Source organism: Artibeus jamaicensis, unplaced genomic scaffold, assembly GCF_021234435.1.
Source record: "Artibeus jamaicensis isolate MK-2021 breed Jamaican fruit bat unplaced genomic scaffold, CSHL_Jam_final contig_685, whole genome shotgun sequence".
Classification (NCBI taxonomy): domain Eukaryota; kingdom Metazoa; phylum Chordata; class Mammalia; order Chiroptera; family Phyllostomidae; genus Artibeus; species Artibeus jamaicensis.
The window spans coordinates 21,746,148-21,890,326 of NW_026521924.1; the positions used below are offsets into that span (position 1 = coordinate 21,746,148).

General features: G+C 40.9%; 1 long non-coding RNA gene across 2 annotated transcripts; it reads right to left on the reverse strand.

The window, feature by feature from the left end:
• Nucleotides 1–9,985: 9,985 nt before the first annotated feature.
• On the reverse strand, nt 9,986–85,260 carry LOC128628313 (uncharacterized). Of its 2 annotated transcripts, XR_008392666.1 has the most exons (4): nt 85,163–85,260; nt 36,068–36,350; nt 11,445–11,659; nt 9,986–10,119 (listed from the first exon to the last, which is right to left on the reverse strand). It is a non-coding gene; the product is annotated as an uncharacterized LOC128628313 (long non-coding RNA). The 2 variants fall into 2 exon arrangements; XR_008392667.1 differs by lacking the exon at nt 11,445–11,659.
• Between the last annotated feature and the right edge of the window lie 58,919 nt (nt 85,261–144,179).

The window sequence follows — 144,179 nt, forward strand, 5'->3', positions numbered from 1 at the left end:
TGGGCTGGGGTCCCTCCTTCCTAGGATGGGAGGGAGAAAATACCTGAGTGACTCAACCATGGTGAACTTGTGTTGTTCTTTCTCGTCTTGAATACTGATATGTGTGGGGTGGGCCTCGTGGAGCCACACTGCCGCCCTCCTCCCATTGCTGCACCTGAGTCTATCTTTCACCTCCATCCGACCATCTCATCATTACTGAGTCCTTTGTCACCCTCACTTTCTCACCCTGACCTCCACCCCACCCCCGACATGCACCCCACCCCTTAAAGAGAATTGCAAAAATTGTATATGCATTTTGAAAAATGGTAAACCAAGGAAAGTGATCAAGCATTCTTTTTCTTGCTTTTACTATATGAACTGTTCCTCAGGCAACCAAATAGTTGAGGGTTGGAAGTATCCCTTTAGAAAAGTGTTACCAATAATACATGAAGGTAGGATGATAAAATAACACCACTTTGCAAGTCTTAATGAATTAATAGACCTAAGCAACGATCGCAAATGGCTTCCAGCATTACCAAAGAGAGGCAACCAGAAATTCATCATTTCCTGTCAAAATAAAAACAATAAGCCTGCACCTGATCAAGTTTCTAAGTCCAAGCTGTTCAGTGCAGGAGTCGCTGACCACAAGTGGTGACTGGGCACTTTAAATGTGGGTAATCTTGGGTGAGATGTGTTTTAAATGTAAAATATGCACCCCATCTCTAAGATTGTGTACAAATAAAGAACGTAAAATATCTCAATAATTACACTGAAGTGGTAACATTTTGGGTATATTGGGTTAATACATTAGTAATACAAAAAAAATCTTTAGGCCTCATCCCATGGCTTCTTTCTGAGCCTAGATCCTCATTTTGATTTTAAAAGTATGGATAAGGTTCGAAGTGAGAAGTAAAGGTCAGACTTAGGGTAAAATTTAGCAGCAAGGTGAAGTTTAGAATCAAGTTCAATTTAAATGTTGATTATGTATCAAGTTTTATCAAAATTCCCCTGCTTCAATATGGGGGTTTACAAATACCACATGCTCCGGGGTAGTGTATTAATAGGAGGAGGTAGAGACCAAAAAAATAAAAAGAATCTTCAAGAAATACCTGAAGGCAGTAAGCAAAGGCCACTAGGAACAGCCTGAACTGTTCCAATTGCACTGACCTCCGGGCTTCCTGTTAGCTCCCACTGGCCTTAGCCTTGAATTCCTGGTTGAAGTTTCATCGTCCCACTTCCCAGCTGAGTTCTGGGCCTCTGCCTCATCCCCACCTCTGCAACAGGGAATGTTGCTTGGGTATTTGTCCCAAGGCAATTGCAAAATTCAGAGAAGCCAGAAAATAACCCCTCTTACTCAGTGTGACTATCACATGAGCAGCTAAGCTCAGCGCTGGGTTGCAGGTCTCTGTTGCATTCTTAGCAGAGGTAACATGACGTGATGAGTGTGCTGCCCCCCAACCGCCCGGCCTGGCTCCAGATTCCTGCTCCATTGTTGGCCAGATTTTCCAAATCAGTCCTCAGCTTTCCCAGACTTAGGTAGAGTGTGAGTTAAGATAATATCTACAGAGCGCTTTCCACGATCCTGGCCTAGAGGTGGCTTAATGGTAACACTCATGAAACCTAAGCTTCAGGGACTCTCATGTGTAGCAGCCCCTTGCAAAGCCCTGGGAGGGTGCTTAGCAAGTTTTATTTGTAATTTTGGATTGTATTTCCTGGAGGGCTTCAAATATTAGCTTAAGCTCAGGTCCTGCAAAATGAGAATCCCCTTTTGCTTTGGACAATTTTGGTTCTTAATAAATGTATCCATTTATCTTATCTCCTCTTATGTCTCTCTCTCCATTTTGCCCTATTACCCCTTCCTTGCACATCTAGAGTTAAAGTGTACCAAAGCTTCCCATTTTCTGCCTTTGATAGGCCCTCTATATGTACACACACACACACACACTCACATACATATATATATATATGAGTATATGGTAGGCAGAATAATGGGTCCTCAAAAATGCATTGCCAACAGGCTTTGCAGATGTGATTAAGATTATGAACCTTAAAATGTGCGATTATCCTGGATTATCTAAGTGGATTCAATCAAATTACATAAGTTCTTAAAAGCACTAAAACTTTCCTGGCTGCCGTCAAAGAGAGATGCACCATTGTTGGCTTTGAAAATGTTGGAAGTGGCCACAAGCCAAGATATGTGGGCAAGCCACTAGCAGCTGGATAGGCAAGAAGACGCATTTTCTTGGGAAGCCTCCGGAAGGCATTCAGCCCTGATGACACCTTGATATTAGAGTTCTGACTTCCAAAGCTATAAAATGATAAATTTATATTTCCAGCAGGCAAGTTGGTGGTACTCTACTCTGGAAGTTATTAGAAATGAAAACAGGGTAAGTACCTATTTTTCTCTTTACTCTTGTAGTTCCTGGTCTCTTGTGACTGATCTGTGATGTCTCTTACTTTGCTCACTTGTCTCTCTGATACTTTCTTTCCTCTTGGAGTCACATGTGGTGGGAACAGGACTTCCTCCTTCATGCCACCCCCTTCCTATAACCATATGAGTCCTCCATTGAAATGAATTTGTTCAAATTCCAATTTAATTATATTTAGCATCCTGATATATTTATAATCCACTACTATGAGACAGCTATTTTTTAAGGGACTACACCCTGCAGTCAGTAAGAGGCTCACGGCTTCAGTCTCATTTTTTTCTACACAAGTGACCTATGGCAACATCATCAACCTTTCTGAGCTATGTTTTCTCTTTCAGAATGGAAGACTCCCAGGGTCTTCCTCTCTGTTCCCTTGATTATAAGTTCTATGAGGATACCATGCACTCAGTGAAAATGGACATTCTACAGACCCTTAAATTTAAAATCTGTCTCACCTCACTTATGTATTGCTTTGTAATGCTGTCTTCTGTGTTTGTAAGGCTCATGCAGATGTTAATGGTGAGCAATGGAGTCACTATTTACTCAGTAAAAGTTTATTTTCCTAGAAGCTCTGAAAAGGATCTAATTAAAGGTTGACACCTCACAGTGGTGGTGACCTGAAGGTTACATGATGATGCTGATGTCACCACATTGTTGCAAAATGAAGTAGGATAACTCATGGAAATTATGGGGCCAGCACATGGGAGACTTTCTGTGATGGAATCCCAAGTCAAGAAGTAAGCACGTCACTTTTTCTTTTGTCAGAAACGTGAGTGTATTTGAATAATTATAAAACCACCCCATAGCCTTTGCATTTGCAAAATGAATTATCTGAATTCTCTTAGTGGATCCTCTAAATGGGAGTCTATATGCAAAATTGCTTTGGGAAGGTAACCAATGCTGGATGTTACTGTAAATTCAATTTTCTAATTACATATTCATCTTTGTAAATTTTCTATTCCCAGAATAGAGTCACCCTGTTAGTAGACTGTGGTATGAAATGATATGACCTGTTGGAAAGGAGACCTAAGTTTTAATTTTTTTTTTGGATCAGGTTCTTCTTCCATGAAATCTTAAGTTTACTCCTGGGATGCTGGGAAAACCTTCTAGAAAGACTGGAATGAACTTGCTCCATTTTTGTCTTCCTAAATGAAAAGAAGATAAACAGCAGTAAGTTTTGAATTTGTCTTTTCTTATCTTACTTTGAGGCATCAGTCACTGTTGAAGAGTTAATGGTGGGCAATTGTGGCTTTTGACACTGGGGCAGAACTGAGATCAAACCCCAGACCTTTACCTATCTCTTGAAAGATAATGGAAGCATTGACTAACCCCTTTACAGCTAAACTTTCTTTAGTACAAAAAAAAAGGGAGTGGTAATCATCGGATCTGGAAGGATGTCTGAGAGTGAAATGATTTCTGTGACAGAGGGTAAGGTGCTGTCTACACGGCAGTCCTCCATGGGTACCATTTTTTCTTTTATTTGGACCACTCTAATCAGATTATTCAAACCAACTAATTATTTGCGAAGCATTATGCAGAGAGCGGTGAAGAGAGCACAGTTCTCCCAACCATGAGTGAGCTCAATGTCTAGTGGGAGAAAGAAATGAGTACACGGACAGTGAAGATCTGGTTACATAAATGCTTGAGTGCTGTGATCAGAGAAATCTCACACCAAGGGACCATGCCATGGGACCATGTACAACAGGAAAGACATTTCAGTCACATACGAGGGGTCAGAGAAGGATCTCTGGAGGAAATGACATCTTAACCAAGACCTGAGTGATGTGCCTGAGTTACCTGGATAAGAGATGGAGGGGCTGGGAAGTTTTAGATCCCAGACAGAGGGATTAAATGTGGATGTCAAGGGTGCAGACATAACAAGGCATGGTGTTTTCAGAAAATCCAACATCTTTATGTAAGGCAGGGGATGGGGGGAAAACATCAGGGTGTGAGTGGGTAGGTGTATCGGGGAAGGTACTGAACGGTGAGGCCGAAAAGGTGGGGAGATCGTGAAAAAACCTTGTATCGATAATCAGATTTGGGGGATTTAACCTAATGGAAAGCAGTGCATAATTTTATACGGTGGCCCAGCAGAAGTAAGGCCCACTTGAATAAGGTTGGTAGGGTAATAATATGGGTGCAATAACTTATAGTTTTAATGTGAACATTTCACCTAAAGTGGCATATAGGATGCTTGAGTGTGATATTGTTATGTTACAGAATGACATGCATATAACTTTGTAATAAAAGATTTTGTAATGAAAAAAGGGGCATTATTTATGCTGGACCCTGAATATCAGAATAACAGGATTAGACTTTCTCTTTAAAAGGACACTTGAGCTGCCCTGAAGGGAAGTTCTGAGATGAAAAGAAACCCCTCCCCCACAATTGTTCTGCAGCTGTTTGAGCTGGTCTCAACCCTCAAATCATGCCAAATCAAACTTCTGGCTGAGTCTGAGACACCTCTGTTCACTGGCTAGTGGAGAAAGCAAGACTGGCTTCTCACCTTGCCACTATGTCGGGCAAGAAGTGGGGGGCCATTGTTCAGGGAAAGCTTTCTGGAAAAGATCACAGACCAGTAAAGCGGCAATGCCTAGCAGCAATGTACCCACCCCTCTGGCCTAGAGTGTCGGAGTTTCTTTAAGAACTAAGTGGCTTGTTCTTGGCTGGAACAGATGGTCTTCTAACTGGAACAGGGGGAATCTACCTAGACAGCAGTAAAAAGTTACAACTAACATAATAAATTAAAAGCAGGAGAGGTGGACAAGTCCTCTACAAATTGGGATCTGATGTTGAAGCATCAACGTTCCCCTGCCCTGCGGAGGGATCCTGGCTCTTTCAGTGAAGTGGGCAAAGCTGGGCTCGCCCTGGGAGTGGGAGAGATGCAAAGACAAGAGGACAGAAGAGGAAGCAAAGGGCAGGGCAGCCTCTGCTCAGGGCGGTGAATCCATAGGAACAGTGAAGGGTGTAAATCGTGGATGCCATTTGGGTTTGTAGGTAGAGTCTTTTGCTTTCATCCCAGGATTTCAAAGCCCCTCGCAGCCATTAATTAGTTGTGAGCAATTCAGCCCTGTCAACTTTTCACACGTAATCAAGGGCTGATATATATCACCCCAAGGGATCTAATGGATAATTCCTCTGCACTCTCTCTCCCTTTATCCTTCTCCCAGGCCAGTTTTTATTTCAAGCCCACTCCCGCTGTTTTTTTTTTCTCTCTTACAGCATTTGATGCCCTTGCTGTCACCTCGCAGTTCCTTTTCTCTCTCCTCTCCCAAGTATTCCTTTCCTTCTCAGCTCCCTAGACAGTGCTGGGGGAATTTGAGGCCAGGGTACAGGAGTCTGTGAGTCTCAGGCTTTCACAGTGAAAGGCCCAAATGAAGATGTGTTCAAGGTCATGGTTTTCCATTTCTCAAGGGAGATGTTGGCCTGTGAGTAATTTGTCTGTGACTGCTACTCAGCAGTCGGAGGAACCACTGCCAGGTGCAGGCCTCGGTGGAGCAGTTCGTCCCCCAATCTTGGACAGGCCCGATTGCGAAGGAAAGTGGAAATACAGCTCTGTGTCTTTAAATTGGCTCAAGCCCTTCTCATGCCCTCAGTAAAGTCCAAGTTCTATTCCATTGGGATAAATCACTCGGAACAGGAATGGTAAATCTACTGTACATGTGTTGTCACTCCGATCTCCACACCCAGGCAGAAATCAATAATCAATAAGTGAGCATCGTACATTCCTCTCCCCATCCCACAACCAACCTCAGATCCAGAATTCCTCTCGAAAGAGGGACCCTATTTTCCTTTGCCACGGACCCTCATAATCGCTGCTCACCCATTTCATTTCCCTTTTTTATTTTGCCCATTCCTTTTATTTTGTTTTTAAGTTTAAACTTTATTATTTGTATATCTTCTACTATAGTATGTAATACCTTTTAATATAATGTTTAATGTTCACAGTTTTATACATTATGTAACATAGTTATAGAATGAATATCCATTACCCTACTAACAAAAAATAAGATATAAAATATCACCAAGATTTGCACTTATCAAAAGGTTTCTCTCCATCTCACTCTACCTTTAAGTGTATAATGTTTAATACTTACAGTTTTATACATTAGAAAACATAGCTGTAGAATTGTTACCGAACAAGAGGTCCAAGGGAGGGGCAATACAATATTTGGCCCACCTAAGGATGCCAAAAACTGCTACAGAACAGGGGCCCCTCCCAAGGACAGAATACTAATATCTACTGGGCTCTTCTGTCCACCGCCAATTGGAAAGACATCTATCAATGCCAGAGACTTGTGAAAAGGAAACAAAATGTTTATTTAATGCTATTCAGGCCTAACGCCTCCACTAAAATATTAAAATCCTTTAGGGTATACACCTACACACACACACACAGCTCTCCTTTCTCCCACTGTCCCAACTCCGGGTACCGTAAATCAGGAAAAGAGCACACGTCTGTTTTTCAAGCCGCTGGCACCATCAGCTGTGTCACTGTGCAGGATCTCGAGTTAATCCAAAGTACTGTAGTACCCTTTCATGGTCCACTGGCAATAGTTCTTTGTACCCAGTTCCAGTCAAAGTCTCTCCTGCTTTCCAGGCCACACGGCCAAATGAAGCATCCCAAAGCCGCGTGGGCCTCTTCTACCAAAGCTGCAGGGGTTCGCACTCCACCAAAAGCATGTGGCTTTCTTCTTCACCTGACTACAGGGACCTCCATTCTGGCAAAGCTGCATGGTTTTCCCTTTCACCTCACCAACAGGGGGTCCTCACTCTGCTGAAACCGTGTGGCTCTCCCCTACCTGACTGCCGGGGTCTGCTCTCTCTTCAACTGGCCAAGAGGGGACTCTTACTTTGCTGAAATCACGTGGCTCTCTTTTTCATCTGGCTGAAGGGTCCCCATTCTGCCCCAAACCTCGTGGCTCTCTCCTCACCTGGGCTGTTATTCCCTCACATCCCGGAGCCAATCTTTTCCAAGCTCTCACACAGGCACCCTCCCTCAGGGAAGAAGCCCCTAGTTCCATCCTGGGTAGAAGCCACTCCCTTCTCCTTGGCTCAAAACTTGGCCACAGCTATTTAACATATCTATGAAGCCAGTTAAAGGTTATAAATATGTTAAATAATCATCCTAGAGGTTAGCTACAAAACTGTTGCTATGCAAAACAGCTCTCAATGGCCCTGGCTCTATTTGTCTCTTCCCCCTGGGCACAAGGTGGGGGTCGGGGGGAGGACATCTTATATGTCTCTCCAATATCCCTATACACTTTGAATTCTGGACACTATTCCAAATCTTTTTTTTGCCCCCCCCCTTGGCTGCACCCTATATCAGAATGAATGTCCATTAAGTTACTAAACGAAAATGAGAAGTAAAATATTACCAAGATTTGCATTTATCAAAGGGTTTCTTTCCATCTCACTCCTCTGCCTCCGTCCATGAATTAACTACCATCTGAATTTTGTGTTGGTCATACTCTTACTATTTATATGCATACATAATTGTATCACAGAAGTATATATTCTTAAACAATGTATATATATATTTTAAGTTTGCTTTGCTTCCAAGCTTTCAGGAACATATACACTATTTTAGATATAGCAATGGCTCATATATTTTTATGGATGAAAACTTACAGTTGTGTCCAACCTTTTGGTGTGTCTGTGCCACACCGGAAGAAGAAGAGTTGTGTTAGACCACATATCAGTACACTGCAACATGTAATCACAAAAAAATCTCCTGATGTTTTGAGTAAATTTGTGATTTTGTGTTGAGCCGCATTTACAGCCATTCTGGCCTGCACGCAGCCTGCCGGCTGCAGGTTGGACACCCTGATGCAAAGTATTCCACTATGTAAACGAAACTCAATTTTTCCAGATGCTATTAGTATTATTAGGCTTTTCCAATCATATCTGCTGTGATATTATAATTTAGAATAAGAAATATGTATATTTGGTCTTTGCCCATGATTCCTGGCACACAGCTCACAAAACCCTTGGAATTTCCTGAGGAGACCAATCAAGTTGTCTTTTATTATGTTAATGAGATGACTTTTGAAAGGTTGATGCCAGGAGCAGCAAGCACTTGATCGAAAGTTGGAACTTTCAGTCCCACTAGGTTGCCACCCACTTCTCCCCCAAACCTCTGGAGGGGAAGAGGGGCTGGAACCTGAATCAATTGTCGATGGTTAATCATTTAACCAGTTGTATCTAAGTAACGAAGTTGTTATAAAACCCCAAAAGGACAGAGCTTCTGGGTTCACAAACACAGGGAGATTCAGGAAAAATGGCACACCTGGCCAGGTCATGGAAGCCCCTTGCCACATACTTTGCCCTATGTATCTCTTCCATCTATTAACAGTTCTTCCTGAGTTATAAACTGGTGATCTAGTCAGTAAAATGTTTCTCCCCATTCTGTGAGCAGCTCTAACAAATTAATCAAACCCCGGAGAGGAGGGTGGCCTGGGAACCTCCAATCCTGGTCAGTCAGAAGCATAAACGACAACCTGAGATGTGACTAGAATCTGAAGTGGAGGGGGAGGGGGTGTAGGAAACACTTGTGGGATGAACCCTTAGCCTGAGATTCCACCTCAGATCGAAAGTGTCAGAATTGAGTTGAATTCTAGGATCCCCAGCTGGTGTCCCAAGAATTGTTTGGTGGTGTGGGGGAAATTCCTCAACACGCACATTGGAAGTGGGTCCAAGAACCTAAAAGACCTGCTGTGAAAATCCTCAAACATTTTTCATGGTTCCAACATACAAGGTTATGTTTAAGGTTCTAAAATTTGTGAAGTTTCAAATTGACCAGAATGTTTGCTCTTTTCGTGTGTTTTTCCTTTGTTTTGTGTTTTTCTATACTGGTTTAGAATTTATATACTTCATTTCTAAGTTTTTAATGATTACTTACTTGGAATTTTAACATGTATTTAACTATTTAAATATTAAAGGTAACCAATATGTTAAATTATTGTAATTAAAGGATCTTGGAACTCTTATAATTCAGCCATTGCCCTCTCAAGTTAAATACTACTCTTGTCCACTATTTAAACTTTGCCCTTTTAAACCCATTAATGAAATATTATTTTATTATTATCGTATGGAGATAATCATTGCTTATATTTACATACATACTTATTGTTTTATTTGTTCACTATTATTACATCTTCCTCCAAAGTCTTTTGGAAATGTTTTCCCCTAAAGTGCATTCTTTATCAATTCCATTACTCTCAGTGTATCAGCAGTAAACTCCCTCAGTTGTCTGTAAATATGTGTATTCCAAACACAAAAATCAAGGCAGAGCTTGATATTTAAACAAGAGAATAAGATACAATGAAAATAATGCCATTTAAAATAAGAAGACTGGGCTTAGGTTTAAGTTTGTCCCTTTTTTGGCTTTGGATAAATTATTCAGTGATATTCATGAGTGCATGTGTGAAATAAACATATGGTGTATGTCTGCTAATTGCTTGGTTCTGTCCTAGATTGTTCACGATTAAAAACAGGAAGTACGGTTTCTGGCTACAGTGAGCTCTAGAAGGAAATTCAATCACATTAGTCAGATAGATAAAAGATAATTCTGCAAATGGAGAAATAAGAAAATGTATTTATAATTTCTGCAAAAACATCCATGGGGACATCCATCTGGGTTTGGTTTGCAGAGAGGTTGGTGAGATTTGGCTTCCTGAAGGCCATGTGAGTAGGAGTTGGAAAGGTATTCCTGGAAGAGGAAAAAAGAGGGAAGAAAAAGAGAGAAAAGACTCAGTAACAAAAATTAGAAAGACATGCATAGTTAATTAATAACATAAAAATGGAGCAGAAGTTTGAGGTAGGAGGCTGTTAGAGAGGAGGTTGGAGGTTTAAGAATGGACAGGTCAGGAAGGGTCATCGATGCTGTGCCAAAGTGTTTGGACTTTACCTCGTGGGTCAGGAAGGCTCATTACAGAGGTGAAATGGTAATGGCAAGGTCATGTTTGTGTTTCAGATGGCTGACTCCAGTGAGTGTGAAGAGGCCAGATGGGGGTTGGGGAAGAAAGACTGGTTTCCCATCTGGCTCTGAAACCATTTTATAATACAGGCAAAAGCTGATAAAGACTTTAAATGAATCAGTGATATTACTGATGGACAAGAAGTTTCCTGATTTAAAAACAAAGATACGTAAGCTTCAGGGTTAAAATCATATGAGCAATGAATAAAGGGGAGAAGAAGGAGTGAAGAAAAATCTATTGATTTCTAGCTCTGCTGTTGGGTAGATGGGACAGCCACTAACTCACCCACTAAGGAAATTTAGAAAGAAATGCAGCTTTAAAGCAAAGGAATAAAGTTAGTTTTGGAACATCTTGGGTTTTAAAGTTAAACATCTTTGGACATTAAAGTTGAAAATCTTGAAATTCTTGTCTCCAAGACTTTAGTTTTCTGAAACAGAAAGCCGTAACATTAGCCCATCCAAGGGTACAGCTATGGCATAGGAGGGTAAGAGATTATTGGAATTGTAAATTGTTGATGGATACTCCCCATGAGAGGCTCTGTGGAAGCAAAAGGCATAGCTTGGGCTCTCTGAGCTCTTAGAACCAACAGGGCAAGGAAGGAGGTATTTTAATGGCCAACACAGATGTAATATTTTTTCTCCCATAGTTTCTTGTCTCTGAGAAATGAGTCTCATTCACCTGAGATGTCCCAACTTAAGATGTCTTCCATTACATGCACTGTGATCTGAGGTGGTACATGCTTTATCAGGCATTTGGACAGGCAGAAACTTTACCTGCAGCGGTGATAACCAGAGTTCGTGAGGAGTCTTCACGCATATGCTTGGGAATGGTGTGTGGTTGATAAAACAGAGCCAAGGAAATATTTTAAACACTCGCTTTGACATTCCTACAATGCCTCTAGTCAGTCCCTTGTCATGAGAACAATTCCAGCCATTCTCTCTGAAGCATAGAATATATCCAGTTAATCAATAAATACATCTCCCCAACTCCTGAGCACATGGGAAGTTCCCCAGAACCCCTTTTTTGTTATATTATCTGTATGCTCATCAGACTTTACCTGAAAGCCTTCTTTCATCCAGAGTTTCTTCCTATTCAATTATTCAAGGCTTAGAAAAACGGGGCTGTCTATCTTTCCTCAGGAGCAGGAACCCAACTTAATAGTCTTTTGGATCTTCACTGCCATTGAAGCATCACCTCCGAGAAAATCTCTGTATGTCCAAGGTCATCCTTAGAAACATTTCTCTGGCAGGTCCAAGGACTCTCATCCTTTACCTTTTGGGAAATGCAATATGAATTGGGAATTTTGATGCCCCAATTGATGTTTTATCTGACCAGCCTCCAAGCAAGGATTTATCCTCTTAAATATTGTGCTTTGATAAAAGTTCTGCTCAGGATCTGTGATTATTAGAGTTTTTAACACGGTACTTCATAAGCCATTACATAAAACACTAATTATCCAATATTTCTATCAGCAGGGTCTCTTGTACTAATTAAATTAACACTGAAAACTGCTAACAACATTGATTAAGAGTTCAAAGCACTGTATAACAGTAACAATTAGAACAAAAATTACATCTACTTCTCTTTTATCCCAGGAGATTAATTATCATCATTTCCTAATAATGAAGGCTCTCACTGGAGACTAAAGGCTTTTGTGATTTGTCCCCATTTTGGCTCCCATGTAGAGTCTCATTTGGGGAGGGCAATCTTCAGTTTCAAACTTGGCTTTATATCTGGTTGAACTCATTCAAGCTATAGCCCTGCCACTTAGCAGATGTGTAATCCTGAGCAAAGTAATAACTTCTAGGGGCTCAGTTTCCTTTTCTGTACTTTGTTGATCAAAACTGTTCCCATCATTAAGACTGTGACAATCATTATATGAGAAAAGTCCTGTAAAAGTGTTAGATCTGAGCCTGGCACATGAAAAGGTTTTCATATGAAGCCTTCTTTCCAATTCTCTTTCCATCAGAGGCTCCAAGAATTTCCTTCTAACCCAGCCTTTTCTAAACCAGTCTATGCCCTGCAAGCCCTAAATCCTCCCAACTCCTCCACTTCTGCCCTCGGCTCCTGCCTGGTCCCACCATCCTCAGATACCCTGTGTGCAGCACACACCTCTCTCTCTCACTCCAGCTCAGCTTCCCTTTCTAGGCTTCTCTGCTCACCCCTCCCACATGCCTAGGCCCTAGAACCTAAGCCCTCCATCTAATGGACCTTCTTGCTCAGCCTCAATATTTGCTTTCCGATACATTGGATTTATAGAGTGTTTGCCTGAATTAAAATGAGAAATTTTAGAGCAAACTGAGGCTTCTCAGCTGCTAAGCTCCATCATGTACTTTAAATAAAGAAGGGGGGGAGTGTGTGTGGATGGGCGCTGGACGCATCCACCGAGCCCCGGAATTACCGTTTCATCCCAGGCTGCTCCCCTTCCAACCCAGCTGGTGCCTCCCTGGCCCCACTCACCTCCCCCAGCTAAGTTAACAAAGCAGTTACCGCTCATCCGCAGAGCTCCCTCTAATCGACTCTCAGTGAAATAATATTTGCTTTCCATGCCTACTTTGAATCCCACTCACTTTGTTAAGAGATTGCCTCTGGCTGTCTCCACTGGCCTAATCTAATAGTTTCTAGTTTGTACAAGCAAAGTGTTTTCAACCACCTATATAAATAACTTAAGGAGAGGAGGACACTTGTGCAGCCCTGGTGCAGGTCTATAGGACATGACAGATCCCAAAATGACACCACGGCTGAGTTCGTGGGAGAGCCCCCCCTTGCTGAGTGCAAGCAATTATCATACGGTATCAGGCCGAAAGGACATTCTGTCTTCCTATGGAAAGGCTGAAGGGAAAAGACATTCTTGCCTGGTTTCTCCAATGCAGGAGACCATCCAAAGGGCCTCTACCTTCTCTGTACCTCTGCACGCTACTCAAGTCCATGGAGCAGGGCAGCCAGAGCAAAGTAGTGTGAGGTGAGAAAAGCTGAATCAAGCCATTTTTTTTTTTTGCTGTAAAATATGTAATGCAATCAACTTTACTTTTTAAAAAATTGTGGTAAAATACACATAACATAAGATTCACCATCTTAGCCATTTTTAGGTGTACAGTTCAATAATGACATTAATATAATTCACATTGTTGTGAAACCAATGTCCAGAAGTTTTCCATTTTGCGAAACTGAAACTCTATACCCATTAAACAATAGCTTCTCATTCCCGTCTTTCCCCAGCCTCTGTCAACCACCATTCTAACTTCTGTTTCTGTGAATTTGACCACTCTAGGTAATTCATGTAAATGGAATCAAATGGTATTGGTCTTTTTGTGACCAACCTATTTCATTTAGCATAATGTCTTCAAGGTCCATACATTTTGTACCATGTGTCAAATCTTCCTTCTTTCTTAAGGCCAAATAATATTTCATTCTATGTACACACCATGTTTTGTTTATCCGTTCACTCATCAGACACTTGGATTACTTCCATATCTTGGCTGTTACAAATAATGATGTTGTGAACATAAACATACAGAAGTCTCTTTGAGACCTTGCTTTCAATTCTTCTGGATGATACTCAGAAGTGGAATTTCTGGACCATATGGTAACTCTATTTTTAACTTTCTGAGGAACTACCATACTGTTTTCCATAGCAGCAGCACCATTTTCCATTCCTACCACCAGTGTGCAAGGATTCCAATTTATTCACATCTTCCCAACACTTATTTTATGTTTGTTTGCTTTGTTAGCAAACCTCATGGGTATGCATAAAGTATATATTTTTTAATATATATATTTTAAAAGTATAATAAAAAGTAAGTATATATTTTAATATACTTACTTAAGTATATTAAGTAAGAAAAATCAAAATCAGGTCAGGTTGGGGATAGAGTTTCTAATTGAAGTGAAGGGACATTTCTCCCTGTGGATGGAGTTATCTTCTAAGACAGGGGTTGGCACATTGCCGCCACAGCAGCCTATTCTAGTAAGTAAAGTTTTATTGGGATGCAGCCATGCTCATTTTCTTGCCTATCGTCTATGGCTATGTTCACACAGCCAGAGCAGAGCACAGAAGTTACAACAGAGACTGGTTGTGGCACACAAATCCTGAGGATTTAACATCTGGTCTTTGACAGGAAAGGTTTGCCAACCCCTGTTCTGAAACTGGGATGTGTCATGAACCCCTTATCAGCACTGCCATGTGCAGAGTGTGGGAGGGTAGGAGAGCTTCACTGAGTCCAGCTGAGCATGGAATGAAGGTTTCTTGGTGAGCTGGAGCTTGGGCTGGGCCAGAGAAAGTATCAGGATTGGGGGGGGCAGAGAGAAGCAGGACTGGCCCTTTGGGGTTTGGGGGAGATGGCCTGCATCAACATTCAGAGCCAGCAGCTCTTGGTTTAAAATTGAAGAACTGTAGAGAGCTTAGGGACGGTGTCTGGGACAGGATGGGGACAAGACCACAAACACACACTGGAGTCCGGTCATGGGGAGCAAATGATGTAGTATTAGGCATTTGGGTTTGGCCTTGAGAGTAATAGAGTGCCCTGGAAGTTTTTATGACCTAGGAATTAGATGTGACCACATTCTCACTTTGGTCACCCTCCCTTCTGAAGATCAAGAGACAGTGGGTCAAACCTCCATCCAAAATTGGATGGCCGGTCCAGTGTCCCTTCCAGTCCCTTAGACATCCTTGGGTTCAGGAATTTAAGTGTCTTGACTTTTCCGAGCCATTTGGACACTCAGTTTCTGCCTCCACTAAATAAGTTTAGTTTGCATATAGGGTGGGGCAAACCAAGGTTTACAGTCGTTTGTATGGAAAATAACACAACAGTTAATAAATAATAATGCAAGTATATACTGTGTTTCCCATACTCACAACTAAACCTACCTTTGCCCCGCCCTGTGTAATCTTACATGCTACATGTTTAATCCACTTTTTCACATGGCAGCACCCCACTTTGGACATTGCCATGCCCTCAGTTCTTTCGCTCCCCCAAAATATTATGTGCCCAACTCACAGCTGTATAATAATGACAGCACAATAGTAACATTAATAATAATAATATCAACAGTATTGCCAGTAGCCGTTCCAAAGATTTTACATATTAACTCACTTTCAACAAACAGATGTTTGTTGTGTTTACCTAAATAACACTGAAAAACCACTTACATTGAATATTAGACAATTTGAGCATATTTTTCAAGAGGAACTTAGCATGCTGCGTGCCTGATATTTCTCCTAGATCTCTTCTCTGCTCTTACATTTGCCCCTCTCCTTTTCCCTCTCTCAGAGATTACCTAAATCCTGTTACTATCTCATCAAGAGGATCTGAGCTCTTTTTGTATATCACAGTTTCCTCCAACAGCAGGCCTGGGGTCTTACTTTCCATATCTAAACCCAGACCTGTCAATCTGTCCTCAGTCTCCAAATACCCCTTTAAAGGTAGGCCCGGGAACCAGCTGGATGATGACAAATGTGACCCTCTCCTCCTTATGTAATAGGAGCAAGACTTTAGGAGGGTACATTTTCCAGGGTACATGATAAGCATTAGAAGCTAAAAGCAGAGACTCTGTGATGACTGTGCTATCAATGAGAAAGCAAGTTTTAGGCTTCTGCCAAATGGAGGGAAGGGTTGGAGAGAACGAGAAGAATCCAGTCAGTATTGAATACACACTGTGTGTCCCAGTCACTGTGCTTTGTATGATCATTCTGTCTTCAAGAAAACCCCATGGGGTCTGTAGTATTAATCAAGTAGTTCAGGTGAATACACTAAGGATCACAGATCTTGAGAGATTTACCCAAAGTCACACATGAAGTTAGCAAAAGACTAGAGATTTCAGTCTTTGCTCTCTCCTGTATCATGCTCCTTTATCTAGGTACATAAGAAAGAGGTTGATTAAAGGCTTAAAGGGTGAGCCTTAACTTGCTCTGGCTGTTCTTTGTGACCCTTCAATTGCAAACACCAAGATCTCTTATTCTCCATGTCTGACTCTAATTTTCAATCACTCTCATTCTGTAGAAGTGAGTATATCAACCCTCCAATGGGACTTAATTGCAACATCTGTTTTTTTCTAATTTCCCTTTTAAAAATCAATAAATGGTTAGTGATGCTGTTAATAAAGTGGAAGCAGATTTCTTCCTGTTATGAAATTGATACTTGTAGCATTTATCAAGCCAAAAAAAATCCCAGTTTGTGAAATCATAAATTCTTGGGTTTAAATACCTGCGATCTGAAGAGAAGGCAATGTGAATAATGCAGGATGGTTCTTGCACAAGGGTCGAAAAGTCCTGAAATCAAGTTCTAACTGCACCACTTCTTACTTCAAAGGATTTTTTGAAGACCAGTTGAATTAGGTCCTTAAAAGCACAATATCTGCTCCTGATAAGTAGGAGGTGCTGCACTGGGGTTAGTCACAGATGCAGGTGAACTGGTCCCCGTCTGTGACACCTCGCTCCTTGGGTGTGCAGATTGTCTCTTCCCTTCCACGCACTTCTATTCGGTTCCAGCCCTAAGTTACACCTGCTCCTACCGCACCTCAACCTCTAGACTAGCAGCCATCGTCAGTCCCTCAACCTTCTTCCCCAGGTTGTTCGCTTTCCCTGAACTCAAGGCATGACTTCAGGAAAATCATTTTCCTTCTCACTATTTTAATACTCCTCCCTGTTCACATTTGTTATTTCACCAATGGTGACAGCCCAGAAAGGATTTTATAAATCCCCATATCTAACTTCTGACCTTCCTGAAACAACTCCTGAGTCATCATGAGAGTTTTTAATTCCAATCATGAGTAAAGAAACACCTTTGGGGGGCAGATGATTTTTGTAAACTAGTCTTAGAGAAATGCATGACTTCTAATGAGATGGCAGATATATCAATTCCAAAAGCAATGTCAGATGATTTTGAAGAACCAAGTTCTCCTTTATTTTGGAGAGCCCCTCAGCCACACCTGGAGAAGGATGTGTGGGTATCAGAATTGGATCATCCAGCAAGATCCTTCCAAGATGACCAGACCTAGGAGGAAATGGGGCAAGAAGAGCCAGGTGAGATCAGAAGCCACAGACCTTGGTGGCAATAGGGCTCTTCCACAGAGTCATGAGAAAAGCATTTTCGTGACCGATGCATGGGAGGATGAGGTGTAGTGGTAAGGTTTATTGGAGTAGAAATAAAAGACTGCCCTCAGGTGCCCCATGTCTCATTTCTGTGCTGCTGTGGTAGAAGTCCACCCTTGTCTTCACCAAGCCCAGAAGAACAGCCAGAGTCCCAAAATTGTGTGTCATTGCTTCAGTCTATGCCAATGCTTAGTCCAGTTCAGTCTCTGTCCCCACATGTGATGCACACACTGGTCTGCAGTGTCCGAGTCATTATGGATGAAATGAGACATTTACATGGACTACCAAGTCTGGTGGAGGAAAAGGGACAGCACAGCTTTTCTCTCAAGAGGAGCAAAAGCCATGGCCTTTGCTGTGACCGGCCTTTATTGAGTTTCTCAACATGATGGTCCTCATTTACTGTGCACAGGTTGCTTTAGGTGATTACCTTTTACAGAAAACAATGGAGAGGATGCCAGTAATCACAGAACAAAGAGGGATATTTGCAAATGAAAAGGGCAAAAGTGGTTGAACTGGTTACACTGGTCCTTGGAAGGTTTAGCATGGTTTTTAAGAAGTTACTCTGCAGTAAATGTTTGCCACTGGGGGCTGGGCCCACACCATGCAGAATGGTCTCCTACACATATGTCAAGCTTAGTCTCTGCTCCCAGCTGTGTTGCAGCCGTCTCTGCATTGCTGTACCCAAGCCAGCACTTGGGCCTGTACTTGGGCCTACACTTGGAGCCCATGCTTGGACCCACGCTGCTGCCACACCCACGAGGCTGCTATGCAGAGAGAACATGCGAACAAATGAGTGAGCGCATGCTACCGAGAGAGTTCTTTGTTAAGTTTTGATTGTATTATCTCAGGCTTGGGCAAAAACAGGCACTCTTTTATACTAACCAATTTCTTTCCCAATCCTTCATGAACATCTGTTGGGCCCCCCTCAAAACCAATCTGATCCTTTTCCCGGGCTAGATTCCTCCTCCTGATGTTCATCATCTTGGTTTCTACTGCACATACCTCAGAAGAGGAATTTCTCCTCTTCTCCTCCTGATAATCATGTTACTGGGCAGGCTAATACCTCGGGAGATTTTACCTGTACACTTCAAGGCTTAAGTCCCAAGGCCATAGTTGCAGTTTTCCCCTGGAGAAGCTGTGAATGTTATAGTTTCCTAGTAAATCAGGCTTAATATCCAATTCAGCTCCCTAGTAATCAGATGTTAAGCCTAATCTACTAGGTTTAACGTCTGACCACCCATTATTAATAACGAGCTAACGACCTATACTAACACTGGGACCATGCAGCATACTGGAGAAGTAAGTAAGACACAGCACTGGCCACAGAGGGTGAAGCAAGGATGAGACAGCTTTTATGTTTCCTTTTCTTCTATGGTTAGAGTGAAATATGACATGCTCCCTCAGAAGTCCCTTTCCTTACCTGCTGCAGTTCAGACAACGAACCCCCAAGACAACTGATGTCCAGGGAAGGACTTTGTTTTTGCTGTTCTGCAGAGGATCAGACAAAGGCAGACCAAATCTTTCCTGGTCTTCTTCTCCACAAGGAAGGCACCTCTGAGTTAGCCTCTAGGCTATTGACTGGAAGAAAGTTGGGAGACACCTGCTTTCTCCCCACTTGTAATCTACTGTTTTATGTGTGGGAGGGGAAGGAAGTAGAAAAATATTGCCCAAATGCTGCTGAGCAGGAGATTGAATTTACTGAGCTCCAAGGATGCATCTGTGATGTTGTAGATGAAGCAAGAAATACATATTGTTTTCCTTTATGCCCAGTTCTGGTGCAAAGCTCCTAATACTCTTGTAATTTCCTGAATGATCAAGGTGAAAGCATTTTTTGTTATAATATTTGGGTTAATTCCTGGTTCTTGACACAAGAGCTTCTAAGACCCTTGGAATCTCTAGGGTGATGAGTATTTTTTTGTACATTAATGAGATGACAGGTGACTGGGGGTCCCTCACTTCAGGATGGAAACTGTCCCCAGAAAGACCAAGTCATAATTAAAGGGTTGAAATTTTCAGCCTGAACCCCTGAGCTCTAGGGAATGAAAAAGGGCCAAGGATTGAGTTTCTTTGCCAATGCCCAATGATTTAAGCAATTATGTCTATGTAATAGAACCTGCACAAACACTCTAAACAAAGAGTTTTGAGAGCTTCTGGATTGGTGGACACATCAAGGTTCTGGGAAGGTCCAAAAAATGTCATGGAAGTTCCCTGCCCCTCTCTCGATGCCTTGCCATAAGCATCTCTTCTATTTGACTGTCCATGAATTATGTCCTTACAAACTGGTAACAGTAAACTATGTTTCTTAGTTCTGTGAGCTGTTCTAGCAAATAAGTGAACCCAAGGATGGGGATTGTAGGGACCATGTCTCCCTGACTTTATAGTTGGTCAGTCAGAAGTACGTGCAGCCAAGACTTGTGATTGGCATCCAAATTGAGGACAGTCTGTGAGACTGAGCCCTTTTCTGTGGTGCCTGTACTGACTCTGCATAGTTAGTGTCAGAACTGAGCTGAGTTGTAGGACACCCAGTTGATGTCTAGAGAATTGGCTGGGGTGAGAAAAAAGCCCACACCTTTGGTGTCAGAGGTGGTGCTGTAAAAAACAGATAGTAGTATTGATACAGGGTGCAGCCGGGGGGGGGGGGCCCAAAAAAGATTTGGAATGGTGTCGAGAATTCAAAGTGTATAGGAATATTGGAGAGACATATAAGATGTCCTCAACCGCCAGGGTGGAAGGGATGAATAGAGCCAGGGCCATTGAGAGCTGTTTTGCATAGCAATAGTTTTGCAGCTAACCTATCTATAACCTTTAACTGGTTTCATAGATATGTTAAATAGCTGTGGCCAAGTTTGGAGCCAGGGAGAAGGGAGTAGCTGGGACTGAGGATGGTAACAAGGGGTTGCACTCCTGAGTGAGGGTGCCGGTGTGTGGGAGCTTGGAAAAGACTGGCTCCGGGACATGAGGCGTTAACTGCCCAGGTGAGGAGAGAACCACATCGTTTCAGCAGAGTGAGGACCCCATCTTGGTGAGGTGAAAGAGGGAGCCACGTGGTTTTGGCGGAGTGTGGACCCCCTCTTTCCCAGGTGAAAGGGAAAAACCACGCAGCTTTGCCAGAGTGGAGATCCCTGCAGCCAGGTGAAGAAGAAAGCCACATGCTTTTGGTGGAGTGCGGACTCCTGCAGCTTTGGTAGAAGAGGCCCACGCGGCTTTGGGGTGCCCCCTTTGACTGCGGGGCCTGAAAAGCAAGAGAGACTTTGACTGGAACTGGGTACAAAGGACTCTTGCCAGTGGACCATGAGAGGGTACCACAGTACTTTGGATTAACTCGAGATCCTGCACAGTGACACAGCTGACGGTGCCAGCAGCCTGCAAAACAGACGTGTGCTCTTTTCCTGATTTACGGTACCCGGAGTTGGGACAGTGGGAGAAGGGAGCGCTGTGTGGGTGTAGGTGTACAACCTAAAGGACTTTGACATTTTAGTGGTGGCGTTAGGCCTGAATAGCATTAAATAAACATTTTGTTTCCTTTTCACAAATCTCTGGCATTGATAGATGTCTTTCCAATTGGCGGTGGACAGAAGAGCCCAGTAGATATTAGTATTTTGTTTTTTTTGGGGGGGGCCCCTGTTGTACAGCAGTTTTCGGCATCCCTAGGTGGGCTGAATATTGTATTACCCCTCCCTCAGACCTCTTGTTCAGTAACAGTATTAATATAAAAGAAGGGAGATTCTAGAAAACCACCTTACAGAGTTAGTTATCCTTTGTCTTTTTAGAATCACTGGCTACAAATTCCCAGCATTTAAGAGGATTTCTTTCCCATACATCTTGGTTTCTTAAGGTGAAATGATTGTGTCAAACTGCCAGATGCCTTCAGCAAGGAAAGAGAAAAACAAAGGTGTGCTCCTGAGGATGAGCATGAATAAGCTAAGTGTTGGGAGTGGGGCATCACGTGCAAATGACATGCAAATGATGAAGAATCCCCAAGAAAAAAGGCACCACTGAGGACCAGAAATTTGTGCCTCCCTCTGCTCCCGTACTTGAACAAGAAATTCCAATAAGACTGTTTCTAAGAGTGCCTGTGTCCTCCTGATCACTCCTTGCCCAGTAGTCATGGGCAAATTTCTACGTTGATTTTAAAAAAAGTCTTAGTGGTTTGCTCAAAAGATTGTTTTCAAGGAACCCCTTTGACCTAGCAAGTGGGGTCTACTAGAGACCAATTCTTCCATGTCATCCATAAGTTTCTTTGCTCTAAGAACTGAATTTTTATTGCAACCATTTAGCCTTCTGTGTTCTGAGAACAGGACAAAGATATAAAGGAATAACCATTTCAAGTATTGAGGAAAGCAAGTGGTTCAATAAAGGAGGTGATCTCTGATGTGGGTATTGAATGGTGAGTGAGTATTAGCTGAACAGAAAGAGTAGATGAGTATTTCAGATGAAGGAGAGGCATTAATAAATGACATAAGAGTGTAGAGACACTATAGGCATCACTGGAATTCAATCTTACTGGAGATCAGTGGCCCTAGAGGCACCAGAGAGATGAGGCTAGAGAAGTCAGCATGAGCCAGATCACACAGGACCTTGTAATTGAAGGAAAAGAGTGTGGACATTATATCAGAACAATAAGGAGCCACCGACAGTTTTAGCAGAAGAACATGGTCAAGACAGTCCACCTGTGACTGTAGGGGCACATGTCTGGAAGCCAGAAGGATATTTAGTAGACTGTTGCTAGGTTCCAGGTAAAATGTGGTGTGGGTTAGGACCAAGGGGGTAACAGGTTGGAGAGTAGAAGATAGGCAAAAAAGATGGAAGAAAGATGAAAAATACAAGGATAAATGATTGCTTGGGTATATTGCTGAAGATGAAAGACAGTTGATAGAGACTTCCAAGATTGCTATCTTGTGAAGCAAGAGGAATAGACAAGAAAAGAACATGGGTGCTAGCAAAGAGGAAAAGATCAAAAGGTCCATCATTCCAGTTTTCCTTCTCTGTTCCCTCTCTTTCTCTACTTCTGCCTCTTTCCATACCACCCTCCCTGCAGGGCTGTGGCCCGTGTGAGGGGCTCTGCACATCAGTGCTTCTGTAATTAATGATGCTGAGTTAGAGGCAGTTTCCTGCTGCGATGGCTCCAGTCTTAGCCGCAAAGAATGATGGGATTTCCCCAAAGAGAGAAGCTTCAGTGAAAGGAGGAAATTCTGCATGGGGTCTGTGGGACTTTCAGAATTTTCTGGCCCACAAGTCCCTCTGTCAGGCCTTGGCATGTGATCAGTCAACTGAAAGCACAGAAGTCTCAAGACTTCCAGAAATCACAAGGAACAGCTCCAGAGAAGCCTTCTGGGTTGTCAGAAGTTTCTTCTTTGGTAATGGGATACAGTTCATTCTGAGACACAAACCCAGAAATTGACTATAGGGGACAAGAATGAGGAGAGGAAAAATTCCTCCCCAACACAATCCTTAGGACATGAGCATAGCGAGGAATGACATTTCCCTCTATGCTCTCCTGAAGTTTCAGAATTTCTATGCTGACCACAATTTGAAACAGCCACCCCAGCCCCCAGACTCCTTAGGTAGAAAGAAATAAAGTCACATGGCACCTTGGAGGAAGCAGAGTATATATTTTTTGCCCCATCTCAGACTCAGTCTGTGACTTTAAGCAATGCTTCTACTCTCTGAGCCTTGGTTTCTTTTTTGAATCTGCAAAATCAGGTAGTGATCTTTAGTTCACAGAGCAAAATGTAGACAAAATGAAAATACAGGACCTGGCAAAAAATAGGTGCTCACTAATTGCTAATTCAGTTATTCATTCAGTACACATTTACTCAGTGCCTACTGTGTGCCAGACACTGCACTTGGTACTTAGAAACAAAACAGAGGAAGATTCCTGTTTCTGTGGAACTTATATTCCAATGTGTATATGCAGGAGAGGAAGGAAGGCAGACACGATTTGACAAAAAATAAGTTGATTATCTGTTTTGTTAGAACATGGTAAGTTCTATGAAATCAATAAAAAGTAGAGGAAGGGTAAGGGAAGGATGACAGGAGTAACCCTGAACAAGAAATTTTATTTTTCTGAGGGTTTTGCTTCAACTATAAATCAGATACTGTAATACCTACCTACCATGGTATTTTGTAGCATAAATGAGTACAAATTACTTAGAACTGTATCTAAACCTTGTTAAATGCTCAAGAGTAATAATTTATATCATCATCACCATCATCACTTTGCAGGATTAGTGGATGGGATCAGGCTTTACTGAGAAGGGGACATTAGAGCAAAGATGGGAAGAGGTAAGGGAGTGAGCCATGGGTGTATCTGGGGAGAGCATTCTAAGCATGGGGACCATACAGTGCCAAGGCCCTGAGACAGGAATAGGGGTACCACAGAGGATGTGCTATTGGCAGTCTTCCACCTGACTCCATCAAGGGGATTGGAAGGGACTCAGATAATCAGTCCCGCGAAAAGAAGCTATGGAAGGGGAAGAAACAAACTGGAGGTGAGCAATGCTGGGAGAATTGAGGGCTGGAGAACTTGGCTATTGCCACAACAACAAAAAAAGGGAGAGAAGCAGCAAATCTCTCCTACCCCCACTTCTGTGAACTGAACACTGGAACTTGTAGCCCAGCTGGTTGTGGTGCAGCTTGCCTTCATGTTGATGCACTGAGGTTTCTGTTCAGGTGGGCGTGAGTGAATGTTTCTGGGGTGCCTCTCTAGGTATGAGGTTATGGGAGTGTATGAACATTTGTGTATCCTCTGTGTCAGTGTGCATCTTTGTATTCAGCTGTGTCTATCTGCTTGTTACTATGTACCAAGTAGTGTGTAGCTTTGTTTGGTTGTGTGAATGCGTCTGTGTCTCTGGCATGTGTGTGCATGCGTTTGGATGTGTGTGTTTATATATTTAGAGGAGTGTGTGTTTAGCGATTTGAAGTGAGACGGCTCTCTTCACTTGAAGAGATGTGTGTGATGGAAGGGGAAGAGGCAGAGTCACCATGCTTTATTTCATATCCATGCGTGATCCTCAACAATGACATGATTCACCATTGGGGTCTTCATGCTCTATCCCACCATCCTCTCAGAAATGCAGTATTTGTCAAATGCTAAATATACTTCAGTCTCAGACTTGCCAGAAATTTAAACAGTCATATTCCATGGCCTTAATGTGATATTAGGGTAATGAAGTCACTTCTTCATCCATATATCAAATTGTTAAGTATTTATAATGCAAGACCCCATGTTAAGTGCTGGGAATGCAAAGAAAATGGGCCATTGAAGGTTATAGGTTTTGGAGACAGGTTGGAGTTTGAGCCTCAGTTAATGTCCTTTACTGGCTACATGACCTGAGCAAGTTATTTTACTTTTCTAAGGATTTTACTTCACATGCAAGTCAGATACATTATCTACCTCATAGTGCTATTGTGAGAAATGATGAATGGAAATGTCCACAATGGGAGCTAGACCCCAACAGATGCTCAAGAATAAGTCATTACCATGGTCACTGGCATCATCACCATCATTTTCATTGTTACTGGTTATGGTTTCTTCCCTCACGTGTCACACTGTTAAGTGGAGCTTCCTTTGAACTCCACAGCCTCTGACCCCCAATCTCTACATGGCCTTTTTCCTACCTTCGCTGAAACCTGATGACCCACCAATCCGGTTTATTTTCCTCCCTGCACATACCCTTACCTGAAATTATATAATTTTTTCCGCTTTCTTGTTTATTTGCCCATCTACTCTAGTCAATGTAAGTTTCATGGGATAATAGTGACCTTATTTTGTTCATTTGCTCTGGGATCAGGTGAAAACTGTCTTCTGTGCCTAGACAATGCCTGGCATTAAGAATGCACTCAGTGAGCATATGTCAAATCAATACATGAATGAATGAATGAATGAATGAATGAACGAACATGATCCACTACAGAGACTAACTTTGCTGGAACTAAATTTTTAGTGTGGAAGGCTTTTCAGAGCAGACAATATTTGATTAGGAATGCTGACAGTATTTTTCAGCTAAAGGCATACCAGGCAAAGGAAAGACCATGAGCAAAACCGTGCACTTGTGACTGTAACCCATGAAACAACCCCGGATGGCCAGCCTTGTTCCTAACAACCCTGGCAGATGCTGCTGAAACTCTACACTTGGCCTGAGAGTGCATAGAAAAGAAGAAAGCCCCAAATGTATGACTCTGTGTAATCAATCCTCTTCAGTCTTCCAGACACATAAGACCAGCACTCATTTGCATATAAATGGTCATAATTTTTTAATCATAGATAAATGCCATTCTGTTTGCTTGTCCTTGTGCCTCCCTTGATGGAGAAACAAGAATGACTTATGATTCATGTGTAACAGCAATTAAAACACATATGTACACAATATTTCCTTGTTTCTTGCAATATATCTCAAGTTCTCTCTCTCTCTCTCCTTCTCCCACCCAGGTGTGGCAAATGACAGAGAGAATGTCATCTTGGTTGAAAGGTGGTGGGGGTATATATATATATATATATAAATTCCAATGAGCAACAGAAATCAAAAGTCTTACTCTCTGACCAGAGAAGAAGAGAGGGTGCAATGAAGCTACCATATAGGAATATTGATACAGACTGGACCTGGATTGATGCTCATATTGAGAAAGTTCATATTTCATCCCTGGAGCAATATTTGTTTGGAAAACAGACTGGCTATAACTCAAAAGAAGACTTAGTCCCTGCATGTCACTGACACTTGACCCCAAGAACTAGACCAACACTAGGAGAAATCAACCATCAGTGAAGAGACGTCTACTGGATGTTTGTGTTAAAGACAACTGTGTTGGTTTTGTTTCAGTTCTTGGCTCTTGTTCTGAGATAATCTGTGGGGGGAAAAAAGAGTGGGTGCAGGTACAGGTGGAACAGACACTTACTGGGTCCTTCCTACAGATGTTTTTCTTGCTTCATCTCGTCTCATCTCATCTCATCTCATCTCATCTCATCTCATCTCATCTCATCTCATTCTCATTCTTATTCTCATACAACCCTATGAGGCAAGACTTGTTATTCTAATTTGCAGATCAGGAATTTGTGGCTTAACAAAGTTAAGTAATTTGCTCACAGCTGATGAGGGAGAGCCCAGATTTAAAGTCAGGCTGCCAGAATACTTCCATTTGTAGCATGCTTCCTGTTCTTCATGGAGATAAGAAGTGTGGCATTATTTGTGAGACCCAGTTTAAAGACATCTTTCTGCCAGAAATTATCTTCTAAGAATCCAGAAACGCTTGACTACCTACCAGCCTCCTCATGGTAGGAGGCCCACTGGCACCAAGAACTCAACTTGTCCAAAATTAAACCCAACATCTCCCTGCTCCCCCATTCTTACCCACCCTCTTACCATAGACCTGCTTCTCTGACATTTTTACAAATTGTTTGTCACCACAAGTCACCCTAGAATCCTCCCATCTCTCACCTCCCAACATCCCACATGTCACTAAGTCTTATCTACTCTCCCTTTGAAGGTCTGTTAAATTTGCTCTTACTCCAGCTCCACCATCCAGCCTATTATCTCTCCCATGAACCAGAAAGACACAGCCTTCTCCCTGGAGCACTTGCCCTTGGTATTTGCCCTTCCTGTTTATCCTTTTTGCTCTGCCAGGCTTACAGTCATAAAAACAAATGTAATCATGCCACTTCCCAGCTCAAGAACCTTTGATGACCTCCCACTGTCTACATGTTAAAAATCAAGCAGCATAGTAAGGCATCTACAACATAACTCAACATTATACTCTCACCTTGTGTCATCTCCTACCCACCATCATAGAAATTTCTAATGATTTTTCTAAAATACAATGCCTTCTCATTCCCCCACTTTTTTTCATTTAAACAAATTCTTTCTCTCATATCTTGTCTTTCAATTCCTAGTTACCCTCCAGCCCTACCTTAAATGTACAATTCCTCCGCGCAGCACTTCACACACACCACCATCACTGCACTCACAACGTGATAATTCTTACACACACCTACCTCCCTCAGGATATCATGAGACATGGCTTACTAGAGATAAACATCTTTTCTTATTCTTCTTTGCCTCTTTAGCACCCCACCTGGGAATTTGCAGTCAGTGAGAATCATACTGCAGACACCACTTTGCATGTTCACATTAAACTTACCATAAACATATTTCCACCAAGCTATGCAGTCTTTTTAATTATCTTTTCAATTGCTGCATAATATTTCCTCCTGTCGGTGTGCCATAATTACTTAAACATTCAATTCAGGTCATTAAATTCAGCAAATGTATGCCAAGTACTGGAAATGCATCAGGTGCTAAGTTAGATGCTGGAGACACCAAGAGGAGGAAGATATGGCTTGTGTCCCCCGAGCACCCTCTATTTTAGTATAGACAAATAATGGGTGCTGTAAGAGAGGTGTGTCACGAATGGGTTCTGATTACCAAGTAGAAAGGGAGTTTTTTGTTTTGTGTAGAGGTTGGGGACAATAAAAGACATAGGTGACATTTTGTCTGTGCTTTAAAAGTTGTCTAGGAACTGAAGAGAAAAGTAAACACAAAAATTAAAATAAATAAATATTTAGCTTCTAAGGGACAGAGTTAGGGTTTCCACACAAACAGTCTGGTTCTAAGACCTCACTGTCATCTTTCTCCTGCTGGTGAACTCCTACTCATTCAACAGCACCTGGCTTCAGCCAGCTCCAAGCTCTTTGCTCATCTCAGCTCCCTTTCTGTTGAGCAATTATGATGCATCCCAAAGCTGGGTTGTGTTAACAGATTTTTCTCCAACCCACATTTTTCTTCAATCTGATAACAGCGGTTTTGCAAAGTCTGATTTTTTTCAAGATTACAAAAATGGGTTCAGTAATGTGATGCATTCTCATCCTTTGTTTCTGATTTCTATAAGACTGGCAATGTTACCAAGAAAACACGATTCTAGAGTAAATCCCTTGGCAAATACTAGGTTCTTGAAAGATTTTGAATGAATAAATGATCAACCAAAGGCAAAAAGCATGAGTTGGCTGGGTGGAAAGTAGAGAAGAATTAGCAGAAAGTGAAAGGCAGTGTCAGGTTACATTATTGCCTTTGCAGAAGTTTAAAAAAAAAAAAAAGGTATCTTTTTTTGCAGAAGTTAAAAAAATTAGTATTTTGATGCCATGCCAGACACATTACTGTTTATGGAATCATCAGAACCACGTTTATCAGGAACTATGAATCAACCCTATCTTTTGACTACTCATTAATCTAAGAAGTTCAGTTAAAAAGGGAAAACAACAGAAATTGTACGCACCATTTTATATATTAGTAAAAGTCTGGAAACAATCTAAAATGTCCACAATAGAGAGTGGTTAAATAAATTACAATATGTGAACTGAAAGGAGTATTATGAAGTCATTAAAATGGTAATTAGAAAGATTACATAGCCACATGGCAAAACATTTACTATATAATATTAAGTGAGGAAAAAAAGCAGAATACAAAATTAAATCTAGGCCATCACTGCAATTATGCAAAAATGTGTGCACATGAATCAAGACACCAGGGGGAGAGGCACACATGTGACCGGTTGTTTTCGCTGCTGTATTTTCTTTTAAAAATGTCCTTGAATATGATGTAGTATGTATTCGTTCACTCAGTGTATGCTGTCTAACCTCTAGGGGGAGCTCAAGTCTTCCCCTACACAGGCCTCCTCTATCCACCCTGGGAAGATAGAGAATGTCTCCTACCAGAGTCAGAGATCTCCATCAATGAGGTGTTCAAGGCAGCGCTTCTGATAGATGGTTTAAAAGGAGTATGAACAGAACTGAACTGGAGCAAACCTTCCCTGGGCCCTTTTTTCTCTGTATTTTCTGTTCACAAATCTTGGTCCCTCTATTGGAATGATTTCTCTCTTGGCTTTTTTCTCTTCTGGGCCTGTACATATTTCTCTTGCTTCTCTATACTATGAGGGATTCAGAGTGTCTTTCACCTGGAAAGCAAAAACCATCTATAGACCCCTTAATAAAAAAAGCAGAAATTATTCTATAGATATCCTTATACAGTGAGAAAGATATACATCTCTGGTCCCATCATTTCTAGCTTAAGAAACAGAATATTAGTTAAATACTTTAGAATACATGTGTACAATTAAGTACTAGGAATTTATTTTAAAGGATAAAACATGCATATGGGTTGATAACGTTTTCCAAAATATGGTGTGCATTAGGGGAACAGACCAAGCCACAGAATCATGAGTATCTCTGTATGTATGTGTCTGTACGTGTATATAAATTATCCATTTGTTTATGAGAAACATTTGTGTGTGGTAGAGTAAGTACTGAACATGTAAGAACAGGTAAGAAACTGATGCTTATAGTTACCTAGAGGGAATAGAAATTTAGGGAAGAATAGAAACCTTTACTTTTTACTTTACATCCTTTTATATTCTTTTGTTTATTTGCAATGTCCATATAGTAGTTTTTTATTTATCTTTTCAAAGTGGTATTAGGGTAGGACCTAAGGTTAAGGAGATGTAGATAGGTGATTTAGAATCAAAATATTCTATGTATCTACACTGTGCACCTGTACAAAGAAGCCAGCACATTTACCGAGTGCATTTCAGCTCACTGTGACAAGCAACTGGGTGTGAATTTAAGTCCAAACCTAGAACACACAAACCTGCCATCACCACTACTGTTACTACTGTGACAGCTCATATTTTTATAGATAATGATAATAAATGCAATAGCAATAAACAACATTTTCATTAGGCAATGAAAATATTCAATAATAATGCAATAATAAGTGAATGTAAAGCAAATGACCCAAAATAGAAGTCAATATTCAAAGTTCAATACTTAAGGAAAACTATAGAAAATATTGTGCTTTTATAAAATTAGGGCGGGACATTTCACAAACAATTTCATTTTAACGAAGTCACTTAACCAGGACAAAGGGAATGGAAAGGCCATTTAAAATGGGACGGGGCTAGTCCCCGCTTGTGGTTTCATTTGGCGTTCTAATAAACTGTGACTAAATGAGCTTTCGCTGGCTTTGAGCTGCAAACTTTGCCTTTCTTAAATGTCCCTTTCTCCTTAGATTTTGAACCCCTCTCAGTTCCTGGCCTCCCTGAGGTTTTAAAGCCCAGGGACTTTGCTGTTTTAAATTATTGCTTCTGGTTGGGGAGAGTGGGGAGTGAGGAGTGACTGGCAGCCCGAGGCAGAGGGGCCAGTGCAGATCCATCGGCTACAGTCAAGGCCAGAGCTCTGATGTGGCCTTGCTCTAGAGCAGAACCTGGCCTGATGTCTTTTCCATATACAGCCTTAGGAAAGAACTGTGGCTTCTCAGGCTTTCTGAGGGAGCAGGCCTCCCTTGGCTGAGGCTCCCAAGTCCTCTTCCCCTAGCAGAGATGCGTTCTTAGAAAGGACTGGGAATGTGAGAAGCACCTTCTGTGCCAAACAGGGATACTCTATACGAAGGCAGTCACAGCCAAAAAGAGGCACACCTTCACAGGGGACCCTCTCCTGGCACATGTGGCCCAGCAGTTGCTCCTCAGTGTCACCCTCTGGGGAAGAATATGGCATAGAACCAAAGCTCATGTAGGGATTTTTCATTACTTCCTTGCCTATAGATTCCTTTCCTGCCCAACCCTGGGATAGAGTCCATAGGGATGGAACTCAGACTAGAGGGAGCTGGCTCCAGTGTCTGGGTATATAAATCCACACATCATCACTACTCAGTAGTTCCCAGGGCTCTCACCACAGATTCATTGACACAGGGTTCAGTGTGGAGTGGTTGATGTTTGATTTTCTTCACCATAGGGTTGATATGGATCTAATCAGTCCAAAAAAAGAAAAGCTGGTTCTAACCAGCACACCAGATCTTCATCTTTCAACATCTTTTGCTTGGAATTCAGAGCATCTTTCCCCTTCAATACTCTTACAAAGGGATGGTTAGAACAACAGTGTAGCCCAGAAAAGCATTTTGAGTTGCCATATTATATAAATGCATAGCTATGTGTAAATTGCCAGCCTTTGACCAAATAACCGCCTTCAATAGTCTAATAATCTGCATGATCTGGAACAAAATATTAAATTTCAATGGTTTTTTTTTCCTGCAAAAATGGAGTTAGTAGCATTGACCCTTTCAGGCCATTGAGGAAGTGAACAAGTTGAAGTGCATGGAAGTGCCTGAATCAGGATTTTGTGAGTATGTTCAGGATGGTTTCCCCCTCTGCTGCATCTTCCAAGAATTCCTCAGGTGCTGGCACATCAGAAATAATCCTACCTTTAGCTAATTGAGAGCTTCTTAAATCATCAACCACATGTCAGCATTAAGAACCAGTTTTTTGTTTTTTTTTTGTATTTGAATCAATTTGCCTTAACTTTTGCAAGCACCAGGTGCCAGCTACTTGTCACTAAGCTTATCCCGGATGAGAGTCTGCAAATCTCCACTTATAAAATGAAACTTGCAGCTAACTTATTTTGGAAGGGAACTCCATTTGCTTCCAAATAATTAAGTATAATTGCTATAGTTCCATTTCTACCATTCTGTAATGTCACAGGTAAGAAACAACATGCTAACTTGTTACCTCCCTATGTATGTGGGAAGAACTGGACAGAACACTCACTCCAGGTATTACTAGGTCTGTGATCTTGGGCAATTTATGCAATACCTCTGAGTACCAATTTCCATGTATGAGGAATAGGGTAATCATAATTTCTATAAAGTTTTGTTGAAAGATTAAGTTACATGCAACATACACATGCCTGACCCAGATGGCAATATTATTGTTGTTGTTACTGACTTTTAAAAATGATCTATTACTTTGTTAACTTTTTTTCTACATTTTCCATGGCATGAAGAATGTGACTCCTACATCTACTTAATGATTCTCCTTTGCCATCTATACCAAAATTAATAGAATAACAAAGTTTTAAATATTTAAGGCAGATATTTTTTTAATTCAATGATCCAGCCTAGATCATTGAATGTAGTGGGCTTAAAGAACATTTGCTAACAGGTTGAATAAACGATTGTACCTAATCCCCCATTTAGTATTTTGAATGCTCTCTATAACATCATTGGCAAATAGTCATCACACCTTTATGTATCTCCAGTCTCCAGAAACTTAAAACTGCCTTAATTGTATCTATAGTAGGTTTAACAGATATGTGACTTGTGAAGACATTGTCTAACCCTAAAGCCATGGCAGATTGCATGCATCACTCAGAGCACCAAGATAGGCTTCAGAATCCTTAGCTCCAGCCAGATTACCAACAACGCAGAATCCTCTTCCAAACCCTGACTATTAGAGAACTCTGCTTTATACTGAGCGTTCTGTCTCTCACCTTTTCTGTGTCCCTCAGAGCCAAACATAAACAGTCTGATTTTTATGTTCCTGCAAGAGATTTCTCAGAGATCTGCAGGCAGGTCTTAGTTATTCAAATCTACCCTCAGTAGGACACACTCTTGCCATCATCACACATAGACTCCAGAGACATGAGAAAGATATTGGGGACTTCCTCACAATTTGGTCATGAAGAAGGAGAGGGAGATGCCTCTTGGTCTCTGAGCTATTATTAAAATAACTATCACTGGCTAAAAGGCAAGAGAAATTTGAGGGACCACCCAGGCAAATGACACTTTCTCTGCTCCACCATCTCATCGCTAACTGGACATTCTAACACTTTCTTTAGCATTTAATAGAAATGTTTCAAGTTCAAATGATAGGGTGTCCAAATAAGCATATCACAGATGTTCACTCTGGTTGGTCCAACAATATAGCAAAGGATTTTTGTTTCCTCTTGTCCCAAGTTGGCCTCCCCTCCCCTCCCCTCCCCTCTCCTCCCCTCTGCTCACCTCCCCTCACTTCTTCTCTCTTCTCTCTCTCTTTTACCCTATTTCTTGGTCTTTCTCTTTCTGTCTCTGGATGAGAACACAGAGGGTTTGCTGGACCTCAAAATTACGAAACTACCCCCTTGAAATAGCCGCAGTTCAGTGTTTAAGCACAAATCCAAAGGGTTTCGCTTGAATTTGTTTTGGATCAAACACCTCCCCTGAGAGGTATAAAGTTCCAGGGGTCATGTTTTATGGCTTTGCCTCAGATTCAGCAAGGATTTGTTGCAAACAGCGACACAAAATCATGAGCTCAAACTTTCTCAGAAACTAGGGGCCGTCAGTGTCTTAGGAGTCTGAAAAGTGAGCATTGTAACTATCTGTAGGATCGTATTCTCAGAAAGAAGGTACATTTACATGATTCCGCTCAAATACAAAATGCCTTTTCATGAGGGAAAAAAGGAAACGGTGCTAAAATGTTTGGTCTACATCAACCTGCTCATTCTGCTCTGGAAGCTTCAACCTTTTGTCTGAGGAAGAGGAATGATCATTACTCCACTGGCCTCCACTGAGTCCTTTCAGGAGATAGATAGCCAATGGTTAGAAGCACTTTTTCAGCTACTCAAAGCACTTCCCGCCCAGCCACTGGGACATGGTTCTGCAAAAATTCTGCATTTGTTTCCTATGCATGCTGTAACACATCAGTCCAAACTTAGTGGCCTCCAGGAAAACAACTGTATTATCTTACAGCTCTGAAAGCCCCAAGTCTGAGATGGGTCTCACTGGGCTAAAATAAATGTGTTATCAGTGCTGTGTTCCTTTCAGAGGCTCAGGAGACAATCCATTTCCTTGCTTATTCCAGCTTCTAGAGAACACTGGCATTCCTTAGCTCATGGCTCCTTTCTTCATCTTTGAGGGCAACAGAATTGCATCTTCTCTGTCTGAGCTCCTCGTTCCACCCATAGGGACCCTGGCACAGTTACACTGGGCTCCTCTGTATAGTCCAGCACAATGTTTCACCTACAGGTCCTTAATGTAATCACATTTGCAAAATCTCTCTTGCTATGTCTGGCAATGTATTTCCAGGCTTCAGAAATGAAGATATCATTGAGGGGCCATGATTCTTTCTACCATAAATGCTGAAACAAAATTATGAGCTGGCTCTGGATCTGGGAAATGAGGGGGGCAGTGAAGGAGAGGGCCCTCAGCGTGGGTGGAGGGTCTGCTTTCTGCCTGGTTTGTTACTTTGTCATTACAGAATCTGAGGGAACAGAGGATGGCGGGCCCATTTTCAAGACATGGTGACTGAGACTCAGAGTTTGCGTGGTATTTCCAAGACACAGTTATTCTGAGCAGATCAAAATCCACCCAGCTCTTTCCAATAGCACCGTGCCACTGGGTTTACCACACGTATCAGATGTCTGATGAGCTTAGCAAGGTTTTAGGATTCAGACATGGGGCTGTGCACAAATATTAACTTACAGCTGGTGACTTCTCAAAGCTAGAAGTTGACATTTTGATGTTATTCCTCAAAGGTGAGACTTACTTCATGAAATCATTTTTCTCTTTAGTGGAAAGTGAAAACATTCCTGTATTTTTGGCTGAGCCAAAAGAAATGCTGTTTTCAAAGAGTAAGTAGTTTTCACCTGTGAATACTATATTACATTGCAGTGCCTTAGAGGAGGTTTTAAGGAATATCCAAAAACATCAAAAGGTAAAATGTTTCTATATGGAAAATTAGTTTTAAATCTTTTAAATAAAAGGTTAGGCAGGGGTGAGAGTAGCAGTGTGGAATTAAATAACTGGTATCCTATTCCCCTGCCTTCTATTTCTGAGCCAAATTGCATTGAATTTTTGAAGAAAGAGGCTTGGCATTTCCACAAAATTTGGAAGAAGAAAAAAAACATCTCATAGAAATGCTGCAAGAATAAATCATGCTTTGGGATGCCTGGCCAGAAAGAGCGGCCCTTTTCACCCCAAATTAGCCTAAGAGGTTTTCTTTGAAATAAAATGGACCTTTGAAATTTTGAATTATTAGAGTAATTCAAATTACATATTTAGAATTCCAAGGAAAGCCAACAATACATTGTCTTTTTTTTTCTTCCATTTTTCTAGCATGCAATATGGTCTTCTACCTGGTTCTGGGAAGGGGCATGATGAACAACATTTATAGACTTATTTTGCTTTAAAAGCTTTATATTTTGTTTGCATGCCAAATTTAGATTTGAGCATGTGAGAAAGGCATCTCACTTCAGAGAGTAATTGCTGATTTTATAAATAAGTCAATACTTCACTGATTTCAGTTCTAAGGCAGAAATCTTAATGACCACCTGTCCGATTTGCAGTATTAACCAGAACATTCAGCTTATCCCAGGGCCAAAATCAAATCTCAGAAGTAAAGGATACATTTTTAGGTGAATTATTATGGTTTAGAGTAAACATAAGAAGGCATCAGAAAGATGAAACCTGAGGGGATTATGGTCTTGACCTGTGAAGGGAAGGATGGGGGTAGGGAACAATTTCAAAAGGATCTTCTAATTGCCCACATCATCATGTGAGCTGCACAGTCATGCTTTGCCAGAGGGATAGTCACCCTGTCAGCAAGTAAAGAGAGGCATGGAAAGCAAGTTATGTGGCTTTTCCAAGGACACCTTGTTAGGTCTTCTAAGCCAGTAGGTCTCTGACAACAGGTGTTTGCATTGCCTCAAATATATACAAGTATATCCACCCTGTTCTAGTAAAAGAGACATGAGGTCGAAGTCCATAAAAGGACACAGAGACTTTGCCAAGCATCCTTACCTGTTAACGCTGAAACACTCCACTCAGGTCAGAAGTATCTCCCGCTGGGCAGGTTCACCAAGGCACAACGGGTCCTGTGTACAAGGACTCAGTGTTCAGTTGACAGTTGCATCGTCCTCACAAATCTCATGTAGGTTCTGCACACCCAGGCCACGGCTCCTCCGGCACTCTCAGGCACTCCTTCTCAGCGTTTGAACTAACTTTGTTCAAATTAGTTGATTGTGGGAACATCAACTAAGAGATTATTTCAGTCCAGAGCTCGGGTTCATCTCTTGGCATGCTGCTAAAAACAGAAGGAAGTGTACAGCCCAGAGTCAGACCCTAGGAACATGCTGTGCTATGTGTATATAGTGACTATTATATATATGTAATATATATGCATATATTATACATACATATGATTATATGTACACAGTACAATAAACTTTGTATTATGTACTATATGTTATATTGTACATATATTTATACAATATATTTTATACATATAATTTATTTTTGTTTTAAAATATATTTTATTAATTATGCTTTGTAGTTGTCTCATTTCCCCCTTTATACATATATTTTATAAAAATCTATTTTATAAATACATATATAAAACAGTGTATATGTTATTACTTGGTTATTTAAACCAGTTAGCCTGTATAAAGGTGAGTTTATTACATATATATAACACATATATATACATGCTGTCCTATATATATAAATATATCAAATATGATATATTACATATAAAATGAAATAACCTTCATATAGGGTAGTTAGTGAGATGTCCTCCCACAAAACTTGCTCCATGACACTAACCTGGTGCCTGGTTGTGACTAATGATGCCTACTTCACAGAGTTGTCCTAAAGATTAAATAACACAGTGTATCTCATGAAGCATTGCTTGCTGGTTCCTGCTGCCCTTTTTGATTCCGGTCAAGTCTCTGTCCCAGTAGCTTCTCATGGTTCCTGCTCACTCCCTGGCCCTGCCAAATTGGTCAGTGCACCCTTCTGGTGTATATTCCCTCTCACGGCATACACTCCGTCACACTAATCATCTCAGACTGTGAGCTCTTTGAAAGCAGGAATAATGTGTTATTAGTCTCCAGACCTCCAGTCCTTAACACACAGCCTGTGCTGAGTGAAGAAATACAAAATACCTCCCACACTTGGATCCTAGAACATAATATTCATGCTGTCTTATTTTATGTTCAGAAAGTACTAATAATGCAGTGAGCATTAACTATTAAAAAGAAATGTTTTAGTCACCTCAAGTTATGGAAGGTTTTAAAATGATTAAAACAGTGGGTGCGAAGAATCTTATGTTTCACTTTTATAATGACTTGTTATTTTTGAAATTCACAGGTTGGATAGTAAAAGAAATAAAAAGGGTTTGAGTTCCAGGACTTTCTATTCTCTGCTGCAGCATGGCCCAATGCGAATTCACTTCAGACAGTGTTCCTTTTCAAGAGTTTTCATGACCTCCCGTACAAAAATAAAGAAAAATAAAAAGGGGTTTTTTTTCCTATCGTCACTGCTTACTAGCCTTGGGGGAAACACTAAACATTATTTTCAGAAATGCAAATGGGAAGTTTGGCCCATGAAGTTGATGTCCACTGTCCAGAAGGACTGAGTCCAGAGGAGGCCCATGACTGTATCCAAATCAGGGATCGATGCCCTGGAATATTCACTGCAAAGGGCAGGTCTGGGAACACCCTCATAACAATCCTGTCGTTTCACCAAAAAATTGCTTTCACCTTTTATGATATACCTGTTGACTTTCTTTCCCCCTGCAGATGTCTAAGACTCCCAAAGGAGTCTGATGGTCCCACAGGATATATCCCCACCTGACTTTCTAGAAAGTTCCATAGACTCACTCTCAACAAACATATCCTAAGCAGATCAGGTAACTGACGGGCCCAGAGTGTAGTTCAGTTACTTTTTTCCATTTGCAAGTCTAAGGGCCCATATTCATGGAAAAAATCTCTGCCATTGGCAGTAAGGAAGCACACCTGGTACCTTCACTGTGGAATTCTGCAACCTTGGAGGGCTAAAGGCAGTGGTTCTCAGTCTTAGCTTGACATTAATAACGATGTCGTCTAGGGAGATTTGAAAACTAAGCCACCCGGGAGATTCCTATGTAATCAGCCCAGCCACCTGGGCATCTGGACTTTTAAAAGCTCTCCAGGTGTCTCTAATCTGCAGCCAAGGTTGAGAACCGTTGTTCTGAGATCTATAGCTGTGGTTCTCATCCCTGGGTCCACAGTGGAATCTGAGAAACTTTGGAAGCATCCCAATACTCAGCCCCTCTCCCCAAATCAGTAGTTCTAAATCTTTAGCAAACATCAGAATCACCTGGAGGTCTTTTTACAGCTTTGCTGCCTTCACCCCTGAATTGTTGATTCAGTAAGGCTAGGATGGAGCCTGCAAAGTTGCATTTCTGACGAGCTACCCTACAGTACTGTTGCTGCTTGTCCTGGGACCCACTTTGAGAACCACTGCCAGAGATACTACTGTTCTTTTGGTTCAGGAAACTTTACTGCTACTAAGAATGTATGGTCAAATTTTCCCATAAAGCCATCTGGTCCAGGGCTTTTGTTTGTTAGAATTTTTTTATTACTGCTTCAATTTCACTAGGTATAATCTGTCTATTCATATCCTCTGATTCTTTTTAATTTAGTTTTGGAAGATTGTATGTTTCTAGAAATTTATCCATTTCATCCATGTTGTCCACTTTGTTGCTATATAAGTTGTTCATAATATTTTCTTACAATCTTTTGTATTTCTTTGGTGTCAGTTGTTATTTATCCTCTTTCATTTTTTTATTGTTGTTCAATTACAGTTGCCTACATTTTCCCCCCATTATTCTCCCCTTCTCTACCCACCTCCCACATTCGGTCCTGCCCACCCTCCCGCTGTCTTTATCCTTGAGTCCTTCATGCCAGGTCCTTGACTTGACCCTTCCCCTTCTTTCCCTCTTTATCCCCCTCTCCCTTCCCCTCTGGTTACTGTCAGTTTGTTCTTTATTTCCAGGTCATTGGTTCTATTTTGCTAGCTTATTTGTTTTGTTGATTAGGTTTCACTTATAACTGAGGTCATATGATATTTGTCTTTCACCCTGGCTTATTTCACTTAGCGTAATGCTCTCCAGTTCCATCCACGCTGTTGTGAAGGGTAGGAGTTCTTTCTTTCTGCTGCATAGTATTCCACTGTGTAAATGTACCACAGTTTTTTGATCCACTCATTCACTGATGCACATTTAGGCTGTTGCCAGCACTTGACTATTGTAAATAGCACTGCTATGAACATTAGGGTGCATAGGTCCTTTTGAATTAGTGTTTCAGGATTCTTAGGGTATAATCCCAGCAGTGGAATTGCCTAGTTCATTTCTGATTTTATTTATTTGGGTCCTTTCTCTTTTTTGTTTTTTGATGAGTGTGGTTACAGGTTTGTCAATCTCATTTACTTTTTCAAAAAACCAGCTCTTGGATTCACTGATGTTTTGCATTGTTTTTTTTTTTTACACTCTATTTTGTTTATTTCTGCTGTAATCTTTATTATTTCCTTCCTTTTACTCACATTGGGCTTTGTTTGTTGTTGTTTTTCAAGTTCTTTTAAATGTAGTTAAATTGTTTATTTGAGCCTTTCTTTCTTTCTTTCTTTCTTTCTTTCTTTCTTTCTTTCTTTCTTCTTTCTCTTTCTTTTTTTTTTTTTTTTGAGATAGACCTGTAATACTATGAATTTTCCTCTTAGGATTGCTTTCCCTGTGTCCCACAGATGTTGAATTATTGTGTCCTTTTTTCATTTGTTTGAAGGTATCTCCTGATTTCTTCCTTGATCTCATTATTAATCTATTCATTGTTTAATAACATGTTATTTAGCTTCCATGTCTTTGCATGTTTTTCAGTGTTCTTGTGATTGATTTCTAGTTTCATAGCATTGTGATCCAAGAATATTCTTGATATAATTTCAGTCATCTTAAATTTATTGAGACTTGTTTTGTGTCCTAACACATGGTCTATCCTAGACAATATTCCATGTGCACTTGAAAAGTATGTATGTTCTGCTGCTTGGGTGAAATGTTCTGAAGAAATCAATTAAATCCACTTGATCTAGTGTGTCATCTAAGGCTTCTGTCTCCTTGTTGATGTTCTGTCTGGAAGACCTATCCATTAAAGTCAATGGGATTTTAAAATCCCTGAGTATGACTGTATTTTTGTCAGTCTCTCCCTTTATATCCATCAAAATTTGCTTCACATATTTAGGTGCTCCTATGTTGGGTGTATAAATGTTTACTGGGGTTATAAGCTCTTGCTGGATTGTTCTCTTTATCATTATATAATGTCCTTATTTGTTTCTTACTATAGCCTTGGTTATGAAGTCAACTTTGCTTGATATGAATACTGCTATCTCATCATTTTTATACTTCCAATTTGCATGAAATATCTTTTTCTATCCCTTTATTTTTTGTCTGTGTGTATCTTTCTATCTGAGATGTGTCTTCTGGCAGCAGCATATATATGGGTCTTGTTTTCTTATCCATTCAGCTACCCTATGTCTTTTGCTTGGAGCATTTAAGCCTTTTACATTTAAGGTGATTATTGACAGATATGTACATAGTGCCATTTTATTGTTAAATTATTTTCCTCTGTTTTTTTTTCTATCTCTTTTTTCTTCTTCTCAGAGCAAACTTTTTAACATTTGTTGCAGTACTGAGTTGGTATTAACAAACTCCTTTAGCTTTTTCTTGTCTGGGAAGCTCCTTATTTCTCCTTTGATTTTAAATGATAGCCTTTCTAGGTAAAGTAGCCTTGGTAGTGGGTCTTTGCTTCTCATCACCTTGAGTATTTCATGCCACTCCATTCTGGCCTGACATGTTTCTGTTGAGTAATCAGATGACAGTCTAATTGGCATTCTTTTGTAGGTCACTACCTGCTTTTCTCTTGTGGCTTTTAAGATTCTCTCCTTGTCTTTAAGCCTTGTCATTTTAATTATGACATGTCTTGGTGTAGGCCTCTTTAGGCCCAGCTAGTTTGGGACTCTCTGAGCTTCCTGGACTTGTGTGTCTTTTTCCTTCACCAGACTAGGGAAGTTTTTAGTTATTATTCCTTCAAACAGGCTCTCAATCCCTTGCTCACTCTCTTCTTCTTCTGGTATTCCCATGATGTGGATGTTGTCATACTTCATGTTACTCAAAATGTTTCTTAAGCTCTCCTCATTCTTTAAAAATTCTTTTCTTTTTGCTGCTCTGCTGGATGTTTTTCCTACCTTGTCTTCCAAATTACTGATGTGACCTTCTGCTTCATCTAACCTACTGTTTATTCCTTCCACTGTATTATTTATTTCAGATATTCATTCTTTATTTCTGCCCGGTCCTTTTTAATGGTTTCTGTATCTTTTTTATGCCGTCGAGTACCCTTATAATCATTACTCTAAACTTTCTATCTGATAAATTGCTTTCCTCCATTTCTTCTTGTTTTTCTTCTGGAGAATTCTCACATTCTTTCTTTTGGGGGCTGCTTCTTCATATTTTCCACCTTAGTTGCCAAACTAATCAGTGATATAGCCTTAAGCTGCAATCAGCAGCCTAACCTAAGCACCACAGACGGGGCACAGTAATTCCTGTGGGTGGGACTATTGCTTCCCCTCAGGCTGATGCCACTTGGGAGGAGTACTCAGCCTGAGAAAGATGGCTTCTGTATTATGGGGAATGACTCAGCACAGGGATCCTGGTGCCCGTTCCTTCAGTTCTCTCCCCAGAGCCACCAACCCCAGACTCTCCTCAAGCACCTCTAGTCCACTCTGCCCTCCTTCTGCAAGAACCCAGGGTAAGTGGCTGCAAACAAAATTTTGTGCTTTGGCCCTTTAAGAGGCTCTCTGAGTCTCCAGTCCCTCTCTCTGGTGGACAGGAATGCGACCGCTTTTCACAGCTAGATGTTCTCTGGGTTTCTTTCTCACTCTGGGGCTGTAGGCTGGGGAGCCCAGCTAGGGGTTTAGACCACACACTTCTGAGGCAGATTACTCTGGATGCCAATATATCTCTCCAGATCTTCAGCTGCCTCCTATGGGAACCCAGCCAGCCAGCCTTCTCATGCTTTCTATGCACTCCCTACTAGGCTCATTGTGGTAAAGTGGTTTCTTCTCTCTGTCCTTGGTTGTAAGGCTTCTCTCCAGCTAGTTGTCAATTGGTTATTCAGGCTGCTTTTTCTACAATTTAGTTGTAATTCCCGGTTGGTCCTGAGAGAAGGTTAGTCTAGCTCCCATTTACTCCTCTGCCATCTTGGGTCTCCCATTTTATATTTCTAAACTGAAAAATATCTGAAATACCACACCTAAGTGTACTCTTAGTCATTTTAAATTAACCAACCCTGCATTGAAATGAAGATCATCCATGACTGCAGCCTGAGTAGTTTCTTATCATCTCTCCCCTGTGACCTTCCAGAGCACTATGGTAGAGAGTGGAAGATGCATGAGACAAACCTGGTTTCAACTCCTGGCCATGCCACTGAGTAGCAAGTGTTTGTGGGCACATCACTAGCCTTGGGTGACCAACTCATCTTTGTTTTCTTGGGACTTTACTGGTTTTAGCACTGAAAGTCCGACATTTCAGGATATCAGTCCAGCAACAAGGGTGGTTGGCCACCCTTTCAGCCTCCACTTTTTAACCAGTTGTAAGGAAAATCAAGCTAACCTTGAAGTGCCTCTTTGTGCATTTAAAGTAGTACATGTAAAGTGCCTTGCATTTTGGTCCATAAAAGCTATGTATTACTTCTAATGTTATTTTAACCATTTATATTACCTAGAAAATTATCTATTTTAAAATAGCATTGTTTTCAAAAGTATCAATCTAGATAAAATGTTTTTAAACCCTTCAATGTTTGTGACTATAACTTTTCTAAATGTTAGAACTGAAAGTTTAGTACACGAATTCATGTTCTTTATTAATCTAAATACTTGACTATAAGAATTGTCCTCAGATAATAGCTTTGGCTATTGTCAAAAAGCTTGGATAACTTCTGTTATTATGAATACCTATTTATGAAAGGTTCTGTGACATATAATTAACTTTTAAATGTTCTTTGAACAATAAAAAAGATATTTCTTTGTTTTCACAGCACAGAAATATAGATATATAATGTATATATGTATATTATACACATCAACTTATAAAAGATATATGTATATCAACCTGCAAGTAATGTTCAGATTGTATATGCTGCTGTTTGTTGCAAATTTTACTAGTGTTAGTTTTGCAAAATTTTTCAACTATTATACAAAACACAAAATAATCTTTTTTTAATAACAATGATTTGGGTTATTTGTAGAAACACTTGATTTTTAAATTTTAATTTGCATCTGCCTGGCATGTTGAAAACAAACATCTTATTTTTTATATTTAAAAAATGTTTTAATATAATAATTTTTTAATTATTTTTTTATTTTTCAAAATTTCTGCATGCTAAATATAAAAAATAAATGGAAGTATAAAAAATAAAGACAAATGCCCTGGCTGCTGTGGCTCAGTGCATTGAGCACCTGCCTGCTAACCAAAGGGTTACAGATTAGATTCCCAGTCAGGGCATATGCCTGAGCTGCGGGCCAGTTCCCAGTGGGAGACACAGGGGAGGCAACCATACATTGATGTTTCTCTCCCTTTCTCCTTCCCTTCCCCTCTCTCCAAAAATAAATAAATAAAAATCTAAAAAATAGAATAAAATAATGACAAGAAAGTTTAAAATATTGTGGTCTTAACACATAGGTACAGTTACTAAGATAAATTCTAAATATACCTTAATAACCTGGCTCCCTTCTTTTCACTTAATGTGTCAAGAACAAGTTAGTATATTAAGTATATTTCTTAAATTTGTATTAATGTTATTTTAATACTAATATATTAAAAACTATTTTAATGACAAGAACATTCTACATTATAAATGCTTACATTTTAACACAAAATTTCATAGATGTTTTTAATTTTTGACATTTTATCTTATTTTGCTATTTCATATAAAGCTGCAATGAATATTTTTATATATTCATGTCTTGTACATATGAAATTGTCTTTTTTGGAATAAATGTCTAAAATTAAAAACTACTGGCTTAACAAATTTAAAACATTGAAAAATGACTCTACTGAAATATCTTTATTTTAGCTATGCTTCTTTTAAATAGCAAGTAATTGCAGTTTTATATTGACCCAAGTTGAAAAGCTTTTTAGAAAGAATTAATTTGTTTTGTGCATATTGTTCCAACTAGAGTTTTTCATTTTTGTTGATATTATTTAGTTTCCTTTGTTTTTGTTTTTGTTTTATCTATTTTGCATTTTGTTTCCTTTCCTTTGTGCTTCTATTTGCTAACTAAACACTAAACCCCATTATCCCCCAGTAACTCAGAAACCATGTTATCTCAAGCATGTATACACTTAGCTTTCTGATTTCTAGATGTAATGAACACATGAGTAACTGTCAATTCTCCCTGTAAGATAAAGGTATTAATCTACCCTCATTGTCCCACACTTTTTGCCCAAATAACATCCAGGATATTTCTGGAAATTATGGGATTCTGGGCCAGGTAATCATGCTACATTTATGTTTACACTATTAACTTATCTAATCATATATGATGGTGTTCATTTGTGAAAAGTTCTGCATTTATCTGATCTCTCTGATTCCCAGGATACTGTTTAAAATGTGTGGCTAAAAAAGCTGTGGTACATTTACACAGTGGAATACTACTCAGTTTTAAAAAAGAAGGAAATCTTACTTTTTGCAACGGGATGAATGGAGCTGGAGAGTATTATGCTAAATGAAATAAGCCAATCAGAGAAGGAAAATACCGTACAATTTCATTTATATGTGGGATCTAATGAACAAAACAAACTAACAAACAAAACAGAAACAGACTCATAGATAGGGAGAACAAACTGACAGCTGTCAGAGAGGAGCAGGTGGGGAACTGGGTGAGAAAAAAAGCCTCAGACACAGACAATAATATGGTGATCACCAGAGGGAAAAAGGATGAGGGAAGGGAGAAGAGGGTAAAGAGGGGATAAATGGTGATGGAAGAAGACTTGACTTTGGGGGGTGAACATGCAATACAATATACAGGTAAATTGTGTACCTGAAACCTACATAATTTCATTAACCAATGTCAGCCTAATAAATTTAGTAATTTTTTAAAAAATAAAAATAAAATGTTATATGACTAGTTTATTTTTCTGAGACATACTGACATTTGTCTTTCAGCCATTGCTGAAAGTGAAAGGCAGCCCAAGGGAACCTGTGATCTGGTTCCTTGATCACAGTCTTTTGTCCTCAAAACTGTAGACATTTTTCTTGTGTTTCTTACAGATAATACTTGGGAGCACTTTAAATGCTGCAATATGCTTTATAGGACAGGTTTTTGGTGTTGTTTTCTGTAAGAAACCATATAATAATAGTAATAATATTAGTTTCTACCCTCCAAAATAGTAAGTTTTTACAACTTACTCATTTTGACCAGGTTTTATTTAGATAATGGATTTTACTTATTCACTGTTCCCGGTACTTTTGACCCACAGACCCAGCTGTTTTATTATGTATCTTTAGAAATACTGCAGATGAATACATTCCCTTCACATGTATCACATTCTGTTTACTGCAGTAGATTATCAACAGGCCTAGCTTCTCAATCAGAGTCACAGAGTCATAAGAACCTGTGACTATAGCCTATCTCGTACGCTTTTTGGTATCATGGAAGATAACCTGAACCTTTAAAGTGTGGCTTCTGGGGACTTTATGAGCAACATAATACAGGACTAAACAGCTCATGGGTCAAGTCCAGCAGAGCCTCCAGCTCTCTTATCCTTTCCTTCTCCCAAAAAGGACAGTGCCCGAATATGTCATCTCCAGCTCTCAGTCCATACTAGGAGCAAGAGGGCTGCCATCCCAGTTCTCAAAGTATAGTCATGAACCACCTGCAACAGGATTATTTGGGGGTGACTATTAAGAACTCAAGGTTCTTAAGTCTAATCACCCAACCAGATGAGTCAGAATCATCAGAGGACATGGTCCAGGAGCCTACATTTTTATTAGTGACCCAAACAAATCTTGGACATATGGAGGCTTGAGTATTTCTTGTTCATATTTCTTTTTTCTGGAAGGATATATGAAGATTACATGGATGAATTAAAGATAACCCCCCCTCCATTAGTATGTATAGCAATGTATTCAGTGGTCATGTTGTGTCCTGATTACTTATCTGAATTAAAATTAGACATATTTGGGGGATGGCTGAATGGAAACTATGAACACTTTTGTTTCTTTAGTGGTTTTAAAAGACATTCTGTGTCTTCTTAATGAACCTCTATGAATGACCTCAGTCCTGAGGAGAATTAGGCGACTTCAAACCCACCACTTTCCTTACTTATCCCGAAGACTAAGTAACTATTAGAGCAGACATTAAACCCTAACCACCACTAGCTATACCAGATGACTCAACTCAGGTTATAATTAGGGGAAGAAAAAGCCAGAGGGAGACTGGTGGGGATTAGGGCAGGGCAACTAGCTGGCAGGAAGAATGTTCCAGGTCTTTCCCCAGAGGGACAACTGGCTCTCCTCAGAGGTCAGCCCTGGTCAATCTCCATAATCACAGCCACTCCCTGATTATCCTTCTTAAGCCAAGATCCAGAAATGCCTGAGATTTAGGAGGCCAAAAAGAAATAGATTCAGATATTATGGTAGAGTTTGAGGCTGGATGCCCAGAACTGTCCTGTGGATAACATTAAAAAGAGAGTGATAGACGCAGGCTTTCTAGTGTTTGAGGAGCTTCGGGAAGGATAAATGACTTTTGGAACTAGAAGTAGCCCTTGGATAAGAAGCCTCCATATATACCAGGAAGAATTATGGAGCCAGGAAATGAATGAGCAGTCTAATTCCTAAGACAGTTCACCTTAAATAATATTAACTCATCTAAGATAGGAAGGTTGTGGGGAGGAGGAGAATTGCAAAGGACAAGGCCTTGGAAAATCCTTAGCCAAGCTAAAGGCTTTCCATCATCTGAACCCTGATCACTTGTCCAGCTCCAGCTTCCTTTCAGCTCTCTTCTATGACCATGCTTCCTTGAAGGCCCTGACCACACCACGTTCCCTCCCACACCAGGCTCTTTGCATGTGCTGTGCCTTTGGCCAGAACCACTGTGCCCTCTACCCACTTCCCACTGAAGATGCAGTTCAAACACCATTTTGCTGGGGAAGCCAAGTCTAGTCCTCAGATTACAATGTCTTTCATTGCATTGATTATAGTTTCCCTCCAGAGCACTAGGCAAAGGAAGAACTTTGCATTTATGTCTATGATTAGTTGAACAGTCAGCTCCCCAGCTAGCCTGCAAGCATGATGTGGGCAGAACCTGAGCCCTCAGATTTTACTTATCGTTGTTTCTACTCTGCTTAGAGCAACTCTATTATTTATGGAATGCATGCATGAATGGTGAATGCTGGGATTACTAACATAAAAGGACAGAACATTTCATTTTTTTTTAAATATTCACATATATAGGGTGGGCAAAAATAGGTTGACAGTTGTAAGTATGCAAAACAGTTTATTCTTGTATTGTAAATGATTAATTGTTGTATTATTTACTTATATTATAACTGTAAAGCTACTGTCTGTTGTGAGACCCGACCAAGATTTTGGGTTATATCAGGGAGTAAAATTCAGTTCTTCCTTGAACCAATAAGGCTTCCTTATCCTCAAATGTTTATTCAAAATTAGAAGAGTACCTCACCCTCAAATGAATGCAAGTGGAACAATATGCTCCTCACAGAAGCGATCCTGGACTTTCACTGCAAAGGGGCCTGTGCCTTTCAAGAGCAACACCTTCAAGAAGGAGCCAGAGTGTGATGCATGATGGTAAAAACACAGAGGCCTCTTCCCAGAGTCAAGCTCCCAAGCCCAAAGCACAGGGCCTTCCTTTGTAAGCTTGTCTTCATGAACTTGTGCTAACTGCTCCTTGACCCAGAATCACCCAGTTAAACCAGAGATTACCCACAAATGCCCACAAAACCAAACATGCCAGGCCCTTCACCATATTTAAGAGACTCTCTACTTGTTCACATCAATTCATGCTCCAATACAATGACAGAGAAAAGCCTCCCCCACAAAATTCTCAAGACGTAGCGATTAACTCAGTTTTCCCTTCCAAATGACACTTTCCAAACCATATGAGCAAAGTTTCCTTTGCAGAGGCCCATTGAATTGCAAACGAAACTAACCAATGGTCCGTGTTACTCATAAGCTATTCTAACCTCAAATACTTGCCCCAGAAATCATGGCTGGACAAATTTGAAATACCCAAGCCTGGATTAAGCCTGCAAGCTTCAGTTGACTTCTATCCAAGCCCAGCTCCCTAGTTCTATCATGTATGACATTACATCACTGCATTGCAATGAAACGTATAATCAAAAACCCAGACTCCACTTTCCTCTGGGGTTTTGGAAGAGCAATTCCTTTTTAGGGGTGAAAAAATGAGCTGTGACCTTATTATTTATGTTATCAGTCGAGTATCAACCCAGACATTCACCTTTCAAAGAGAGGTCAAGCCAATGCCTGGCCTATTGATGTATCCCCCACAACTCAAATAAATACTGGTGCAGGGTCACTTTCCATGAAGTATCTCCGTGAACCAATTCCACTCTTTCTCATTTGCCCCTATTGGAAGGTTCAGGCAAGAGAAGACATTCGGTTTTAGGGTCTGTGAAGCTAGATGAAGAGTCAGTGGCTGGGAATATAAGGACAGGGTTGCACAGTGCTGGGCAGGGCTGTGAGAAATTATCTTCAGGGCACATCATTTAGGAGCAGAGTATGAAGTCCAGATTAGAAGATGGGCACAGAGGGCGCAGCACAGCAGAACTGAAATGGGAGGAAATATGGAGACTATAATGGGGGCAGACTCCACTGGGCTCAGGAAAGATGTGAAGGGCAACAGCCCCAGAGAGATCCACCTCTCTTCTGATTGCCAATGAGCCAGTCCCTTCCAGACTCCCGGCTCAGGGGCAGAGCAGGGATGTGTGCCTGGGCAGGTCTGAGGCCACAGGCCTGAGCATGTTCACCCATGTGCATGGAAAAGAGGACTCCAGGGCAGGGAGCCAGACTCCCAGCACAAGCTCAGGCAATGACTGCTTCCTACCTCCAAATGAGCATCATAAAGCCAAGCAAAAAAAAAAACAAAACTGTCATCCCAATAATCCTTCATGATTCACAAGGAGAGAAGGAGTTTTAAAAATCTAATACGAAGAGGCTTTTTTAAAATATGCAAATCATTCCCCTGGCAAATAGTTAATAATTTATAGTAATCCTTATTTGTTAATAATTTGAATAGTATGGACTGCAGTATGCTGAAAAGCATACTGATACTCTAAAGAGCTGTAGATTTGTTCATCCAGGAATTTTATTTTATTTTACTTCTCAGAAAAGTAGCAACCCCATTAAAGGATGATAAAACAGGTTGCCAGGGCTCACACTTTTTCACTTCAACAGGAGTGTGTGTAGTTTGGTCTAGGTCAATCATTGGAGACACAGCTAAGTTCTGCAAGATATTGTGGGGCTGCTAGGACCACAAGAATTAAATGGACCCAGGCCTCCAAGTGTCTTAGGCAAACTGTAGCCAACTGGCTCAGGAAGAACATCTGTAGCCTCTGAGAAAAAGCAGGCATTTTTTTTGACTTTGAACACAAATGAACACAATGAACTAAGGGACAGAGCTAATACTATCAGGTATTTACCACATATCATGCTGTGTGCTAAGTGTTATACATCTATTGCCTTGCTTAACTCTTATCTTTGTCGAGTAGGTTATCTAATTGTCCCCACTGAACACATGAGAATACTGAGGCATGAAGGAGTAAGTGGGTATATTAGATTTCTACTGCTGCTATGACAAATTACCATGAACTTAGTGGCTTAAACCAACACAAGCTCATTGCCACAGTTCTGTAGGTCAGAGGCCTGACTCTGGTCTCACTGGGCTGAATCAAGGTATCCTGACCTCCTATTTTCCTCTTCCACTTTTAAAGACTGGTGATTACACTGAATCCATCAGGGTAATCCAGGGCAATCTCCACATCTCAAGGTCAGCTGTTCAACAGCCTTAACTCCATCTGCAACCTTAACCTCCATTTGCCATAAAACACAAGATAATCACAGGGTCCAGGAATTTGAATGTGGGTATCTTTGCAGGACCATGATTCTTCCTAATACAGTGGAACAGGTAGGATCTGAATCCAACAAATTTGGCTCCAGACCCGTGCTCTTAATCAGAAGACAGTACCAACTGCTTTGGAACTTACCATTTTACTCAGCACCAACATCCACGCACACACATACACACACACAAGAAAAATGTACTTTTCCAATTTAGTGTAGCACTTTGAGGTGGGTAGAAAAGATGCCATTTATCTCACAGCTACATAAAATAAAGCAGAAAGAGCAGAGTGCTACCCCAGGGGATACCATGAGGAAGAACATGTCCCAGGCCACACCTGCTGTGCCTCTAGAATCTAGAGTCTAGATCCTCCATCGCAGGATGAGGATGCCCGGAGCCAGCAGAGAGCAAAAAGGGAGCCCAGGCCTGGGCAGTGGGGGTTCTGAGGCTCAAGATTCCAGAGAGAAGCACTGAAAGCAAGCTTGATTTCTCTAAGACTGGATTTTCCTCTTACTATTCATGAGGAGGAGGCAGGAGAAGGCTGTAACTGCACTCAGAGTGATCATGGACATTTTCCTTGTGTGAGCACCTTTGATAGGAGGTCCACATTCATAGTCAGCAGTCTCCGTGTAGGTGGCAAACTACATGAAGGTATAGAGGAAAAGGTAAACATGAATAGTTACCAGGGATTTTCCATGTCTGAGGACAAAGACAAGACCCTGAATATAGCCTGCAGGTCCTGCATGTTCTGGTCCCTGCCAACCTCTCCACCTCCACCTTATATTATATTCCCCATTTCTCTTTCTTTTCTAAATGCCCAAATCCTTCAGATCTCAACCCATGTGAGCATCCTTAGTTGAACCAGGTTATTTTTATTTATTAGTGTGGTTGCTTAGTTGCCTTCTATCTATCACACTAGACCAGGGGTCGGCAAACTATGGCTCACAGACCAATTCTTGCCCTCTGCCCATTTTGTGAATAAAGTTTTATTGGAACACAGCCATGCTCATTCATTTACATAGTGTTTATGGCTACTTTTACACTACAACAGCAGAGTTGAGTAGTTGCAACAAAGACTACATGACCTGCAAAGCCTAATATATTTACTAACTAGTCCTTTACAGAAAAACGTTACCAACTCCTGTGCTGTATAGTAAAAGGATGTCTGTGTCTGCTTTCACTCACCATTTTTGTCACTGGTGTCTAACAGAAGGCCTGAGCCATAGAAGAGTCAAGAACTGTTTTTGGAATGATGAATGAATGAGTAAAATCGCACCATACAAGTCTATCTCTATAAACAAAAATTTCATTTCAGTCTCTGACCTAGTGCTGCACAGTTTAAATGCTGTCATGTCTATTCAGAAATTCAAGTTTTCAGAAGTTAAAAATCTCAACCAAAATTTTATATATATATATATATATATATATATATATATATATATATATATATATACTGGGTAGTAGGGGTAGGAGTTCAAGTCAGCTGTCTCATGACAGCAGGTACAAAAGGTAGCATATGTGAAGGTCTAATGGCAAATAAGATTATGATGCCATCTACGCTCTATCTCAACTCAAAGGCAGGCTTGTTCTAGTAACTTCTATGTGTTTGACACTGTTCTAGGAACTTTATGTATTTTGAGAAAAACTACATATTTTTCTTACATATATCAAGGACCAGGTGGACCTATCTTTTTTCTTTCCTCAATTCTGAAAAACAAAGAAAAGGAAAAAAAAACCCTTACTCTAGCTACATAGTACAACATGACAGGCTTCTTTCTAAGCCATTGGGAGGATATATCAAGAAAAGGCCCAGTCCTATGTCCGTGTACTCAATGGAAGATGATGCATGCCTGCAGCAGCGTGCTGTAGAGAAACATAATTAGTATAGGCATGGCACTGAAAATAATAGCATACAGTGTACAGACCAACCTGAGAAATGGAGAGGCTCTTGGATGTATCACCAGCCTGTGGTTAGGAGTGCAGAGTTTGGGACTAACCTTTGATGAGGTAAGGTCAAGAGGACATAGAACACATGATTGCAGTCATGTTTTATGGAATGTAGGAATTATATTTTACCTTGGATCTTAAAACATACATAAATCAACCACAGGTCTTTCTTGAGCAAGGTAGCAGTCAAACATCTCTATGTTCCTCCTTTCTTCAAACCAGCAGGTACCAAGAGCTAAGTTTAAGTTATATGAGTGGCTTATGGTCTAGTTTCCTAAAGATAAAATCTGGAGAATATGTGGTTTATATGGCTTTTTAAAAAAATGGATATTTATGAAATCTCTGACTTAAGCAGTTTAATCAAACATCTCAGCTCCCACAGAAGTTCATATTTGTAACCCTTACACATGGTCAAGAGAGTGACTCATCAATGTGTTTAGCTGAATTAATTTAAACTATGATGTAATTTACTTATTATTTTACCAATAATTACATGGCAAGAACTATTTTAGACACTTTACATATTTGGGGGGAAGCTAATGGTTTTGGCTTCCTTATATGTTGAGTTTGAAGTACCCGTGAATTTCCATATAAATTTTTTAGCAAATGTTAATTGAGCATTTAATATAAATAAGGCCTTATGCTAAGTAAGGCCTTATACTGAATAAACAGAGATTAAAAATAGATGTGGTCTTTGTACTGTAAGACCATGCAGTCTAGTTGGAGAGGCACAAAAATAATTGTAATAACATGTGATGAGCCATTCTATAATAATAGCAGTGACATGGCAATAATAACAATTGCTATAAATTTATTCAACATTTACTCTAAGATAGACACATTATATAATGAGCTCATTTAAATTCAGTTTATAGCCCTATAAGATATATATTCACATTCTCAATTTACAGATGGGGAAACTGAGGTTTTAATGGGATAAGCAACTTGACAAAGGCCTCCCAAGTAGCCAATAACAGAACTTGCTCCCATCTGACCCCAAACCTTGTGTTCCTTATTGCCATCCTATATTATCCACCTCTTCCAGCTCCTATTAAAATTTTAAAGACATGTAGGCAGTGTGATGGGTACACGAAGGAACTTAGAGCTAGAATGGGAAAAATGGAAAGGCTTCGCTGAAGAGTGAGATTTAAGTCACACCTTAAAAACCGGTTGGCATGTACTAGCTGTGAAAGATAGGTACTGAGTGGCCATGGAACAGTATGGTAAAAGTTCAGGGCCAAGAAAGTTTCTTCCATTTTAGGCAGCAGATAGATTAGCACAGCTGGAAGGCACAGTACATCAAAACAAATGGAGAGAAGGGTGACCAGAGAGATGCACTGAGTCCAGATCAGCATTGTTCCTGAGGATCTACCCATGTAAAAGTGTTGGGACTACTTCATAGGGAAGATCCTTGACTCTTTCTAAGCAGTGGAATACCAATGGCTAATAACATTTAGGGTATGGAGTCATCCGTTCACAGTGCCTACTATAGGTACGAGGTAATTGCTCAATAGTCTTTGGATAAACTAATAAATATATGTATTTTAAAATAATCCATTGGCTAGCAATGTGGAAGATACACTGAGGAAGAATTAGTCTAATGCCAGATTATAAGCCAGAAGCTTATTGGGAAAATTATGGAAGGTCAGTTATAGTAAAGAACTTGCTATGAGAGAGACATTGGAAGTAAAATGAACAGAATGACCATGTGGGCTCAGACAGAGAAAGTAGTTGAGAATAACATCCAGAATTTCTGTGTGCATCTGAGACCTCTATGGGGAATACAGAAGGAGGAGTCGAGTGAGGAATTTTGTGCTTGAAGGCCAGTGGGAATCAGTTGCACAGATTGGGGGCCTAATATGAAGTGGCAGAGAAGACAAGTTCAAAGTGGCTGCCGACAGGTTCCTGCCTTCCATGGAGGCTCAGAGGGCCTGGTGGCAGGAAAGGGCCCTTCATGAAGGTCATTCCCCGGCTCAGTCATCACACAGCGTGAACAGTTGCGATGCGAAGACAGAAAGAAAATTAGAATCTGGGAGCTTGAAAAAGAGATGAACTAAAAATCAGCCACCTGACCATTACAACCATGTAGTTATGCTCAGTAGGCACCTCAGGCAAAGCCACGGCAGATTTCCTAGCCTTTTCCTGTGGAAAATTTATGAAGCCCGATTGGGGAAAATGTTCTGATAGTTTGAAGGCTGGCATTTGAAGTTGGAATGCTGTCTCAAAGTAGCACATTACGGCACAATTCAATAACTCTGACCATTGTGGAAAAATGCCATGTGCCAACAGCGATTTTCCATAATTTTGTTCAGAAAATCTGAAAGAAATGCAGAAAATGGATTCGCAGCCCTGGCAGCAGGCAAAGAAGCAGTAGCAGAGGGCTGCAGGCCAGTAATTGATGTTTCAAATATCACTGAGTGCTTTGCCTGTAATTTTAGGGGGAGAATGATAATAATTAAAAGCACAAACTTACAAGTCATTTCTGAGGAGGGAAAATGCTGAACGCACTTAAAGTGAGGGGGGCGGCAGTTGTTGAAATGTTTAAATTTTTCCAGAGAGCTTTCAGATACGCAATGATTAGTTTTAGGTTCACAGAGTGACTTTCTCTTCAAATGTCCCAAAGTGCCCCAAAGATTATTAGCCCCTGGGGTTCTCTGGGAGCCAGTGATAAAGCTATGTCCATATGACATCGCCAAACATGCAGATCTCACCTGGTGGCACTGATTTTTTTCATAAACAGCATACTCTTTAAAAGGATGAAATTAAGCATCTCTCCCTTCCCCCCAGTTATGGAATCAGTTGTTATAATGGCTCATGGTAAATTAGATTTGGGACTTTGTTATGAGGCAGATTTGAGCTTGAGTCTGCATTCATCCTAATTATTAGCTTGTAACCACAGGTGACCTCATTCAGCTTCTCTGAGACTTCATTTCTTCATCTTGAAAATGGGTATCGTCTGGAAAATAGGACTGACTTCTCATAGAGTTAGTAATGAAGATTGCCTAAGATAGTTACCCATTTGTGATTAGCATTCAATAAATATTATCTATTATGAATAATATTATTGCTGCTACAATGACAAAGACACATTCTCTTTGTGTAAGTATTTATTTTTGCTGACACAGTGTAATTTCTTCAACTACGATTAGGTTAAATCTTCTTGACACTGCCAGAAAATAGAGTCTAAATTGAATCTGGCACCCTGATCCGGAAGGGAATCCCCTTAGGTTACCAAATTCAAGGCCTCGGTTTTCTGTATCTCTATTTCCTAACAGAGATCCTGGTGTACAGTCAGTACACTATAAATGCATGTGCAGCATACATACGTGTGGATGGACAAACAGTTCATCTCTCTGTGTGGTAAAGGACAGAGGACCCTGGAACCTTACCAGCTTTTGATGACTAACCTTCCGCTTCCGGCACCACCACTAACTCTGACATCTGGGCGTTTTCCTGTGCAAATGCTCTCTTTCTTCCACATTGACCGGGGCCGACCTTCTGTAACTTGGGTTGCCAGATGAGATAACAAGCTTTGTCTGAAGAAGACAAAGCTGTGGGTTGACTGAGCACCGTGATTAGCAGATGAAGTGAGCACACTGAGCAAACGCTGTAATTGTAGTGACCTGCCATTAGCACTGCAGTAAATATAGTCATTTTGTATTTTTTCTTTCGCACCATCAACCTCCTGCTAGCCTCACAGAGTAAATTTTGTTCTCTAGACCATGTTTACTCACTTCTCTAGGATTTCACAAACATGATCCTACTTGTTCTTGCAGGATTGTGAATGTGGACTAGCAACCTGCCCTAGGTGAGAGGCAGGGTTCTTCTTCCCAACCCCACCCAGCACAAAACAGGACCACTTATGCCCCTGGAAAATAACTGACAGCAGGAGGACACACTACCTGGAGGCAGATGGGTATGCTAGGCTGGTGCATAGGCCTGACAAGCAACTCTGCCTGGTGCAGCATGGCTTAGAGACAGAATAGACAGTTGTCATGAAAACATAATAGCTTCTCACCTCCTCCCTAAATAATATGTCAACAATCTAGCCCAGCTCTAGTTTTGTGCAAGAAACTCCTCCATCTGAATGCAAGACTAAACTTTCTAAAGTACCTATAACATTTTGCTAATCCTAAAACTCTAGACTTTGAATTGGGGGGGGGGGGAGTTTGTTTTGCTTTGTTTTGTTTTGCTGCAAACTGTGTGCCTTGAACTACTGATATTTATCATAGGGCTAAATATCAAATTCAAAAAAAAAAATGTAAAGACCAGCCAAACAGCAGTGAGACAAGGTAAGAGATGACAGATAATTTTGTTGGTTCAATTTGGGAGAAATAGCAAATGGAATTATTTATTTTTAGTTGAATTTTCCAAGCTAGATTCTGTTGCATTGTAATCATAATTTAGTGTCAAAATGGAGGTGACTGAGCACCTCTGAGGAGTTAAGAATGGCAGTATAGGCCCTGGCTGGTGTGGCTCAGTGAATTGAGTGCTGGCCTGAGAACCAAGAATAGCAGTATAAGTAGTTAAAAACATAAATATATAAAGCAAGCTGCAAGGAAACTCTCAGGAGAAGGGGAAGCTGTAGTCAGTCTACCCTGATGACTTGGGATGGCCAGGAACACCCAGATTGGATTCATATCCCTGGGCCAAGTGAGTAGGTGTTTACATTTAAGAGTCAGAATCATTGTTATTGCCTAAGCTCCTCCTTCAAATGGAGAGAGGTTCACCCCAATCTCAATGTGCTCAAGTTGGGGGGTTTAAACTACTCCAGATTCTAGAAGACAGAAACTGAAGGAACAAAAGTGACATTTGAATGAAGGTGCCCCTAAATGGTTGGGTACTAGAATAACCTGATGATGTTAAACAAATAGTTAGGACCCACTGAAGGCCAATCGGATAGAAATTTCCCTTTTCCACTTTTCCTTTTGCCTTTGATTTTTTGTCAGAATCAGTTGTCCACATATGTGTGGGTCTATTACTAGACTTTTCAGTCTGTATTTATCTATCTTCACATACTGCCACACTGTCTTAATTACTATAACTTTATAAGAAGTCTTAAAATCACACTATGTTAGTCCTTCAACTTGATTCTTTTTTCCAAATTGTTTGCATATTTCAGGTTCTTGGTATTTCTGTATAAATTTTGGAATCATTCTGTGATTCCAAATTTTATGCAGTGTTTTCACTTCATTCAGTTTGATATACATCCTAAGTTTTTCTTCGTCTTCATGAATTATTTTTAGAAGTGTCTCATTTAGTCTAGAAATATTTGGGGTAATACAAAAATCTTTATGTTACTGAAGGGAATTAGAGTTTTAACTTAATTCCACTTTGGTCTACTTTGTTGACTTAAATCTTTTAAAATTATTAAGACTAATTTTTGGCCCAGGATATGTTTTATCTTGGGAAATATTTTGAATGCACTTAATAATAATATATATTTTACTATTGGCAGAGTGTGCTATTAATGTTGGTTGGGTCAATTTGCTTGATAGTGTTATTCAAATCTTCTATATACTTACTGATTTTCTATCTATTTTGTCCTATTGATTTCTGAGAAAGGAGTATTTACATCCTCAACCATAATTTTGGACTTGTCCATTTCTCCCTGATGTTCTTGATTAGTTTTAGTTCCATGTGTTTTGAAGCTGTATTAAATTCATAAACATTTAGAACTGTTATATCTTCTTGATGAACTGGTCACTATACAATTATAAAATGAAGACTTTAATTCGTTTATATTTTTGTCTCTGAAATGTACTTTGTCTGATACTAAGTTAACCACTCCAGATTTCTTTTGATTAATATTAACGTATCATTTTTCACTTTTTAAACTTATTTGTGTGATTTGAAGTATGATTCTTTATAGGCAAGATAGAGTGAGATCTCTCTTTTTCTATCCAATTTGACAATCCCTGCCTTTTAGTTGCTGTATTTAAAACATTTACACTTACTTGTATTATTGACATGATTAAAATGTCTTATCTTTTGCCCTGGGTGGCATAGCTCAGTGGATTGAGCATGGGCTGCAAACCAAAGTGTCGCTGGTTCGATTCCCAGTTAGGGTACATGCCTGGGTGGCAGGCCAGTCCCCACTTGGGATCACACAAGAGGCAACCACACATTGATGTTTCTCTCCTTCCCTTCCTCTCTCTCTAAATATAAATAAAATAAATAAAATCTTTTAAAAAGTTTTCTTATCTTTCTTTTGTTCCTGGTTTCTTCAATTAAGGAATTAAAAAGTACAAATTGGTTGTGACAAAATAAACACAGGAATGTGCAGTACAAAGAAGGGAATGTAGTTAACAACATTGTAACAACATAACTATGTATGGTTCCAGGCTGGTGTAGGCTTACAGGGAGATCACTTTGTAAATTATATCAATGTCTAATTATCATGTTGTATGCACAAAACTAATATAAAATAATATTGAATGTCAACTGTAGTGAAAAACATAAAATAATTTTTTAAAGAAAAGAATTAATTTAATATTTTTGACTTTTTATAGGAGGTTATTTGAGTCGAACTGACAACATTTGCCAGGAAAAAGATATTAAATGCTTCAGAGAATAACAGTTTCGTAGCTTCTTTTATGCATTTGAGACTCAGGAGGGACTATAAGAAAGATTACATGAGGGTAGAAGAAAACAAGGTGAGGATTGGATTAACAAGATTCTGTGTTCTTTTGAGGGTGATGATGGCTTATTTCAAAGGTTAACCTATTTGTACAGAAAAAAATAAACAGGGCTTGCTTAAGGCAAAAATAAAACTTTTAGCCAAAAGTTATATGTCTGCGGTGTGACTGCCCATCATGACCTGCCCAGTTAGGAATTTATGATAAGATCGCCCTGTGAGTTTACTTTTCATTAAACTCCTTTTCAAAATCCAAAGTTCCCCTTTTTGGCCATAAATCAATACAAAGGATGCATTGATGACCATGCTTTGGGTTGCACAGTGTGGTCTCACATCACTAGGGAGGCTCATTCCTAGGAAGTCTCAGTGTCCATCTGTTAACCACTGGGATAGGGCAATACTGTAATCACAGGATCTGAGTTGAGGCCAAATTTTCCCAAAGCAAAAAGGGCAGGTAAATAAAAGGTAGTCAGGTATCATGACCTTTATTGTGAAAAAACACTCCAGTGAACTATGATGATCTGAGTTCCACCTTCTGTTTCATTCATTTGTCATCTAGTATAACATGAGTATTTTTTAATTACTTCACTTCATCTCCCTCTTTGGATTACCATTATCTGTAACTTTTTGTTTTGTTATTTAGTGGTTGTTTTAGGGTTTATGATGTGCATCTTAAATTTTTCACAGTCAACCTTGAACTGATATTATATATGCATGTGTAGCTTAAGTCTTCTATGAGTATATTTAAATTTCTACCCTCTCATTCTTCAAAATGTTATCATATGTTTTAATTTTACATCTGTAATAAACATGTTACATTATTATTCATTATTATTTTTAAACAGTGATCTTTTAAGACATTTAAGTTATAAGAAAAAATTTTATGGATTTACCCATGTGTTTACCCTTTCCGATGTCCTTCATTCTTTCACGTACATTCATGTTCATGGGGCATCATTTTTCTCTGGCTTGAAGGACCTCCTTTAACCTCTCTTGCAGTGAAGATCTGCTGCTTATAAATTATTTTCACTTTTGTTTGTCTAAAAAAGAGTATTTTGTTTTTATTTTTAAAACATATTTTCATTGGATATAAAATTTTAGATTGGCTTCTTTTCTTTCAGTACCCCTGCTGAAATATGGGTGCTTTTTCAGCAGGGGCAGCAACAAACATGTTGCTTTATTGGTTTTTTCTTTTTATTGTATCTGATATGAAATCTGTTGTCATTATTATGTCTATTTCTCTGAACGCAGAGTATGTATTTTTCTCCTCCTGATGCTTTAAAGATTTCCTTTTGATAACTAGCATCGAGCAAAGGAATTGGAATATGACTTGGTGCAGTTTTCCTCATGTATGTTGTGTCTGAGGCTTTTGCGTTTTTTTTTAAGTTTATAATTTCATCAAGTTTGGATAAATTTTTGTCCATTATATCTTTAAATATTTGTTTTGCCTTTTTTTCCTGTGGGATCTCCAATTATACATGCATTAAACCACTTAAAGTCGTCCTAAGCTCACTGATTCTTTCTTCATTTTGTCTGTTGTGTGGGGTTATGTGAGGTTTTTTGAGTTTCTATTGCTATGTCTTCAAGTTCATTAATATTTTCTACTGCAATACCTGGTCTACCATTAACCTCAGTCCATGTATTTTTCATTTCAAGCAATGTTGTTTTTATCTACAAAACTTCTATTTGGGTCTTTTTAAATATTTTCTACATCTTCTCTTTTTGAATATCTGGAATACAGTTATACATAATAACTTTTTTTAGATTTTATTTTATTTTATTTTATTTTTAGAGAGAGGGGACGGGAAGGAGAAAGAGAAGGAGAGAAACATCACTGTGCAGGTGCCTCCTGAGCACCTGCTACTGGGGAACTGGCTCACAACCCAGGCATGTGTCCTGAATAGGAATTGAACTGGCAACCTTTGGTTTGCAGGCTGGCACTTGATCCACTGAGCCACACCAGCTGGGGCCATAATAACTGTTTAACTTCAATAATTGAGAAGTTTCATCCTTTATGGAGCACTACCTTTCACTGTGTGATGTCCAGTGATTTGCAAATTGTTGTTTAATATATTCTGTCCAATTTTTTATCATTTTTGGCTGTTTCAGGTAAAGGGATAAATCTGGTTTTTGTTACTTCATCTTTTTTGGATATGGAAATATAAAGCATTATTTTTATCTCCATTTCACAGATAGGCTAAGAGCTCAGACAGATTGGTTTCTCTTTGTCTACTCATTGCCAGTAAGTGGCAACGCTAATATTAGAAGTACCTTAAGTTGAGAAAAGGATGTTGTTTAAGTTGTATATTATGAAAAAGTAAGTAAATTACGGTCAATCCTTACCACGTATACACACCAGCTTTGTATACCTACAGAATAAATATGTCTCTTAAACATCAGCTACAATTTCCCCTTATGTTTTTACTTTTGAATAATACAAATTCAGACAGTCTGGATTTGAATTCTGTCTCTATTGCTTACTGGTTCTCTGATCTTAAGCATATTGAAACTTTGATTTACCCATCTGTAAAATGGAAATACTAATAGTACTGTATCTGCCACGTATGGCTGTTATGAAGATCACATGAGATGGTCCATGCAAAGCCCTTGGTAGAGTGATAAATATTATTTTCCCACCATGTATGAGTTACCCTAAATGTTAAGTCTGGCATGTGCTCAATAAAATTTAGCTCTAACCCCAAGTGAAATGAAGTTATTTCTTTCTCTTTGTCCTTCTTGACATCAAGAAGTTAGCTTTTTTCTTCTCTAGATTACTGAGATTTGCACTGAAATGTGAATTAGATATCTCTTCCAGAAATTAACTGGTCTATCTGGTCAATCTGGTCCACATTTGGAAAGTTGTTTTAGAGTGCTTCTTTTTTTGTTGGTCAAGTTTCAATGTTTACCTCCTCTTAAAACTTTATTGGTCACTTCTTACAGTGTCTACCCGATTGGTTTCTCTAAATGAAATCCCCAGATTTTTAATCATGTCTGTCTATTCTCACTCAACAACTGTAGACTTGTTCTAATCCAGTCATTTACTTATCCATCACCCTGGAGCCACACAAATGACTTTCTACTGGCAGACTTTTAAAAAAAAATTTTTTTTAAGATTTTATTTATTTATCTTTAGAGGGGAAGGAAAGGAGAGAGGGAGAGAAATATCAATGCATGGTTACCTCTTGTGGATCCCCTGCTAGGAACTGGCCTGCAACCCAGGCATGTGCCCTGACTGGGAATTGAACCACAATCCCTTGGTTCGCAGGCCTGTGCTCAATCCACTGAGCTACACCAGCCAGGGCTCTACTAGCAGACTTTTATGTGAGTTGCCTCTTAGTTGCTCACTACCAATGTTAACATATGAAAACCAGAGTTCTGTAATCATTTTCTCTATTCCAGACACATGGAATTATAGTCAAATTCACATATGACTTGGTTCCTGTGTTTTCTTTGTGTCAGTCCCTGGCCTTGACTTTAGGAGAAAAAAAGTTATTCTTGACACTCCACATATATTTGTTACATGCTATGGTTCATTTAACAACTTGGAGGATAGTGATCAATAGAGTTGAAATAAAGGATGTCTATCCATTTATCTGAGACATCTTCTTTGGACCAAAGTCTTCGATGTAAAGGACAGCAAGATTCATGTGTTAGAGGTTAAAGATTTCCCCAGTGCACAAAGGCACCTTTGGTAAATGATCTCATTTAGCAACCATAACTGAGAAATCACACCTTGATTTCACACATCTCTCTCACCATTCACTGGGACACTGGGACATGTCTTGATTATATTCTCAGAGAGTAAAGGCTTACATACAAAACTGCAAACAACTCAGCAAACTTGCTAAAAATACTTATATTTCAGTAGATGATTCTAAGCAGAAAGGGAGAAAAATGTATTTAGCAAACCCAGAAATATCCAACAGAGAGTGGAGTGGAATTGAACAAAATCTTATATAAAAATATCATTTGGGTCCCATCTGAATTTAGCAATAAGGCCTACAACAATACAATACAAATGTACCTGGGGCAGCATTTGTCATCTAACTCCGGCTATCAGACACTTTATAACATTAGATAATGCAGTTATAGAGATCTAATAGCAGAGGGACAGGAAAATTAAAAGACTTAAAGTCAGGTGGGCACAGTAGTATATCAAATGAAATTTACAAACCAATTGGTAGACTGACAATAAGGCCCACATGATTCAAAACATGTATTTAAAATGTGGCTATTTTGGAATAACATAAGCTAGCATTGGAAAGAAAAAAGAAGATTCAGATTCCTCATCTATGTGGGATCTGCCCACCATTGCTTCAATCACTTCCACACACTCTATTGCATTGTATCTTCAAGGATCTCTCTAATATAAACACCATCATCTTATCCTTACAAGGGGAAAAGTGATACTCGAAGAATGAAAGGGAATATCCTAAAGTCAGATGTCCCATAACAAGCATCAGAGACAGGATTCAAGGCAAATCTTCTAACCTATGGTTCTTAAGTTTTAATGCTCATATGGGCTTGTATACACACACACACACACACACACACACACACACACCTGGGAAGCTTATAAAAACTGCATTTCCTGTGACCAACTCTTGTATATTTTGATTTAGTGGATCTGGGGTAGAAGTATGGAGGAGGTTTCAAGGACTTGGAGCTGACCGAAGAAAAAGAGAAGACCAAGAGGCAGCAGCACACAGGAGCTTTGTTGGGCAGCACTTGGACAGGGTTGCAAAGGAGGGGAAGTCCCCCATAGCATGAGACTATCCAAAGGCTCCCAGGGAACCACCACGAGGGAGGGGAGAGGGGCAAGAGAACTCCTGGGGAAGGGAGACCTGAGAGGGGCTAAGTGCCTAGCTGATGCACTCGGCAGCATGACGGGTAGCTCTGGATCAGAGAACTCCCAAGGGCAGCCATGGCTCTGCAGTTATAAGTTATAACCTTGTAACTATAAGGTTAGTATGTCTTATCAATAGATAACAGATACTAGGTGAGGTTTCCAGGGTTATGCAGAGCAGACAGATCCTGAATGGCTAAAAATTTGCTTCTTTGGGTTATTTTTAAGTAATTGGCTATGTAATACTTTGGGTTGGTGCTAGTCAGCTTTTGAGCTTACATGTCTTAGCCCGTAGCAAAGAAATAACCTAAAAGACAATATACAGAGGCCATCTTTGGCTCATTTATATGAAAGAGTGAGACCCTTCCCGTTCAAGATAAATCTGTTCTAGTATATTACAGACACATTTTTTAGGAGGAAAAAGTGCTTCAAACTCCATGTTTGGGCTCTCTCCACTGCATCACAGCCATTCAAAACATGGATTCATATGTACATTGATGGTTTCCAAAAATGTGGTTTCCTGGGAAAACAAGTGGAAAATAGCACTTAAGGGCCAGTGTCACAATGGGCACATGCTGGTTGGGCCTTGAGGTCTGGGTTAGGGTGGAAAACATGCTGTCATTGTCTTAAGGAGGACAGATTCTCTCCATACAAGCTCAACTTCTACAATCCTTTTTGATCAATGTGAGAACAGGGCAGCTTTGGCCAATGGTTAGCAGCAAACAGTGAAGTACACACCCCATTGGAATTACTTTATGATTCAAACCACAGGGGTGGTTTATAGGTTGTGAATACATGAACCCAAGAGTTATTCTTGTTATTATTATTAGGTATTGTCTACCCCTGTATAAGCTCACTGATGGCAGAGGTTGTTTGAGGCATAATTGTGTACCCAGCATATAAAGTAATGTCTTTCAAAGGAAGGTGGTTAGTAAATGAACATTGACTGAATGAAGAACACAGAAATAGCCAAGTTCATAGATTCTATATATTCAAGTTGGTGCACCAAGAAAGCTGCCTGGAGCCATGAAACTCCAACCATTTCTCCCATCCTTCCTGCCAAGTGGGGACTTCAGATTCTGTCCTCACCTCTGGGTTGAGTCACAAACAAAGGCTGCCACTGGGTTATGGCATTGAAGAGTGTGTTTAACAAGTTAATAACAGGCTCTCTTTGGGGGGATGGGATGGAGAAGGGAATTGGGGGAAGGAGAGGAAACAAAAAAACATTAATTGAAAAAAAGCCTTGAGGCGCAGAGTTCTCCTTTTTCTTGCAGGTGGGGGTGAAGAACATGCTGTCCTTTTTTTAAAATTTTTCTTTCACTTCCCTGTCCTTGCCGCATTCTTTGCGACTCAGTCAGAGCTCTCCAACCTTTTTAAAGTCTGTCTCCAAGTGCCCAGAAATCACCTAATGGAAGGCAAGCTTTTGGTCTTGACACGAAATGCACCTCAGCCCCAACCTTAACTTTCTCAACCTGCAGCTCCCCCACAGCCCACTCAGATTTCAGTTCTCGTGAAAGTACACCCAAGCACAGCATCATGGCCATCCAGTTAGGACTTGTTGGTGAGGTTACAGTTCCACTTGTTTTTACCCCATCCCCCAGGGATAGAATGAAACAATAAAAATTCTAAATTTCAGTTGCTAATAGTGTGTTTCACAATAAATAAGTAAATAATATGAAAGTATAATTTTTAATGCAATCCATACATTTTGCTTCCTTTTTCCTGAATATGCCCTTTTTCAAGGTTCATCTTTGCTTTAATTACCCCTCGCAGTGAGGAAGGGGCCCTATATCTAACTATAACACATTCATAGGTGATTATAAGACAATGGGGTTACTTGCTGCTCCTTATGTCACCCATGGTGTTTCTTACACACATAACATTGCAAATGCCTTTACCAGGAAGCCCTGTTTGCCCCCTTCTATCATCTGGATAATTTCTTTTGTTTTCTTTTTTTCAATATATTTTATTGGTTATGCTATTACATGGTGTCCCCATTTTCCCTCTTTGCCCCCCTTCACCCACTATAACTCATTCCCTCCAGCAATCCCTTCCCATGACCTAAGTCATGTCCATGGCTCATGCATATAAGTTCTTTGGTGACTACATTTCCTATATTGTTCTTAATATCCCCTTATCTATTCTGTTCCTACCAATTTGTACTTGGGGTGTGTGTGTTCTCTTTTTTCAAAAAACGTATTTTATTGATTATGCTACTACAGTTATCTCATGTATTTCTCCTCTTTAATTCTCTCCACCCTATACCCCCCTCCCACCATCATTCCCCTACCTTAGTTTATGCATATGGGTCATGCATTTAAGTTCTTTGGCTTCTCCATTTCCCATACTATTCTTAACCTCCCCCTGTCTATCTTGTACCAACTATTCATGTTTCTTATTCCCTGTACCTTTTCCTCCTCTTTTCCCTCTCCCCCTCCCCACTAATAACTTCTCATGTGATCTCTACTTCTGTTAATCTGATCCTGTTCTATTTGTTTGCTTAGTTCGTTTTCGTATTTTTAGGTTCAGTTGTTGACAGTTGTGAGCTTGCTGTCATTTTACTTTTCATATTTTTGAACTTCTTCTTTTTCTTAGACAAGTCCCTTTAACATTTCATATAATAAGGGCGTGGTGAGGATCAACTCCTTTAACTTGACCTTATCTGGGAAGCACTTTATCTGCTCTTCCATTCTAAATGGTAGCTTTTCTGGATAGAGTAATCTTGGCTGTAGGTTCTTAACTTTCATGACTTGGAATACTTCTTTCCAGCCCCTACTTGCCTGTAAAATTTCTTTTGAGAAATCAGCTAATAGTCTTATAAGAACTCCTTTGTAGGTAACTGTCTCCTTTCCTCTTGCTACTTTCTAAAGATCTACTTGCTAAAGACCCTCTTCTTATCTTTAATCTCGGGTAATGTAATTATGATGTGCCTTGGCATGTGCTTCCTTGGGTCCAACTTCTTTGGGACTCTCTGAGCTTCCTGGACTTTTTGGAAGCCTATTTCTTTTGCCAGGTTGGGGAAGTTCTTCTGCATTATGTTTTCAAATATATTTTCAATTTCTTGCTCTTTCTCTTCTCCTTCTGGCCCCCTATGATGCAGATGTAAGAGTGTTTAACGTTGTCCTGAAGGTTCCTAAGCCTCTCCTCATTTTTTTTTTGAATTTTTGTTTCTTTATTCTGTTCTGGTTGAATGTTTATTTCTTCCTTCTGCTCCAAATCATTGACTTGAGTCCCAGTTTCCCTCCCATCACTATTGGTTCCCTATACATTTTTCTTTATTTCATTCTTCATAGCCTTCACTTTTCCTTCTATTTTGCAACCATACTCAACCATTTCTGTAAGCATCCTGATTACCAGTGTTTAGAACTCTGCATCCAATAGGTTGGCTACCTCTTCATCACTTAGTTATATATTTTTTTTTCTGGAGCTTTGATCTGTTCTTTCACTTGGGCCATATTTTTTTGTCCCAGTGCACCTGTTATGTCGTAAGGTGAGGAGCCTTAGGTATTTGCCAGGGCAGAGCAACCCACATCACTGCATTGTGGCAGGGAGGGGTCCAAGAGGGAACAATTCCACTTGCTCAGCTCCCTGCCAGCTTTCAGTCACTTTCTCCACTACCCACAAGCAAATTGGGCCCTTCTGGTGCTGATACCCAGGTGCATGGTTTTTTGTACATTCTAGGATCGTGTGGGTCTCTTCAACAAATTCTCCTCTAAGGCTGGGAGTTTCTCCTGCTGCCTCAACCCCCACAGATTTTTTCAGTCAGAGATTTTGAAGCTTTACTTCCCCATCAGAACCCTGGATTGTGTGGTCTGTCTCACTCCCCAGTTGTTCCTGCCAGTTTATCTGTACACAAAGTGGAATCACACACTCTACCAGCTGCTGCCTTGCTTTGAGTCCTCCCCGCCCCAGCTGCAGCCTCCACCTCTCCTACTGGTCTGGATGAATGTTTCTTCTTATATCCTTAGTTGTAGGACTTCCATACAGTTCGATTTTCTGGCAGTTCTTGCTATTTTTCTTTTTAAATTTGCTGCCCTTTTTTTGGTTGTGAGAGGAGGCAAAGTGTATTACCCATGCATCCATCTTGGCCAGAAATCATCTGGATACTTTCTGATCGTCCTTTAGACATTGCTTCCTGGACCCTTGCTTTTCAAGGTATAATCCAGGCACTAGCTATACCAGCAGCACCTGGGAGCATGTCAGAAACAGAATCTCAAGCCTCACACCCAAAATCCCAAATCAGAGCCTGAATTTTTAATAAATCCTTGGGTGCTTCATGTGCATTTTAAAATTTGGGAGCTATAGTCCCAGAGGGTAAATGGCAACTCACCTGTGGATTCCACTATTTCTTTGTATGCACTTCTTACTCTATTGTAATGACTTTAGGAAACTCTCTTCCATTCTAGAGCCATCTTTTTCAAATGGCCTGCAAGTAATTAGTTGTATTAATTGGAACTTATAACTGGTTAGTGGGATCAATTTATGAGGTCATAATCAGATTTTTTAATGAAATAAAATAGGTTAAATCACTCCAGAATAAAATGGAAAAGTCACTCAGGTAAGTACTGCTTCATACAACTTTTGAAACAATGTGTATCTATGTATTTGTTTATATAGACTAGACTATATATATATATATATATATTTACTGTGGGTCATGCTCATAAAAGCTTCATCACCATTCAAGTCTAAACATCTTGAATTCAGGAACTAGTTGATCCATTCATTGTATATATAACACTTAACATAGTGATGATACAGAATAGATGCCCCCAAATGCGGGATGTTGCATGGGAGTCTATAGATCATCATAACTCACATCAACTCTTAGTAAAAATAACAACCGATGAGAGACAGCTAAAGATGGAAGTAGAGTAAGGGCCTGGCAGAGCCTAAGAAGTAAGAGAGATAGATGGAAAGCATTTTGCCAACATATCTGTGTCCCTTTCTTGAGGCAAACTTGAGTCCACTACCTGCATGGGAATCGTGGTAACAAGGTTATGTGACTTTTAAGGCATCTCAGCCTCCATCTGACTATAGAAATATCCCTGAGCATGTCTCAAAAGGTACAAAATAACAGCCATTGGCCTGAGAAATACTTACCATAAATAGATGTTTGAAAAGGGAAGGAAATAAAAAACTGTATGAGAAAGATTCAGGTTGAATCCCAGGCAGAATCTTACATTGTAAGATAGCAAAACAAAGCTCAGTGAAGAGCTTTCTGAAGGCGAGTATCAGATATGCACCTATTCCACAATTACTGATGTGGCATCTAAAATCCCAGACCCTGTGCTGGGTGCTAGGGATATAGAAGTGAGCAAGTGAACAAAATGTCACTGTTCTCATGGAGTTAACATTCCAGTGATGGGAGGAAGAAATAAGCAAATAAAAAACTCATATTTGTATTGATCTTTGTATTGTGTTTGCATGATACTATCCAAAACCCTTCATTTTGCTTATATTATGTATGTAGATGATATGATGATTTCAGGTGGCAATGCTGGAATAATTGATGGAGTATGAGAGATAATAATCTATCCATCTTCTCTTTTAGCCCCTCACCTGTGAGCCAGGGAGATCAAGATGAGGTGATAGCTACCCTGAGAGTATAGTCAATTCAAGATTAATTCACATTTTTAATGATTTGATTTATTTAAAATTTTTACTACATTTCTGTTTAGATATGATATCAAAGAAATGTAGCATTATAAGGAATATTAGCATGGTCAAGTGCACTGGCATTACCACTCTATTCTGCATAGCCCTAGGATGTCAGTAACTGGAGACCCCAGTTCCCTCACCACCACTTCACACTCACCAGGACATAGCTGCTTAACATCTGCTGTATTAATGGAGGTGCCATGGTAAATTGTGTTGGGGACAGTTGTCCTGCTCCTGAATAACTTTAACAAAGCTCTCCAGCACCTTCTGTTTTCAGATGAAGAAACCGAGATTTATCAAGATTTGTTGACTTGGTCAAGGTCACATATTAAGGAAAAGCTGGGTGTAGACTTATGAATCATGCTTGGTTTTCCTGACCTTGGTCAATTACAAAATAACAGACATTCTACAAATGTCTTACTTCAGAAAGTTTTCCAGGCTATGTTTCCCTTAGGAGGTAGAAGAGTATGACCCAGGCTAAGAATCACTGGCCTTATTGACTTTGGCATTACAATTCCTTATCTGGTGATGTGACATACACCTCACTAGACCATTTTTTCATAAGAGATAACTGATACAGATTTAACTCTTTAGAATATCATTCACCTATCTCCTACCTTGATGCATACCTTCTGCTCTCAATCCTGGTCCTTTCAAATCAGGACATAAATATTGTCTTGTTTGCTTGTGTTCTCAAAGACATTCTAAAACTTTGAAAGCAAAGTGTCCATTCAAGTTCACTGCTTTGAACTCCTTCTTCACCCTGTTTCCAGCCACAAGGATTATCTTACATCTGTATTATATTTTTACTCTGACAACTCCAGGGAGGACTTTCCCTCCTTTCTATTCAAAGTTACTCAGCTGCCAGTTCCTTCTCTCATGGGCTTTTCTTTGGGCCAACACCATTTCTCATAAACTGAGACCCAGGCACACATTTTCACACACCAGCCCGTGGAGGTCACATCCAGCTGCGAGAAGGTCCTCATGGCAAACATCAATTGACTTTCTCCCTGGTGTTTTCCTATTCTCCCAGCTCTTTGTTTAGTGACCTGTGTGTCTTTGTTACCAGTGGAATGGAGATGATCTGTTTCCCAAAGGGTCTGATCCTTGTGTTTGCACTTACTTTTTTTTCCTCTCCTCTAAGCATTTTAAATGCATATAAACAGATGGAACTGTTTTTAAACACACTGGCAGAGTTTTCCCTCACAGACACATAGCCTCGCATTCTGGTAAACCAGCTGGGTGACCTGAGTAGGCAATCAACAGGATTTCTGACAGCCATTTTCCAACCCATCCAGAGCTGAGATGACTACAGTATGATCTGTCTCAGGGGCACATCATTTGTTTTGTTCTGTTTTGTTTCTTTCTCCAACGGAGCATCTCTGCTGAAGCTATTGTGCTATCTCCTCTAATGCCAGCCCACAGGAAAGTTTCTCCTAACACCTATCCATCAATTCTATGCAGCTGTGCTGGGGACCTCAGCTGACCATTTCACAGTCACTCAGGCTAACCCTCTCTTTACTTCTTGTCTCCCAGTAGCGTTGTCTGTTCTTCTGGGATTGGAACTAGAAACATCACAAGTCCCCAAAGCAACACCAATATCCGTGTTTACTTTAGAATGTATTTTGAGAAGCACCCAAGTGCTTTAGCTGGAACCAAAGGGTGTTTTTGTGAGGTAGCAGATTGTGGGGAAGTTTATGTTTCAACATACTCCAGGGAAAAGAAAATGACTTTCCTGGAAGGAAAGAAAAGAAAAGAAAGAAGGACAAGAGAAAATAAAGACTAAGATTGAGTGCACACCACAGAAAGACAAGATGAGGGAATCCAATAGTACAGACTTTTCTGGGGGTGGGGGAAGGAATGGCACCTCTCTTATCCCCCACAGAATGCCTGGACTCCAGGGAAACTGTGCTGATGGTGTTGGGAACAATGCTTGTTTTGTGATTGGGAACCAACCGCCCTTCTTCTGTGGGAGGCCGAACCCACGAAGTACAAAGTTCTGCTTCTATGAGTGGAGCAATCTCCCTAAAATGTGTGCAAGAAGAACTGGAATAGCTGAAAATTCCAGCCCACAGCTTCAAGTTTTCCAGAGCCTGTTTGCTTTGGCCTGCCTCTGCCATTCCTTTCTCTTTTTTTCACAAGTGTGAAATGGGTTGGTTGCTGGTATTTGTTCTGTGGTCTCTGCTAACTCTTCCATCTGTATAAACTCAGCTCTGCCAACCAAGCAGTTTAGAATACTCTATCTTCAGTTAGCTCGAAGGGACTCGAAGGTCCTATTAAGTGGCACTTTGAAGGCTTGCAAATGTGTGATGCTAGCTGTGTGGTTGAGGCTCTAGGGCTTAACTGTGCTGCCTTCCCTGGGACTGGCCGTTCCTCGAGGACTAGTAGCTAAACATGGTGAGCACAAAGTGAATTCACATCTGTGGAATGAGCCTGCCCAGGAGAAGGGAAAAGATGGAGGTGCTGATCATGGGTTCATAAATCTGAGCAACCATAGATGGGGTATTGCTCCTGGTGGTTTCTTCCTTTCTTGTGTGAAAATATTTGTTTGGTGATGGAGAGAATCATAGGAGAATCTATAGTTCCATGTTTTCCCACTCTCCTCCTGTATTTATCAGCATCCAGGTTGACTATTCTTCCAGAAGCAACAGGTTAGCAGTGTGCCAATATTTTTATTTCTGTTCTTGCTATAACAACTTAGCCTTTTTAATGAATTGTTTTTCCCTAGTTGCTGTTACCCAGCAAAAATATTGTCAAATAAGACAATTTGTCTTGGGGTCAGAGACTAAAAATGAGTCGAGCTGATGGCTTTTGCCAAGCTCAACAAGTATCACTGTGAAGTGTAAACAGCTATTAATGAAAAAAGTAGCCACAGTTAAATAAACCATGAGGTAGAGAACACAGGTGCCAAGGGAAGAGCTGTTTGCTGGCATGTCTGCTCTAGCGGATGAAGGCTGAACCCAGGCTAGTAGGGTCTTCAGGGAAGGGAAGCTGAAACTGAAGAGCAAAATAAATAAACATTATAAAGAAATGGTTTGAACTAGCGCCCTGTTGTCCAGCATGGCATTGAAAAAGATCTCCACAACATATCCAGAAGAGTCCATGAGCTCTTCATTGGGCTCCCCATGCCAGAGATGCCAAGCTCTGCCTCAGGGCTGCTTAGAAAAGCTGGTCTTCAGTTACTAGGTGTTAGCTAAACTTAATTTCACTGGTCTACTTTAGTATAGATGCTAAAATTTCAAGACCCTGTCTCTCCTTTATATCTGCAACCCGGGTAATTTGTTAATGTGCTCATTATGGGGCCACATTAAACTCTATAAAATGCATTCTAAAGCTTTTGAGTATTTTTACATTTGTACAATGGAGCTGATATACACATGTCCCATGACTGTGTTAAATAAAACTACTTTAATGGAATATGCAATGAGTTATTAGGAATAAAGTGAGTCCTCCAAAAATAGCAACTAAAAATTTAAAAAAGGCATGGTCCTGCCATGATCAGGGCTCAGTGTGCTAACAAAGAAAAAATACAAGTGCATATCCTGAGGCCACTCTTATATTGTGGTTGATAATTCCAAAGAGGTGGTCAATAACTTTAAGTACAAGAGACATCCTTTTCATGAGAAAGATCTCCCAAACCCAAATCTCTTGAGCACAGACATCTGTGGTTATTTGAACTTGGGGGTCTCATATAGCCAAAATTGACCATGGTGGAGTCAAGACCATGAAAATGATCAGGAAATATTCCCATAAGGTCAAGAGAAGAGAAGCTTTACTCTATGTTCCAAAGCACACAATTCCTTTTTCAAGGCTAGGTCATTACAACGAGGTAAGACCCATCATCTGCTTTTGATTGTCTCTGGGCAATTTACTCTGACCTCCTAGAGGCAAGAGATTCTGTTTCCCGTGTCCAGAATAATTAATAGTGCATAGTGAGTGCTCAGTAAATCAGGGTAATGACTTGGGTTCAAATCTTGCCTCTGCCATTTCCCACCAATGGTACATTGCCTTCTTTGAACCTTAATTTTCTCTTCCTTTAGAAAGACCTACCTTGTAGGATGGTTATGAAAATTAAATGGCTCTGCATGTTGAGTGCTTACAGAAGTGCCTGGCATATAGTAAAGATCTGTAAATGATATCTGATATTTGACATAATGGTTATGATGATGAGGATGGCATAATCTGTTGGCTGCTTACTATTAGCTAGTCAGTCTTCTTTCTTGCTAACAGAACCATAGTTTGGCAAAATTAAACATGGAAACCCTATTCCCCTTTGCTCCATATTAATCTGGTATGTGACACAGTTCCGGCCAAAGAAATATAAGGGGTTTCTGCTGAATTTTTCTTAATATAGTTCAAGGCACTGAGACCATTTAAAGCTAGACTTTAATCTGTACAAGCACTGAATCTTTTTTTCCTCCTTGGGCCTGAAGTGTAGGCTTTCCAAATACCAAAACAAATGATGGTGGTGTGTTATAAGAACTGCCCCCCATCCTTGACAGACCCAGGACTCCAAATTGTGCCCCTATAATTCCATGTGGCTATATAATCTCAGCTCGGTTTTCCAGCCTCTCAGCTACCTATTCAGGTAGTTTAGACAGGTACATTTCTCTTAAGTTCCTTCTTCTCTAGAATATTGACATCGTAATTCTTCAGATTTACAAAATGGTTCTATTTAGCTGTTCTAGTTGTTCTCTAGAAGAGGTTAACCTGCATGTTGTATACCAGTGAAAGCAGAAGTCAACTTTTAATAACCTTGAGAACTATGTGAAGACATGCTTATAATACTTACACATTCAAAGATGTCTGATAAGTGAGCTAATATCAAGCAGAAAGCTGGACAGTAGTAGTTTCTGGGCAGGAAAACAAGAAAAGGTAGTGGAAGGAAAGAAGAAAGGAAAGCAAACAAAAAGAAGAAAATAAAAAAGCCAAAGGCCTCATGGTGTAGGTATTCTTATTATCTCTATTTATGATGAGGACTAACATTAAAAGAGACATGCTCAAAATTCATACAGATCATATATATTAGTTGTTTTTGAACTTGGGACTTTCTGACTCCAGCTTCTATTTGGCTATCTCCTCAACATACTTATCTGGTTTTATACTTTTGTCCTCTCTCAGTTTTTAATTTGTGAATCCTGGAAACCAATCTGAGCTTTTTGATCCTACTGAAAACCTTGGCTATTGAACTTGACCTGATAATCTCTGTCTATTTTCCCTTGACAATACAGAAACACAGAAACTTTTTGTTCCACCAATAATGATCAATCCATGCTAACTAATCTCAGCTCTGATCCCTACACTGTCCTCCTGGATTGTTTTCTCCCACAGTAGGAATGAATATGAGGAATTTAAAGGATGATAAAAAGGTGGCCATAGAGATCATCAAGTAAGTAGAATGGACAATATCTGTCTCCCTCTTTCCATTTCTTCTTTTTGGGGGGCTCTAGTTATTGTTGTTGTTGTTCTTCTTCTTCCCCTTCTTCCTGTCTCTGTCTCTCTCCTCCCTTAATAAATATTGGCTCCACAAATGATCTGTGCTAATGGTATTGCTAAGTACTGGGTACACAAAATAGAAAAAGTGCTATGATTTCTATTGATCTCATGGATACAGGTGACTAGACTCAGGTTGGTGCTGTGTTTCCAAGTTACTGCCTTGTGGAGAGGCAGATCTATAGAAGACCAGTGGAGAAGAGAAAAGGCCTAAGTCACAAACAAGGCAATCTGTTAGTGCTAAAGCCAGCTTACAATTCTCAGATTCCCTAGAGATGTGTCTGTACAAATGCAAGAGAAACAATTACTCCATGACCCCTGATTACCTTTGAGTAATAATGTCACTTTGGGCTGAATTGACCTACATTCTCAGACCCCATTCCAGTTCTCTACTTCCCTTGGCCACAACCCAGACAGCATAGAGACATGACAGCTGAGCAGAGGCCCTGCCAGTGAGAGGAATTTGACCTTCAGCATGCCTGGCTGGTGATGGAACATTTGACCTGAGGAAAACATCTATCCAAGTCCTTTAAAATATATGCCCTATTTTTTTTTTTTAATTCTGAAAACAAGTTAGGGCCAAACTGACCAGATGACTGAGAATTGCGTGTCTTTAAATACGTGGATGGAACTAAATGAAACAGTATCTTCCCCTGGCCTCCCATCCCCCCAAATTTCCTCAGTGGCTAGGTCTGGTTTGACAACGAGGGTACCCATGAAGGCAAGTTATTTGTGGTTATATATAATTAGTCTGCTCGACTCTTAGGACCGAGGTGCTTCCATTAGTTCTGAAGAAGAAACACTGACTTTTCATTATTTTTTTTCTTTCATTTACTCTCGAGAAAGCCAAGTGCAATATAATTTCATGTTAGTGACTTCATCACATTTGATGCTATCTTTGGATGCAAAACTATTCATGTTTGAAAATAAAACATAAATCTATCCCTTTAATGCAGAGACCTCCATTGCTAGAAAGGACATTTCAGGAGAAGGAGAATATGAAATTGTGGGAGAGTTCTTTCCTGGAAGAACATGACTCTGGAAATAAATCTGGGTTGGAAGAAGGGTGGGGCAGGCAGAGCTTATGAAGTAGAGAAGCTAGCTTCTCACTCTTTAAACAGAAATTCATTCCTTTATAACTTTTATCCATGTGTGGTAGCTGTTCTCTTTGGAATAATGCCAAACAAGTTTCTCCATAACAACCTTTCAATTAATAAAACACAGAGCTTATGCCCTCTTCTCTTTTTCTTGTGTTTTCTGTTCCATTCTTCCAACTATATCTGATAGGGCATTTGGACAGGAGGAAACAGAGATGGAAAAAAAAAGCCTGTGAATAAGTACTCAGTGTACGCTTCAGTAAATGGCAAATCTCTCTCTGACCTGTAAGCCAACATTCTGACACCAGATCAGACTACACACTAGGAGTGGCATGTCAACAGGCAACATTCCAAGCTTTCTGCCTGTGAGGGGAAGCAAGAATAACAGGCCAAAATAGCTTTGCCCACGTTAATTAAGAAATGTTTTCCCTTCATTGATTCTCATGTGGAACTGACATTTCTTTGGTCACTCATTGGAATTATTAAAAGTTTTATAGTTTAAGCTCTTAACGAATCTTTCCTTGAGATGTGTTTGGAATCATTTTGGTACCTAAAACAAAACTCGGCAAATGTGCTTTAGAGCTTCGTGGTCTTTTTTATTTATTTTTACTTCCTGGAATAAAAATAAACAACTAGTCTTCACAAATGTCTCTGTTTTCTGAAACTGTGGAACCAGGGAAAAACCAGACCTCAAAAAATGGGCTCCAAATCAGGCACAAGTTAATATTTTTTATTGAATTTCTGGTATAAAGCTCAGAGAATTAGTCCTGGCATTTTTCAGCTCGTGCTAGCTGTAATTATAATGGCACACCTCCACCTGTCTTCTCTGACTTGTTGAGCCTGAGACAAACCAGATGAGGATAAGGAGTAGATTGACTACATGTGCCCACTCTTAGGTGGGTTCTGGGATTAAATTTGTAATTAATCTTGTAATCTTAGACCTGTAGTTCTGTGCTCTTGGAAGGTAAGATTAATACATTTGCAAGTATTGCTACTAATTATATCAACAGCAAAAATAGCTGTAATGTTCCTGGTTGTATAAAAGTGGTTTTTATGTTTCGCTATGAAGTATGATGTTGATTCCTACTTTAAAATAAATTTCTTAAATCATGTTGAACATTATATTCTTAAGTTTTTTTAATGAAATGCGATGAGTTGTTAGCATTTTAAAATGTTTTTTCATGTTGCATTGAATTTTAAATATTATTTTAATATTATCTTATTATTGGAGTCTGGGAAATCAGTGGTGACAGTGGCATAATTTTTAAATCTACCTGAGTCTGACATAAAGAGAGTAAAGCTACATAACACACTATAAGCCCCTGATAATCATATATAACCAAACCAGGCATCCTTATGGAACACAAAATAAAACTGGATTGGTCAAAAATACAGATAGTTACAAACTGTTAGTGGTATCAACATTGGTGTGGGGAGAATCAGAGGAAATGAAACTGACAAACTAGAAAAGAAGAGAGCCAAAGAATGACAACAGGAAGCCACTGTAACGTATAGTGAGCAATGGGTTTTGTTAACTCCAAGAGTGGGTGAGTGTGAGAGATATGAAGGTAACGTCTGCAGTTCAGGTCTGAAGAATTCTGGGCATTATTCACTCTCAAAACTAGCCAAGCTCCCTTTGAAGGCAAATGCCCACAGTAATGAAGTTTCTGGGACAGAATCCTCACTGAACAGAACAGAGACAATTTAGATTTTTTAAATGTAAGTTTCACACAAAAGTAGAGAAGATAAACAGGTCCAGGGATAGATTTAAAATCAAACTAACAAACTCTGTAACAACAGAAAAGGAGCTTTGTGAAATTAGAAAAATTGTCACGAACCATGATGGCCTCTAAAAATTCAAGAAAACTAATTTCACATAAAAATGGAAAAGCACTTAAAAAGTATAAATAACTAATTTCCTATAGACAACAAATGGACACAAAAGACAGAAAAAAGACATGCCCACAACAAAGACAAATTATCCCTAAATGAGCTAAAATGTTAAAAGTATGATACATAAAATGAAAGACCAAGATATATCACAATTAGAAAAAATCAGAAATGAGGTGAAAGAACTTAGAAAAAATTATAAATTAAAAAAAATCACTTTATAGAATTGAAAACTAAAATAGAAGGAACACAGTTGCAAAGAAGTACAACAAGTGATGGTTTAAGAGAAATAGAAAGTGAAAAGAGAATTTTCAAATCACAAACAAATTTAAAAGACACGAAATGATTTAAGAAACAGGAAAAAAATCCTGACTGGAGATAAAGAAGATCCAATTAATGTATAATAGCAGTCCCTGAAAAGTAAAAACAAAAGAAAGAAACAGAACAAAAATAACAATAATTGAGAAAAACTTTCCAAAAATTAAAATTACAATATATTTTACAAGAAAAAATATACAGTATAGAAGTAAAACTATATATTGAAAAGGCACAGCATGCACCTGAAAAAAATTTGCTCAGGAGAGCCAACACTGAAACATATTCTAGTAAAGTCACTGGACTTGCAAAAAAAAATACTAAATAAACAACCCTTTTGTCATCTAGATAAAAACCCAAAAGACAAAAAAAAATACACTGCCCTCAGACTTTTCAGCACCAATGCTTTATGGCAAAACAAAGCTATGGGCTAACATACTTAAGATACTCAAAGGAAAAATGAATTGAGAATTTTGTAAGCATCCAAACTAATTCTCACATATAAATGCCGTAGACAAAGTGCCATCGCGTTAAAAAACTCAGGTAATGCTGTTTCTATTCACTCTTTCTGAGGAATCAACTAGAAAACAAACAAACTCCAGACAAGTGAAATTATTATAAAGACATTGAAATAAGGATTGATGGTGAGCATTATGTAATTACACTTATAAGCAAAAATTTAAAAGTTAAAAGAAAGAGTGCATAGTATATAATAGTTATAAGTACTCACATTGTAGACAAAGTACCAATGTTCTAAAAAATAAAGACTGGGTAAGCATGAAAAATTTGAATCATATGCAGTAATCATGTTGGTGGAATAGCATTGCTATTGTTACTCTGAGACTGTTTTATCATGTGGGATTAAGTACGTGACTAATCGTGGGATGTTCTAATTTTATTATCACTCTCTTCTTGAGAACTGCCATCACTGGTGTGATGCAAATGACCTGTGGAAGGAACCTGGAGATGTCCAGCCAACCATGTAATCCTGACTGTAAATTGTGACTAACAGTATAAACTTACAAAGCACTTAAACATAAAAAAGTTAAAAGATCAATTTTAACTTTACAAAATAATAATATATAATGTTCTGTCAACTTTGGAGAATTAGAAATTAATCAAAAGCACACACCTCTTCCTGTTGTCTACACATAGGGACAGTTTTAATTTTTCCCTTTCAATCTTTACCTCACCTTGCCCACAGGATAAGAGTTACGTTACCAGTGTTCAATAAAAGCAAACCTCATCGTCATTGTCTCAGTCTTATGTGGACATTTTTTAATATGTTACAATTAAGTATAAAGTCTATTGTACATTTTTGGTGAGGCAATAATTTTTAAACCATATTTTCAATGAATGATATCAATTTACCTTTCGCTATAAGAGATGAGGAAATTTGCAGTACTATAATTTTTGCCATCTCACTTTTCTAATCTCCTACTTTTGTTAGATTTAGTATTCTTTGAATGATGCCAAAGTTTATAACATTAAATTATGCACCATAACTTTAATTATTAAAATTATGTTGCTTTAGTTCTAAGCTTAAATTTATTCATTTCTCATTATCCTTCATTTCATTTCTAATTTCCTTATGTATTTACAATTCATATTTATCCCATGGTTGTTTTGATTATATCAATAAACTTGCTTTCAGAGATACCAAAAGAATCTTTGAGTTCTGAGTATCCTGTTCTCTGAGTTCTTTGATATTTGAAAATATTCATATGTTGCTTTTATATGTTAGTTGTATCAGCCTAGAGATTTATCAGAAAATGTTCTGCACTGGCTGTGCAGAAGAAGAAAAAAACATGATGTCAACACTCATTGATTTTACTGAGGTGAATAATTCCACCAAGGCTAAGTGCATGCTACCAATCTAATATCACTGAATGTGGCCATGGGAAGAGATGCTCAGGAGCATACCATTCCATTACATTATTGACACAGACACCGGCCCACAGTGTCTGTGGCGTTATGGATGAGATACGAGACAAATTCACATAGACTACTGAGTCCTGTGGAGGAAAAGGGATGGCACAGCTACTCTCTCAAGGGGAGAGCGCGCCATCCCTTACCTTGACAAGATTTTATTGGGTTCGTTTTGCACAAGAATACAGGTAAACCTCATTAAGCAGTGAGAATCAAACATACAAAGAACTCTGAAGTCCTATTTTGAGTCAGGGTCAGATAGCTAAAGAGCCATAAAACTTTGGGGAACAAACTCACTTCTTGCTTGGACCCTTATCATTTAATTGAGAACATTCTAAACCAAGCAGGTTTCACAGGATTTTACATATTCTTTCTTAGGTCTGATTGCCCTAGGGAACCCGCCCTTTCCAGCACAGGGCGGCACCCACCTCCAGCACTGTTTCAGGCTTAAGTCAGGCAGGGGAAGTAAGGCAGCCAAGAGATTAGGAGACTTCTTGCAGACAGAATGAGGACTCAGGCTATGTCAAAGCCGAGGGGCAAGGGTCCATCACCCCCTTTTGCTATAGCCCCCCAAGTCTTTCCCTGGGGCCTCCTCGTGATCGTGCCTGTCTTAGGTCATTCCCTCCTTGGAGAATTTTACCCATCATTGGCTAACTGATCAAGCACTGGGGGCCAGTTATGGAAAAAGGAGCAGAAGCGGTGCTCTTGCCAGGGAGATAAGCTTTGTCTCCTTAGTGGCTTGTGGTCCTAAGGTTGCTCACTCAGCCTTAGCCATGGGGGGTTACAGCTTCTGCAACCAGGCAAGGTGGTTCCCAACACATTATATAATATCTGCACTATGTAGAAACAATAGGTATAATAATTTCAAGATCACAGATAATAGTACATAAAATCCAGTAAAATAGGAACCAATGAGTCTTACTTCTCTTTTATAAAAATAATTTATTTAAATATATGCAATTTAATTTAAAATAATGTCTGTATAACAACTGACTGGTAATATTTCTAAAATTTTGATGGGCAGGTTTTGGAAGTCTGATCCTAAGATCCTAGATCCCAAGAGGAGGCCTAGATCCTAAGAGCCTGATGCTAAGACTGGAATGCCCATCCAAAGACAATACAGTGGGAAGCAGCTGCCATTCAAATCCCAGCTTGTCCTCATAGACTATAAAAGCTTTGTACTTTAGCCCAGAACTAAATTCTAGAACTTTAGATTAAGAAAATGAAACATTTTTGGTGAAAAAGAAAACATCCAGGCCCACACCAGGAGTGACTATGTTGTTCAGTTGTAAGTCAGATAACTGGTACATTAACAGTAAACCCAGAGATTACCATAAAATCTGGTTCATGATCATTATAACCACTGAGCTTCTGCTGAGGGTCCTCATGATAAACAATCTTAAAATCATGGTAGCGGCAAGATATGCAGAATTTCCACAGAGTACATAATCTTTTCCAAAGACGAACTCAATTTCAGAAAGAACAAAACAATAAGAGAAAAATCCATGAGATACAAAGGTCCAGGTGGCCCCTCAAAATAAAATAAAACTTAACAACCCAAGAACTTGAAGTAATAGAATAATGTGGAAACACTTAAATACCAAAAGTTAATAAAGGCATTAGATGTAATTTAAAAATAACAGAGTCCTATAAAAGAAACAGATGACCTTGAAAGAGAGCCAACTAGAATTTCTGGAAGTAAAAAAAAACAGTTTATTAGAGGTTTAAAAAAATGAAGAAATCAGATTGAAAAGATCAGATGCAGCTGAAGAGAAAACTGATAAGATGGAATATGAAGAATAGAAATCATTTTCAAAAACACATAGGATATTTACAAAAGAAAATTTACAACAAACACCAAAATAACCAGTACCATAAATTTACTTTCTCAGATAACAATATAATTAAATGAGAAATAAATAATAAAATAGCAACTGAAAGAATGTACACATATCTTAATTTCTGAAAGGTCTAAATAAAAGTCAAAAAAGAAATAAAATCTAAATTGTGAAATAGTTGTACTTAAATGATATTGAAGATAGCACAAACAAAATACGTGAAAAGTAGTTAGAGTAGTGCTAGAGAGAAATGGAGCACTTTGAACACAAATATTAGAAAGAAAGGAAGATGGGATATTAATGGGCCAAATTTTTAATGTAACAAATTACAAAAGAGTATATTAAAACTAAGGAAAATAGAAAGGTGGAAATAATATAAAGATCATAGGAGAGCCCTGGCTGGTGTAGCTCAGTGGATTGAGCATGGGCCTGTGAACCAAAGGATCGCGGTTTGATTCCCAGTCAGGGCACATGCCTGGCTTGCAGGCCAGTTCCCAGCAGGGGATGCATGAGAGGCAACCATACATTGATATTTCTCTCCCTCTCTCCTTCCCTTCCCCTCTAAAGATAAATAAATTTTTAAAAAAATTATAGGAGAAATTAATAAAATAGAAAAATCAAATAAAATCAATGAACCTAAAGGCTACCTTTCTGAATGATCAATAAAATGAATGATCTGTCAAGACTAATGAAATGCAATATTATAAATAAATATTAAAGCACAAATGAGTATGTTAAAAGATAAAAAGAAACATAAGTACATATAGGGAAGAAACGTTAAAAGAACATTATGAACAATTTTATCTCAGTAACCTTGAAAATTCGTACAAAGTGGACTCTCTTATAAATATAATTAAAAGAAATACAAGTTTAATTGATTTTAGAAATGACTCTCCTTTAAAGACTAGGTAATTCACAGATTATATAAATGTCTTAGTCATTTCAAAAATGATGAAACACTCCTTAACATCTTTTTATAAGGTAGATAACTTCAAAACTAAAAATGGACAATGAAAACATAGGAAGTAATAAAAATAATATTAAAATAATAACTTAAGGTAATTATGGGCCTTTAAAGGTGATTTACATGTACAAATTCTCCTCATAACAAATCCCAGGTAAAGACCATGATTGTCCCTGTGTTACAAATGAGGGAACTTTGGCAGAGAAATGGTGACAAACATACCCCAAGCTTACACAGACAGATAGAATGCTCTGAAAACCCAGAAGGGAACCCAAACAGTCTGTTTTCAAATCCTCTGGTCTAAACCACAGACTCCAATATTTTAAATAAAATATTAGGAAAACAAATGCAGTGATGAATTTTTAATACTAAATGATCAAGTAAGGTTGGGAAAGATGTCCAGAGCTGTTCTTAGTCCCTGATTCACATTCCTGTCCTAGGCAATTCTCCAGACTATTGTCCAGGTCTCCAAAACATTTTATAAGCTGGCAAATATATCTTCCTTCTCCAGCAACTGGGCAGTCTCAGATTTGTTTTCTTTCCATCACTTTCAGCTCTAGCTTTATAGACATAATGTTTGATAATTATGCTCTATCCCTTCTCACCCACACATCCTGTTTAAAACCAATCAGTGATATTCCATTGTGTTTAGCATAGTGAGCAGATTTCTTGTTATTACCTACCAGGTCTGTCCACAGCTGATCTCTCCAACATCATCAGAGATCAAATTCTTCCTTTCTTCCTATATTCTAGCCACACTGTCCTTCCTTCCCATCTAGAACTTGACCCTAGGTGTTCATCGTGTTCTTCTGCCCAGAACTTCTCATCCTCAGCTTTGCCTGGTTGCCTCCCAGTCTTTCCAGTCTCACTTCAATCATCATTTCTCCAGAGAAATTGTCCCTGACCTCCCCACCTCTAAAGATGAGGTCATGTTCCCTTATTTAATCTCACAGAGCACTCTCTACAAGCCCATATGTAAATTAATATGTACTTGTGGGATAATTTCATGAATATTCTTCTTCCCCACTAGAATGTATACTACAAGAGGTCAGGGACCATGTATTTTCTTTTCTGGCATTGCTTCCTTAGTGTCCAAGTAGTGTTTTTAATTTATTGGAACAATAAATTGTTAAGAAAGAGGAAGGAAGAGATAGGAGATTATTTGTAAAATTGGATATAATTATTCTCCTCCCTGTATCCATGCACCTTGAAGTATGATTTTGCCACTTCTCCCTTCAAGAGGGTGAGTTGTATTTCCAAACTCTTTGAATCTAGGTTGGCTACAGGATTTCCTTCACTCAGTAGAATGCATCAGAGGAAATGGTGTGCCAGCCCTGAACCTGTGCTTCCGAACGTCTTGAGGACTTCTGCTTTCTCTCTTGGGCCTCTATGACTCACATGGGAACAAGCCAAAGCTCACCTAATGGAGGATGAGAGGGCAGAAGGACCCAAGTCACTCTGTCCATCCCAGTCAAGGTCATCCTAGACCAGCCAGCCCCATGCCCACCTCCCAGCTGACCTCAAACACAGGAGCTGATGTCCAAAGAACCTGGACCGCAGAATCGAACTGTCCAGCTCATCCTTATACTCAAGAGAAACAAGAAATGGTATTGCTTTAAGCTGCCATGTTTGGGGGTAGGGAGAAGAAAAAGAAAAGTTAAGGGGAAGAAAAGAAAGAGAGTAAGACATGAAGGCTTATCATGTATAAGTGGACAAAGATTCATTGTTTAGCTCCAGACAAAAAAAAAATTCAAAAAATCAGTTATATACAAGGAGATGTCAGTTTATATCAAGGTTAGACTTGCTAAAAATATATATTTTCAAAAAATAGAACAAAGTCCTTGTCGTGGACCAATATGATGTCTGGGGGAGGGGAAGACAGGATTTTGAAGCTAGAGTTTCAAATCCAAGCTTATTTTACTAGTTTTAGGTACATAGATAATTTCCTCTCTAAATGTGTGCGATGGAGCGAGCGGTTACTGCCTGGCCTTTCTTCTGTGGGACGGTGCGCTGGTATCAGTGAGACTTCTGAGGGATGACTGTATCAGCAAACACTCTATATTGTGCTCACTCTAGGCCAGGCAGTGTTCTAAGTGCTCTCTACTCAGCTCACTTATTCGCATCACCAACTTACAAGGTGAAGGCTAGGATTAACCCTACTTTGCAGAAGAGGAATCCAAGGCATAGAGAGGTCATGTCACTTATCCAAGGTCACAGAGCCAGTAAGTTGGGAGGCAAGATGCAACCCTGAAAACTCAGCCCAACAGTCCAGGCTTTAAAATCCTCTGCCCCTTATCCATAGATAGAACAGTCCTTACCTCCTGAGTTCCCCTGCCTGGCATTGCAGGGATGAAACACAGCTTGACTGCCAGGCAGACTCTCCCTTTAAGTTAGAAATCCCCCTGTCTGGTGCACACACGAACCTAGATTTTCCAGTTGTGCTTGGCTCCAGTTCCCTGGAGAGAGTGCAGCAAATCAGGAAGGCTAGAACTATCTTCAGCCCGCCCTGCTAATTAAGCTCGTCCAACTGACATTTTTTGGCTGCTTCCAAGAGGGTATTATTTTTAGCTTGTGTGGGTTAAAGGAGAAGGGAAGTGTGCCAAATTCAGGTTGTTAGAGACGGAGAAAGGAGCTCAGAAGGATGCATTACGGTTACGACTCCATTTCCTAAGAAGATGGAGAAAATTGGGAGCTTCTGTCCCTATCTCCAAGGCCATGTAAGGGAGGCTGCCTTAGCGACGGCCACATTTAAATGGGTGGAATATTTCTCTACTCACACAGTCCCAATGGGACAGCAGCTGCAGCTATTAGAAGGATCCAATTTATTTATTTTATTTTTATTATAATTTACTGGAATGAAAGAAAAGTAATGTTTTGCAGGTTGGGATGGAAGTAACTTTCCACCGCCTCCACCCCATTTTCTTTTACAACTCCTGACAGCCCCACCCTGGCTTGTCCTCAGAGGTAATAAATGATATACTAACTTGACCCTGATTAGGAAGCTGGGAGGTTCATTTGCAGGTCTCCTTCTGATAAAGACCAGGCCACACCCTGACACCTACTTCAGTCAATTGATAACCTTCAAGCCTGCAGAACCACAGGAGCCCATCTGAGGGGTCTGGTCTGCAGTTCTGGCTCCGAGGGTTCCATCCACATAAGTCTGTTTCACTCATCCACCCACTGCTTCCTTTTTTCTTTCAGCCATGACCTCTCTGTTTCAATTCCAGTGATTAAAGGTAGGAGATCACCAGCCACTTCCCAGCACTCTTCAAACTGCCCTGGCCCTGACAGCTCAGCCCTGGTAAGCTGAGGCGTAAAACCCTCCAGTCCTGTGATACAAAGAATGGAACCCTTAAGACTCAATTCACAGGAAAAGAATTTTTCGGGGGTCCTGCTTTTCATGTGATGAATAGATGTCATCATTTGATCCAATGACAGCAAAAGTCTTATTATGTGACAAGCTGATCATTTTGCTCCTGCACAAAGCAAGAGAGAAAATACTCGTGATGTTCATATCATTTTTCTCAACACTCAATTCATTGCCATGTTTTAGGAGCATGCTGGTGGAATTTTCAGCGTATATGGTAAACAGATACAGTAGAACTGACTCAATCTACTAGCACTGAAAGACAGCTATGTATTGCAAAGGTGGCTATGAAGTGTACTCATTACGAATGGATAAGAGTCAGACCTGAATTGGAATTTCAAGTCACCTACTTACTGCCTAAATGACCTAAGGTGAGTCATGTCACTTTCTGAGACATTGATCTGTCCTTGTAAAGTGGAGTCAGTAGCAGTTACCTCCGAGGGTTGTGGGGAGGATGACATGAGATGATGCTACTGAAGGTCCCAGCACAGTGCCTGACACAGAATGGGTGGTCCCTCAATATTAGTTGCTATTACCAGGCCATCCGTGAACACAAGGGGCAGGGTCTGAGGCAAGAGCAAAGCCACAATATCATCCTGGCGTGAGGTAGGCTCTACTTGTTAAATCTCAATAAACCCACTTCCGCTAACCAGAACACACAATGACTGTCATCAGTCTAAAGCAATTGTTCGTGCCAATGCCTAACCATTCCTTCACTCAGCAACTGCTTGCTTAAAACATGCTCCCCCACAGCAGTAAATAAAGAACTTATTTAGAAGACACTTTGTAAAAAAATACAATAAATGAAATTTTAATAGCGGGTAGTTGGTTAACATTTAATAGGTTGTATAGTAAATTAAATAATGGTCTTATTATTCTATGTCTCTCAAGGGAGTGGGGAAGATGTTTTATTGGAGGATTTTGAATGATGCTAAATGAAATGTTCAGTGGGGTCTCAACATGGGGTCATTTTGACGCCTGGAAGGCATTTAACATTGTCTGAAGATATTTTTCACTGTCAAAAGTAGGATGAGGAGAGTTTCCATTGGCGTCTAGCAGAGAGAGTCCAGAGAGGCTGCTAAACATTCTACAGTGCACAACACAGCCTGTCACAACAAAGAACAATCTGACCCCAAATGTTACTAGTGCCAAGGTTGAGAAACCCTGGTCTATAGAAACCTGAAGAATTCTGAAGAGGAATCTTAAATGCATTCTTATTCTGTGGGGAACTCTAGCTAGAATTTAAAAACAGTGGCAGCAACTTAAAACACATTTTACTTAATAAATCATGGGAGAATCACTTGTAAACATTCTTAATTAGTTTCAGTTTTTGCACTAAAATAAAGTTTTTCTTCCAACATGAAATGCTGTGGTTGTCTGGATTGTCATTGTTTCACAGGTGACAGGAGTTGGTCGCTATGATTTAGCTTTTTAAGGAAGGAGTAAAAGTTAGAGGTTGAGCTAATGCTGTCTCCACTGCTCATGGTGAAATGTACTCCTGAAAACCCTTTTTCCTGTGGTCTCCAAAAAAGAAAAGAAAAAAAAAAACTAATTGCTAAGATATTATATGCCTGAACTTCAGTGTAAACTTTCTTAAATTCACTATGAGCATGGTCTCTAATCCAAGGATAGGATTTCCCCATTAGCTGCCAAGGTGGAAATCAAAACATTCAAAAGTACGAGGAACAAGGTACAGGTCTCATTCATTGTTTGGTTTTCTTTACCTTTCATGCCCACAGAATACGGCTTTGCCCATCTGAGAAAGTCATTACTAAGGAAAGACTCTATAAGCACTGCCTTTAAAAATGGGGCATGTTTGCTGTTTTTGGAAAATATCAGCCTGGAAGAGATTGAATTCAGTAGAGGGCAAAGCTGCAAAAGTAAAATTGCATGATCCTTTGATTTCAGAGGCTTTTGGTTCAATTTTGACACTGTTCCACTCCTGTGCTCCCCTCTAAGTCCTGTGTGTCAACCAAAGCTATCCATGGCCCCGGGGAGGCCCAGAGAGGGCCTGAGTTCCACAGGGTGAACACTGGTACATCAGCATCACAACCTCCATCCAGAACAGAGGGGAAGCCTGGCATTTATTACATTTGGATCATGAGCCAGGAACTGGGCAAGGTGCTTTAGAGACATGAGTTTTTCCAGGGGAATTTTAGAAGCCACAACTAGGTTAGTGTTAAAAAAAAAAAGACAATAATTTAGGTAGAATCATGTTTAAATTAACATAAACCCAAATCTGGATTATACACATGCTTTATTTTAAATCCTCACATACCCTCAAGTCCTTAGACCTTAGAGTATGTTTACTGATTTTTAGAGCGAGAGGAAGGGAGAGAGAGAGAACAAGAGAGAAACATTGATATGAGAGAGAAATATCAGTCAGTTGCCTCTCATATGTGCCCTAACCGAGGATCAAACTCTCAACCCAGGTATGTGCCCTGACTGGGGATCAAACCTGCAAACTTCTGGTGAATGAGATGATGCTCCAGCCAACTGAGCCACCCTGCCAGGGCTGCAGTAATAAACATACTTTTTAAAATATGTTGACGCGTTCATGGAGTCACTGTCTTATTTATGTTTATTCCCAGTTGGTTTCCTCCCTCTCAGGTCTCTGAGTGATTCCTTTTGAACCAAGGCCTCCTAAAAGCTAGCAATTTATCTGCATCTATTTATCCCCATACCTAGAAGAATGCCTGATTTATGGCAGGTCCTCATAGATTCCCACTAAATTATTGTATTTCAGTTCCAACATGGGTAGATGTTTCACATGATGTCTGGCACACAGCATGGACTCCAATACATAATATATTTAAATTGAATTCATCCACAACATAATAGGACTAGCAACACCTATACCATAGAGTGGATGCCACAGTATAAATGTACTAACATCAGAGATGGTGCCTAGCATGGTCCTTAGTGAATAGGAAGAATTCAGTTAATGTTTGCTAGGGTAGTGTTAGTACAGAGAAGAACCTTTTACAGTGCAAAAGCTATGTATTTGCACAGGGGTCCAGCCAACCTTTGCAGGCACTGCGTCTGCTCGGAGACACTCTCTGGGTTGCAGGACAGTGTCTGCTGTGGGTTCCTGCTCTTCACCTGCGCCCTCTATGGCTCTTAAATGTGGCAAGTTAATACCTTCTGCTGGAATGAGACCTGGAAGACACAATTAGCCTCCTTAAGTAGTGGATGCAAAGGAAACTACATGTAACTGAGAATGGACCTCTGGCAGCAAGACAGCAATGTGAAATAAATTTTGAAAAGATAACCTCAATTTAAAAATGGGTAGAAAAAAGCTTATGCATGACTTCCCAACCCTCTAAGTGTAGACTCATGTCAGGGGGACATAGCTTGAGTAGAGTTCCCAAACTGCACAGTACCCTAAGTGGTCCATACTTGGTCTCCTCTTTTTACCTTCTAAGCTGATTTTCAGTTTTGCTGAGCATTTCTCATATTACTGTGCTGTTTGCAGCGGAAGGTTGTTACCCCTACCTTAAAGGAACAGCCTGTAAAAGGTAAACATCACTCATGAGCACAGTGTGAAAATGACAATGGTAATAACAATCGTAATAATAGTTAACATTGATTGAGTCCCTTCCATGTGCCAGGCACTGTGATAGGGGCGTACAGCTTGGAATAACCCTTTGCAGTTGGGATCCTGTGATCAAGTTTCAATCCTTACTTGATTCGTGGTTCTTTCCATCAGAAGCTACATCCCTTCTACCCACAGAGATATGGGAGAGACTAAGCACCGATGACGTAGCAAGCATTTTTCTGTGTCTTTTTTTCTTGCAACCTGTTTCCAATACACTCTTTGAATTACAAAGATTTGGTAAGACACCAGGAACAAGTCCAACCAAACCTCGTAACTACAACAAACAAATACATTGATCATGGTGGTCCACTCACTCAGGAAATACTTACTGAGCATATACTGTGTGCCAGATACCATTATCGGCCCCAGATCTATGCAGACAATAAGGCATAAGAAGGCCCTGCCCTCAGGAAGATGACATCCCAGTGGAAGAAGATAAGGCAGTCAGAAAAACAAGAGAGAGAGAGAACATGTGAATACTTACATGAGATAATTTCAGATAACAATAAATCCTCGAAAGAAAATAAAGCAAGGTTATGTGGTAGGAGATGCTTAGAGTAGCAGAGGGTGGGACAGAGGCAGCTGAGAAGGGGAAATCGGAGAGGCCCCAGAGGGAAGATAATATTCCAGCTGAAGCAGGCAGCTATGCCAAGGTCAGATGGAAGACCATTTCAGGGGAGGCTGCCAGGGGGGCCTGTGATGGTGAATAAAATATACAAAGTTCTTGGCCTCATGTAGCTAAGAGACTTATGGGATTAACCATCCACAAATGGGAATAGGTTACAATGCAACGGACACCTCCATTGGGCCCATTCAAGGGCTGCTGGAGATGTGCCAGAGCAAGGCTTTCCAGAAGAACTGACTTTCCCAATTATGACTTGATGATTATCAGAAGTTATCCATGTTAACAGAGGGAGTTGGAGCATAAAGTGTTCATGACAAGGAGATGTCATTTCCAAAGTCCAGAGAAAAGAGAGCAGCAGTCTGCAGGAACAGAGTTTAGGATCAGCCAGGGGGAGGCTGGAGAGGGAGGCCAGCCCACTGCTTGAGAGCATGGCCAGCCAGGAGGCGGGTTTATGCTGTGCAGTCATGTGTAAAGAAGGGCCCCAGCAGATCCTGATTGAACAGAACCAGAAGACAGCTTATAGGAGAGAACTAAGGGGCATGAGAATAAAACATCAAAGGGTTTCTCTGGCTGAATGGTTATTTTAACATTCAGGGTACTTTTTCTCCAAGCACAGCCTTCACCTACTTTCTAGCCCTTTCCTCCAGGCCTTCTGGCTCTCTGGCCAATGGGAAGAGGTACCACTCCCTAGCCAGTGTGGACAACCGCGCCCCCCCCCCCCCCGCTCCCCAACACCTGTGTTTGTTGCCTCCACAAGGTGGAATTGTGGTGACTTTATGTCAAGGGCCCAGATGGAGAAGAAGGAGCTGTGATTGATGCTGCTGCTCTCCAGCTGCGGGAGAGCTGTTTGCACAGCTCAATGGGCCATGCCCCATCAGCCCTTCCAAGCAAGGAAGCAGCACCCTACTCTGCCAGAAAGGTGTGATGGGGGCTGTGATTCAGCCAAACAGGCGAACCAGCAGCAGGCTCTGCTCGTAAGAGGAGGCAGAGGAGACAGAGCTAGGATTATTCAGAATGAATATTTCAAAAGCTAACAAGAACATATGCTCTTTGCAAACCCATGGGGCTTTACGCGATTGATGAAACAGCATGGTAGACAGGCTAATAAGCCTAGCTTTGGAGCCATTCAGCCTGAGTTCAAATCCTGGCTCTGTGACGTCCTAGTTATATGACACAAGGTGGGTGGCAACCCTCTCTGCCCCTCACTTCCTTCATCAGTACACTGAAGCCAGAAATAGTATCTAGTATGGGGCTGTTATAAGGACTCAGAAATCAATAAATGTAAGGCTCGTAGACCAGTGCATGGCTTATGATAAGTGCTCATTTAGTGCTAGCCTGGCTATCACTATTGCCGACTCTACCTCAAGCTCTGGGGGTTAAGAAATGGATGAACATAGTCTTTAAAAAACTACACAGCCTCAAAAGAGAAAGAGATGGTACTGACTGAGCACCTACTACATGCCAGGTGTTTTGCATATATTAGCTGTAAGTTCCTAGAAAACACTTATTTTTAACTGTCTGATACCAAGGTGGGGAGCATATCTACTGAATATAATAGAGCAATAAAAATTCTGCACTAGAAATATATAAATAACAATTTCTGTATAAAGATGAGTCTCCCTGTAATTCTGATTGGGGAGTGGAAGTGAGGTCCAGGAGGGTAACGAGATTGCAGGGGAAAGAAAGTTTTATGCAATTTGATGCCTATTCCTCTCAAGTCGTCCCTTAATTTTCCTTAGCTTGTCACTCCTCCCTTTCCTGATTCTGTTACTGGTTGGCTTTTGCATTTAGATTTTGTCTGTGGGTAAGGTCATTGGAGACAGTGGAAACATGAATTCTAACCCCATAGTATGGAATCCTGAAGCAAAAAGAACACAGGTGTGAATTCCAGACTCACCTCTACCAGTAGTGTGGATTTAGGCACCTCCCTCAGCCCTTCACTTTAAGCCTCGGCTGCGTGGTAAAACACAACCACATCTATGCTGTGTGATTGTTAGGAGACTCACAGGAGAGGGAAGAGGTGAGCTTATAGCACATCATTGTACCCATCACTGACTTGGTTCTTATTTAGGCCCATAATTACATTAGACAGGTAGTATGTGCTAACCACACCAGTGATCTCATAAAAATGAAGACTCCCCAGGGAGTGATGTCACAGGATTCTGTCCCATCCCATCTGACAGGACCAGCAGATCTCACCTTCTCTCAGGGCAGCCAAGCCTGGCTCAGCACCTCTGAGAGGCCAGAGTACAAGAAATTTGAAGAGATAGGCCTATAGGATCCTTCCTATCATGAAGCTAAATTGGCAAATAGATGAACAACAGAGAAGCAGAGGCAAAGTGAAAAGATATGGCAGTCAAAGCCATGAAACAGAGAAATTCTGGAACTGTGAGCAAGGAGGTCAGCCAGGAGGTGGGAGAGAACCAAGTACACTGGGGTGAGCAGTTTCAGCAGGAGTGCTGGAAGCCTGTTCCCACTGAGGGCCCCTCCCTTCCTGAAGCCTGGCCATTCACTATTCCCTGAGACCCTGGAGACCAGCCACCCCACCAGAGGCTCAAATCCTGGTACAGTCATCCCCATGGGTAGCCTTAGAGTAATGGTTCTCAGCCTTGGGTGATTTTGCGCCTGGGAGACATTAGATGGTGTCTGGAGACAGTTTGGGTTACATAAGTAGGGTGGAGAGAATGTTGCTGGCATCTAGCAACTGGAAGACCAGGGGTGTTGCTAAATGTCCTGCAATGCACAGGACAGCCCTCCATAGAAGAACTGAACCTTGCCTTAGAGTCATCTCCACTTGACTTAAAGCAACTGCAGCAGCTCTCTGCCTCTTGAAACCTAAAACTCCATGAAATGCAATGCTTCCGTGCTCCTGCCATCCTACTAGTACTTGAGGGAATGTACATTGGGAATGATAGATTTGTATCCTCCACGGTTCATTGCTTGGGGCCTGGTGCGGAGCAGTCATTTAATACAGTGGATTTGCCTTGTAATTGAAATTGGACTTTAACCTATGGTTTAAATCACACAGACAAGGGCACCCTTGGGAATCACTCAAATCACATATACTCCATACATGTGATGTACACAGCTGGGTGTATAGACAAAGGGCGTGGCTTGTGCTGATGTCCATGTTTAAAACTTTGAAGTTTAAGATATTGGACGCACAACTCAACATATCAAGAGGATTTCCCATGATGAGTTGTGCCAGGAAACTTGGGAGCCTCTGACACAGGAGCCTTTGTATAGAAGGACCAGGGAAATTACTATAGCAACTATTGTGTTTACCATTTGCTCTTACGTAAGATGGGGACAAGAACAATGCACAGTGCACAAGGTGCTATCTAGATTAAGTGACCTTGGATGTTTTGTATTTTTTCAAGCAGGAATTACCATTTCTATCTGCTAATAGTCATAGTAATACCTCTCAAATTCCCACTGGAGTTTCTCAGACCCAATGTGATCTTAAGGAGAAATGTTTTCCCCATTGTACAGAATATTCTCGGGAATCCTTGCAGCTCTTTGGAAAGACTCTGGGAAAGCTAGTCAAAACTAAATTTCTTACATCCAAGAGGAAAAGACTCTTGGATTATGAAAAAAAATATTTTGTAAGATCTGGGTGTCCGTGGGATACTCTGAAAGGAAAGGAGGCAGGTTCACAGATTCGAAGAAGGAAGACAGAGGAGCAATGCTCCACAAGAATTTATCTCCGAGCAGGACTATGGGTGATGAATCTGAAGGAATTTTCTTAAACTGAGGCATGAAGATAAGGGAACAGAGAGGAGCAAACCTTTTAAACAAAATCATAGCAATGAAATTATGATAAAGTTATCTTTACCTATTATTTATCCAGTGCCCATATGATTTCAAAAGCCAAATTGAGTGTGTCACACTTATGACTTCATTTAGTACTAACAACACTGGGAGCTTTATTTTTGGATCAAAGGGGGCCCATAACCCACTAGTTGTAGAGTTGGCACACAGAGCCAAGCATTTCCACCGCAAAATCCAAGACAGGATCTTTACCCCAAACTCAAGCCTTCCCCCTTTCTGCACTGCCCACAGCCCAGAAAACTTGATGTCAGATCCTGGATCTCAGTGCGAATACTAAGTCACCTGTACAGATGAGGAGACCAGATCCCTTTGCTCCCACTAAATGATCAGGAAGAAGGGCATTTCTCTAACATTCCTACCACTCTTTGGTGCAGAGCACTCCCAGCCCCATATGCATCTGGCTGTGTTCTTCTACGGCAGCTGATCAAATCCAAAACTCATAGAGCCATGCTGTTGTCTACATGGTGTCAGTTGTGTGAGTGAGATGTGGAACTAAATCAAAGTAGAGATAGTTTGACATGGAGAAAACAAAAGGAAATTACAGAATAAAAATTACCTATTTCCTTATGTGGTATTTAACTAAATCTAGCCCCAAAGGACTTTCTTTTTCAGGAGATTTCCCATACTTGTGAGAAATCTCCATGAATTCTTCTCCGCCTGGAAGAGGAAGGTTCATTGTTAGAAAGGTAATTTACCCTTCATTTGTAATAGAGTTCTGAATTTTACCTGTGTCTTTCCAGATCTGACCTCTGACCTCCAGTTGTCAAGCTGCCAGCTCCTAGCTTCCTTTGAGTTGATGGTCATGCCATGAGCTTCCACATTCAGAAAACGAAGCCTTAGGTCAAATTCCATACCTCTGTGAAAATGTATAGAAAATTACCTTTCCAAATAACCTGGGATTAATGGTTTAACTCTTAAATGACTGATACTTCCTATCAGATGTAGAACAAAGATGAATGTTTTCAATAATTGCCTGGAATCTTATGTAGTTTAATGCTTCATTCTATCTTATTCTACTCTACTGCATCCAATTATTAAAGTATATTATATAATATATAATCTGCAATATACTTAAGTATGCAAATTATGATATATTATACTAATAAATTATCTTATAAGTGAAATAGTTTATATAGTGTTTATATTTATAAATGTGTTTATTGATAGATCTATTGTACATTTATAAATATAATAAAAGCAATGATTTTTTTTAAAGATTGCTGGGCTTTAGGGAAAAGATTGGCAAACTATGATCCATAGGCCAAAGTCAGCCCACCATTTGTTTTTACAAATAAAGTTTTATTGGAACAGGGCCACACTCACTCATTTACATATTGTTTTTGGCTGCTTTTGCATTACAACAGTTGCAACAAAGACAGTATGTCCCACTAAGCTTAGAATATTTATGATCTAACCCTTTAGAGAAAAACTTTGCCAACCTTTTCCTTATAATAGCATAGAAACGACAAATTTGACATTCAGTTTCCTTCTCATTAAATGAGAAGTTTTGACAGGGTAATAGCTAAAACTAAGACTCCTTTCATGCATTGTTCAAAAACAAATGCAGGGGGACTTCCGCCAAGATGGAAGCATAGGTGGAGACGCGATGCCTTCTCACACAACCAGTTTAGAGACAACTAAATATTAGCAACAGAAAACACAGCCAGAACACAGAAAATTGAACTTTTCGGAAGTCTGTTAACAACAAATTCTTCAGCCTGACCGGTAAGGGGCGAAACCAGCAGCTCGTGGAGCGGCGTTGCACAGGAAAACTCGGTCGGACGGACTCAGGCGCACGGAATCCAGGCACAGGGTTGGACTTAGTGAGAGACCAAGCAAGCGAACAAGCGAGCGAGCGACCGTGGGGAAACAGCAAGGGAGCAGGGCTGCAGGTTGACTGTGGTCTCCCATTTGTGCGCGGATAGCTGGGCGAGGGAGCGGGCGATTGGACCGGGACCCAGCGGGTCCCCGGGCAAGCGGCAAGCCGCAAGCGGCAAGCCGCAAGCGGCAAGCCGCAAGCCGCAAGCCGCAAGCGGCAAGCGGAGGGCTCCGCCGCCATTTCCCCACTCTGACCCCACATCCACATACAGCGTCATAACCCAGCGACTCTGAGTGGCCCAGCCCTGGTGAACCACCTAAGGCTCTGCTTCTCACCCAGCAGCTCGTAGCAGCAGAGGAGGCCGCCATTTCCTTGCTCTGACCCCGCCTCCACATACAGCGTCATAACCCAGCGACTCTTAGTGGCCTGGCCCTGGTGAACCACCTAAGGCTCTGCTTCTCACCCAGCGGCTCGTAACTGCAGAGGAGGCCGCCATTTCCTTGCTCTGACCACGCCCCCACATATAGCGTCACAACCCAGCGACCTGGGAGTCCAAGGCTCTGCTCCTCACGCTTAAAGGGCACGAACAGACCAAAAATGGCTCAAGAAGATCTTAAAGCCCCAGAGCCTATAAATCTAAGCAATGAAGAAATAGCAAACTCTCAGACGCACAGTTTGAAACACTGGTCATCAGGATCCTCACAGAACTGGTTGATTATAGCCACAAATTAGACAAATATATGAAGGCAAAACTAATTGAAATGAATGGAATTGCACAGGACACCAATAACGATGAAAAGGAAACTGGGACTCAGAATCAATGGAGTGGAGCAGAAGAAAGCAAATAATGGCCAAACAGAAAAGAGTCAAGAAGCAAGAATTCAAAGAAATGAGGAGAGTCTTAGGAACCTCCAGGACATCTTTAAACTCTCCAACATCCGAATTATAGGGGTACCAGAAGGGGGAAAGGCACAGCCACCAGTGGAAAACTTATTTGAACAAATAATAAAGGAGAATTTCCCCAATCTGGCAAAGGGAAATAGACTTCCAGGAAATCCAGGAAGCTCAGAGAGTACCAAAGAAGTTGGACCCAAGAAGAAACACACCAAGGCACATCATAATTACATTAGCCAAAATTAAAATGAAGGAGAGAATCCTAGAAGCAGCAAGAGCTAAGGGGACAGTCACCTACAAAGGAGTCCCCATCAGACTGTCAGCAGATTTCTCAAAAGAGACCTGACAGGCAAGAAGGGGCTGGAAAGAGGTATTCCAAGTCATGAAATCCAAAGACCTACAACCAAGATTGCTCTATCCAGCAAAACTTTCATTTAGAATGGAAGGACAGATAAAGTGCTTCTCAGATAAGATCAAATTCAAGGAGTTCATTATCACCAAGCCCTTATTATATGAAATGTTAAAGGGACTTATCGAAGAAAAAGAAGATGAAAAAGATGAACAGTGAAAGGACAGCAAACTCACAGTTATTAACAACCACACCTAAAACAAAAGCAAACTAAAAGGACAGCTAGATCAGGAGTGGAAACATAGAAATGAAGATCTCAAGGAGGGTTAGCAACAGGGGAGTGGGAGGAGGAGAAGGGGGGAGAAGGTACAGAAAATAAGTAGCATAGACAGTAGATAGAAAATAGATGGGGGGGCAAGAATAGTATGGGAAATATAGAATCTAAAGAACTTGAGACACATGGTCATAAACTAAAGGGGGGTAATGGGGATGGGGAGGTAGGGTGGAGGAGAATGAAGGGGGGAATAGAACAACTGTAATGGCATAATCAATAAAAAATAAATAAATTTAAAAATTAAAAAAACAAAAAAAAACAAATGCAGGATATATCTTGCATATAGTAGTCCAGCAAAATGTTAAGGCTGTACCCCAAATGTTCTAATATCTCTAATGATGTGTCATGGATCCCTTAACTTCTCTAAGATTTTTGTAGACATCTTTTAGGTTATGACCATTCTACACTACTTGGGTAAATACATCTCTCACACCAGTAAACTCTAGGCATTACACTCTTTATCTACTTCCAAAAGCCCTCACCCATCTCATGCCTACATCTTCCCACCCATTATGGCACCAGAGCCCTAAATTCTAACACCATGAGAAAGCTCAAGTGTTTCCATTTGCCAATGTGCTCATGTCATTTATAAGACAGGTTTAGTGGGATGCTGCACAGGTTAGGAGCTAATGCGGCATGTGTGGCATGAATGAGTGTGACTGAGTCTTCCCCATGGGCTATGCTGCTGCCTTCCATTTCTCCTCCGTCTTGATGTCCTGTGCCTCTGCTCTTCCCCAGCCACTATTCCAACGTGCAGCTATATCATTCCCATTTTGTACTGGGCTAACCTCACTGACTTCCAGTTTGACCTTGCTGATCTGAGCTCTTGGTTTCTCCTTACAGAACACTTAGAAGATGGCTTCATCTGACAGGCCTGTCTCCACCATGGTTCTGGCTCCAGTTGGCAAGGGGTAAGCAGTGTTTAGCCACCGAAAGGCCAAAGGGGATTGAAAGCAGCTAAGCAGAGGCAGGGGTCCCTATGAACTGCAAAGCAGTTGGGCCGATGGACACTAAGTTGACTTAGAAATATGGAGGGTACAATTGTTCGGTGAACCAAACATATTCTGCTGAACACTGTGTCTCACTCTTGTCTTCACAAAGGCTGGAGCCATGCATGTCTGAAAAACACATTCAGGGAAGGTTATTATGAGGAATCTCAATGGGGGTAAAAGTGACAAAGCAGACTGAGATGGAATAGTTAGAAGCCTAAAATGCCAGATCAAAGCACCTCTGAAATGTCTAGCTAAGTTGCTCGATATGCATTTCATTTTTAAATTTTTAGGTAAAAAGAAAAAAAAAGCCTACCTCCTTAACTGTCCTTACATAAGTGCTTTGATGCCTTATGGTTAGGAAGATGAACTTTGGAGCAAGATTGCCTGGTTCCAAATTCAGGCTCCATCTTTTACCAGATACATGACCTTGGACAAATTTACTTGACTTCTTTGTGCTTCAGCTCTCTCTTCTGTAGAGAAAAATGATGGTAGCAAGCACCACATCAGATAACCATGCAGAACACTGACTGTTACTACTTACCCTTGCTGTATGCCAGACCCTGAGCTAAGCAATCCAACTCACTGTTAAGTAGGAACTATCAGCATCCGTGTTTTACAGATGTGAAAACAGAGGCTGAGAACATTTAAGTAACTTGTCAAAGATCAAAGAGTGAGGAAACGGAAGGATCCACACAAAACTAAAATCTGTCCAATTCCCAAGCTGGGCTTTTAACATTCTGCTATACCACCTGGTTCAAAAAAAAGGGTTTGGATCAAAAGTGATTCTTTCCTTTTAACTCATTAGATCCTATAGAGTCTTGTTCCTGGAAATCACCATCTGTGGCCTGAGATATAAATGCAGATGGTGGAGGCAGGAGCTGGGGCTGGTTTGTATTCAGCCTACATCTTTCTCCTGAAAAAAAATCAACCACATGTAACAAACAAGCAAATCTGGGAAATTGTGGAGGTTTCTTTTCTGATTTTTAGATTTTTAATGAGGCACTTATCATTATGTATGTTTTACGAATCTAGAGTATTTACCCTGTTCATTTGCTACTTCTCCACTATTATTCTCTTAGCATTTTCCGGCAATGCACCTTTGCAGAATACCAGCTATTTTTGTGATAGGTGTCTCGCAAAGAAGAAAATCTACAAAATTCTTGTTGACAGAGAAATGTAAGAACACACAACCACCTAAAAGCCGAGGTCCTGTGGTAAAGGAGAAAGAGAGAGAGAGAGAGAAGCCAAGTTGTATTAAATCTTAATAGCAAATAAGGTAAGTTTTAAGGACACCTTCAGCTGTATGAGAAAAGCCAGCAGGGCTAAATAAATAACCCAGAGGTAGGCAAACTCTAAGTTTTATTAATTCAGAGGTTAAACTACTTCACCAAATGCTTTCCATTTTTTTGCTTTATTATCTTCAGCTTATAGACTTGCCCTCAAATGGCTCCCCTCAAGGCCAGTTAGCTTGAGAATTGACATCCAGATATAAAAACATTCAGAGGAAGAGGAAGACCAAGACCATCTATTCTGATAAATTCTTAAGGCTTAGGAAGCACTTCTAGAATCCCCATCAGTTCTTTCTTTTTGTCAACAAAAAAGCAATCACAGACCCACTCCTGTACCAGTTCCTGGAGAAAGAAAGGAGCCTCCTTGGCCTAAATTGACCCTTTGTGATGGAATAAATCCTGGGGAGTGAACCACCATGACCCCTCTGTACCACTTGACACATTTGTGTCCCCTGTCAAAGAAGTCACTTCCGCTAAATATGAGAACCCACAGGCTGCACTGAATATAGAACAGGGACTCCATATCCAACCACTTCACAGTGGAGACCCTGTGGGGAAGGACTTAGGGCTTAGAACTTAGGGCATTCTGGAGGAATGCAACTCTGCATGCAGTGTGCACATTTATTCATACACTGGAGTTAGAGAGGTGATCAATATAGACAAAGTCCTGCCCTCAAAGTCCCTACCCTCAAAGACTTTGGATTCTAGTGCAGGTTGGGAGAGAGAGGCAAAAATAAAGAATAGACATGTAATACACAACATGGCAAACAGTGTTATAAAGAAGAATGAAGATGAGGAGATAGGTGAGGAATATCACAAAGGCATCCCCCAACACTAGTCATCCAGTTAACTCCTGTTCTTCTTTCCAGTCTTAGCTTTGAAATCTCCCTCTTCTCTTATATGAACTTCTCATGACCAGAGTTGCAATGTTATGTATATTTATATGACTGTTTAGTAGTGCTTTTCTAGAGCAGTGATTTTCAACCTTTGTCATCTCATAGCACATATAAACTAATTACTAAAATTCTATGGCAAACCAAAAAATAAGGTGTTTTTTTGCCAATATAACAAATAAAATAGGTATAATTTTGATTCATTCACACCATACAGCTATTGTTGTATTGGCTGCTGTCATTTTTTTTGTTTGACAATCTAAGGTAAGTCAGTGCCACCAACTGCAGGTATTGCATGTTTTAAAAATTCTTGTGGCACAGCAGTGTGCCGTGGGGCACCAGATGAAAATCACTGCTCTAGAGCATAAGAACCAAAAGAAACAGGAAGTTAAGTCTATTTGCTCCAGATTCTATCTCCAGCAAGAACACACTGCTTAGCACACAGGAACCACTCAATAAATTCTTTCTTTTTAGTTTTTCAATTCCCATATTTTATTTTATTTTTAACATATTACACAAGAATTTTATTGCTATAAGAATTGAAGAAGCCTTTAATAGCTATCTGATTTAATCTTTAACTTTTTTATTAGATTATTTAATCTACTCACATTTAATGTTCTTATTGACATAGGTGGACTTACATTTGCCATGACAATTTTTTCCTGCATCTATGTCTTTTTTTTTATTGTTGTTCAGTTACAGTTGTCCCCATTTCCCCCCCCTTTACTCTCCCCGACCCTACCAAGCCCCACCTCCCACATTCAATGCCCCCCATGTTGTCTTTGTTCATGGGTCCTTTATACATGTTCCTTGATGATCTTTCCTCTTCTCTCCTCCGTTACTCCCCCCACAATAAATTCTTTTTGAGTGATGGAGTGAGGAACTAAACAACATGTGGTATTGGCTTTTGGTGGGGTCACAGGAAAGAAACATCTATCTCTCCTGGGGACCACCAGCCACTACCAAACGCAGCACATCTAACCCAAGGCTGTCCCCTATCCAGTTAGCCTGCTCTGGGAGTTCCCTGGCTTTGCATGCTTTCCCTACCAAATAATGATCTAAAATACAGGGGCCAGCACAAATAATGCCCTTTTTATTACATAAAAGTATTTTATTACAAACTCACAAGCATGTAATTCTGTAACATAACAACATCACACTCAAGCAGACCACATGACATCATTTTAGGTTAAATGTTCAAATTGCTATCCATCTCATGTGAGACTTTCACATACCCTACCTGCCAGATCCAATGGCATTACTTCTGCTGGACCATATGTATAGGCTAGATACTTGCCTGTGTTATTTTTATATTCTGTCCATCACTGAGTAGCAGACAAATACTTTTTCCTGTGCAGCTTCTACCCGATTAAGAGGGCACAGGGAGAACAAAATCCTCTTTCCCTGGGGATGTGTTTTTTAAAAGTTCTAGAGAATAGAATAAATGGCCAAGACTTTGTAACACCCTGATGATGAACATTGCATTCACACATTGCTTCTTTGTGTATAGTATGGAGGAAAAAAAAAGAGTACTGCATACACATTTTTAAAAAGAACATATTGTTTGTGTTTATTACTCCCAGATCTATTTTGTCTCAAGCATATCATTCCAAAGGAAGATGTGTTTCACTGAATGTCCACTTTATTCTAGACAATTTTAGTAAAAATACTAATGATAGAAAATAAGATTTTTAAATGCTTGCCTACAAGATCTCATTCCATCTTTATAATGCTTTGAGACAGATCCTACCCTTATACGCATTTTACGAATAAAACAACAGGAACTTGGGGTGGATAGTCAGTGATACACCTAAGATCACATGGTAGATGAGTCATAGGGATAGAATTTAAGCCAGGCTAGTCAACCTTCAAAGTCTTGGGTAAGTCTCTAAACTCACTACCTTAGTTCGAGATCCCCCACTGAAAGCAGAGAATAAAAAAGAGCTTGGGTGCAGGTGGTTTCTTTAAAGAATGATGATCTCTGGGAGCAGGAGTGAAGGGGTTGGGAGGGTAGCTCAGGAAGAGAGAAAATGCCAACATAATGGTGCTTGCTGTGGTTTCAGGTCTTAATGAAGCTACTGGGAGGATGAGCATTTATCTACCTGCTTCAGGCCCTGCAAATTAAGGGACCACTCCTGAGGGTGTTAATTCTCTTCTCCTTTCAGGATGAGTCTAAAGAGAGCTGAGGAGTCTCCAGAGACTTTGAAAAAGATGTGGCATCAGAAAAGCAGAAAGAAGTTCAGCAGGCACTCAAAACAAGGTGCTGTCAGCACGAGACTTATAAAGTAGACTCCGCCACTGTAGCTGAAAGCACCGCTGGACTGGGGATGTGGTGCCAACCACCTGAAGCTCTGCTATACTCTCTCTAGCTCAAGTTCAATTTTATCTCTTCTGCACCATGACCATGTGAGTTAGATGTTAAATTTCCACTTTCCAGTGGGGAAAGACTGAGGCCATGAATTGCCAGTGACTTGGCAATGGGCACACCAATGAACAGGCCTGTTCGTGCCTCAATTTATAGGCAGATTCTTTACATTTGGCTTTCTTTCTACTGTGCCACACCCTCTGTTCAACCAAGTTTGAAGAAGGCTGCACAAGAGTGCAAGGAACAAGATCAGAGAAAGCCTAGCCTTACAGGGCAGCCTTGAAGGGTGTGAGGCAGGAATACCCTAACTCTACCAAAAGATAGTGCTCATCCAAAGAAGAAAACGCACCAGCCAGGCTTCCTCTGAGCTACGTTCAGGTCAGCAGGTGGGCATCATTATCTTTAGAAACAAAAGGTGAGTTCATGGCGTTACTGATATTTTATCTTTACAAAATAAACATTGGTGCTTGCTTCAGCAGCACATATGCTTTATAAATACTGATGTTTCATCAGTCCTCAGAGATTCACTTTGCATATTGTAGAAGACACTGGCTTTTTTCATTTGCTTTTTAATCAGCAAATGGCTCCAAATTTTTTATATTTATGCACAACATGAGTCTAGGGGGAAGGGGCGACCTATGTTTGTGGGTCTTCATCAATTTCTCACCCAGCAAATACGCAGAAAGGATCAAGTAATCCATGGCTCCATAGGTTTCTAGATTTGTCTTCACTATCCAAACAAGAGAAGAAAAGACTTGAGGCAAGTCTCAATGTTTCAATCATCCAGGAAGTGATTCTAGGCGATAATAAGAAAGAATAGCAAAGAGGGGGAAAAGGGGGAAATTACTGGCTTGGTCAAAGCTTGCAAAACGACACCAGTGATTAAAACATCTTATGCTGTCCTCGGGCTGCTGAAGCTATCACTGACAAAAGAGCTCATACACACACACACAAAAGGAAAGAAATTAGCCATTAAGAAATATTTCAGCATAATGCAATTATTACAGCTGTATAATTGAATGGGGAAACCATTGATCTGTAGTAGAAAGGAAATTGCTCTTCTCATTGTGTTCCTATGAATATGTGAACATTAATCTCCATCTATAATCAACGTTCATTTCAAATCTGATTGCGTGCTACTAAACACCCGTAGCTATGCTAACATTATGTTAATATGGTTCAACATCATAGCTCCCAGCTTCACAGCACAAATATTTTTCTTTGGCAATCAATAGTAATTTCAGCTGAGTGGATGGAAGTCACGTTTTAATGGTAATCTTTCCTCCAAGCCTCCAAGTGGAAACTCAGTTGGTGTCTTAACATGGCTGCAGTGCATTGCATGTAATCAGATAAATTAACCTGAAAAGGAATGAAGAGAGAGAAAGGACAGAAGGAAACATGGATCAGAAATAAGAAGCAGCCTTGGCAAAACCCTAAAGCTACGTAATAGAAGTACTCCTTAGGTAGGAAGGAAGTGAGGATGAATGGGTAGATGGAACTGGATAAATGTATGTTGATGTGAGGAAAGGGGGCTGGGATCATTAAGAAATGACGTTCTATCCCTTTGGCTGTAAACCAGGGGGATGGGTCAGCCAGGTACCTGTGCAACATGGATTTTGCCAAAACAATGGAGAGGTGTGAGGAAGGAATAGGAAGCTTGACACACCTGGATGGATGGTGCATGGAATCCCCTCTGTTTTTGAAGAACTACTCAAGTCTCTCTCCTTTCTGTCATGCATTCATTTATAGAGAACAATAGAAAACATGGAGCATTTTATAGATTTCTACATTTATAACAATGTATGACATTTTGAAAGTGAAGAAACGTGTGAGGGAGGAATCTACATTTTGAAACACCACTGCTGCTGGGCACCAGGAGTATAAAGCTGAACAAAGCTCTTCTCTGTTCACAGAGTTGATGACCCAGAAGGGGAGTCAGACACAGAAGCAGCTCACAGTATCAACCTGCACAACTTTGGGAGTTCTCTGTACCCTCCTCACTCACCCGGACATGATAATCCTTGCCCTCCAGGAAGGGGAGGAAGATGGAGAGAAAGAGAGAGAGAAGAAAAGAGGAAGAGAAGAGTTTTGGTTACATGTATTTGTCAAGCCTTAGTTTTAGCCCCAAAGTCCTAACAGATGCAATTTTTAAATGAAATCACTGGCTTGGCTTCTACATCCAAGGCACCTGCCCTCTGTGGCCCCTCTTTGTCCACAGCTACTTACATCAGAGGCTCATTCTCTGAGAAGGATCAAGGTGATGACCTTCAAGTGTGTGGATTGTTCATTATCAGGCAAAAGAAAGGAAAACAACCCAAGAGGGTGGCCAGCCTTCTTCTCTTCCCTTCCCCTGCTCATCAAGGAGAATTCGTGTGGCATCCCCTCCCAGAGCTGCTCCTGCAACCCTCCTGCTGCCTTCTCCTCTCTGGGTCCCATTTGGAAGATCAGAGGCGAACTTTCTCTGGAGGAGAGCAGAGTAGGCACTGAAGCGAGAAGGGAAACCCTGAGAAGAGGTGACCACGGGCCAATGAGAAAGCAGGAGGGGGTTACCCCTTGTAAAAGACCATCAGTGTAAATACTTTCTTGTTTGACTTCAGAAAGAGAAGAAATATATGAAAGAGAAATTTCCACAGATATGGGAAATTTTGAAAATGGTAAAGGGAAACAGAATTTTAAAGCCTTTTCCTGTATGTTTTGTAGCTTATTTCACTTTATCAGGCTCTACAGAGACCTCAGTAAAGAAAGGAATACCCTTGCTTATTTGTTTTCTTCTTATAATCCCAAAGTAAGTAAAGATTTGAATACATTTACCTATTTATTTCTTGTCATTTCAAAATATCTTTTTAGGATAACATTATTATAATTATTATTATCACATATAATTTATATAACAATATCTAAACCAATTGGAGATCTTCTCTCAAGTGCATTCTTTTTTTTTAAAAAATATTTTATTATTTATTTATCTTTTAGAGGGGAAGGGGGGAAGGAGAGAGGGAGAGAAACATCAATGTATGGTTGCCTTTTGTGCGTCCCCTGCTGGGAACTGGCCTGCAGGGAACCGGCCTGCAACCCAGGCATGTGCCCTGACTGGGAATCGAACCGCGATCCTGTGGTTCGCAGGCCCGCGCTCAATTCAAGTGCATTCTTTTCTTTTTTCCTGATTTACTTTTATCAGCTCTGCTGATATTATAACTGCCACCTGCCTGGCCTCCCTACACCTAAGGTTGCTTTCTTTTGATCCTTCACCTGTAAGATAGCCAATAAAGTCGGTGCAATTAGGCACGATTTTCAAGACTTTTGGAAACTAAGCATCTAGAATATAGAACAAGACTATATCTTTTCAGCCATGATTAAAGTTGTGCAATACACAGACAAATACTGACAAAATTTCACTAAACTTACTGTTCATGTTTAAGAGCCTATTTTGAGTTTTACTGCTTATTAGCAAAGCCAGAAAAAAAAGCCATTGGGGGAAATACTCAATCTTCCTAACATGAGAAAAACAGCTGAAATCATATCCTGAAAACAATATGGCCACAAATAAAAACATCCCTTTGTCAGCAGATCGTGTTAGAAAACGCCGAGAAACCTTGCTAAGGATTTGAAGAGTCAAGTGTTAAAAGAAATTACTTGATGTGTGAGGTTTGCTATACAGTTGGGCGGAGGTACAGATGTTTCTGACACTTCTTTCCTTTTGGAATTTGCCACATGAAGTAGAGAATAAACTTTTTTTTAACACAGAAGAATACATGCAATGGAGAAAAAAGCAATTAATGGCTTTTAATGAGAACAATATTTTATGACATAATAGGTAAATCTACTGATAGAGTAGCTAGGTGGCTGGTATTTTTTTTTAATTTAGATAAGATGAAAAGATAGTGCTGAAATACAGATCATTTATAGTTGAATTTTAAGTTGTATAATTAAGTAGCTGTTCCATAATTTTTAAGTGTTCAACCAGAATTGATTATATTTTGAATACAGTATTGACATATTTCCATATTACTTTGTGACTCAAAATATTTTTTTTGAGAACATGAGATTCATAGACTGAATTATTGTCTATAGCAAAAAATAGCTGAGGCAATATGTATGCAAAAATGTTTACAAGTTCTCATCACATGCTTGATTTTATAAGAGAAAATATCTTTAAAATACAAAAATACTTATCTTTATAGTGAGGTAAAGAGTGGCAATAAAAATAATTTTCATAATGTAGTCCAGAACTTAAAAGAGCTACTAGGTTTAAGGTTGTTTATTTTTGTTTTATAAAACGACAAGTGTTTCAAGTTTACTAAACATTGTTTTCTGCCACTGAAATGTGGCAGATGCCTCTTGGTATAATGCCACTTATCAAATAAGTAACAACACTGACCACAATGCTAATAATAATAAATATAATCTCCCACTTCAAGGTTAACGTGACATTTTAAAAATGAAGAACAAAGTATCTGTTAGGTGAATGAAGCCAACTATGGAGAGAGTGCTTTGAAAATAAACGTTTGAAAACATCTTCGTGATATGGTTTTGTTGCTGAAACCAATATAAACACATTCAGTATAAGAACCCTCTTCTGTACATCTTCTGAAACACATAACAAGAGTGTTTAGCCTGTATACAATTCTCCTAAACAAAGAGTTGCTGTGGAATGTGAAGGGTTTGTGTTACCATACGAGGAGCAACACAACTATTTTGTGAAACCAGCAGTTGGTGTTATGGAAGGTAGATACTCCCTAGACTGCATCTAAAACTATTGCATAATCGGTGAGAGAAATGAGGTTGATAAATGAGGATGAGGATGAGGAAAGCAGAGGACAGAGTGCCCTTCCTTTGCACGTTGGTCATTGTATTCATGCTAACGTCTCATGTTATCTGAACCAGGTTCTCATGTTTGCACGCCTCCTCGTGAGATGAATAGCTCTCACCTGGGGTCTCTGGGCAGGTGCAATGAAGTGTACCTGGGGCTGGGCAATATCTGAAGGCTTCTTTTTTAAAAAAGATTATTTTCCATTACAGTTTACATTCAATATTATTCTGTATTCATTTCAGGAGTACAGCAAAGTGGTTAGAAAATCATGTACTTTATAGAGCGGTCGCCCGCTGCTTCAAGTACCCTCCTGGCCCCGTACCTATTTATCTTGATATTACTGACTGTGTTCCCTGTGCTGTAATCTAGAGAGTGTTATGCTAAGTGAAGGAATCTAGTCAGAAGAAGACAAATACCATACGTTTTTACCTGTATGAAGGCTTCTTTATTCGGAGGTCTGCTGCTCAGTCTGGGATCTGTGGTGTGGCTGAAATGACTGGGCACTGGTCAAGCATCTCTCTCTCCAGGCAGCTTCTCCACATGGCACTGCCTTAGTGCTCAGTGGGCCCAGGATAGTCTGCCTCCTCACCTGAAGGCTGGTTTCCCCCAGCTCCCCTGTGGGCATTCCAAAGGACTCAAGGGGAGGTTCTACGGTTTCTTATAACAGTCTTAGAAGCCCCAGAAAGTTGCTTCCATTCCATTTTATCAGTCAAGAATATCGCTGGGGCCAGTCCAGATACAAGAAAATCGAAATCAGGCTCCATTTCCCAAAGCAAGGAACATCACAAGCATATAGAGAGAAGGAACTAAAGACAGCCAACAGTTCCTGAGTTAACAAAGATGATGCATCTCAAAGCAGCCAGTACTGTTGACACCCTCTTAGACCATATAAAGAACACACAGTCAAATACTTCTTAAAACTCAAGCATAGCTTACATGGTCATGATGACTGTTTATTTTATTATTTTCTTTAACACCCATATGGCCTGACAAATGATTTTTTTCTGTTTTAGTAATATAATACTAACAGCTAATGTTTATTCAGCATTTCTGATATGCTGAGCCAGTCTTGTCTTCTCCACAAAACTTTTTGTTAGGTACTCTGTGTATTTGTATTCCCCAGATAAAAATAAAGCTCAGAGAACTTTGTGGCTTATTCTGGGTCCGATGGACAAGACCAGCTCAATCTAGCTAATACCAGGACTGAGCTCTGACCTTCCACGGAGTTGAAAAACCTATAAGTATGAGCATGTTAGATGACATTTTATTATATACATTTTGGCTTATTAAAATAGACCACAAAAATTTACAGCATACCTTTTTCATGGAATATTATATAACCATCACAAAAATTAGGTAAGTAGTTATGTAGTTGTTTGAAAATAATGTTGTAGGAATATGTAATACATACAGAACATACATACTACATATATCTTACACACACACTCACACACACAATATTGCCAAAAAAAGATACACTAGAAAGTGTTCTATGTAGTTCATACTGGGGAAATAGGAATTGGGTCTATTTTACCAAGAAGAAAGAAGAGTCTTTTTATTAATATATTTCCTTATTTTATTATTTAGTACTGTAGCAGAGCCAGTTCCTGGCCTGCCTCAGCCCACCCATAAATATTACCTACAGCTTTGTCTGCAGTTCCCATATACATGACTTTGGCTTTCAATCAAGGACCTCAAGCCTTCTTTCTCTCTGTCTCTGTCTATGTCTGTCACTGTCCCTCTGTCTCTGTGTCTCTCTCACTTTTCCCCAGGCTTTTTCTTGCTCTACTGGCTTTGGCCAGGTTAGGAAGGAGTGGACCTCAGCCAGAGAAGGAGACAGTGATGGGTAGATACTCAGACCTCTCTGAGGCATATTCTTCACAAACACTCAGGGTCCCCCCAGGACTGCACGCCAGTTACTGCCTCCTTTACTCTCATTCTCCCCGTCTCTGTCTTACTTCCCCTGTCCTCACCATGATTCCTGGGATCACCTCCCAAATAAACCGCTTGCATCTGAATCCTTTCAGCATCTGTTTGGGGGAGAACCCAAACTAAGACAACTACTATTTGAATTTTCACTTGGTGTTAATGTAACTTTCACTTAAGTAAACAAACAGAAAACCCACCCTGGCTGGTGTGTCTCAGCAGATTGAGTGCCGGCCTGTGAATCAAAGGCTTGCTGGTTCCATTCCCAGTCAGGGCACATGCCTGGGTTGTGGGCCAGGTCCCCAGAAGGGGGCCTGCGAGAGGCAACCTCATATTGATGTTTCTCCCCCTCTTTCTCCCTCCCTTCGACTCCCTCTAAAAATAAATAAATAAAATCTCTAAACTACAAACAGCATTCTAAAATATAAACTAAAATAAATGTATAAAATGATGAAAGAGTACACTATTTTTAGGCACCAGTGTGAGTTGCATTATCTCTGATGCACATTCTGGGCCTGTGGCTGAGCCCCCGGGTAGCGCCGTGGCTTCTACTCAAGGGCACAAACACATTCTGAGGCCACAGCAAAGTCTGAGGAAAGCTGGGCTCTGGGCAGAGGTCTCTCCTGCAAGGCTCCAAGAGCAGGATTCCATGTGCACTGCATTGCACAAGTGGAACGTGACTTGCTTCTCTGTTTCACATCCCCACCCACTCCATGACCATCTTTGATTTAGCAGTGCTTTGTGCCATTACTGAGGGACGATCACGTCCCATGGACGTATTGTCTGTCTGTGACACAACGCCCTGGGCCCTGGCCTGGAGGAGCTGAACAAAGTCGTCTCAAGATGACAAGCCATTTCAGCCTGATCAGGGGTTACAGCCCCCACTTTCTAACATCCTGCTTTTATTTGCAGGCTATGAAGTGTAATAGTTCGCCATTTTGGTTTAAGTATCACCATAAAAGTCAGTGAGATGGAACAGGCGATAAGTAGTTCTTTTACATAGTGTGGCTGAGGCTGGGCGCTTCTGTCTTCATTAACTCGCAGAAATGGCTCTGCGGTAAAATGCTCATGGGCGCTCCTTAGGGTCGGGGGCCCATCTGCACCTGTGGCGTGGAGTCCACCTCCTTCTGACCCTGTGTGGCCTCACTCTGTCCCTCCCTGGGGCTGATGCTGAGCAGGACGGGAAAACAGGAGGGCAAAGAGCAGATGAACACTCTAAGGTGATTCTGGGTGTGTGGATGAAACACCCGGCTTTGGTCTGAAAAGTGAAAAACTCTTCCCAATACAGAGGTGATAAGCCAGCAAGACATTTCTCCTTACTGTCCACTGAGCATCAGATATTCCAAGTAGCCAAAATCTGTCCCAAAGGCATGGAATTAGTAGGCATGTGCTGTGGTCTGAATGTTTGTGTGTGTCTCAGAACTCACATGTTAAGGTCCTAGTGTGACGGTAGGAGGAGGGGCCTCTGAAAGGTGCTTAGGGTGGACCCCTTATGAACAGAATTAGTGCTCTTATAAAAGATACTCCATAGAGCTTCTGAGTCCCTTGCACCAGCTGAGGACACAGCAAGAAGTCTACATCCGAGGAGGAGGGTGTTTACCAGAACCCAGCCATTCTGGCACCCTGACCTCAACTTCCAGCCTTCAGACTTATGAGAAAAAGATTTCTGTTGTTACAAACAACAGAGCAACTTCAATGGACTTAGACAGCATAGTATGACAACATAACTGTATTCTTCTCATCGTGATGGCATTCGCTTAGGTCAAAATTCCAGGGGAATCCTCTGCAGAACATACATTCCATAGTTCTATGAAAAAAGAGTTCCTTAGTGAAATAATTTGATAGATGAGGTTAACCAAGAGTTTTTACTACATAGAACTTAAGACTCAAGAGAGCTTTAATAGGTTGATATATACACATAGTGCCAAGCAAATTTTTATTTGAACCTTTTCTTGAAGAAGAATATATTTGAGAGGTCAAGATTCTTGCTTTATTGGCATCAAGGGAGCCTGCCCCCAACAATGTATACACAGAAGACTCAGAACTTCACCCCATCCATGGTGAGCTAACACTCACTTTCTCACCAGTGACAAGTGCTCCATTGCACTTGGGCTCCAAAGCCCAGACACTAAGCTCTTCACAAAAGCAGATCTTTGCCTCATTCTCTGTGCACAGCTATGTTTCTGATTTTCTTGCTCCTAGCCATTTAGTTCCTTCCATTCCACTCTTTCTCAAATGTTCCAAGAACACGTTTGCATTTTTGCTGAGTTTTGCTTTTTTACTTTTTTAGGTCCCCCACTTTGTTCTCCATTATACTCTTGGTTTAACCTCTACAGTTATTTTGATTGTTCCCTTTAGCTATGGTGCTTCCATCAAACTTACATCAATACTGACTTCGGCTTTCTCTGCCCTGTGCATGGGGACCAGGAAGCTGTTTTGTTTTATCTGTTTTACCAACCATTTACAGAGACTTCCAAGGATATAACTGCAGCATTTTTTTTGCTGCCACCATTTTGTCAAGAATAACATTTCTGATAAATTAATAGCAGCTGATTCTCTTCAAAACAATTATGGGCTCTCATCAATGAACCATTTTATTGTCCCTTCCCCCCAAAGGTTTGCCTTCATGGGTACTTATGAATTAACTACTTTTCCTTGTACTTGAGGGAACTTGACTGTCTTGTCTTTGAATTATTCCTCAGGGACTCATATGTGAAAAGTTAAGATGGTGCATTTCCCAAAAGGATTGAGGATTCAACCTGCCACTGTCCATCCTCAGATGATGAATACAGGTGGGTTTGTGTCTCCTCAGCATAAGATATCCTAATTCACAGTGAAGTCCTCTGAGACATGAATAAGATTTACTTATTCCCAATTCTCCTATATTATAGCACAACAAAGGCTTCCTTGAACTGGTGACTTGATGACTGTGGCCCACTGCCTTGGACCTCAGATGACAGAACAGAACAACATTAAGACCAACAGGTCAGAAATTGAAGCAGCCACTACAGTCTTCTTCCAGTTAACCTCTTGAGAACTCTCCAGGGAGATAAGTCCCTTCCTTGGACATAGTTGTCTTCCACAAGGGCCTCATAACTGGCTTTCCCATATTTCTTCCATTTCTTCCTTATACACAGATATACTGCCCTACTAGAGCTGGTGACCCTACTACTGATTATGGACACTTCAACACTCAATGTCCTTCTATATCCATCTGTCTGTTCATCTATTTCCTAAATTATTTATCTATGTACTCATCCAGAGGTGTGGGATGGCTGGAAGTCTGAACTCTGAATTACAGAAGGGGTGCTATTTAATTCCACATGATTTAAAGTGTCACGTAATGTGTCTATATTTGGAAATACCTACTACCCTGGCATCACACAGAGCCAGACACAGCCTGAGGCCTTATGTTGCGTGTTTAACTTAGCAACCTGTGCAAATGTCTCTTTTACATATTATCAATGTGTCTTCAATAGTGTTGCAGTTCTTGAAGCGGTCTCTGTCTGGTTCCAATAAGAAAAGTCCTGCAGACTGTGGTAACTGAGGACCCAACTGGGTCACACACCCAAGTACAATTTCAAAATACACACACTCACCCATAAGAGTATCTTTCATGCCTTTGGAAAAACACCCATTCTTAATTCTTGCATTGGACATGCGCTTAAGGGTCATGGTCTGGTAAGGGGTCTTTTCATTGTGTTTTATTTTTGTTTTGACGTAGGATAGGGTAGGGGTGTGATTTACTAAGACAACTCAGGAAAGTAGTGTAACAATAATAAACCTTCCTTTTATTGTTATGCCATATTGTCTTTCTCTTTCTATCACCAAAATATTGGCTACAAGTAGTTTCTACAACCCTCCTCAAAGGCTTCCAACAACCAAGCAGCTGTCTCTGTGCATAACATTAGCTGCGGAAAGAATAACTGTGTTCAAGAAAACACCAGGGAGAGGCAGAACCACTCTTTTAGGGTTAAAGTAATAAACTTTGAGTCTCTTGGGGGTAGCCTTGCTGAGCCCTCCAGACCAGAAATTCAGACACTCAACTGATATCATGTCTGCCAAGTAGATAGCTGTGAGACAGCAGTGAGGAGTAACATGAAGGGAGCGTAGAAAAAAAATGGGACAAAGAAGTAAGATGGCCCAAATTATTCCCCAGACTAGATAAAATTACCCTTTAAAATCACCCATTCTCAAGTTCACTGAACTTGACTCAGTTTTCTTTGCCTGGCTCAGTTTTCATTGCATTTTGGCACCAAGAGGAAGGAAGTGGAGAAAGAGATTCTTGATAATAAACAGAAGTAACCTGTTCACATGAAAGGTAGAGGGGACTCTGTAAATTGATTCAGTGTCATCTGCTTTATACATTCATTGCTTATGAGTTTGATTACTGTGCATTAGTTCTAGGAGTTTGATCATCAGAAGAACAATAACCAATCAAATATTCAAGGCATGAAAGTTGAGGGGGCTGTAACTTCTTTGCTCTGCCCCATTGGACAACCTTTTGGAGGGAAATGGAATCCTGAGCCAAGTATAAAAAATCATAAATCATTGGGACTGAGTATTTTTAGAGGCACTTTTTGAGACGTTCCATGGGTTTCTGACACTGAGATTCCCTCCTGGCTGCCATCCTTCTCAGAGTTTGGCAGTTAGGTTTTTGCTTCACATTTCTGAACTATTCATTGCATACCTCAAAAAAAAAAAAAAAGCTTAATTTGCTTCTATTAGCCTGATATGGATTCTATTTCTTGCAACCTCAAGATCATAAGTCACCTAGGAGCCGTGAGGCCTTTCCACTGAGGTATGAGTCCAGGTATGTGGAAGCCACAATTTGTTTAACTGCTATTCCAGGACCCAGGGGCGAATAATTAACCTTTTATTAGGAAGACTGTGAACCCTGCCTCCTCCTCCCCAGGCAGAGACAAAGAGTTCTCCACCCAGGCCTGGCTGAGCAATGTGATTGTGTGAGCCCACATGCGTTTGCACAGGAAGGAGTTGCTGGAACTTGCTCAGGAGGCCCTGGCCAGCAGTGCTAGAGGGCTCAGGAGGAGGGCCCTGCCTCACCCTGGGCGGTCGGGTGGAAATAACTGTGTCTACCGCCTGGTGCTGGCAGCTAAAGCAGCACCAGCACCAGAGAAGGTTCGGGCTCCAGACCCCCCAAAACCAGGAAATTCCAAGCTGGAGCTAAAATTGTAGCTGGCCTCCTCAGTCGTGTTCCCAGCTCTCACACTCTGCAGCCTCAGCACAGCATGTATCCACACACCAAGTTACCCACGTAGGTTAAATTGGAGGCACAGGATGGCTGAGGCCAAGGCCCTTTGTACGTACCTCTCCCACTCTCTGAACCCTGGGGCAAGAGAGATCCTTCACCCTCCCTGTACTTGAATACTTGGACTGAGCTGGCCATTCATTTTAATCATAGTATCAGAAACAGAAAACTAACATTTGTTATTGTAGGCCAGGCACTGAACTAGAAACCTAATGAAAATTATCTATCCACTCTTTCCAACAACATTCTGATCAAAGCTGTATTATCCTCATTTTCCATCAGTTGCCAAGGTTACATGATGGGCATTTGCCAGGTCAGGACTCTGAGCTGAGGTCTCTTATGTCTGAAGCCCAGGTAACTATTTGATAGTTACTGATGATACTGAGTGAGTCTGGACTGACACTGGGCTCAAGGGCCTTTTTAAAATTATAAAACCAGGCTAGACTTTTCTATTGAAAGAGCCAGGAAATGTTTTCCTCTGGGTCAGGAGATTTTCCTCTGACTGTCCTGGCAAGGTCATTGTCATCAGTAGGAATGATCAACTCATCCTTACTTGGAGGCGAGAGCCCTGGGTGAAGGATTGGAATACAAAGCCACTTAGCTCTGTCTGCACACCCTCGGTCCTAACACTTGCCTTCCTTGTGTCTTCAACCCATTCATATAAGACAGGGCATAACTGTGCATCTATAATAGCAGTGTGCGTGTGAATAAGATGATGACCTATCGAAGGGTGGAGGGAGGGGGCTATGTGCCGCCGTGGAGATAAATTTTTATCACTAACAGTACTCACACTTGAGCAAGTAGGTGGCTTTTAGTCTGTTGCATGGTAGTTTTAATTTATTTTTCTGTAAACAATGTAACCGTATGACCTGCAGGAAGGAGTGGGGTGGGAAGAGTTCTAATTCTGCATGCCCCTAGATCAAGGAATTTACTTCAAAAAATACAAGGCTACTATTAGAAATAAACTTACAGATCATGAACACTAATCCATTACCCACCAATCTGGAAATTGAAGCCTCTAAAAAAAGGTGATTTGTCCAGGATCACGTAGTAAATTAGTGAGTGGCAGAGTGAAGGTTGAAGCCAACCTTCTCGAAATAATAGGGAATTTCAGAACAGATACAAAGTGCTGTTTATTATCCTAGTATCTCAGGGCTAGAAAATGACCCCAGATATTTTCTAGGAATCCAGTCACTTCTGACTCTGGCCCTCAGGCAGAGTTTACTCAGGTGGAGGCAGCAATAGACTTGGGTTCCTAAGACTTGCACTCAAGTCCCTGGGTGCTAACAACAGCACTGGGGAGAGGAAACAAGACATGAACCATTAATTCACACTATCAGGTGGACATGACCACCCAAGATACCAACACAAGCATTGTCACAAAGCAGCAGGTGATGAGTTGTCAAATCTGTAGAACAAGACAGTAATGCTCTGTGAAGGCAGAGGAGAGCAATCACTTACCTCTTCCAGGAACACTTCCCAGCTCACCCCGTGTCCCTGCGGATACCCAAGCCTTTCATTAGGAACTGAAACAGGTGATTAGCTTGGTGATCGTGTGTTTGGAAATATGGTGGGTGAAGAGAAACAATAAGAGATGTGGAGTCAATAGACCTTTATTTATACTCTATCTCTGCCATGTGCTGACTGAATGACCTTGGACGAGTTTCTTCACCATTGAAACTGCTTTCTTTCTTTTCTGTAAAGAGGCAACTATAATCTATGCTTCTTATGACTGGTTGAGAGTGAAACGAGAAACTAGTAGAAGGCATCCACCATTGTGCTTGGCTCCTGGTAAACACAGAGTAACTTCTTTTCCTTCCATAGGACTGCTCTCTCCTTGACGTTAAGTCTGGGCCTTATGTGACTTACCATCTCTCATGGCTCCTTCACAGTCAAAAGCATTTTTAATTCAAGCTGACTCAACAGTGGTTGAAGAGGAGAGTCCATTTTGTTTCAAGAGAAGAAAGTTAGATTTACACTACTTTTCACTGAATATCAGTCAGAATCTGAGTTGAGTTTCTCGATACCTCTTCATGGCCCTTGGGTCCACTCTGTGGCTCTGTCATTGGTTTTGACACAGTCATGCCAATAACCAAGGAAGAAAAATCCCTCAAACATCTCAGAACTGCAGTGGTTTTACTGGCGATCTCTATATGATGATCTCTTCATCATACTCATTTTCCAGGGCTTATAAACTGGTAGAAAACAAGCTATTCAATAAAATAAATGAAATCCTCATGGTAGAACCTAACAAATCAGTCCCCTCTAAAGAAAACTATCAGTATAGTCATAAGAGTGCTATACAAACATTAGTCAAAAGTACTAAATTGTTTATAAAAAAAGACTAGTGTTATATTTATTATAACTTTATTATTTGTTACCATAAAGAGAATGCTTTCTCAAACATACATACACGTATATATAACATGTCATATATATAAATCTCAGATTGGCAAATAAGTATTAACAAAAGGCAAATAAGCACTAGTTTATTGTTGAATATAATGGAAATTATGGGAAATACAATATAACAGCTGGGGTCCAAACAGGGAAAAGTTTTTTTTTAATTAAATTGGGGTGAAATTAGTAAGATTTATACAGGTTTCAAGCATATATTTCTATGATACATGATCTGTCTCTTGCTCACCACCCAAAGTCAAATCATCTTCTGTTACCATATATTTCACCCACTTTACATTTATTACTCCCCAACCCTCCTATCCTCTAGGAGAAAAAGTTTAGTACAAATAATTATTAAGTGTAACATGGGATTACTTTATAAAGGGTACAGAGAATGTCAAAGAATAGAGTAATGGCAGGAGAAGAAGCAGCCCCTGGCTCTAGGGTTGAGGCCGGAACCCAAGGGAGGGACAGCTCTAAAAGATGCTTGCACCTGCCAGAGCAAAGATCCAGGTCTGACCCGGTTTGGGAAGGTGCTGCTTTGGACCACTGAGTGATGGAGAAGTTCCTTTCGGTGTGCACCTCTGAGGTGCTGGGGTAAAGTATCATGTCCCCAGGGGTAGTGTGGTTGAAACGCCCTGAAAGTGAGAGTCACCGGGTGTCCCACTAGCCACCTTCCGCTGTAGGAGCCAGACTCCACTTCAGAACCAGTTTGAACAGCCCCTGTAAGGTGCAGTGTCTCTCCAGCGCCCTCTACTGACACATTTTACCATTGTTGGCAAAGGAACAGTATTCTAGTGCCATAGCATGGAGACCAAGTGGATGGGTAACTGAGAGGCACAAATTGATGACTAGCACATACAACAACATGTAAGAAAATAAATTGAGGTCACCAACAATCTCAACCCTCCCCCAAAATTTTTCTGTTGATATTTCTAACTATCAACAGAAACTTATTTATTTGGAAGGAGGCGGTAACTCTTCATAGGTTTCTTTTCACATAATTAAGATTATATTTTATATATGATTATTTATACTAATATTGACTTAACATGATAGGGTATATACTGTTTTATATCATAAAAATTTCTCTAATGTCATTTTATTGGGTGCATAATATTCCACAATGGTACCCTTATTTAAGTAGCCTTCTAAATCAACAAGAAAAATGCAACACTCTAATAGATAAAAGGGCAGAGGTCATGCACGAAGGGACTGTTCACTAAATATACACTACAACCATTAAACAAAGAAGAGGAAATATTAAACCTCTTTAAGAATCAAAGAAAACTATCTTTGTAATTAAAAAAAATTAAGGCAAAGCTGGACATTCATTTATGGTCCTGCTGGGTTTTCTGGTCGGAACATCTGAGTTACTACTTAAATCCATTTCAGACAATGACAAATTCTCCAACTCCACAACTTGTTTCTCTTAAGCAAGAGTGGCTGTATGTCATCATTTTTTGCATGTGTGTACGGTATGTGAGTGTGACTGCGATCCGTTCTGAACAGGCAGGCGGGGACCATGATGTGACCTCCGTCTCTCCCAGGGTTGCCTCCAGCAAAATGATTTGGAATTGTTTTGAAATGTCTTCCCTGGAGAAGGACTCCCTAAAGGCTTCTTCCAGACTAAACCTTTGGCTCTTCTTGGCACAATGCCTGCAGCAGCTGAGCCCTGGGAAACGCTGAGGATTCCTGCAGGGGAGATGGGACAGAGAGAGGGGCCCCGCTCCAGGTCCCAAATTTGCTTCTGCTCTGGCCTCCATGCTGAGCGTGACCAGTCTTGCTGAGAATGAAAAAGCTGTAAAATCTGTTTATGAAGCTGCCATTCCCCTCCCCAGACAGCCCATTTACCTTGCATAATAGTGGAAGCTGGATTTGCAGAGTACCAGCTCCTTCACTAAATTGCTATATGATCACGGATAAGTTATATAGGGCCATGAATGCTGACCTTCTCACTTCAAAAACTGACCCAGCCCTGACTGCTGTAGCTCAGTGGATTAAGCACAGGCTGCAAACCAAAGAATCACAAGTTCAATTCCCAGTCAAGGTACATGCTTGGGTTGCCAGTCAGGTTCCCAGTACGGGTTGCACAAGAGGCAACCACACATTCATGTTTCTCTCCCTCTCTTCTTCTTTTCCCCTCTCTCTAAAAATAAATAAAAATTTAAAAATCTTTAAAAAAAGAAAACTAGGTCAATGCTTGCTTTATCTGTGTTACTGGATTATTGGGAAAAAACAGAGCTCATTTCAAGGCAAAGTGCTTTAGACTTTGAAACAAACCAGACTTTTTGGATTCAAATCTTGTTTCCACAGCTGTGCATCCTTGAGAAAGTTTACTTAACCTCTCAGTGCTCAATTTCAACATCTGTAACATGGAAATAATTTCTTATAGAATTATTATGAGAATTAAATTATATGATACATGCAAACACTATCTCAAGGCCAGGAACTAATCTTGTTATTAATAGTACTCCCAGTTAGAAAATCGACTGTTTAAGCATTCTTTCCTATATTCTCTTCTTAATTCTGTCATTTTCCCAGTTGTACCAAACAATATGTTGCAATTTATGTTTTTGGTACTTTTGATTCTGTTGGACACAATGAATGGCATTTTCTTAGCGTAACTCTCATTTCTGGGATTATATTCCCACACCTTTCATTTATTTATATTTCAACAAATATTTATTGAGCATCTACTAGATCCTAGGCCTTGAGCTAGGCCCTTGGGATATAATTATGACTAAAACTCAGTCCTGGACACTTACACGCCCATGTTCAAGGTCTAACTTTGGAAAATAGGCAAGTGCACAAATTACTTCAGAGCCAAGTGATAAGTAGGTAATGAAATCAAGAATAAAGTTCTATGGGAAATAAAGTGAGATGAGAGTAGCTTTTCCTACCAGGATTAGGACAGCTCTGCTGGATCATTCAATCAGGACGCTGAATGTACTGGCAGGCTAAGAGGAGAAAGGGTACCTTAGGTCAACAAAACAGGTGGTTCAAGGGCATGCAGGTGTGAGTACACATGACCTATTTGGGAGAGGTTGGACAGTTGACTCTGGCAAAAGTAAAAGGCATGTAAGAAAGGATGGCTGTCAAAAAGGCAAGGACCAGGAGGACTTGGATGACCAAATGAAGGATTTGGGTGTTTTCCTAGAAATTAAGGGTTTGAAGCACATGCCCACCAGGCAGGCCTGATCTAATGAGGTCAGCTTCCTTAAAGTTTTTGCATTGAATATCGGGCATGCATTACCTATTTAGCCACAGAGCCCACCATGCCATATTGTCTTACACTGAACCTCTTCCCACATAACCCTAAGGGATTTGAATTTGCAACCCTGCTTCTTCTTAGTGAGCTGCTGAAGACTGGGTATTGGCATCATAAACCCCTCTGGATGCTGGGAGGAGAAGGTATGGTGTGATATTGTGGATAGAAGGAGCAGCTAAAAACTACTGCAATATAATGAAAACGATTTTTAAAAGTATTTGCAAGGATAGAGAGTAACCTCATACACTACAATTACTGAAAGTATCAGTGGATAGAACCATGTTGCAAAACTTTTTGGGAATATCCATTCATCTGAATATCTGCAGGCCTTAGGACCCAGCAGATAACTGTAGTAACTACTCATTTATTCATCCGTTGATTCATTCCATTTTTGTTAAGGGTCTACTATACATCAAACTACAATCACAGGGTCTACTAAGTGCTAAGGACTCCAAAAACTAGAGCACATGGAAGAGAGAGATATTGAACAAGCAACCATTCAACCAAATACTTTCAGTAAAAAAAAGTGGGGGCGCTTGATATACAAAACAGGTGATAAAACACAGCAAAGTAGGCAGCGTACATAGGCAGCCTGTGAGGGGCTTGGAGGGGCTGCTTTAGACAGCACAGGCTTCTAGGAATAAGTACTTCTGCACGATTAGGAGCTACAGAACTCACAGGATGCTAGCGTATGCCATGCCCTCAGATCATGCTTGGTACTGACAGTGAGGCAGGATTTCAACAACGCCCCCACAAAGAGGATGTCACGTGCAGTGATGAGGCGTGGTAACCATGTCACAGCTCACAGCATCCTGCCAATACAGACCGATGGTCCAGGGTCAACAGGGTCACTGCTGGGCACTAGGCAGTGTCTTTTCTGTGTTCTTTTTTTTTTTAAGATTTTTTAATTTATTTATCTCTAGAGGGGAAGGGAAGGAGAGAGGGAGAGAAACATCAATATATGGTTGCCCCCCGTGAGTCCCCCAGTGGGAACTGGCCTGCAGCCCAGGCATGTGCCCTGAATGGGAATCGAACCATGGTTGCTTTGTTCCCAGGCCCGCACTCAATCCACTGAGCTACACCAGCCAGGGGTTTTTGCTGTGTTCTTGCACAACTTTCAGTGGACATTGTCTACCACTACTCGGCCTGTTTTATAGGCTCCTCAGCTGTTTGCCTCCAAAGTGGACTTCGTTCTGAGGAACCACCAACAGCATGTTCAACATGCCCTTCATATCAACATTTTCTTCTGAAATGCTTTCTCTCCAACTCCCTGCCACTTCTAATCATAGCTGGTATTCCTTTGTTACCAGGTTTTGTTTTTTTTTCAACAAACGTTACTTTGGAAAGATTTCTTAAAATGTGCTTTTTTTTTACTTTTAATAGTTCAATGATTTTGGATTTCACCTTCGTCCAAACTTCTCACCAACTGTTATGTGATTCAGAGAACTCATTGGAAGAAAAGGTACCCATGTTTTTTAAAGCAAACTAACATTGAAATGGAAGGCTTTAGTTTGTGAAGATATCACTAGAGCCTCTAAAAATAAAGGTGCCATGGAAATGTAAAGTTCTAATCACAATTTTTCACGGTAGAGCATGCAGCAAAGACAACTTCAAAATATCTGTTTTTTGGAAGGAGTTATTGCTGGGTTTGATATTGTTTTGGCAACGTGAGGTCTGCAGTGTGTCTTTGCAAGTCCAGTGCCTCCATATTTTGAGGGCTTGGCTTACATAGTAACATGCCCATGAAGAGTTTCCTGATCACCTCAGCCAGGAAGGCCTCCTGCTAGCCAAACTCTTGTACCTCTTCTTTACACCTCCCTCACACATGAGGGCATCTCTCTCCCCTCAGCTGGCCGGGAAGTGTCTTAACAAAAGGGACCCTGGCTGAGTTTCTTTGTATCTTTCATAACACAGCATCGTCACCACCACCATCATCACAAGTAATAAATGCCCAGTGTGCACCTGTGCTCTGTCAGGTACGGGGCTCACTGCTTTAATAGACTTACCCCTTTAATTCTCCCAACTACCCCATGAGGATGGTCTCATAACTACTCACTCTTTACACACAAAGATATGGGTACGTGGAGGAGTTAAATAACTTTCTTTAAACTCCCCAGTGCTGGAACTGAACCCCCCAGGGAGTCTGGGCCCTGTCTTTAATGCCACTTTACGTCCTGCCTAGCACAATGGAAGTTCATGAACACACGCTGAATCAGTTGGCCCTGAAGCATGGCTGTGACTGTGAGCAGTTTGGACAGAAAAACAAAAGAAGTGAATTCTAGCCTTACAAGTGCTTCAAAGTAGGTTTAAGACAGAGACTGAGGGTCTTCATTCCAAGACTACAGCAGCCTCCTTGCTGCGCTGGATCTGTGATGTATCCTCTTAAGTGCCACAGTTTTCCCATGGGTGTGACACCCGCTGACCAAACAGTCACGTCACCACTGTCTCCTATAATGTCCATCCAGCTGCTTGTAGGACTCCCCAAGTGGCACACCGTGAGGACAGGTGAGGCTTTCAAAATGGAATAGATGCACACTTAAGCGGTTGGCAGAGATGTGCTTTTTCCATTCTCTTTATTAACTCCCAGTGACGTCCATTATAAAAATGAAGATGCAACCCCATGGGATAAAACATTTGGCCCCATGACCAGACAAAAACGGCCTGTACGGAGGAAACAAATCCTTTCCAATCAGCTGTTTAAAGGAAAAAATGATAATGGATGAGAGGACCCGAAGGAATAATGAGAACGACCCTCAGAAAGCAAGGGTGAACTACACAAAACATTAAGTAGGAAACAAAAATGCCTTTTAGGAAAAAAATAAAGAAAGTAGGCCCACCAGAGGAGTTGAAACGAATGTGGACATTCATTTATTCATTCATCGTTTTCACTGGTTCGTGCATTTATTCAGCACGTACCTGTGGTTTGTGCTGAGTACTCTCTTCTGGGTGCAGGGGAGGAGAAGACAGAGGCGGAGGCATTCACGGATTAAATTCGGGAGGATTCTGCTCGGGTGGATGTGGGGATCAGGACAGAGATGTCGCCATCCAGGCAGGAGTCTTGTCCCACGGCTGACCAGCTGTTGCCCTGGGCAAAGCACTTACTCTCACTCCACCTCAGTTTCCCCATCTGTGAGGTCAGGAAAGATAGGAGTCTCTGCCACAAAAAGGTTGTTGTAAGGATTAAGTGAATTAATAGCAGCACGTCATTTAGAAATGGAACACAAACGCAGGTCTACCATGTATTACATGGTAAGAGTTTGGGGGAATATGCAGCATATTCGCCCATAAAATGGGTAAATTGCACATCTCAGGATTAAATGGATGAAAATCATATTTACACATCTACTCTGCACCACATGTATACTTCACATGTGCCTATATATGTATAACATAAATATACAAAGTGCTTCAGCGTGCATTCCACCCAGAAAACACCCAAGTAGCTGTGTTAAACACTAAGTCAAGATCTACTCATCCATCTACCTAAATATATAACGTATATATATTTGTTCTGTTCTTGCCCAGTGATGTGCTTATTGACTTTAGAGAGAGGGGGAGGGGAGAGAGAGGGAGAGAAACATTGATGGGCTGCCTCATACACAACCCAACAGGGACCAAACTGCAACCCAGGCATGTGTCCTGACCAGGAATCGAAGCTGCGACCTTTCAGTTTGTGGGACAATGCTCCAAACAAGTGAGCCACACAGGCCAGGGCTGATTCTGTTATTTTATTATTTAATAGGGAATGAGACAGAAAAGTATAATTAATCTTTTATGTACACATGTTGAGCCCCTCTCACGCGCAAAGCATTGAAACTTCACAGTGAAAGAAGGCAGTGGCTGTTGTTGAGGGGCAGAGATTGTAGCCAGTCCTCGTAACTTCGGAAGGTGAGTGGACTATGGTGTCCACTCAGATACAGAAGACTTGCAGGAAGTTCATGAGGTCATTAGGGACCTGTAGGGTGACAAGAAGCATTGACATGAAGACAGGCAGGTTGCAAACTGGAGGAGCGAAGGGGATTTGCTGTGGATTTGGGGGTTACTAGGATTTGAATTGGGGAGAGTGAGGTTATCCAGACCACACAAATGGAGTGAGGGGCAATAGTTGATTTAGAATAGAATGCTTGCCCTGGCTGGGTCAGGGCGCATATGATAATCGACCAATGATTGCATAAGTGGGACAACAAATCAAATTGATGTCTGCCTGCCTGTCCGTCTGTCTCTTTCTCTCTTTTTCAAATCAATAAATAATTTTTGTAAAAAAAAGAACTCGTGATTACTTGAAAATTTGAAGATGCAAATAGAGAAAATGTTGCCATGATGGACCCTGAGCAAAAAGTAGAAAAAGGAAGAGAGCCAGGATTATGCAAGGAACATAGAGACTATAGAGAATGGTGGGATAACCACAGTCATGTCCTTGCAGCCTAGAAAAGCAACATCCGCCCAGAAGCCGAGAGAGGTACACATGTTTTGTTGCATTCAAGTTGTGATCGCCATACTCTGAGACGCTTCCCAAGTTATCACGAGATTCTTGCTGTCCAACAGCAGCTCATTTCCTGAAACTTGCTCACATGCTGCTCATAACAAGTCCTTTCTTTATGGGTTACTAAGAGCTCTTTCCCATCTTCTCCGGGCCTCACCCCTGGATATCAGGCAGGGCCGCAATCATTATCGCCATTTACAGAGGAGGAGGAAATGGGTTCAAAGAGGTTAAACGCTGTCGGAGGCCAGGCAGATTTATTGACATCCTGCAACATACTTGCTGTTCCCTACCTGACCCTGATCCTGGAGAACTGTGTCTTCTGAGATATATTTGCAGAAATTATGCTCTACGGGGTCTTCAAGGGGCATTTTGGACCCACATGACCCATGACATATGGGGAGTTAACTTCTTTAAATCCTTTGGGAAGTGAATAAATAGATAAAGAAATGCAGGGGGACTAAACGAGTTACCGGGGCATTGCTCAGCGATGGAGAGTGAAAGGCAGAATCACATGACTATGTGTTGTTACGTCCCACCCACAACAGACAGAGCAACCATGCTGAGTCTCCAGGGACGCCCAGGGCAGCAGCCTCCATACGCTCCCTCCCCTATGGGAGCTGCATTTCTTATACCCAGTGGGGCAGGACTCCAGCCACTTCTCACAGTTCACATATGGCTGCTGCAGACTTAGGACCTCAGCTCGACTCTTTCTCTTAGCTCAGTTAGACCTTCTTATTTCTGAAGTCAGCAGCTTCCCTAAAGCATGGAGACACAGGATGTCATAACTCAGCCAACCCAGCAGCAGGAGCCACCAGGGAGGGGAGAAAGGAATGAAACAGCACTGCATGGCCGAAGAGAATGAGGAGCCTGAAGAGGGTGAAGCAGCTGCATTTGTGTGCAGTTTGCACCTCATGTTGAAAATTCAGTGTGGCCCTGGCCAGGTGGCTCAGTTGGTTGAAGCATAGTCCCATATGCCAAAAGGTTGCAGGTTCAATTCCGACCACAGGGCACATACCTTGGTTGAGGGTTTGATACCCAGTTGAGGTGCATCTGGTAGGCAATCAATTGATCTCTCTCTCTCCCCACATCATCCTCTAATATCTAGTGTATACTCAAAAAGGTAGAATCTGCAACTGGGGGAAATTGGAGCAGTGGAGTAGAAGTAGCTGGCTGCAGCCCCTTACTGGACAGGGGTGGTCCATAGGTGGACAGGGGCAGCTCCAGCAGGACCCTAGAGTGCCGATCAGTAAGACAAGGCTGAAGCACTTGATGAGTAACGCCCATAGAAAGATAGGAGATGTGCAGATTTGCAGGGTGCACGCGAACACCTCAGTGGAAAGAGGCAGGAATCTGGCAACAGACTCCTTTCACATTGGCTTGGGCCAGAACTGATGAATATGACCTTGTAGCTTATAGTAGCCAGGACTCAGCCAGGAGGAGCCAGGAGCTAGGAAGCAGGGCCCCAAAGAGGGATGGGAGCTGCAGTCACTCAAGTCTCCAGGGACAGCCCTGTGTCCCTGCTGTCAGATGCACTGGAAGGGGGCCAGCTGTCCTTGCTGGAACTCCCAATTCAGTGTATTAAGATGTGTCGAGTTGTCTTGGTCCTATTTTGCAGAATCTTTAAATTAATATGGCAGACATTTGGCTGGCTGTGACTGTAAGCAGTTATGTTAGATAATTATATTATTTTCCCATAAAATTTCCAGTTGTAGATAGCTTGCTTCATTTTAAATACATTTTATGTATCTATATAAATATATATAGCATATGTATACATATAGAACTGTAATAAATATATTAAAAAGTACAATATACATGCATAGTCTATAGCTTGCTGAATTTTCACAAATTGAACACATTCAGTAGCCAGCAGCCAAATCCAAAAATACAACACACCAGCACCCCACAAGTGTCTATCATGCTTAACTTTTAATTTAAAAGAAAATTACATCTTAACCACTCTGCCAACCCCCGCAAAATGCCATTCTGATTTAGGCTGAAAACAGATAAGGAGTTGCTAACCAATATGTGGGCACTCACTCTCCTGCACACTGTCGGTACAAATGTGTTCCACAAAGAGAATTACACCCTGCTTCCTACTTGCCCAGCCAGGCCCATGGGGGTTCACTGTGACTCTGCAAAATAGACCCAGAACCCTTCCCGGTGGCTGCTCTGCTGTGCAGTCACTAAAGAGTCAGTCCTGTGCCAGGATGAATGTCCTTTTGATTGACTGGTGTCCTGTACATCATTCTTCTGAGCCCTGAGGCAGCAGTCAGCAGGGAATGGGAGACTTCCACCACCGGCACTTCTTTCTTTTCATGCAGGTTCCGATAGAGCGCTTGGCAGCCTCTCCTCCGCCGGGCATGAGCACCTTGGGATTATCCAAGAGTCTGTTTCCAGGGCATTTGGAGCCCAGAGTCCGCTGAGCATTGGGGTGGGAGGAGGGGTGCAAACATTTCTGAAGAAATGTGTGCAAGGTTTTCAGTAATTTTATGGGGAAGTTCTTAAAGTTACACGGTATTTCCACACCCTGCCTTTCTCCTTAAAGGTTAAAAACCTTTCTGCTGGACTGTGAGTTATTTGAGGGCAGAGACATTGATTCAATTTATATCCATATCTCAGTATCAATACTGAGATGTTATGCCTACATTCCCAGCTGTCAGTTGGTGTAATGCAAAAACTGGGAAGTTGTAGTCAAACACACTGCTCCCCCACCCCAACTATGTGACTGGGTGAATTTTTAAAACTCTCTGAGCCTTGGTTTTCTCAACAGTAGAATGGGTATGATAATGCCCACTGTATTATTCACATACCTAGGTACACGTCTGCCAGGGTGCTGGGTTCATTGAGGGTGTCTGCAAAGTCCAAGTGCCTTCATCTCATTCTCTGAGATGGGGAGAAGATCTGGATTTTCAGGCTGATAGTCAGTGTGAGGCTGAAGCTACCCATGAGATGGTAACTCCACCCAGAGTGGCCACAGAATAGTGGAGAAAGCAGGATATCTATCTGTCCAGGTCTCTCCTAATGAATAAATCTTACCACCAGCCAAGTTCAGCCAGAAAGACTTTCTCTGCCAACAGACTGAACCCTAGCTCTTTACATGGGCCTCCTGTGTGGCCCTGGTCAATTCTGGCTGTGGCCTTCAGTCTCTCATGTTCATGATTTACTGCCTTAAAACCATGCAAATGTTTTGTGAGCATGAGGTCTGCCTGCATCCACCACTGGAGTGAGTATTCGATCAACACCAACTGAATTTAAAGTTCTTAATCATAAAGTCTATGGAGGAATTCAGCCTGAAATTATAAGTGAAACGGTGTATGTCAAAGCCAATACAGTTCCCTCCTGGAGACAGAGAGCTTTCATCAGACTGTCCAATGGTGAGGGATGTTAATGGTGAGCACTTGAAGGAGGGTCTGCCTCTTAGTCATCTCTGGGTGCCCTTATACACACGAGATACTCAACAGATAAGGGCTTCGGGGGAATTGTCAGGCCCTCCCGGTCACTGACAATTGACCTACACAGTAGCCAGTAATTGGCTTCCTGTCCCACTTGTAACAACCCCCCAACTTATCCCCAAGTCCATCCTCCGAGAGGTAATCCTTGTCCTGCTTTTCTTTCCTACAGAAAAGTGAGAAACTATTTTGGTTAATAATTCCTAGAATTTGATTTTCAAGGATATCACCATCAATCTGGCAATTCCAGCTGGTAGAGAGGGCAGAAAATAATAGCCTATTTCTAAAGGGATAATAATACTAATAATATCAACAATATCATGTGTGAATACATTTGAAGAGCCAACCATCGGACAGATTGCTAATTATGAATAATCTCATAATATTTTTAAGAGGGAAGTTAAAAAAGAAAGTATTACTTTTATCTCTGCTTTACCAGTGGGGAAACTTGGTTGAGATAAGTCACAGGTCTTGGCTGAGGACGCAGACCCAGAGCTACAACCGAGCCCAGACAGGCCCGACTCCACAGCCTGTGCGGGGAACTGGAGAGTAAACTTAGCACAGTCAGGAGTCTCATCCATAATCGTGTGGACAATGGTACCAGTTTCCGACTGCATTATCCTTGATTCTTAAACTCTGCATCTGCACATTGAAACGATCCCTAGATCTCCTTCCAGCCTATATGGCTTTTCCCATTCTGATATTAAGTCAGATCACACAATGGCTTGTCAGGCTTCTCCAAACCCTGGCAGAGTTTCCATTGCCCACAAGATGGCGTTGAGGGGTGAACCGAAAACCTCCAGGTTCTTGCACGCAGCTCCACCAGAGGGTAATTGCATTGCCATTCTTCAGCAGGATCTGCTATCAGTGTTGGACCACAGCCAGAAAAGGTACCTAGGTGGATATATCAGTCACCTGTCTCATGCCAAGTTCTACATGCAATCCCTTGAGGTTCACTGCCAGGTGCTATAGGCACTTGGTAATTGTGCACTAAACTAAACTGAATTGGTTAACCAAAACCCCCTGAGGAGCCCTGGTCATATAGCTTCCCGAGATGTGTTTCCATTCTAGATTGACAACAGTAGGTGCTTAACCTGCTGGACAATTGGTGACTGATGTTGCCTACAATCTCTTGAGTGAAAGTTGGGATACAGTCCACATCCAGAAAATCACAAGGGTGCCATGAGAGTTGAGATTCTGGGAAGGAAGGATCAGCAGAGTCTGCTGAGAAGACACCTAGACGATGAGAACCCTGATTTGCAGCTCTGGGACCCTCCTCAGAACCCTTGAACAAACCACAGTGAGCCTTGATACCCTCGTCTTGAAAATAATTGTGTTTTCCCGGAATAATTTATATTATCAAAATAATCAGATATGTTAAGGAATGCAAATTATAATGTAGAAAATGTCTCTATGCAGAGTATAAAATGACGAGGGCATGTATTACCTTTTAGTAGGTGACACCAAATATGGTCATAAAGAGTTCAGAGTCAGGTCTGACTCTGAATCTCAGCTTTAGCATTTATCAGCAGTGTGAACTTAGAAAAATCATGCATGTCTATGAACTATAGTTCTACATCCATGAAAGGGGGATAATAAGAGTACAAACTTCCTGGAGTTTTTGTGAGAACTGAGATTAATATAAGATATTTAGCATAATGCCTAGCACATAGTATTCAAAATGGTACTGCTAGTAACATTAATATTGTGTGCACAGCTTAAATTTCATGTATATTGTGAGCTATGGTATTTGGGCATGGCTCACACCAACTCCCATGAGCCAACTGTGCTCCTCTCTTCCAAATTTTGTGCTCCATGACATCTCATTGGTAGCTCGGAATCAGCCATAGTGGGAATTATTTACACCATGGAAATTGGCAAATCCTACAAATTCTAGTTGTTATTATTTGCTTGTTTTTCCAGAGAGTCAGTTTTTCGGAGTTCCACTGATTTATGAACATTGAATGTGTTTCAGTTTAGGTCCACCAGAAACAGTTCTGAGATAGAGATTTAAACGTACGTGTGTTATTAAGGAAACCCTCTCAAGTAGAAACAGTGAGGAAAGCCACATAAAGCAGGAGAGGGCACCAGGCAGAGGTCTGGATTCAGCTGAAGGCTGGTCTCAGCCTGATGCTACAGATAGCTCTGCAGCTTGAACACCCACAGAGAGTCCCTCCCTTGGGGCAAGGGGGCCAGGCTTTTCTACCCCCATAGTGCTTGGCTATTGGCTGCTGACCACCTTCTCAGGGGGAGGTAGCTTCCCAGGCATTTCTGGGAAAGACCACTCCTGATCTCACAGTAATTCTCTAAAGAAGTGTCCAGCTATGAGTCACTGCCACCCGGGATTGCTGAGAGATGGAGACACCAGTGAGCAAAAGGGATCTGAGCAGGACACCAACAGCCTTTGCTACAATATGGAAACAGACCATTGTCCCGGACCTTTGAACTAGGATAGATTTAGGAAAACACCTCTCCTATGTATATAACACAAGACAGAAGGGTTGTTTATTCAATAAGCAAATATTATTGAATGCGAACTACATTCCCAGCAATGGGATGGATGCTGGGGATTTAAGGGTGAATCCAATCAGATGCAGGATCCACGCACTGAATGAGTTTACATCCAGCTCTGGAGACAGACATTAACCATATGCCCCCACAAATAAACATACGTTTACAACTATAGTGGTTTCTGGAGAAGGAAAAGGAACACAGTAGTCTCGGATGTAAAGACAGGGGTTTGGTAGACTGGGAGGCCCAGAGGGCTTCCCTAAAGCAGTGACAACTGAATAGAAGTCTGAAGCTTTCTAAGTGAGGTAGTGGTGTGGATGTAGGAGGGGAAGGGACTGACATCAGGCAAGGAAGTGAATCTCCCCTGGGGTCCAGCTGCAGGGCAGGCTTCAGTTTGGGGACTAGTCCCTGAGGCCCAAGGAGTGGGATGGCTCTCGGAGGCCAGGGAAGTGTGGAAAGAAGGAAGCAAGAAAAGTCATCTTTGCTCTTCTGAATACAGTACTTAGAAGGCAGGCCAGTGCTTCTCTTTTTCTACTGAGATCCTAAAAATCTCTATTTTGAAAACAAGACTATTTTTAAGTGCTCTATATTTTCAAACATTGGTTACTTTCTGTTTTTCTTTGAAGCTTAGAAAAGTGCCTTTTGAAAATCCCTGACTGATTTAGCTGCGCCAAGGAACAGGGGGTGTGTCCTTACAAAATCCTGAAGCTAAAGGAGGGGAAGTGATAGGTTTCTATATATATACATGGGTGTGCATGACACATGTAAATGTGTGTGATCCTGTGAGCACTTATGCATGGGCATGCCTGTGTGAGTGCATACGTGCCTGTGTGCATGTGTGTGTCTGCTTTGGTGACCAGGACTGGGAGGTGGAGAATGGAGGTGGGGGAGGAGAGTGGACAAGCAAGTCCTGGAGGGAGGAGGGGAAGCGCTCATTGCTGCTGCTCAGCCCATTATTAAAGAGAAACAACATTCCCAGCAGGAGGCAGAAGGGCAATAAAACCAGTGGCTCCACAATTTATGACGCTAACTGAGATTCCATAGTTTGAAGCTAGACTATCCCCCGAGCATCAAGGTCAACAAGCCGGCAATGCCCAGGCTCCACAAGAGCTCCCCTGTGCCCACCTATTAATCAGCCCATTGCTGAAAATGCACCAATGAGCTCTGCTCTGGAAACATCATTAATAAGCATGGACAAGCCAAATTGCTAAGAATTTCAGGATAAGGGCAGAAAGGCAAGAAAAAAATATTTATGTACACATATGTGCATGTTTGCATAGGGGGTGTAACCTATTATGTATATGGGGCTATCTATTACAGAGGTCATATATAAGTGAGTCTATGCATGTTGCATATATTTTATATTGTAAGAGAAATTTTCAAGCTTTAGAACCTTACCAGATGAAATCAGAGCAATTGTTCTTCTGCAAAGACTTTAGGAAATTAATGAGGTCCACATGCAGAGCCATGAGAAAATAGAAAAAAAAAAATCAAGTGCCCAGTTTCCAAAAATACAGCAGCCACAATCCCAGAGAGAGTGATCAGTTAGTTTAGTGGCCGATCTGGAGGCCATCAGTGGCCCCAGCATATCTGTTGGGTTATTGCAATTCTGAATGGAGATTTAATCAGCATAGCCTAGTCTGGGTGCCAAGAGCCTGCAGGCAAAGGACATTTTCCTACAAATCCTCTGGAAACCATCTCCTTTGCTGTAAATAAATGGATCTATTTTCTCTCCAGCTTCATCCTGAAGTGCAGAGCTTCCCTTTCTTTTGTGTTTAGGAAAGAAAACAGTAGTAGGGAGGAAACCCATGTGATCTGAACCCCAAAGAGCACTGTCTTTGTACTAAAACTTCAATATGGTCTGGGAGTTTGGACCCCAAGTTGGAAATCTTAACCCTAGAAATGTGTTTCTGTTTTAATGTTCCATCGTCAAAACTTTTCCTGGAGTCTCTGTTCCCGTCAGAGACCACCCTGAAAAGGAACTCTGTGTTACTTTTGTCACTCTTGAAGCCCCACGGGACAAGTCTTTGGCCAATATGGCGACCTCCCATTTGATGGCTTTGCTCAGAGAATGCAAGGGGTGGGGAAAGGAGAGCCCGGCACTGGGTTCCCGCCTCAGTTGGATGAGCCAGCTGGTCTCAAACAAAACCACTGTTGGCTTGCTTCCTCCCCAGGCTCCAGTCTTCTCCTCCAGTTTGGAACAGGAGGGGCCTTTGTCAGCAGTCACCCCCAAAGGGTGTTTTCCTATTGCTTAACAGACCTTAGAAACAGAAATGCTGTCTGTTTTCCCACTTCTTCAGCTCCAAGCAGCCCTGTCTTCTGTTTGGGAGAAATCCAGGGACTTTATGATATGTCATATTGTTCTGAACAATAGAATATGGCTCTGCGGTAGAATTTTAAGGGGTTATTCTTACTAACAATGTAGGGCAGGGCATTTATGTTCATTTACATCTGTGTGTATGAAATGATATATGGGGGGGATATTTCACCTGCCATTTATTGAGCATGTACTGTATGCCAGCATTACAGTAAGTATTATATTTATGTCCATCCTACAGTATGCTTTGATGAAATAAATACTCAAAGGATAATTTTTCAAGATTTCAGAATTGATGAGTACAAGAGTTGGGGTATTAAGCCAGGTCTGTCTGTTCCAGAGCAGGTTCTGTGTCCCCATGAGTCCTGTTCCACAGTCATCAAATACCAGAACTTCTTAAAGATAGAGAAGAGACCAGAACTCAAGTAAGACAGGGTTCTTTGTTCTGTGTCTCTGTGGGATTAACAGATGGAAGAGAGGGGGCTTCCTTTCTCTTGCCCAGTCTCTGCAGAAGGTCCTTACCGTTCTCACTGATCAAACTGGGAAGGCACCTACTGAAGTACCAAGAATGGAATTCATTCATTCCATTACCCCAAATGCATCTAGGGTGGGAGTGATCACTCGATGTGGAAACATAGCAATTGGAGGGCCAAAGGCAGCCTCCACCTAAGAGCCATGCTGGGTACTCAGCCCAAACCAACTGCCTTGTCGTGGAGTCTTGGAGAGGGCCAGGTCCCCTGCACACCAAGGCAAACTGAGCGCAGCTTCCTGAGCTAGTGTCCCTGGGAGTGGATCCTGACTCATAGACTTCCCAGAGAGAAAGAGACACAGCTGTGGAGCCAAGGGAGATGGGGGAGATAGCGGCTGCTGTTGTTGTTTCTTTCTTGATCTTATTAAGGCCAGGGGAGGATCCATTGTGCTCCTTCCTAATGGCTGCTGAGATGTGAGTTATGTTCACTAAATGGAAGCATTGTGGTTTTAATTAAAAACACAGACTCTCTGACCTTAACAAGATGAGTACAGAATGAGGAACCCAGACTCAGCCTTCAAAGCAACTTTGGTAAAACTAAATCTGAGTCCTACCTCACAGTTCTGTGACCTCGAACAAGCAATGTTATCATGCTGTGCTTTGGTTGTACGATTCATGTGGCTGGCACTTAATAATTCTTGTTGACCTAAACTGTTACAAATTTGGGGTTTTTTCCAACCCAGCTGTAGGCACCAGCTTTGGCTACCACAGTATCTTCATTATTCATTTTGCTCCTTAGAAGGAAGGGAAAAGCCTCTAATATAAGCCTCTCAGAGTTTACTCTGCACCAAGTCCCACATCAGACACTTTACAGGCATTAATCCAGGTTCACCCTTATCCTGTGTATCTTTAGCCCCACATACAGATGGCTTTCAGAAAGGTTTTGAATGTTATCTGATCTCAGCTTAGAGGTGAAGAGCTTTCCAGTCTGTCTGAAACTTGTCTGTGTTCAAGTCCTCTCCAACCAACCCTTGGCGTCTCACTGACACAGTTTTACCCTCACACAGAAAACAAGCAATGATTCCTCTTATGTCCCATTCCACTGGCTTTCTCCTTCTAACTTGCTTTAACTTGCAAATGGACCCTGCTCACTTAACTGGACCAGTTATTTTCAAATTAATATCTTTATGTCCAGTTATCCACCCATCTCCACTCATCTAAGTCTAACCATCTGCAGAGGACATTTCTGCCAACTCTTTTTCACTTGAAGCTGCATACCCTGCACCCAATTTGTCCTTGGGTCTCCAGCTAAGTTCAAGGAGTAGAACAGATGTGGAGTAATGTCTGAGTGCAGAAAATGAGCATGCCTCACCCCACAATCCCAATCCACTTCCCCTGATGACTTTCCATTTCTCGATTGGTAGGATGATTTTTTTTATCATTAGCCAAGGGTGCAGGGCCACTGTTCTATAAGTCCTCCCTTATCCAGGGCCTGGGCTCAGGAGCTTCCCAGATGATCCCACAGACAACCATGGGGGTAGCTTAACAGGTATGGCAATTAGAGGTGCAGCACTTTCAGGGAGGGGAAATCAGCTCAGCGGTTGTGTATCAAAAGTCAAGTGGTCATCCATCAATTTAAAAACATTAGCTTCTTAGCCTTTCAAGACAAACAAGCCACCAGTGCCTACAGAGGAGAAGCCTAAGAAAAAATAACCCCTAAGTATACATGGAGTACTTCATCATTCAGCTTCCGGGTTCCACCTATAGAGTTTGCATGGGTCTCTCCATCATTTGCATTGTCTCAACTCATACTTACCTCCATGTCATGGAGCATGAAGGCTTTAGGGTCTGGGGCCACATGTCTATTACTCTACTGTTCACAGAGAGACAGCATAGCTCAAGGAACTCTTGAGTTTTAGAACTTCATTTCTTCTTTCTTCTTTGAGAACAGCAGGCTCCTGTTTCATGTGGCTCTATCCGGTTCCGTCTGGCTGGGCTTTGTCCTCTGAAATAACTTCCCTGCTTCAGTTCTTCTTCTCCTTTCCAAAGCCAGTCCCTTCCTGCTTCTCCTCTGGTTTTGCTGGTAGCGCCCCATGATGTCTGTCCCAACTGTTTATAATTACCTCCCTCAGGCTTCTTGGGGTGAATGACTCAGCCGGCACTCTGTCTTGTTTTCATTTTTTTAAGAAGAAGCCAGATATTTGTTTAACATAGTTTCTCCAATACCATGGCCACTGGAGACCCATTTTTGTTTCCCATAAATAGACAGCACCTCCAATGTGTGGTGTGAAATTAGATTTTGGAATTAGAAGGAACTGGACTTGAATTGCACTTCTGGAGATTTGTACCAGTCATTCAGCCTTTCTGAGTCTCAGTTTGATCAACTGTAAGGAGGGTCATGGCATGTATTTCACATGGTTGTCATGAAGGTAAGATGAGAAATGGATGTAAAAGGTCTAAGGCAGTACTTAAGTACTTACCCACGGGTTTATTTCTTTTTTACTCCAAACATATTTCCTTTTTAGTCTTGAATATGCAATCAACAATAAGTTGGACAACCTCTTCCTTCCAAATGTCTCTCATACACTCCCCATTGTCCTCCATTTCTATTGCTCCCTTTTTATCGAAGTCTGAGTTCTAAACATTTAGAGTAACCCTGAAGTGATTTCCAAGTTCTCACCTTTGACTTTTTTACATAAGGTTAAATTTCCTAAATTGCACATTCTACCCCTGCCTGAATGTCAGGACCCAACCCTGTAAGCTCACATTTAGCTGTAGCTCTGACTTTTATCCCTCTGGATTCAACTCCACTCACCTGTCCTCTGAGCCAGTGACTCTGTTACACAAAGATTTCACCCTGGTCTCTAGTCTTTCTATAATCTTGGCTTCCCATTCTCCTGCTCTCCTTACTCCCATTTTATCTAGTCTTGTCTCTGCAGTCTCCATTTGACTGCAGGATGGTCCATCCTCAAATACTGCAATGTCAGCAGGTAAAGTGTTGGACCCACAGAGAATGGGGTTTGAATTTTCATTGCTAAAGAGTAACTTCTGCTAAATTACCAAATCTCTCCATTGTCAGTTCTTTTGTGTATGAAATGGGGATGCTGATACCCATCTCACACCAAAGTACCAACAGGAAACATTCATAGCAGGAAACAGATACCCATCTTTTTTTTCCCATCCACTTCCATGTTTTATTTTGAGTATCATAGATGGAATAGCATCCTCACAGTTCCCTACATTTTGTGTCATCTCTGCATCACCAACTGTCTCTTTACTATGTTCTTTTTCTCAATTACATAGGTATAGATATAGATGATATAGATATAGATATAGATATAGATATAGATATAGATATAGATAGTTCAGTAACTATATACTGAACTAATCCATTTGGCAATGACAATGGAAACAAATAAAATTCAGAGAAAATACTCATATACATGCTACTTCAGACACCAAGGAACATAGCACTGAAATGCACAATGAAGCAATTATAGAAATAACAAGGAGGCATCAATGGGAATGTCTCTCATAAGACCAGGAGACTTATTCTCACCTTTCTCAGCCCAATATGCCTTAGCAGGAAATACAAGTATACATAGACTGAAAATAGAAAAGACTGGTTTTGTAAAATATCTATATGACACCCACAAATATCATCCATATATTAATGTATGCAGAAAATCTCAGTAAGTTCCAAACCTGACAATCAATGAAACAACAAAAAATTGCTTGCAGTATTCAGAGCCCAACTCAATGTCTTCTCTTTCAGAGAGCTTTCTCTTGGAACTCCATGCAACCTGGGCACCATCACATCTCTGAAAGCCATTGGCATTGGGTCCCAACGAGAGGCTTTCCATCTTAAAAAATTGCAGAAAGCTTGTTTCAGTCATTCATTAATTTATTTGCTCATTCATTTAAGCATTAAATTCATCCATTTAAAACATGCATTCATTTCAGATAAATAGCCATCCAAAGGCATCCTTAATAACAAATGCACACTCTAGGAATCATCCTGGATTCACCCCATGGGTGCTTTGTAACTAACAATTCTATATAACTAACCCACATTGGGCAGAGTGGTCTATAGGTTTTAGAGTGTTAAGAAAAGAATATTGGAACACGTGTCATGAGAGGTAAGAACGGGGCTGGTGTTATATTGACTACCTATTTAGAGATGTGAAGGGCACCGTGACTCCTGGCCTTTTTTCTAGAGCCACAGGAGCTCAAGGCTCCCATGTTGCCTCTCATTGCTCACTAAATAAGCATGAGCAGACCAGGTGGCCATGGGTATTTTTCTGGTTTTTCCATCATCCTATCTCACTTCACTTTACCTGCCTGCCTCTTTCCCCTTGGCTGAACTTGCCACCCATTCCAGACCAGCCTCTCCTAGAATCCCATCCTCTGACAGTCCTCTGTGTCTTATTCTTTCACCCCTTCCCAGATAGTATCTCTGAGGCTCACCACTTGCAAATACAGGCTTGCCTCCCCTGTGTCAGTCCCAAACTAGGGAGGCTCAGCCTCATCAGGAAGTGGGATCTCAAACAAGCTTTATACTCTTGGGCCTGGCTTTTGTTATTTTGTCTTTATCCACCTGGCAGGTAATTAATCATCACCTACTAAGTGCCAGTTCATGTTAGGGATCTTCAGTTCAGAGATGAATAAGACCCAACCTATGACCATTAAAGGATTTTTTAAATTAGTGGGAAAGATATAATCCTTTGCAAATAATTGTAATAAACACAATACAACTTAATAAGGGCTAGCATAATGAGATATACAGGTTTTTGAGCTTCTTCTCCCAGTTACCAGCCACATCTGCTCCTAATTGCCACTCACTCTTTTACTCAATAAGTATTTATTGAGCACCTAATATATTCTAGGCACTAAGGATGCAGTAATAAAAGCACAAACTTAGTTCTCTCTCTCTCATAGAGCTTATAGTCTAGTGAGAGAGATGGATAATAAATGATGAAATACATCATTACGACTTGTAATAAATCAACCTATTAATTCAACAGAGAGTGAGTACCTACAATGTCCCAGACTGTTCTAAACACTGTGGACACAGTGACAAAATTACATGTTTCCTAACATTATAGATCTTCTAGAGAACTCAAGAAATGAGATAGAGAGAATGACAAGTTCTTCCAGGCAATGACCTGGAAGTGAAAGTCTGTCTGAGGAAAGAGAAAGGCAGCACAGAGATAAGGAAGAGCAGGTCTCTCTACTTAGAATTTTCAGCAAAAGTGCTCTGTGAGGAGATGACTGATACACTGAAGTTTGGGATGAGGTGGTACCTCTCCCCAGGTTAGATGACTACGTTCCATTTGGGATTCCTGTTTCTCACTGGGACTGCTTTCTGTGCCTTGAACTCATTTCTGAGAAACAGCCCTCTCCAGTGGTGGCCAACTCCTTCCAGTTTCCCCCTCCCCAGAGCCTTGAATCAGGCTCCTGCCTCAAACCTGGTGCCATCCCAGCATAATCTCAGCCTGGAGATTTCTGGTCAACTCTGCTCACACTCTCACTTACAGCAATGAGACTAACCTGAAGCCTGTCAGCATTCTCCATGTCCCTTCGAACAACTGGCACCCCTCCCTCCACCAATGGCCAGCTTTCCAGCTGGGTGAGTTTCCTCTATTTTCGTCCCAACCACTCCTCTTCGTCCAGACATTGCATGCTTCTAAGGTCCCAGCATGCCTTGCAGCTGGCTAGTCCTGGCCAAGTTATGACACATTCATACTTCCCTGAAATAGAGAAAGGCAGCAATATAGCTTCTGGAGGCTTGATCACTTATGGGGCTTAGGTCTCTTTGGACAGACTATAGAGAAAAAGGACAAAGGAACATGAGTTGTGATGAGTTACATTCAGTTCTCTTTGGCCATTTACTAGCTGTATGTCTTGAGGAAAGTGGACTTCACTGAATGTCAGTTTTCACATTTGTAAATTGGGAATTCCTTTTCGACTTCACAGCTTTTGAAGGATTCAATTTAAAAAAGCTAATCAGGATACCTGACATATAATAAGTATTCCCATGAAAATTTATTGACTCTGAAACTTCAGTTTTCTCTTTGGTTTATGTCAGAGGTCAGCAATCTGTGGCCTTGGGGTCAAATTTAACCCACGGCTTGTTTTTGTAAATAAAGCTTTATTGGAACACAACTACATTGTTAATTTACACACTGTCTATGAATGTTGTCATGCTACAAAAGCAGAGTTGATGAGTTGCATAGACCACATTGCTTAGAAAGCCAGAAATATTTACTGTTTGGCCCTTTACACAACAAGTGTGTAAACCTCTGGTGGGCACTCTGGTATTATGGTCAAACACAGGCTCTGGAGTTGGGCTCCTAGGTTCAAATGCTAGTTTTGTCATTCACCACCTTTGGAACTCTGAGCAAGTTATTTAACTTATCTATATCTTAGTTTCTACATCTGTAAAATGGGAATACTAATTTATCACACTGAGTTGATGAATGGGTTAAATGAACTAATCTGCATAGCACGCTGCCAGGCAAATGGTTAGTGTTAATTAATGTAATGGTTATTATCAGGAATGTTATATAATATTATTGCATGGGCTGCCTATGCTGTTTCTCCCCCAGCTGGGGTTCGGGGTAGTTTTTAGAGCCACCCTGAAATCCAAGAATCCTGGTTAAAATGCCATTTGTCATATAAGCATCCCTCAGAGTGCCTTGTGTATGGCCCAGGGCCCAGGATGTGGCTCCATCCCATCTACTTCTCCTTACTGCTTCTTCCCACCTTTTGCTCCTTCCATAGAATCTGGGTGGTCATCTTGCATGATGATTTAGGCCTCGAGGAGACATTCCTGACCACACCTCTGGCGGGTATGAGCATGAGTCACCACTGAGCCCATAGCCTTTTGCTAGTGAGAATGACCTTCCTCTAGTCTGGCTTGGTAGGAACACCTGGAACAATCATTGGTATGCACTGCACACCTTCACTCCACCTTGAACTTGACTATAACAAGGGAGAAGAAGCATCTTCTTCTGGCCCCTGTGTGCCTTTGAGGGCTTGGTGAGCATACCTTACAGCTGAAAGTCATGGGCTAAAATGATACCTCAAGTGGGAAACAGAACAGAGACAGGTCAAGAACAGGTGCCTGGACGAGACTCAGAAACTAGAAACCCTGGTTTGAAATAAACTGAAGTTCAAAGATAAGGGCACCTGTTAAACAAACAGGGCAGATGATCACAGGTAGCTCCAAAAGGATCAAGACCCAGAACTACTTTTCAAGAGAAAACAGAGAGCTGTCCAAACAGACCAAGAAGAAGAGGAAGTGTGTGTGTGCACATTCACCCATAAACATCCACAGTCTGTAGCCATCCAGAGACAAAGCGACACAAGATAGCATGGGCACATTTGATTCATCCACAACGCAAGACTTCCAATCTTCCTCCTTTACAGAATAGAGCCACTATTCCTGAATCAATATAATCTAACAAAACAGTTTTTTTTTCTTTTTTGAAATAGCATTTGTATAAAAAAGTCTTACTGAGTGATAAATTCAACCACACAGATTTACGTACCACTTGTATGGACAAAATCAGAGCCTCGTGTTGACAGGTCAGCCCCAGATATTCTGAGTCTCACGCGCCCCACATCAAGAAGACGTGCACTTCTGAGCAGCTCTCAGAATTCTCGAAGACTTCCCAGGTGAATCAAAAGAAGATTGAGTAAGAGCCAAGCCACCTGTGGGGAGTGTAGCAGAAGCTGCCACCACCTCACCTTGAATGGGTAAAGATATTCGTGCTACAGATCGAGGGCCTCCTCACACACCCTAGGTGTGGCAATATTGGGAAGCAGTAGTCCTGTCAAGGAAGGCAGGTGACTGCTGAGTTAGTTTGTCTGAGCCAAGAAATTGTCTTTAGCAAATGAGGACACCTCCTTAAAAAAATAGAGACCTGAGCCACAAAAGCCAAGAACTACCTTGCCTCAAAGTAAGATAACTTTCCATCTTAAACAACCAACCTGGCCCTGGTGAACTTTTCAAACAGGTAATTAAGGCACTCACTGAGGAGGGGAAACTCCTTTTCTCCTACTAACACATGTTTGTTTGTTTGTTTGTTTTTTGTCTCTGGCTCTATTATTGCTCCAGATACAGCATTGAGGATGAGGGCAATCGAGCTTGAATGAAGGACCTCCCTAGTCCCAGAACAGGACCTAGCCTATCGAAGGCTCTCAATAAATTCCTGTTGACTTTCTGATTGACTGGGTTTCACTTTGGACAAAGAAACCAAAGTCATTTAATACATTGCATGGTGCTTCTACTACGGCATGTTGTTCCAAACCCGTTCCTACAACGTTCTCTTTGTTAATAGGAATTAAATACATGTAAATACAATATCCTGGCAGATTTTTCTTTTTCTGATGTTATTTTAAACAAATATTTATTCCAACTTGGAGATCAATTAGATCTCCATGTTCATTCAGCCTATCTGAGTGCCTGACAGACTGGTAGTGTGGCTGTGTCATTATAAGGCAACCCCAGCCCCCTCCCTCGGCCTGGCTAACTTAGCCACATCCAGGGCTGGAGTTCAATGTACTCAGAAATGTGAGCTAGGGGCTCAAGGTGAGCATGATGGACGAGGGAACTACTATAGCTAACTTTCACAAACTTTTTGAGAAGACATCAAATGTCCCACAACCATGGGATTCATCCAGTTAGAATGCTCGCCATCTCCTTGCACAGATACACACATGTGTGTTTCCTCTGCTGGTGGTTACAGGAGTTGGGAAAGGGCATGAACAGGCTGTAGAGTGTGTCCATCTAAGGCTGGTCCTTGAGTCCTCCCGTACCATTGGGCTCCACAAACACAGAGCCTGCAGAGAGGAGAGGGGAGAATGTGAAACCTGGAAGCCAGCTTCACGCCCCCCTCCTTCTGGAGGGCATTTAACCATTTGGCCCTGGGAGATGTTTTCTATTAGGCTAAAGCAGGAGCTGAAGATAGGATTTGGGTTGAAGAACAGAGTGAGGAGCACTCCCCAAGGCAAAAGCAAAGATCTAAGTCAGTGTTCAAGGTTCAGCGGTGACTACTTTGAGGACCTTCCCTTTCAAGTACCCACAGTGAGTCTGTCCCAGGTATAAACATTCCTCCAAGTGCCCAGTATGAGCTCAGAGCAGCGCTGAGTGATTTCAGAGGGAACCACCTGTTATGTCAAATTGTTTATCTAGCTTGATCCTCCCAGAAGCCTCTCACAACGGCAGGCAAGTTACTAATTGGGTCCAGAGCTAGGTGCCTGGGAGAGGGTAGTGAGCAAAAACCAAGATGGATAACTCGGAATCCTGTAAAAGAATGGGCATTCATCAGACAGTCATATGGACAAAAGTGCTATTCCAAAATCGAGTGACATACTTGGAGGGAGGAGGTCAGGGTCCCAGGCAGGTTCTGGAAAGCATGGACTCATAGTTAAGATTGGAGACAGTGCAGCCAATTGGCCCAGGGTTACATCTCAACTCTGCCAGCTTTGCTGTGAGACACTGGCCAAACCATTTGGTCTTTCTCTGTCCCACCTATAAAACAAGGATAACGATAGTATCTACATCATGCAGCCATTATAGGATTAAGTGAGATCATATTTGTGAAATGCCTAGAGTGGTGCAGTGGAAGAACGTAGCCAAGGAACACTTGCTAAGGAGCCCTGGCAGGGGCTGGCCATGACTGCCATCGTGCTGATGAGGAGAATGGAGTTCAGGGAGGTGATTGACTAACCCAAGGTCACATGAGAGGGGACACTCCCCCAAAACCAGACTTTATTTATTAAAAATTGTGGATTTATTCTTACATGTTTAAACTTCAGTCTTCTTCAAAGTACTCTCTGTTTGATGCAATATACCTATTAGTTTTCCACTGCTCAAAACAGTTTTGAACTCATTGATTTTGATGTCTGTCAGTGCTTCTGCCATGTTTTTTGTTTCGCTTCTTCCACATCGGCAAAATATTTCCCTTCGAGGACTTTTTTCATCTGGCCACTTGAGGCAAGATTGGTAAATAGGGAAGGTGGGCCATGGGGGTCCTGTCATTTTTGGTCAGAAACTGCTGCACA